The 109,194-nt window shown below is 50.3% G+C and overlaps 3 protein-coding genes across 14 annotated transcripts; 1 reads left to right on the top strand and 2 right to left on the bottom strand.

The window, feature by feature from the left end:
* The first annotated feature begins 6,432 nt into the window (after positions 1-6,432).
* On the top strand, positions 6,433-22,461 carry ABCD4 (ATP binding cassette subfamily D member 4). 11 transcript variants are annotated; one of them, XM_075030208.1, is made up of 19 exons: positions 6,433-6,538; positions 6,762-6,886; positions 7,004-7,131; positions 7,355-7,494; positions 10,645-10,761; positions 11,049-11,174; positions 12,053-12,103; positions 14,820-14,914; positions 15,901-16,022; positions 16,883-16,974; positions 17,150-17,239; positions 17,483-17,691; positions 17,995-18,086; positions 18,291-18,327; positions 19,481-19,530; positions 19,816-19,868; positions 20,218-20,294; positions 21,455-21,570; positions 21,737-22,456. In XM_075030208.1, the coding sequence occupies exons 1-19, from the start codon at positions 6,522-6,524 to the stop codon at positions 21,830-21,832; spliced, it is 1,833 nt and encodes a 610-aa protein (XP_074886309.1). In that variant the 5' UTR covers positions 6,433-6,521; the 3' UTR covers positions 21,833-22,456. The 11 variants fall into 11 exon arrangements, 7 of the variants coding, with proteins under 7 accessions (XP_074886309.1, XP_074886305.1, XP_074886306.1 ...); XM_075030204.1 differs by having other exon boundaries at positions 6,534-6,660; XM_075030205.1 differs by having other exon boundaries at positions 6,534-6,660; positions 17,486-17,691.
* Positions 22,462-22,748: 287 nt separating this feature from the next.
* Positions 22,749-34,510, bottom strand: LOC142032078 (acetyl-coenzyme A synthetase 2-like, mitochondrial). 2 transcript variants are annotated; one of them, XM_075030203.1, is made up of 14 exons: positions 33,950-34,510; positions 32,462-32,558; positions 31,026-31,225; positions 30,386-30,561; positions 29,333-29,485; positions 27,069-27,216; positions 26,501-26,638; positions 26,206-26,298; positions 25,689-25,795; positions 25,062-25,188; positions 24,251-24,378; positions 23,647-23,710; positions 23,189-23,310; positions 22,749-23,100 (listed from the first exon to the last, which is right to left on the bottom strand). In XM_075030203.1, the coding sequence occupies exons 1-14, from the start codon at positions 34,263-34,265 to the stop codon at positions 22,924-22,926; spliced, it is 2,046 nt and encodes a 681-aa protein (XP_074886304.1). In that variant the 5' UTR covers positions 34,266-34,510; the 3' UTR covers positions 22,749-22,923. The 2 variants fall into 2 exon arrangements, with proteins under 2 accessions (XP_074886304.1, XP_074886303.1); XM_075030202.1 differs by having other exon boundaries at positions 25,689-25,801.
* A 3,244-nt stretch (positions 34,511-37,754) lies between these two features.
* On the bottom strand, positions 37,755-61,666 carry VSX2 (visual system homeobox 2). Its single transcript, XM_075031093.1, has 5 exons — positions 61,219-61,666; positions 59,809-59,893; positions 56,837-56,960; positions 39,164-39,344; positions 37,755-38,086 (listed from the first exon to the last, which is right to left on the bottom strand). Exons 1-5 carry the CDS (start codon positions 61,664-61,666, stop codon positions 37,755-37,757), a joined length of 1,170 nt encoding a protein of 389 aa, XP_074887194.1.
* Between the last annotated feature and the right edge of the window lie 47,528 nt (positions 61,667-109,194).

The following is a 109,194-nucleotide window of genomic DNA, read 5'->3' on the forward strand; positions in this document are numbered from 1 at the left end:
GAAGCTGTGGACTGGCTGCTTGTGAGTCCTCCCAGCCTCAGCTAGGAACCACCACCCCAGCTGACACTGAACCCTGGCCTTCAGTGCTCACAGGGGTCACTTCACTCTCACTGGACACAGAAAAGCTACAGCGCAAGGAAGAGAGACCTAAACCATCCCCTGGTGAGCTTTTTTCCTCCTCAAGCAATCTTCCTATCTCCGAAGCCAGCTCCACTCTCGCTATTAACCTGGCCAGTCCTGGATCTTTTCCCTGGCAGGCTGGTGTTCATATACACAGCTGCTGAGCTCCCCTTCTCATCCTTCATCCTTTTAACTTCTTTGGTTGCAAATGCAAAGCAGTGCTCACAGGGCAGTGAGACACTGGTAAATGCCGGAGTCAGCAGGGTCAGTGATTAACATAGGAGCTGGAAAACACACAAAGAGACAGCCTGGGCAGTTCTGTTATGCAGATGACTGCACACACCGGCTTCCAGCATATAAACAAGTAGTTAGCATTTTTCTGTTCCTTGGAGGAGTTTGGTGGGGGACCAGAGTGATCCCTGGTTTAATGCAGGATGCTTCAGCATGACAGTAGGCCGTGGAGACCTTTGCAGTTTAGCTCTGGCTGCTAGAAGCTTTTCTGCCTGTTGTGCTTTAACCTGCCTGCTGCAGCCCATTTGCTCTCAGGCAAGTCCCAGAGCAAAGACACAGAGATGTCCAGCTGCGCGTGGGTCTCAGAGCACCGTGTTTCCAGCCATGCTGGAAGACAGGCTTTACTGCTCCAAGTTTGGGCATAGAGTCTTCTCTCAGGTCAAGAGCAACCTCCATGTTCAGCAGATAAAATTCTCGTTGGTTTGAACCTGATGAGGAAGGGTGTCCCAAGGACTTTGTGCTGGGTTCTTGTATAAGGTAAGGCTTCCTCTGGCTCTATCACTGGAATGTGACAGTCCTGACACTGCCACACGTAGGGACAAGATTCAAATACTCGGTTATCCCACCCAGCAGGAAAGCTCCCCACTCCCACCTCCACTCCCACCTAGGGGACCTCCAGGGGTGGAGGGAGTCAGACCACCCTACCCACTGCAGCACTGTCCATGCCTGGACCAGAGGAGACCATTCAGATAGGATGGGATACGGCTGAAGCACTTGAGGCAGCCAAATGCCATTTGGGGCAGGTCAGACTATGGACCGGTTGCCAAAACCACCTCTGGAATTGGAACAGGTTGACCTAAACGGGCTAAATTGACATGTCCATCCCCTCAAAGCCATTACCGGTGTCCTGGCTTCTGTTTTTTCCATCTTTCTCCCTCCAGAGAACTGCAGAGTCAGAATCTTCCTTCTGGGAAGTTGGGAGAGCTGGGAGTGCTCAGGGGCTGGCAGGACTGAGGGCACAGGGGCTTCCAGGAGGGTCCTAAGCATCTGCTGTCTTGGCTGGGATTCTCCCCTGTGCCTGGCATTGCTCCACAAGGAAAGAGCAGAGCTTGCAGCCTGAGATGGCAACAGAAATAGGGTTGCTGCAGCTGCAGTCTGCCCACCAGTTTTAGGGAGAAGGAAGGGCAAGTGGTTCTGGTATAACTATGCCCAACAGGGACCTGGAAAACATGGAGTCTGCCCCAATTTTCATGGTAACTTGTTCAAACTGAATGACAGAAGACCTGGTTTGGGGTTCACATTGTCTGGTACTTCTCACTCCCAGCCCTGAAACCATCTCTGAACCCGCTACCTCACGCCTGTGCTGGAGCCCTTAAAGGGATGCTCAGATGGACAGACTACTGGGCTCTGCTGGGCTCTGTGGTGAGGCACCCTCATGTCTGTGCATGCCCCGGGATGCTGCTGCATGCCAGCAGACAGACAATTACAATTTTTTTCGGTTCTGCTCACATCACACCGAGAGGGAGAGTGACAAACTATAAGGAGTTTTCAGCCAGGAGCAATGGCACTGGAGTGATTGAATTATCAGAGATGATGCAAGGAGCAAAATCTATTTACCAGTGCTGAAGTGAGAACTGGCGGGCAGGGACATCCAAGTGTATCAACCTCAGTAAGCGAGAGCAGTTAACAGGGATGACTTCAGCTGTGTGACTCAGGACAGAGGGATAGCACAGAGGGCAGAAGAATGTGGCCTGAACTTTAGGACAGCTTGGCAGCAAGGCCCAGCCAGGAGTTTCATCTCCTAAGGGAAGCTGGGAGCTGGCCTGGGCATTAGGTCCCATCTTGGACAAGAGACCAGAGGCCCCTAAGGCTCTCCCATACCCTGTTGTCCTCTTCCTCTGCAGTGACTCAGAGCTCGGTGTCGTTCCCCTTCCTCCAGCACCCCTCAGCACCGCCTCCTTCCTATCCCGTAGAGAACACCCAGGGTCCCCATTGCTGTTCTCCTCTCTCTGACTTAAGATCCCTCCTTGTAGGACCAGGGGATCTCAGTGCTGTCGCCTGAGAGTCACCCAGAGTACCCTGTCCCTCTCCTAAAGGTGGCTGCCTCCCAGTTCATCTTCTGGGTGATGTTCAGGACTGACCAGTCTAATGCACCAAGAGTGCACAGAAGAGCCAGGCCTGCCTGTCCCCTGCCCTGGGGTAGCAAACCCTGACAGTAGGTCCCACCTCTAATTCTCCTCTGCCCGGCACAGGGCTCTTTTCCCTTCTGGCTTCTGTCCAGCTGGGCTCCCTCTTCCTTCCCGCTTTGTGAGATGGGAGGGAAGGTTTGAACTTGGTGCCGGCACTGTGCCCTTGGTCCCCAAGGCTCCCGGGCACACAGGAGGGAATTAAACATGAAGCACCAAGCACAGTACCACAGCACCGGGCGAGGACCTGGAGTCTTGGCCACATCCTGGGGTCCTGGCTGTAGGTGGGAAGGGTGGGGGAGAGCCTGGAACTGCAGGAGATTCAAAGTCAAGATCAAAGCATTTCCCTCTAAAGCCCTAACACTCTCCTTCCCTCCCACTTGCACATAAAAGCACTCTGCCCTCAGCAGGCTCTCCACTGGGGAGGGTGGGTGGAGGAGGGGGCTGCTTTCCCCCTCGCTTTTCCTGTGTTAGTAATAACTCTTCTCAGAGGTGAAATGGTGAAAATCCTTCCACCCCTCCTCCCCCATGCCTGCTTCTTGCCCATATCCAAAGGGCCTGAAGCCATTTCAACGACTGTGAGTGAGTTCATTGGCAGACCTGGCCTGCTTTGGGGTGTTACCAGCCGATGCCAGCACAGGGGAGATGCAGCGAGCAAAGCCTTTGAAGTGTACAGTAGAAAGACACTGTTAGAGGCAAAGCATGAGGAAGGAGGATTGAAAAGAAAGCAGAGCAGTTTGGCCCACAGGAGGGGGAAAGGCTAATTAAGGCACAGAGCATGGAGGAGGAAAAGGCAGAATCATTAAGATATCACAGCAGGAGCCGGTGGTGCGGCTCCATGGAGGTTTAAGCCATGCTGAGCCTGGCCTCTGCTGTTCGCTCCCCCTCGGTTCTCCATTCCCACCCTCTGCTTTGGGGTGGCACAGGAGTCTGGGGGACTCAGTCAGTTCAGGTTGCTGATCCAGCTGAAAATGAGTTGCTTTAGTTCACACCCTAATACAGACAGAGCTGAAACTCAGAATGAGAGTCTCCATTGCCGCTTCCTTACTAACGATCAGAGAGAGGGCTAAAGCTTGCAGATGATCCCAAATCGAAGGAGCTGCAAGCTCCGGTGAGGACGGGCACATACAAAGAGGCTGGAGACTGGAAACATGGGCAGGAAACGGCAGATTGTTTTGGAAAGCCCGGGAAGGTGATATTCTTCTGGCAGTGCTTCATTATGCAACGTCGCACAAACCCAGTAGCATTAAAAGAGACCTGGGATGGGAAACCTGAGGGAAATCAGGCTGCAGAGTCAAGGCTGCAGTTTTGTGTTTCTTTTGGTGGTCACGGCCGCTGCTGCTTGTTTCAGAGAGCACCCAGGGCCACTTGCCCCCCAGAGGCACTGAAAGATGGGTTTGTGAGGCTGCTCCCTACATCCCAGCTACAGGTCAGCAGGCAGAGAGGGACTGGAGGGAAGTGGCAGCACAGGGGGGCGGTGGGGACCGCCCGGAGGCAGGGGCTGGGAGGCCGGGGGTGCGGGAGGATCTGGACGGGGGCTTCCCCCATCGGTCCCGGCCAGGGGGAAAATGCATCGGACAGCAGGCAGGGGAGGACGGGGGATGGGATGTTTCACACCTAGCAAGCAGGAGCAGATGGACCTGGGGTTAAACACCACAAGGAATTAACTTGCACTGCCACAGGGAGCCCAGGACTTAGCAAGCCGTGCCCGTCTCTCCCTTCCCTGGATCCAAGGCAGACTGTTTAGTGATGGTTAGCAATGTGGAGGGGGTTTCTCTTGGGTCTGTAGCTAGTCAGGGAGCTGAGATATGGCCCTGCAGTGTAAACAGAGCTATACAACCCTGCTCAAGTTGTGATTCCCCAGTCCTTTCCCAAGCCCTGCCCCCAGGCACACTCTGAAATGGCCATGGTGTTTGCGGGGGGGAGAAACGTGAGAAGTAGAGCCGGAGTGCTGTAAAAGATGTAAATGTTTCGGTGCTGAGAGGAGCTCTGAGTGTCTAGGGCACAGCCTCGGCGGGGGGATGGAGAGGCACCGAGAAGGCACTTCTCTTTTGTTCTTGATCTTGGCTGCCTTAGGAGGGGTCCCAGGAACAATCCTGGAGCTGATTCACTAAAGCGAGCTCACAGCATGTGCTTTATCAGGTGGTGGTCGTGGGGTGACAGGGACAGGACAAAGGGCAGGGAGGAGGAGGAGGTAGGAGGAAGGGTTTGGGACAGACAGTTGTGGCCATCTCATCTCTGTGTCAGATCCCCTGACTCCCTCGGTGCTGGGAAGCCATTTCATCAGCAGGGAAGGGGAGGGAAGGGGAGGAATATCCCCTCACCATAAGGTGGGCAAGGGAGCAAAGGAGTCAGTTCAGTCCCGGTAACTACTGACAAGGTGACACACACAATTGCCACAGCTGCAATACTGCATCGTGAAAGGATGTGACTGCCTAGGAGCAACCGTCACCCAGGTCTGATGCAACAGCTGAGAAAAAACCCGATCCTTTTAACATAAAAATTAGTCATCGCTGAGGTCAGGTTTTCAGAGGGCTGATCTCTGCCCTCTGGAGCTTAACCTTTAGGTATGACTGATAGCATTGTGAATTCCAGCAGTAAAAGAGCTGAGAGAAGGGAGATGAGGGCAAGGAGAAAGGGACACTGCTTAGGGACAGGGCCGTTTGCTGAGAAAATGGACTGATGCATCTTTTTTCATCCCTGAGCACATATATTCTGATTTTGTGTTTTGAAGTGCCTGGACCCCTGAGCAGGTAGCAGCAGAGCAAAGATGAGGCAGATGAGGATGAGGGAAGACAAAGAGGGCTGGGAGGCAAGAAACTGCCAAGAGAACTAAGCTACCTGGTGTATGAGAAGAGGGACCCACAGGGTATGTGCAGAAGCTCTGCAGAAGAAACGGTATCAACAGGACGGTAGGTGTGAGAGATGCACAAGGAAGGAAGGAAGGGACTCCAGCTCGTAGGATCCCTCACCTCTTATCATCAGACTTGTCCAGAAATTTACTTCTGCTGAAACATTTCATAACCCAGAGTTCGGGCGACTACCCGAATCTGGAAAAAAAATAGTTGGTTTCTGTATTAAACTTGGGATCACTGAGAAGCCAGAGAGGGTGAATTCACTGACACAGCCCATTGCTGCTTTCTCGAAGTCCCTCCCTCCCCCCGCCCGCAGTTTCGCGCTGCCCCGCTCCCGTTGGCGCAGGACAGCGGGGAGCACACACTGCCATTCACCGTCACACCGGGGGTCGCTGCCTTATACCGAGGTCCCGGCTTGAGAAATCCCCCGCAGACAGCGGCCACCACAAGCTGCGCGTCCTTTTGAAGCAACCCGAAACTTCACCGCCTGCCCCAAAATGACCCAAACGTGCCGGGCTCAGCCCTGCTCCTTCTTTCCCACGTCCCCCGTGACAAGCGGGCAACGCCTGCTGCCCACGGGGACCGTCCCTCAGCCTCTGGGGTCCCCAGAAGAAGCGGCTCGCCCTTGTCCAGCTCCTTCCTCAGGAGAAGGGGCCGCAGTGCCCCGTTTCTCCGGCCTTGCAGCCTGTGGCAGCCAGGACGCGGCTCGGCCCTGGAGCCTGCCCGGCAGCCACGGCCCTGCCAAGCCACGGCCTCTGCGCCTCTGTCCCGGCTGGGCGGCCGGGACACCGCGCCGCAGCTCAGCCAGCGGGCCGGCTGTGCAAGCAGGCAGGCAGGCAGGCAGCGGCGAGGAGGCCACGAGGGACGCGAGCACGGCCCGCGGCCCCGGGCGCTCCCGCCGGACCCCGCGGCTGCGTGGGTAGGCCGCGGGGCCGGCCGCTCCCCCCCTCCTCCGCCCGGCGCCGCCAGGGGGCGCTGTGTCCCGCGGGCAGCGCGGCGCCTCGCCAGGGGGCGCTGCCGCTCGGCCGCCTCGGGCGAGGCGGGATCTCTGTGGTGACGCCGCACCCGGAAGCGTTCGCGGGGCGCGGCGGCGGGCGCCCCTGCCCGGGCGCAGGGGGCCGCGGGGCTGATGGACGGCGAGGCGAGGTGATGAATATTCATGCGGTAGCGCCCGCGGGGGCGGGGCCCGGGCCTCGCCCGCCCGTGTCCGGCCGGGTGCTGATGGCGGGAGGCAGCGCCGGGGCGGGTGGAGCCGGGGCCGGCGGCCGGTGAGGAGGGGGACCGGGCTCGGGGGTGCCTCGGCGGGTCGGCGGGGAGGTGGGCACCCCCGAGAGCTGAGTGCCGGCCCGCGCGTCTTCCTCCGTTGCAGGCCTGGCCCCCGGCTGGACGGGCTGTTCCTGCGGCGCTTCCTGCGGCTGCAGGCCGTGCTCTTCCCCGGCTGGCCCTCCCCCAGCGCCCTGATGTTCCTGACGCTGCTCGGCGTCGCCTTGCTGGGTGAGCCTGGGGGGCCGCACCCCGCCTCTGCTCCCCCTTCCCCCGTGCTCCCCCCCCGCCTTTTGCCGTGCCACCGCTGGCCTTCATGTCCCGCCTGCGCTTGCCTCTCTCCTCCAGAGCAGCTGGTTATTTACCAGGTCGGCGTCATCCCCAGCCGGTACTATGAGGTCCTGGGGAACAAGGACTTCTCCGGGTTCAAAACGCTGACTGCCGTTGCCCTGACTCTGATCGTAGCGAACTCCACGGTAAGGCAGGCCAGAGGCTCCCGTGTCTTGGGAGGGAAAGGGAAAGCTGCCCCTGGCCCCCGGCGTGATCCTGGTGCCAAAGGATCGAGGTCTGCCCTTGCTCCGTTAGGTAGCTACCTGTGGGACAGATCACTGGTACGAACTGTTAGTTTTTATTTCACTCGGGGAAATGCTTGTTCTAATCGCTCGTCTTTTCCCGTCTGTCTCCTTGCCCTCATTCCAGCTAAAGAGCTTCGACCAGTTTATCTGCAACATGATGTACGTGAGCTGGAGGAAATCCCTCACCGAATACCTCCACAGCTGCTACTTCCAAGGCCAGGTCTACTACAGCCTGCACGTGCTGCGCGAGGACATCGATAACCCGTAGGCTGCTTGTGGCTTCTCTCAGCCTCTTGCTTGGCTTCTCCTGGGCTGCTCTGCACCTTTTCCTGACTTCTCTGTCTCTCTGGGTAGGGGCTTGAGCCCTAGAAGCATTTGCCATCTGGGCACAAATAGCCTTTTCTGCCCTGGGTGGGAGGTGGTGCCTGTTGCTGGGATCTCCCATGACTGCTGGTCATGAGGTGGTTTTAGGAGTAGGATGTTTCTGTTGCGAGGCAAATGGAGGCCCAGCAGAACAGGGAACTAGTGCTGCTATAAAACATGCCATCTGCAGACTCAACCCTTGAAACTCAGTGTGATGTTGCAAAGGGCCTGGCTGGAGTCAGAGAGCACTGCCTCTCCCTGCCTTCACGCAGCCAGTGTGTTAGGACAGTCCCCGTTGTTCTGTTTGAACTTCAACCACCAGAGCCTCCAGCTGAACACAGTTCTTTTTTAGTTGGGTTTTTAGTGGTTTCAATAACCAATGGGAGTTACATCCAGGAAGGGCTTTGTTTTGCACTGTATGAGGGCCGCCTTTCCTGTTCCTAGGAAGGAAATGTCAGAGGTGACTTGAAATATGAGAGAAGGAGGAGCATTCAGTCCCTCCTTGCTTATCTCAGTCCACCTCGAGATCCCCTTCCAGTTTGCTTTGTGCACTGTCGTGCTTACTGCAGAGCTGCTGATCTAACCCGGGCTGTGCAGCGAAGGTTGAACGCCTTCCTTCCTCACAACTGCGGGCTGACCCTGGCCTTCCAGCCTGTCCTTGCTGGACACTGCTGTTGTAATTATTCACTTTGAAGTATTAAAGATCCTACATTAGATATCATGTGAGAGGTAGAGGCTTTTTTTCCCCTCCAGAATTTAAAGAAGTTGTTATTAAATACTTGCTGAAAAACTAGAAACCAGGGGATAACTTCTTCCAAATTATGTGGCTTTATACAGTTGTTTTGAGACCCTAAGCTCTCCTCCCCTGGAGGGGACGCTTCTGGTCACACGTTGTTGGTACCAGAGGAGACCGGGCCTGAGGTCCCTGTGAGAAATGGCTGTCTTGCAGGGACTCCTAACTGTTGCCCATAGTGGTGACCTCAAGGAACTGAAGCAGCTGCCGTGCTTCTGCTGCCCAGTGCTCCTGGCTGCCTGTCCTTGCCTCTTTGTTGCACAGTGTGGTGGTTTGTGTGGCTGCAGAATGGAATCGTGCTGGGTATCTCGGATGTTTTTTTTTTCTGTATCATTTTTCAGCCAGATGCGTTCCCTGGCTGCTTCTGCTGGCCTAGTGCTAGGAGACAGCCTGAGTAAGAGCAATCAGCTGTGCGCCAGGGGTGCAGCAAGCAAGGAGAGGTCTTAGCTTGGGTCAAACAGCCCTACTGCCGAACGTGAAATCACAGCTTCATGATGTTGATGCACTTTCCAGCCGCTGATGGGGTTACTCCCACCCTAGTTAAATGTTCATTTCTGGTAGTGTTTTGCAATTGTATGGAGTTGCAAGGACAGGTTAAAAAGCCATGCCTGTCACCAAGGCATGCAGTGCTTCCCAGGCAGTGTAGCACATTGGCCACGGCTAGAAGCTTCTGCATGCCTGTCTTTTTCTTTGGTGGGGGTGGGGAAGGGGAGGACAGAGGCCCCTCTCCACATTGACTATCCTGCTCAGGTTTATTTTTAACCAGGGAGTGTGTTCACGTTGTGCAGTGAAATGCATGAGATAACTGGGTCAGTCTGCTCTGCAGTGATAGAGCCAGCTCTCCTGACCTCAGCAGACCGAACGTGTGGGATTGCTGCAGAGTATTTTTCATTACCACCTTGTTTCTGCTCAAACATCCAATCTTATTGTTCAGTGTCTTTTTTGGTGCCACTACAAATATTTTCTTTATCTTGCAGTTTCTTGGTAAGAATTTTTTCCCTGCACCGGGTACTTAGAGAATGAACTAGAGCAACAAAGTGACCTCCATTATGCAGTGCAAAACAAACTGAGTGTTAGATGCATGGTGTCATCCATCTAGAAGGAATGAAGAGTGGGTTAGGAGTGGCATACAAACACCTGCAGCTCCTAGCAGGGCATTCGAGTTGATGTTTATGTGTTATCATTACATGTTGCTTAATAGCTCATAAAAAGCAATATCCTGCCATGAGTCTATAGTATGACTTAAATTATAACTTTATGGGAACAATTACAGTCTGAGGAAAAGGAAAAATTATGACTGTAAGGTCAGTCAGGGTGAGAGCTGCCCCAAAATTAAATCCATTGCTGTTCCAGGACTGTAAAAAGAGTTGAGAGATGAATGTCCCTGTGGTTGTATCTGCACTGATGTCTAAGTGGGAGTCCAGTCTTGCTCTTCATTCTGGACTCTAGCATTCACAGTTGTGGCCTTTCCACCTGTGCTTAGAGCATCAGACTGAAGCTCTCATCCACGTGTTCTGGACAGATGAGGTGCCAAGGGAGTAAATATGCTGAAATCCTTTCTAGTTACCCTAAATGCAACTCCTGCTCAGCAGTGGGCGAGATGGGACTTGAGGGTCTGTCACCCATGTGCCTGCTGCCGATGGGGTGCGCTGCTGCCTGCTCTTGTGGGATGGAGGTGGGTGGAAGCACTTTCTTCCTTGCAGTAAAGGGACTGGAGCACACTCCATGTAGGGCGAACGGACCAGCTACTGTGGAAGGGTTGGCTTTGATGGAAGCGTTTGCAAATGTCCAACAGCTGGTGAAGGCCTGGCCTGTGCCCTAGCCAGTCCTTGTGGCTCTGGTGCCTGAGATGCAGCACAAGTACTGAAGGTTTGGGGGAGAGTCAGTAGTTTTTGGTAGTACAGGGGTGGGTCCAGGAGAGGAGTAAAGGACAAGGATGCAGAGACCTTTAGCACAGAGTTGAGCAATGTTGCACGTGGAACAAGGGGTTAATACAAGGAACAGGGTGAAAGTAACAGAAGGAGCTGTTCTTCCTGGGTGCCAGGAAGGCCCTTGGGTGGGTCCTTCTGGGCCATGGAAATTGTCTCCTATGGGGGAACAGGAGTCACAGCTGCAGGTCCCTCCCAGGCAGGGTTGTTCACTTGCACCCTGTTCTAAGTTCAGGTAATGAAACAGCCTGGCTTGTACTCTGTTAGGGAGTTAGTACTGGTTCTCGCTCCTGGGCTTTAACAGCATCAGTGGCTCTTTGTGTTGAGCAGAGACCAGCGCATCAGCCAGGATGTGGAGAGGTTCTGCAGGCAGCTCAGCTCCATGGCCAGCAAACTCATCATCTCGCCCTTCACGCTGGCCTACTACACGTACCAGTGCTTCCACAGGTAAGGACCCATACTGGCCCTGCTTTCACACCTCTTTCTTATGCTCTTTTTTGAAGCCTGGCACCCATGTTACAACTCACCAGAGGAACACTTGTACATATGGGTGAGCGGTCTCTGCACTGCAAAGGCAGTTCTGCCTTGGGGATGCTGGAGTGTGCAGTGCTGGCCCCCAGACCTCTGTGAAAGCCAAGAGAGGTGACAGTTGAGGGCTCTGACTGCTTGAGCCCAAGGGTGCTAGGGTATACTTTTGCTTGGATTAGTAGCTGACCTCTCCTTCTCCTCTGTAGCACAGGCTGGCTAGGCCCGGTGAGCATCTTTGGGTATTTCATCATTGGGACGATTGTCAACAAGGTATTGATGAGCCCAATTGTGTCTAAACTTGTGCAGCAGGAAAAACTGGAGGGGGATTTCAGGTGAGTCCCAGCAGGGAAGTGTTTTCACTGCCTCTTGGCAGCTCCTGCGAAAGCTGCATTTTTGTCCCTGTTCAGTGCTATGTACGCAGCTACTTCTCTTGTCCGTGACTTTGCCCGCAGTCAGAGAAGCCTATCTGCACAGCGCTGCCCCAAAGTCCGTGTACTGAGCCCCCACCACCCCTTTCACTGCCCTATGTCATGGCAGGCAGTGCCCTTGCTTCAGTATCCTGGTTCAGTCTCCAGGCTGCTTGCCTGGTCATTGCTGTTGCTGGTGCCTCTGCTAGGGTATTGGATGTGTTCAAGAAAACTGCACATGGAGCTTCCTTGGGTGCAGATGCAAGTTCAGTGAACTGCATCTACTGACAGAAATCAGGTTTCTGCCTCAGCACCACCTTTATGAAGTGCCCAAAACAGCACAGTCTTTCCATATGCTCTGTAACTCGTCCCCTCCCCTTCCCCTGCAGGGTTGGCTGGGTGTGTGGCAGGCGGCTTTGCAGCTTTCCCTGGGGCTCAGGGCATCCAGGGACAGCAGCAGAAGCTGGTATGGCACAGGGAGCCCAAACCAGGCCAGTTGGCTGTGGTGATTCTGTATGGTGGAGATGCTGGGCTAGCAAACAGGAGGCCCAAGGGCTGAGAAGATGTGCACAGAGAACAGGATATCAAAATGATGCACCACTGAGCTGGCCCAGAATTATGTCATCTTGTGCTAAGCCTTGGTCTCTGGTGCCTTTTTGAGCTTATTGAGTATTTCTGTCAAGAGATGCCTCATATCAGTGCTCTGTCAGATGCAAGACAAGTTTCCTTTAGCAAGGATGTTGGCTACATAATTCGCTGGGCATTTGTGCACAATACTGATGATGTTTCTTTGGGTTGTGCAGGTTCAAGCACATGCAGATTCGTGTCAATGCGGAACCAGCTGCTTTCTACAGGTTAGTAGCATTCATTTCTTTACATCCTTGTAAGGATCCTCCCAGCTCAGGGCATCCTTGTTGTATTCATGTATCACAGAGGAGTCCAAGTCCTGTTGCTGCAGCCGGAGCTTTCTGTCCCCTCTGTCGTGCTGAAGTATCATACAGCTCTGACGCTCTGTTCTCCTTTGCATTCTGCACGTCATCTGCAGAAATACTCCACAGCAGCTGGAGACAACTATTTTTTCTCTGCCTCCCTTCTGACATCCCCAGAGGCCTGATACAGATTTGGTGCTGGCTTAGAGACCATTTCTGATGTTTTGCCAGGTCCTTACCTGAAAGATTGCTCAAGGTCTCATTGCATCTTGTCAGGATGTTCCCCCAGGGACTTGTTGCAGGTTGCTTCTGGCCCCATCCTGCTGCTGCTAACCTGCATGTCTTCTGTGGGTGTGCTAGCTGTTGCCTGGCCTCCTTACCTCTGTTGCTCCTCTAGGTCAGTCTGTGCCCTGACTCTCTCAACACTGTACTGCTACTCTGTGAGTTTGCTCAGTGTTGTTTACCCCAGAGCTGAGCGCACAGTTGGGAGCCTGGCAGCACCTCCCCTCTTAGTGATGCCCTGAAGTCTGTCGAGCTGTTGCTTGGAGCCTTTAAGGTGTTTCACAGAAATGGCTAGAACCCAGAAAAAGGGCCACGATTTTACTGTAGCTTGTGCTGGGGTGCCTGGTTGGTGGGAGGAGGTCATTGCTCCTCTCTTGTCAAGTGTCTGCCGTAGCCCTGCATGTTGTGAAATCACACTTCTTCCAGGAATTTAAGCAAGCAGCAGCTGTCCTGTCTCTGGTCTTCCCTGCTTGTGATCTGTATTTGGTTCCTTCATGCTGTAATGACTGAGCATTTCAAGTGTTGTGGTGCTGTCCCCAAAGTGGTTTGATTCAAAATAACCAAATCCATAAATATTTATATTGACAGGCATGAAACTCTGATTTAAATAACTGAAATCAGTCTTGGTTTGTATTGGCAAGTTTGAGTTATTTCTTTGTGGACTGGTTGATTCTTATTGGTTGATGATAATTTTTCTTAATGGAGAAGATAGTCTAATTATGTGCCCTTCATTAAGCTGCAGTACTTTTCCTCACAATTTTGAAGTTTTTTATCCTATTACTAAGTAGAAAATGGAAAGTGAATTATTATACCAGAAAATGGAGTGTATTAACTTAGTACAGTTCATTATATAGAAAAGCTTCACTTGGTGGGAAGCTAGAATTTAATTGAATTGCACAAAATGAGGCATTTTCATGGTATGAATCTTAATTAAAAATAAAGGAATTTTTTAAAAGGTTGCATTCCTAGAATTCTGCAAGAGGAGGAACACATGGCGAGTGGCTGGTTTTGATTGCCAGACTTCTGTAGCTTGTAGAAGCTGTTGGTTGGATCTTGTCCTCTTGCACCTGCCTAATGATCGTTTTGGTAAACGAAGAAACAAAACGTGAGCACTGTCACCTTTTTACTTCTTTCTGTGTTTCTAAGCCTTTGGCAAAATTGCTTTAAAAGTGAACTGAATGGGAGGAAAAGCTGAAACCATTACAGCAATCTATCTGTCTGCAAAAGAAATAATAGCTCTGGTTGCCAGTGCCTTCCTCGCTTTTAACTCATTGTTTCCAAGGCTTTGTCCTTTCCAAATACTCAGCAGCAAAGACTGCAGCTCAGTGGTTACCTGAAATGGGCTGTGAGGCAGTAATGCCAAACTGCGGTCTAACTGGATGTATTTTTGAGAAAGAAAATGTGTTTTTCTAAGAAGCAAGAATCTTTAGAACTGACTCTTCAAAAATCCTAATTTGTATTTTTTTGTGCAGCTCCTGGCCCTATCTGCTCTGGGCCTAGTGACTCCCCCCTTGCATGGACCGTGGTGGGAGTGTGGGTGTGTGTGCTGGGCACAAGCGTGTGTTGGGTGGCAGGGGGAATAGCTGCTGTGGCAGGTGGGAGCCTGGAGTGAGATGTGGAGCTCTGTCTGCATTTTGCCACCTGAGGGCAGGCCAGCCCTTGCGAAGGAGCAGAAGGAGCTGCCATGCTTGCTGAAGGTGGTGGTTTAGAGCCGAGATGTGCCTCCTTGCTACTGGCTCAGCCTGGCTGTGGGAGCATCGCTGCTAGCTCAGGTGGTGGGCGACCCCCTGGTGCCCTCGGAGATAGCCCTGGGAAAGGGGGGGCCTGTGGGGCTGGGGTCACCCACACTGGGGGCTGCACTGACCGCAGCATGTCTGTGTCCTGCTCCTCTGGGGTGGGGAACGGGAAGAGGTGGACTGGGGCTGCTGGCCATGCAGTGGTGTTGCCTTGCTGTCACCTTCTGGACTCAACCCTGCCCTCTCCTTCCTGGCAGTGTAGCAGTGCCGTCCCTCTCTTCTGACCAGGCTCTGCTTGGAAAGCGTGTGTGACCTTGGGTGTGCATTGTTCCAGGCTGAGGCCTCGCTGACAGTGTCTGGCCTTGCCTCACCTTCTCCTGTGTGCAACAGCAGCATCCACAGGCTCTGGGAGAGATTTGCAGGGTTGTTTGTTGCTGCCAGAGTTTCTTGGTGAAGCTCTTCAGGAAGGCGCTCTTGGCTCTTCAGTTCCTGCTCAACCAAGAGCTTGTTGCTTGGAAGCTAAGGTGCCAGACGCTTTGCAAGCCTCAGTCCTAAAGCCCGTGCTTTGACCTGATTGTGGTGCTCGTGGGATGTCTGTGGCATGTTGCAACCTTATTTTGCAGGGCCGGGCGAGTGGAGCACATGCGCACGGACCGGAGGCTGCAGAGCCTGCTGCAGACCCAGAGGGAGCTGATAGGGAAGGAGCTGTGGCTATACAGTGAGTGGGGAGTTTGGGCTGTGAAGTGGGGCATGTGGTAGCTCCGTTGCGGTGGTCCACAGGCTTGGGAACCCTCCTGCTAGAGCAGCAGTGCTGGGTTTTCCACTCCCGCCTATTGCTGGAGCGTGAAAGCCCTGAGGGTGAACAGAGGGTGCCTCCTGCAGTCCTAAATGGGAATCCTGTTGTGAAAAAGCCTCGGAGAGCAAAGTTGTGGAGGACCCAGCAAAGTCAGAGAATGCAGGCCCCAAAAGGGGAATCTGCAGAAAACTATGCTTTTTATGGGGCAGGTGTTTAATGGCCAAGAAGAGAGGGAAGGACTTGAGATTTGGGGAAGGAGAAGACTCTGTATGTGTGGTTGGGAGCTGTGGAAACTTCTTTCCTATAGAGCCTGTCCCTTGAGCATAGTTGTGCCTGGAAAAATCTCCCTTCTGCCTTTGTCTCTGGTCCAGGTTTTGGCATTAAATGACCACTATCAAGACAGCTCTTCCTCATCTCACCAGCATAATGATCTTCTGAGCAGCTTAAAGGGAGGGAGAGCCCTGAACACAGCTGTATCTGTGGGAGTTTGGGGTCTTAAGTCTTTCTGCCTCTCCTGTGCTTCAAGACAGACTTCACAGCCAACCATCGTGCCCCAGAGCTTCCTTTTTGCCCTCCCTCCTGTTTCTTGTGAGTTATCCAGGCCCCTGCAAAGTAGAAACAAGCAGGCAAAGTGGCTTTTGCCCCATAGTGGTTCCTGAGCTGTGTGTCTGGATGATGTTTCTCTGCTCAGGGGCCTGCCCCAAAGTGCTCTTTGCTTGGAAAATGAATTTTCACTGTGTTGCTTGTGCTATCATGTGAAACAGGTGGTTCTGCTCTGGTGCATTGTGAAGGGCTGAGGCAAGACCACGGGTCTTCCTCTGACTGGGCTCATGAGCTGCACTTGAGCCTGGCTGGGACAGAGGTTCTCACCCTAACTCACTGTCTTCTCTTAATGTGCTTCTGACAAGTTGGGATCAACACCTTTGACTACCTGGGCAGCATCCTGAGCTATGTGATCATTGCCATTCCCATCTTTTCTGGGGTCTACGGTGACCTGAGTCCAACAGAGCTCAGCGCCCTTGTCAGCAAGGTGAGCTAAGGGTGAGCTCCCAGACCCCGTTGTGGAGGGTGTGCGGGCACTGAGGATGGAGGTTGCATGTGGGGCTGGTGGCACTGAGGCTGGGTAACCTGCAGCAATTGACCTTCAGCTTAGAGTGTCCCTGCCCGTGGTGGCCTGGAAATGGGAGCTTGGAGCCAGTTGGTGTGTGATTAACCTGGGGGTGAGATCTGTCAAGGACACATCTACGTAAGCGTTTCCTAGCTCAGACCTCTGTGTCTAAAAAAAACCAGGGGGTCAGAAAGCCTCTGGCTTTCAGCAGTATGGCTGGGGATTGGGTCCGCACAGTGCTGCGGGTCCAGGTTATGCCCTGGGCTGCTGCACGTGGTGAGCCTGGCCACCTGTGAGGCTGAGCTGGCTTGCATTTGCCTTCCTGACCTGACTTGTTCCCAGATACTCAAAACTGGCTTGTGACAGAGAATGCAGAGCTAAAAATAGCTAAGTGGGCACTGCAGGCTGAGATACCCTGCTCTGAACCATGTACGGTGCTGGGGCAAGGCTGGTGGCATGCATCTGCATGACTTAGGGTGAGCATGCTGGGCCCTGGGCTGGCCAGCAGGCACTCTGCAGACACCATCCCTGGGTGGCAGGAGATGTGTCCACCTGGCAAAAACTGCTATACTGAGCAGGGAAGCCTTGCTCCATCCAAACATGGTCATCTTCTCCTTCACTCCCACCACCCTGGGTGACTTCTCCAACCCTACTTCATCTTGCTGGGACTGCTGACATGGCCAAATGTCTGGACTCCTTGGCTGCCTCCTTGCAGCCATGGAGGAAGGGGCAGTGCTCCAGCTCAGCGCTGACCCTTCCTCTGGCGTGTGATTTCTCCCCAGAATGCCTTTGTTTCCATCTACCTTATTGGCTGCTTCAGCCAGCTCATAGATCTCTCCAGCACTGTGACCGATGTAGCTGGCTACACGCACAGGTGAGCTCTGCGGGCAGATCTCTGCAGGAAAGGGAAATGTGGGACAAGAATCTGCCCAGGTCTGTGCTAAATAAATAAGAAACAATTGCTTGTGAGCAAGCATAGACAAGTTTGGATATTGTGAGGAGGCTGCTGGAGTTGTCCCTGGCATTCATGCAACCTCCTGTTTGTCTAGGATTGGTGAACTACAGGAGACCTTGTTGAGCCTTGGCAGAAAAAAAAATAACAACTACTCAGAAGCCAAAGCCAGCTGGGATTTGGATGGGTGAGTCTCCTCTCAGCAACTGGCTGGCTTGCAGCTTACATGCCAGAGTGTGGGGCTGTCATGGGGTGGAGGTGCCCCTTGGTGTCACAACCTGTTGCATGCAGTTGGTGGAGCAGGCAGTGCTTACTGTGATCTGTCATTCCCGGGGTGCATGGGGCAAAGCTGGTGTCACAGAGGCACAGGAGGTCTCAGCGTGATCGCTTACCCCCGGATCTCTCCTCCTTTGTCTTGGTGGTGGCCCAGCAGCCATTCTGGGGAGGACCCAGTGCCAAGGGACACAGCTTTCCTTCTGGAGCGAATGACACTCTCGGTGCCATCCTCTGGCAAGCTGCTCATCAAGGACTTGAGCCTCAGGATCTCACAAGGAAACAGTGTGATGATTGTGGGGAACACTGGCACAGGGAAGACATCTCTCCTGAGGGTCCTTGGGGGACTCTGGGAGAGCACGCAGGGTAAGGACTGCTGCTCACTGCAGCCTTCTCTCTCAACCAGGGCTGCCCTGTGTTTGGAAGGTGGCTCTGTGGGGTTGTAAGGCCAGTGCCACCTTGTAATGGTGAATATATCACTGATGCATTGGAGCCACCCATCTCTATTGCATACTCTGCTCTGGCTCTCATTGCTTTGCCCTGTGTTGCAAATACACCTATTCTGGAATTTATTAGTTACTTCCTGGGGCAGGGCTGCATGGGGGCGTGGGGGTGGGGGGTAATTGTTTGCTGGCACTGCAGGCTTGGCATGAGTGTGTCTCTGTGCAGGGAGCATCAAGATGCTGACCTGCTTTGGCCCTCGGGGAGTGGTGTTCCTGCCGCAGCGGCCCTTCTTCACCGATGGAAGCCTGCGTGAGCAGGTGAGCCCAGGGGCTGCCTCTACTCTGTCCCCAGTTCTGCTCCCAGCTGTGCCCTGCAAACCTTGTGCTGCAGAAAGGCCTGCAAGAGGGAGGATGCCTGTCGCTGCTCCTTCCCTCGTGTCTGAGTTCATGCCACTGCCATTGCGTCTCTGATGGACTGTGTCCAGCTCCCTCTGACATGGCTTCTTTTGCTCTGTTAAACAGGTGATCTATCCCCTGAAGGAGATCTATCCAGTTTCAGGTATTTTAATGGAAATTCATTAGAGCAATTAGCCAACCCAGCAGTGTCAACTCCCTGTCCTGTACATAGTGCAGCTTCTTCCCTACCATGCCCCTTCAGGAGCACTCATCCATTTTGCTTTTGTTGCCCTCTGCTTTTCCCTGGAAGACTTACCTTAGTGTAGGTTAAGGTCAGCTCTGTGTTCCCTCCCATTCTCTTGATGCAATGAGGACAAGCTGGCCACGCTCTGCATGTTGTGCTAGGTATGTGATACGTGTTGAGGCACCTTGCTGTTGGGATACATCTGATCTGTCTGGTACAACCTGCCTTTGGGCAAGCTATGTTTGCCTTCATCTCATTTTCCATCCACCTCCATCTTTCACTGTTCCTCTTTTTCAAATGATGTGCCAGGGCCTTGCATGCTGTCAAGGTCAGACTACATGGATCCTTTCTCTCCCCTGCCCTTTTCCCAAGTGAGGCCACATGTGGTCTGCTGCAGCTTGGAGATGTCCAGGTTTAAGTTTCTGTCTGAGTAAAGCGATGTTACGTGCTGCTTTCAAACACTTGGGAGTCACAGTCTTGCAGAGAGCAACTGCAGCTGTCAGCTACTGTTGTGGCTCTTCAGCAGCTTCAGAGGGGTCCATGGCTGATGCACAGCCCTTCTGCTCAGCTTCCATAGCTGCTGACTGTACCAGCTCAAGTGTATGTTCTGTTCCACGTCTGGTTCACCCTGAGATTTTTCCATCCCACATAGGATCCTTTTGCTGGCTGTTACCAGAGCCTTGCTCCCATGACTCCACCACCTGCAGCATACAGTGGGCAGTCAGCCATAAGAGAGCAGCTGGTGGGCAGGGCCTTGGCAATTGAAGCCTAGATCCTTGTGTTCTGGCTGTGTCCATATGTGACCATGGACTGAGCCAAGTCTCAGGTGTATCTGTGGAGCCCAGCTACATCCTGGCATGCTGCTCACAGGCATGGTTAACATTTTTAAGGAAGGTCATTCTTTGGGAGCTCTCTGTGCCAAAGCTGAGGACCTGATATAGTTAAGTGGTTGAGTCAGCTACACTGGATGTCAGGAGATCCTCCAATCCATCCCTCCTGCCCCACCGACTCCTTGCAGCTGTGTCCTCAGCACATATTGCCTCTGCTTATGCTTTACTGCTTTCTCCCCTAGGGTCTGCAGATGATGAGAGAATTGTGCGATTCCTGGAGCTGGCTGGGCTGGTGAGTCCCTGGTAATGCTGCTGCCGCCTTTGCTGGTGCTGCCAGTGAGGGAAGAAGGGGTGAGGTTTTGTGGCAGAACAGCATGACTCTGTGCTGGACACATGCAGGGACATTGTCTGCAGCTGGGAGCAGGACTGTCCATGGGACAGGCAGAGGAGGAGGGATACAGAGCAACTTCAACTCAAGCAGGAAAAGAGAGAGTAGCAGGAAGGGGGTGGTTATGCTCAGGGCCATGGGCTGACAGGGTTGGGGGCTGTGTTTACAAGTCTGCCATGCTCTCTGCAGACTGATTTGCTGGCAAGGGCTGGAGGACTGGACAAGCACGTGGACTGGAACTGGTAAGGGAGCTTGCTGTCTGTGTGAATTTGGGTGATCCCTCCGGGTGGGGAACACGTCTAAGCAGATGCACATTGCTGCTGGACTTAGGAATATTTGTGTCATGTAGGAGGTGGGCAGTATACAGGGGCAAAGCCTTCATGCCCCAAGTATCAATGTCATCACCAGCCATGCTGCTCTGCAGGCACCTGACTGTGCACAGGGGTGCAGAGCCAGTCCCAGCATGGAGGGGGACACAGGGGACACACAGGGACAGTTGCTTGCTGGGGTATCCCATATCAGCAACCATAAGCTCTTCGGCAAACGAGCTCTTTTTATTGAGGGAGATTTTGAATCTCAACCCTGCTGCAGGTATGACATCCTGTCCCCAGGGGAGATGCAGAGGCTCTCGTTTGCACGGCTCTTCTACCTCCAGCCAAAATATGCAGGTGAGTGAATGACTGCAACAGAAAAGGGGGGGAGGGTGGGAAAGGCCTTTGGTGTAAAGAGAAGCTGGTACAGAGAGAACTTATGAAATCCCTTCTTTGCTAGGAACATGCTGCGTCTTCATTGTTATTTTACCAGTGTAGCACACAGAGGATTCAGGGTGAAAACATTTCATTATCTGTGTGGAGGGTGGTGAATCAAGAGGCTGTATATAAAACATTCTCTTCTTGGGGAACTAGTGATTAATATTCTTGGTCCAGGTCCGATGGCACCTGAAGAAGCCCCCTCTCGGCATGCTCACTGGTTGCCACGTGAAGAAGTGTGCATGCTAGGGAGCATGGCATCAGCTGCCATATCTGAAGCTCATGAACCTCTGCAGGGTTCTGGATGGAATGTGGGAAATTTAGCTGTAACGCAGCAAAAGAAGTGAAGGAGCAGTGGAAGAAACGGTCCTGAGAGATCACAGAAGCAGCTCCTGTTAGCAGATGGGGCTAATTCCTTTGCATACATAGATTGCTAGTGACTGCTGGGGACTGGCGGGGGCTGTTGGAGGACTTGTCATGAGGGCCAGGGTGGGTGTGGGTGAACAGAGCCAGTGTCGGTAGCATGTAGCCACATCTAAGTACCTCTCTTCCCCTGAAGCCTGCGGTGTGTTTCAGTGCTGCCTGGGCAGAAGGAACCTGTGGATTGCAGACTAAAAGCTGTAGACATGATGTAAACCAAATTAAATTTATCTGCTCCAGATCTGTAGTATTTACCCTTAACTGACAGGAGGGTGCCTCAGGCCATCCTGGATGCTCCAGGTGGGAGGGGTGCACAGGCTGCTGCTCAGCCTGGTGCTCTTGCATACCACCTGCCTTGAGAAGGTTGCATCTTGGCTTTCACAACGGTGAGGACGAGGCAGTGGCTGGCAGCTGTTGAGGGAGAGGAATGAGGTGAACGGCGCTGCTTGGGTGGATTCAAGGGCTTGTGGGGAAGGGCAGCTTTCCCAGTTGACTGACACCAGCTGTACCACAGGAAAATCAGAGTCCTTGGGCTTCTCCAGATGCTCTTGGTGAACTCAGGTTAATATATGAAATGTTCTCTGCAGTTGCTGCTCTTTTGCCTAGGGGGAGTTGACTGATTGGGACGGGATTTGTGGCGCTCATGACTTTTCTCTTAGTGCTAGATGAAGCCACCAGCGCCCTCACAGAAGAGGTGGAGCATGAACTGTATCGTGTGTGCCTTCAGCTGGGCATGACGCTGATTAGCGTGGGACACAGGGCCAGCCTGGAAAAGGTGAGACAGGGAGACAGCGCTCCATGCCTGCCTGGTGGTGGCAAGAAAGGGGAGGTAGAGAGGGGCCCTGGTGAGCAGAGGGGAGTGACTGAGGTTGGCAAGCCTCACGGTGGGAGGACATACCCTCATAGAAACATCCCTCAGTCATTGTGTTATTGAATTGCAGTTCCACAGCTGGATTTTGAAACTTCATGGGGAGGGAAGATGGGAGCTCACTCAGCGCGAGAAGGTGAAGCGGCTCCCAGTGGGGGAAGGATGCTGAAAAACATGCCCTTGTCTGGTCAGCCGCAGAACCTGTACACGCATGGGAAAGCTCTGAATAGTAGACATGGAGCTGCCGAGCCAGCGGCTGTCAACAAGGGATTCATCCAGTGCAAGACCAGTTCTGGATTTTGCTGATGGACACAGAGCCAAGTCTGAACTCATGGTGTGGGGTTCTGCCAGGAGCAGATACATCTATGCCATCCTTCTCCCACCCCCTTCTCCTGCCTCCCTCCCTCTCATGGGGGAAAGGGCTGAGCTGCTAGGCTGCCCAAAGAGAAGATGCTGCTTATGGGGCTTTTAGAAGCAATGGTGAGAGAAACCTCCACTTGTCCAGGATGCAGTGGTGCAAGGCTAGGATGCAGCCTCCTGTTCTGCCCTCTGTGCCTTGCTGGGACCTCTGTCTCTTTGATGCACAGCTCTGCAGAACAGACTTCTGTACCTGTGGCTCTGTTGAGGGTTGTGCTCCCCAGCAGGAGCCAAGGGATGCACTGTAAGGGGAAGAGAATGCTGGCACAGAAAAGGGGCATGTCTCTGCTCTCCTTCTGACACAGGGTTACAGGTCAAAGGAACATTTCTGTATTAAAATCTGGGGCCTGTTTTCCAAAGATTTTTATGGAGAAGAGTCAGTATTTGTTAACCAGACTGCTGCATCTTTTCCTTCTGGGGTTTGCTTTGGAGGAGATGCTTGTATATTGGCAATGGTCCTGGACTAGACTACTGAAGAGCAGAGCAGGGGGAGGAGTAATATACCTATCCAGGGCTGGGCATCCTGGCCTGCTGCTACCTTCACAGCTACTGCAAGGCACAAGGAAGGCCAAGGAGGTCTTTTGGCCCTCTGCTTTTAGGGGAGGAAACAAAGCTTACCTCCCTTTGCTGTTCTGCCTGTGATGAGTCATGTTGTCTCCTGTGCCTCTCATAGGTGTGTAGAGACAGAGGTTTTGAGGATCTCTGTGTTGCAGAGGGGTCACTTTGAGACTGCAGTGGAGGTACGGTCTCTGAGCACTTACTGGCCACTAGTTGTTTAGTGACATTTCTGAATGTGGCCCCAGTTTTGCAGTGGAGGAGCAGGAGGCTGCTGGCAGAGCCAAGCTAGCAGCTCTTCCACCCCTCCACCAGGAGCTTGTGTCCCTCTATTATCTGCTGCACAGCTTCATGGTCGTCCAGGGTGGTTAGGTCCCCAAGCTCACTGGCCTTGTCCTCCACGATTTTCCTTAGCACCCGACGCATAATCTTCCCCGAGCGTGTCTTGGGCAGCCGGTGTGTGACCTATGACAGGGAAGAGCAGAGCTAAGGCTGAGGGAAAGGGGTTGGCCAGGCTGCTAGGGTGGGTGTTGGACTATCCTTCACGTGTTACCTGAACATACTCTGGAGCTGCATACTTAGCGATCTTCTTTGAGATCAACTCCCGTAGCTCAGCGGTGAGAGTCTCCTGCGTGTAGCCACTGTCCTTCTTCAGCACAACAAACACGTAGGCTCCTGGCAGAAGGACCACCAGGTTACTGAGCACTGTGCACAACATGCTTCCGAGAGCCTACCTGGACCTAGTGCCAGGAGAGGTCCCTCTTTGCTGGTAGTCTCCAGGGATGCTCTGTAGCCTGAGCTGTAAGTGCTTTTGCCATGGTGCTACTGCTGGCACCTTATGCAAAGCCCAGCTGGTCTTGTGTAGGTTGTGATGGCTGTGTCAAGATCCCCACTAACATGCTGTACGGCGTTGCCATGGCATTGCTGCCAGGGGTGGGTGTGGCAGTGCCACTTCCCACTGCAGTGCAATAGCCCCATGAGAGATGTTTCAGGGGCAGGAAAGCATCTTACCTTCTCCCTTGATCTCATGTGGGTAGCCGATGACAGCAGACTCTGCCACTGCCACGTGGTGATTCTGGAAGAGAACAGGACTAGGGTTTGGCTCAGTGCTTTCAGCAGGCTGGCTGCCACCTGGAAGCTGCCCTGACCCGGCTTGGCTGCTGCAGCCCACAGTAACGCAGAGAGATAAGGAAGGGCCTCATATGCCCTCTGCCCTTTTTCCTTCTTGCCTCAGCAGGTCTGTCTGCAAACACAAGTCTTCCCCCTTGCCTCTGGCTGCTTTAGGCTTGTACCTTCTAGACCCTGTTCTGTGCCTCCAGGTTGCTCCACCAGGTCCCACAATCTACTGGCCTGTGGATGCTCCTCCTTAACAAGCCCGGCTGCCGCTTTGGGATTCACCCACTTACAGCATCAACCTTATCAGGCTTTGTCCCTCCCTTGCTGCAGAGAGCCAGAATGGCAAGGGAGAGGGCAGGCAGTTGTTCCCACAGTCAGACTGTAGGTCCAACACTGTTCCCATGTTTCTGTCCAAGTATTTCAAAGAGACTTCCTGAGCACCACCAGTGTGCCTTTGCTGTCCCCTTGGATGGCTTTACCTCCCACCCACACCACTTACCACAATATCCTCCACCTCTGCAGTGCCCAGCCGATGTCCGCTGATGTTAATGATGTCGTCCAGCCGTCCTGTCAGCTGGTAGTAGCCCTCACTCGTACGATACACACCATCCCCGGTGAAGAAGAACCCTGCAGTGGCCAGAACCGTGCCATGGTCACTTGTTGCAGTGAGCATGTCAGCTGCTTCCCAGCTGAACTCTCACCTCACCCCCTTCTCCCCTCGTTTGGCACCAGGGCTCACATACTCCACTCCTTCCTCAACTGCTCAGGGTGAAGGTGCCTACTTTCCTTGTTAGTCTTCTGCCTCTGTTGGTACCTGCTCTGTCATGGGGCTCCTTCCCTCATTCTGCAGTGCGCTGGCTAATGCCCAGCCTGTCTCATCACCACAAGCCGGGAGCACTTTGTTTCAGTGCAGGTGCACGTGGTCCTGCAGGTTCTCCCCTTTCCTTCAAGACACACACTCTTGAGCTTGCTCAGTAACTCTGGCTGAGCGACAGAAGCTGACAGGGTTTGCACCAAAAGGCCTCTCTGTGCTCAAGGGGACTGGGGGCAGAAGGACAAATCCATTGCCCTAAAACCACATGTGATCCAATGGGGAAGGTTGGTGAGAGAGACCCATTCCCAGGGCAGTGCTGAGGTATCAGGCATGGGGAGATGAAGGGCCTCAATGCCGCGGGAGGGCCTGTGGAAGAACGAAGTAGCAGTACCAGCTCTCCTGAGTCCTGCCCCCATGCAGAAAATCAGTAAGCAGACCCAACTGTACCCAACTAAACACCTCTGCTGTGACCTACCTTTTTTTCTGTTTTCCTTACCTGGATAAGGAGTCAGATAGGTTTCCAGAAATCTCTTGTGGTCATTGTAAATGGTTCGTGCCATACCTGGCCAGGCTTGCGAGATGCAAAGGGCTCCAGAAATGTTGTTTTCCAGAAGGACGTTTCCCTGTAAAATAGTTAACATTTTAGTAACCATGGCTGAGGGTACTTGGGATGTTTAGTCATTGCCTATTTAACAACCCTGTGATGGAAATGTCAGGGAAGGCAGTGGGGAGAGTCCTGTGCCCCTGACTACAATGGGACAGACTCAGTGTCTCCCAGCAGATATCTGCAACTAGCCAACTACCATGGTGGGACACTGGGCCCCTCTAGGGAGGCTGGCTGTCCCTGCCTAGCTACTTCACCTTGGAAAGACATGTGCCAGGGAGCCCAAGCACAGGCTGTCTTGTCAGGACAGAGGAAACTAGCAAAAAAAATTCAACTTCTGCACTAGTTGGAAGAACAGCTTCACTGTTAATCCCCTTCCAGTAAAGAAGGTTACCATCTAGCAGAGGTGAGCAGGAAAGATGTGGTTACAGACCTCCGCTCCCATCAGCAAGTACATGCTGCAAGCGCCTGGGGGAAAGCAGGCCAAGCCAGTGCCCAGGCTGCAGGTTATAAATGTACCTTGTCATCCAGGAGGGAGGGGCGGATTCCAAAAAAGGGTCTCATAGCCATGCCTGGAAGGATTTTCGCTCCAGGATTAGAAGGACGGGGTGAGATACAGATGCCTCCTGTTTCTAAAGCAAAAGAAACTGTAATGCTCATCAAAGTCAGGGACAAGAGAAAAGCCAGGTAGCACTGCTTGGCCAACAGCCTTTGCCCTGGCCCTCACTGCACCCTGCTGGACCACAGGCTGGGGCTGGTTTGCCAGAGAGCTGGGGAAGGAAGGCTCTTTGCAGAAGGATGATCTTGCTCATGTAGTTCAGCAGAGATCTGCTCCCTGCCATCAATTCCCCCGTGTTTCTCTGGGTTAGCTTTAAAGGCTATTTCTCTCTCTCATGTTTTGGTGTCCATGGCCCCTTACGGCATTGCTCCTACAAGAGTGTCAGTAACAACCGTTCCCACTTGGCCAACAAAGCAGCAGGTCATTCCCAAAGCCTGGGAGAGCAGAAGCTGGAACGAGGGGTCGTACGCATCTTACCAGTTTGCCACCATGTGTCCACTACTGGGCACCGTGTCTCACCAACCACGTGGAAGTACCACTCCCAGGCCTCCTTGTTGATGGGTTCCCCCACTGCAAGGGGAAAGACAAAGGGACAAAGCTGAAAGAGCAGGTCAAAGACACAGCTTCCCAGGGCCTGCTCACAGAGCCACCCCCAAATAGCGCAGCCTCCTGACTTTCCACTCTCATGTGCTGCTGCTCTTAGCGTTTGTGGGAAGAGGCACAACCTGGTGCCCAAGGATTTGCTGCTCCAGCCCATGCCACTAGCAGTTACCTGAGCCGAGCACTTTGAGAGAAGAGCGGTCGTACTTCTTCACCCATTCATCGCCGTATCTCAGGAGAAGGCGGATGGCAGTGGGCGCTCCATAAAACTGGTTAATTTTTAACCTCTCCACTGTTTCCCAGTAGCGGCCTGGAATGGAAACGGGGCCAGTAACCATCCACACAGATCCTCCCAGCCCGAGACCAAGATAGAGGGAGAGGAGATGAGAGCAGTGCCTGGACCCTCAGCCAAGCTAATCCCACACTGGGAAGGACTAAAGCAGTCCAGGAGCAGCAGTGGCCCCTTTTCCTCCACATTACCTAGCTCTGCTACTCTCCATGCTGCAGGGAGGGATGGGGAGAAACAGCTTCACCCCTGGAGAAGCAGCAGTGGCTTCCTAACCAGAGGAAAAGACTCTTGCCCTCGCAGCTGTCTGCTGGGCACAGTCCGCAGTCTGCTTCTGCGGCAGCAAAACCATTGCTGCCTGTGTCCTGGCATCAAGCCTCCAGCTCCCTGCCTGCTGTGGGTCTCGCAGGGTGGCTGTGGCATATCCCAGCTCCTGCGACACCTTCTCACTCACCAGGGTTAGGATGGATGGGAGTGCTCTCAAAAAGGACTGTGGTGCCACCATTGCAGAGGGGGCCGTAGACCACATAAGTGTGCCCTGTGATCCAGCCGATGTCTGCCACGCAGCCAAAGATATCCCTGTCCTGGTAGTTGAACACGTACTGCACAAGGGAGGAGAGGCAGTGAGGGGTATAGCCTGGGCCTGCCCTCCCAGCAAGGGGGACAACCGGGAGCAGCGTACCCTTTCTCCACCCTAATATTATGGTATCCTTCCGTTTTCCCACCACCCCTGCAGGGACACCTTCTTCCCGCAAAGAGTTTTTTAAAACATTATCAGAAAAAAATAAAATGTCAGGTGATTTATGAAGGTGTGGGAGGAGAGAGAGACATTTAAAAAAACAAACAAACAACACAGCCAAATTTGCTCTTTTCCAAAGGAGAGAGCTACAGCCTTTCCTTCCTTCTGCTGGTATCTAGGCAAGGTTGATCCAAGTATCCTGTCACATCAAAACAGGAGAACTTTCAGGGTGAGGATGGTCCCTCCCTCCGCACCTACATGACCACATGGAAGGAGAGGAGTTGTAAGCAAGGGCAATGCGGTGAAGGACTCCATGAGCCACTCCCAGGTGCCGCTGGGCTCCAAATACACAGTAAAGACTCAGGAAAACCCTGAGCTCAGCAAGGACCCCAGCGTAGGAGCACTGAGGCAGCAAGCAGATGGACCGTGAGATGCCTCAGCCCAGTAGCCCCAGCTTGCCCACAGGCGTTGGCACCTCTCCGCCTCAGCTGGGTGAGCACAGCCCTGCACCTGCAGGCAGGCAGAAAGCAGAACAAGCTCTTCTTCCCGCTGCCCCATTTATTCCTTAGGAGACCCTTTGCTGCAAGGCTGGAGCATAAGGGAATGAGCCTGCCCTGTGCAGGGTAGAACTGAGTGCCGTCAGACAGGCAGCAACGCGTCCAGCTTCCTCAAGCACTCTCCTTCATTTCCTTTACTCAGCACCAGGAAAGCTCCCCAGGGGCCGGTCTCCCACTAGCCCATCACTTCTCGCCTTCTGCTCTGGCATCTGCTGTTTAGGACCTTCCTGTCTCTTCCCGCAGCTCCCTGTCTGTAGGCTGCCAGCTGGGGACTCCAGGGCCGCAAGTGCTCCACGGTGCTCGTAATGGAAACTTCCCCTGCTTGCTCTGTCTCTTTTTAACCGAGTGGTGAATTATGGTAGCAGCGGTCTGCCCCATCCAACTGAGAGATCTGAGCGTGCCAGCCCTGTGTCGCAGTGTCCAGTGCTCCTGAGTGCTAACATGGCCACATGCTGCTCACTCCCTGCATTACTATTCTGGGATGGCAGCTCTGGCTCTCGCAAACCATCTCTGATGGTCTCGAGAGGGTCACTTATCATTCTGGGCGCAGCTGTACAGACAGCTCAGCTCACAGGAAAACCAAGGGCTTCCCTGCACACACCCCAGGAGGTCTGGCCTCCAGCACTCGTGGCTGACAGAGAAGACCCAGTCAGCACTTAGCTTGCTATATCATAGGGTGTGTGGTCTGAGGCACTACTGGAACTTCAGTCACACACAGGGAGAGCCAGGCCTAAAGCTAAGGGACTGTTCAGAGAAGAACTCCCTCTTCCAGAGGACTCTATATAATGTCTTAGGAAATGTCCCTTGTAACCATTCCTGCAGCCAAGTGCAGCTCCATGCTGTGCTCAGTGCCCTTTTATCCAGCTCTATTACAGCTGTTTGCTTTGGGCATGCTAGGGGTTAAAGGCTTTCCTCTTCCCAAAGATGACCCACACTCTTCAGGTATAGACCCTTTGACGTGAGGGCACTCACCAGCTTTTACAGATACCCTCAAATGTGCCCCTCCCAGAAGCACTGCCTTTGATCTCCCACCTGAGTTGTGGTTAGTTATATGTAGGGAAAGCAAGCCAGAGGTTTTAGAAGAAAATCGGCTTCTTCCTCCTCACCCAGTAATATAAAATTACCGTTGCAAGGCTGAGCATCCCATCCAATGATTCAGTCTAGGATAAGGCAGTGAAAGAAGAAAGCCAAGAAGGTAGCTCAGAGGCCTACATGTTTGGGAAGCCCTGCTCCAGAGCATGTGTTGCTCTTCCCCACTACCTGTAGGCTGATGTGCTCTACTGGGCTGATGCCCTAGGAGGGCTTCCCAGAGACTTTGCTCTAGATAAGGATGAGCTCATGGTGCAACAAGGCAGTACATCTATTCCCTGCACTGCCTATGAACTGCTAGCTCATGAGCACCCTGTGGCTGGGATCCATTACCTTGTGTGTAAGAGCAGCAAACAGCAAGTAACCAGCCTGGGAATGAACCAGACCCTTGGGTTTGCCGGTACTGCCTGATGTGTAGAGAAGGAACAACATGTCTTCACTGTCCATGGCAGCAGGCTCGCAGCACGCATCCTCCTTCATCATCTCCTGCAGGACAGAGCACAGCAGTTCTCTCTTGGGGTCTCACAGGCTTCCCTGTGTTGTCCCTACACCGGCTTGAGCACCTCTCCCCTGAGCCTCCCTCTGAGCACCTGTGCTACCCTGCTCCCCCAGTGCCATCCTCCCTGCCTCTGCACCTCCCCTCCCTTTGCTCGCCAGCCTGAACTCTCTTTCGCCTTGCTGAGCTAGCAAACACTCTCCTCAGCCAGAGCAGACCTGCTGAGTAAGAGACAGCTATTCTTAAGCTGCCGCTGCTTTGACCAGCACAGAAGCCTTCCAGGAAGCCTTTCTAGCACGAATTGCTTGCAGATGGGATGGGCAGAGGCAAGGAGACCTCTGTGCAGCTCCAGGGAGCTAAGAGAAATGCACAGCAGGGGCTTACCTCTTCAGAAAAAGTGCTCCATGCTGGCGGCTTGGCCATCCTGTGTGCCGCAAATAATGGGCACACAAACAACTTCACTGCCTGCTTCCTCGCACACAAGCTGCCAACGGCGCTCACAGAGGGTGCCAGGTCCACCAGCAGAGCCATGTGTGACAGTGCAGTGGCAGTCCAAGGCTGGGCTCAGAACATGTCAGCCCATGTCTGGGGTGTTTCTAGCCCCTGCTCCACTCTGCTACGAGCCCTGGTTTGCACTGCCTGCCTCTGACAGTACAGGGCTGCTGCTGTGGGAAGAGCCACCCGTTACCCATCCTGACAGCTCCTGGGACTGTCCTGAACTCATATGCAGCTCCAGCTGCCACTGCTGCTGCAGGACAATGTCCCCACATCGTGTCAATGCCAGCAAAACTGTCATGGCCAGCCAGCACCCTCTCTCCACCCCCTGTCCCTGCTCCCAGAGTGGGCACATTGCTCAGGGGAAGCCACAGTAGCACTGGACAGCTTCTCACCTCCTCCAGCAGCACATCCAGGGCTGTCATGGGAACCTTGCTGTCGGTCCTCATGGAAACCAGAATCCTTTTCACTCCTGGGCACTGCTTCACAGCCTGGTCCACTGTCTTCTTTAGCTCAATAACCTTGCCGCCTCTCAGGCCCTGGTTCACTGTGATCACTGTCTCCGACTGGGCTGCAGAATGCAGAAGAGCCACATAAGCAGCTCTGCCCCTCTCCATCAGTCACACAGCACTTTGGCTCTACCATGACCCCGCACCTCTCCTTCTGTCTCCCAGCCCCTGTTACTCATGTCCTCCATTTAGCAAAACCAGCAGCTTTGCATCTTTGTTTCCCATTCATTCCTGCCTGTGTTGCATCCCCTCAGAGTAGATGCTGTATCCCAGCTCTTCAGTCCCTTGGATGAAGGAGAGAACCAGTCCATCTCATGTGGTGTTAGTGAGCCCGTGCCATTTCCTGGGGTGCTAATCACTGCTCCATGGCCATACATCATGGCAGGACACCCTCAGTTAGCCCAGGGAGTCTTACTCAGAAAACCTTTGCCAGCAGCACAACCCTGAGCCCCCCAGCTGCCAAACCAACAAGCTCAGCACTGTCCCCCAAGGGAAACACATGTTCCTGTTACCCACTGGCTCTTACCATCCCGGATCCTGTCTGCTAGGGACTCTGCACTGAACCCGGCGAACACCACAGCGTGCACAGCCCCAATGCGGGCACAGGCCAGCATGCTAGCCACCGCCAGCGGGCATGGGGGCATGTAGATTGTCACCCTGTCACCCCGTTTCACCCCTTGCCGTTTCAAGGTGTTTCCCAGGCGGCACGTCAGCTCCAGCAGTTCCCTGCCCAAAGAAGCAATGGCACAGTTAGAGACTTTCTTGCAGATCTTACCTGTGTGCATAAAGTTGGGGGGCCTCAGAGTCACAGGTATGCAGCTTACATCCCTACGCACCCTAACCCCCCACGCTGGAAGTCCATGGGAGAGCTGTAAAATGTCAGTGGGAAGGAAAGGAGAAGACAGTCACTAACATGGGCCGTTATTTATGGAAAAAATAAAACAGAATGGCCTCTGTACTCTCACTGGCCAGCATCAGGAGCAAGCCATTGGGCCAGCAATGGCCACTGGCAATTCTTCTGGCTCAGCAAGCCCACACCACCTCAGCTGACTTTCCCAATGGCAGCCTGCACATTTCTTATCAGCCTGTACAACTGGAGCGACACACTACCCTGCAAGGCTGGAAGCTACACGTGAGGAGTTAGATAGATGTCTTCCCCTATAAAAAAAGGGCCCCATGCTTTGCTAAAGCTGGGAAGGTCAAGTCCTCCACAGCTTGGGCCCACCAGAGAGAACAACAGCTGTAGGAAAGCAGGGAGCAAAACAGTGCCTTTCCCGAGAAGCATCCCTCCCAGAAACCATGGCTTGGCTGTCAGTGACTCATTTCATGGAAGGGCTCTCCATGCAGAGAGATTGGCAGTGGTGGATGGTCGTGTTTGTTGTGTGAAGTCTGGAGCCAAAGAGCACACAGGGACTTGTTGTGCGTGCAGAGGGATTTAAGTGGATTCTGTAGGGGAGACTCGGAGAGCAGGCAAATTGAACTGGAAGGTGGGGGGCTCCAGACCGACCTAGCAGGGCTGGACAGGCAGTCGCCCCAGAGAGACAAATCCAGCAGCATTGCTGACATGCAGATGAGCATGGGACTTCCCAACACACATGTGGCTGTGAATCTGGCCTCTCTTGCAGACCATTTACCTGCAAGTTTAGACACCAGGAACCTTGCTGGGAAGGCACACATGTGACTTTCCCATGTGGTCTTACCTACAAGCATTGCAGTGCTGCCACAAGCGGTTTACATCTCTGTCCCCAGATGGGTAGGGACACCTCGGGCCCCAGAGGGTTAATCAGGAGGTAGGCTGAAGTCTCAGATCAGCCCAGGCAAGCTAACAGCCACCATACTGTTGATCTATCTATGTGAAGGGATGCTGTACCCCCTCATATGATGCACATCAGCAGATCAGCCCTGTGCAGTGTTCATGCACGCTGCAATACATCTCTCATACACTCAGAGGTAAGTACTGACCTGTATGTGACCTGCACCTCCTCTCCTGGTTCATCCTTCTCCCAGATTAAGGCCACTTTGTCTGGGGCTACATGGACATGTCGGTCCAGACAATTCACTGGAAAAGACAACCCAGTCTCATTGCCAGAGCAACCCTCAGTACCTCCTAATTCCCATAAAGCCAGCACTGGCAGTCCCGTTTTCAGAACAGTCAGGGCTGTGTGTGAGTCTTCTTAGCATTAGCCTTGTGCATCCACCGAAAAAACCTTTGTGGATACCAGCCAGCAGATCACAAGCACCATCCCAAGTCCATTACCACTCTAATACCTACCAATCCGCACTATCACCTTCCCTCTTAATTGCAACCTAACGCAGTCCAGAGCAGAAACTGCCCGAAGTCCCTTTGGAGGTCACATCCCCAGGGCCCTCAGAGGGCCTGGCAAACATCAACTCAGCCATCATTCCACCCAGCACTGCCTTGCAGCTGCCTCCGGGGTGGAGTAGGGCAGGTTTTTAGTGGTGATGCTCCTAAATAACAAACGTAGGATGAAACGAAGCTCTGTGCAGGAAGTCTGCAGGGTGCATTTGTCCAAGGTGTAAGAGAACCAGGGCCAGGAGTGCACAGCCTCTGGATTTCCAGGGACATGGTTGGCTGAGGCTTTGGCTGTAATTCTTCTGAGAAAAGTTTACCGCATTGCTGGCAGCTGCAGTTTCCTCAGAAGCCTTGTTTCACTCTGTGTTTTCCTTAAACCTGCTACTGAGGCCATGGGATGATGCAGCAGCCCTAGTCTGCATACCAAAATGCCTTTTTCTCCTGACCATCTGTAGTTTTCCAGGAGAGGAAGAAACACACATGAAAGGGGGAACAATAAGATCTCAAATCCCAAAGGCAAATAACTCCTGCTGTCCTGCCCAAATGGACTACATAAGACCTGATTTCTGAGAGGTCTGTCTCAGATTTTGAACACTGGAATCAAGAGCACTGTGAGCAGGACCCAGTGTCACCAGCCCCTATGTCTTGCCCTGGTAGCCCCACTAAGGCAGTAGCCCCAGCCCACAGAAGAAGAGCTTCCCACAGCTGTGGGGACTTCCAGTACCGCTCATTGCTCCTGTATTTTGCTTTCTGCAGATACATACTGCCTTCTCTGGGCAGGGATAACCTAGTGCAACGTTGCCTGCTGAATGCACTGGGTTCGGTGCTGTTGCATATGGTCCTACAGAACGGAGCCGCTGCACTGCTCTGGGATCCACAGAGGCTGAGGGAGAGCTCCCTGGCTCCCAGCACACCCCGATCCAGCTGCAGCCCCTCCAGCGAGACCCAGCTGCTCTCTTAGGACCAGCCACATCCTTACATTACAGCCACTGCAGGACCAACTGGACCTTTTGGGAATCCTCCTCACGCCAACCATTTAACTCTGTGCTCCTCCAATCTGCTCCCAGGGCCAAAGCCCTTCACAGAGAGGCACCTGCAGGCACTTGGTGGGCTCCCATGCCCGCCCCCCTCCTTACCTGACACATTCAGCTGCCCACCCAGGAACCAGGAGACCCTGCCCTGGCGCAGGTCACAGTCCTGGACAGAGTGGAAGGGGGTGATCCAGGTGAGCCGGCTCCTCCCTAGTGCTCCCCAGAAGGCATCCCCCTGCTCCACTGACACCTTGTACAAGCCTTGGTGGTCCTTGGGTTTGGGAAAGGCGATGGCTTCGGGCATGTAGGCGGTGAGGGGCCCGTTGCTCCAGGCTCTGGCAGTCACTGACCCAGGGGGGCATCTGGGACCCCGAGGAAGAGCTTTGGAGCAGCAAGCCCTAGCCAGCAGCCTGGCCATCATTGCAGGGCGCCTGCCTCTCACCGACGAGGTGGATGCCTGGAGCCCTTGCAGATCCTCGAGACACCCAGCCTGGGCAAGACCGGCCCCTGTGGAAGCTGGGGCTAAGTCGCCCTGGGCTGACTGGACAAAAAGCAGCTCTGCCGCGCAGGGAGCCTGGGCACCCCTTCTCCTCTGCCTCTTTCCTCTCCTCCTCTCTTCCAGAGCGCTACATGGAAAAAGAAATTCAATCCCTTTAAGGGAGGAGAAAGGGGTGGGCTGTAGAAATATTTGACTGAAAATAACCTTCATGCTAATCTGAGTCCTGACAGCTGCTCTTGAATGGAAGCTGTTCAGCGGGTGCCTGGGCTCCCCACGGGGCCGAGGTGCCCGGGCCAGGATCTACCAGCCCGCTCCTGCTCAATGCTCCCCTGGGGCTGTGCTGTGCTCCCAGACCCCTCTGCTTTGCCCCCACTCGCCTCTCTCCCACCTCCCTCTACTAATCCCTATCCCCTTGCTCCCCACTCCCCCCCCACCCCTGCAGCCCTCTGGTCCTCTGCTGGCCATGAAAGCAGCCTGGGGCAGCTCACCTGTAAAAGTTAGGGTCCCCTCCATGCTAGCACGGGACCATCCCCTTCCCCAAATTAAGGCCCATTCCCTGCAGAGCTCTAGGCTGTGCTGTCTTTGGTGGGCCAGGGAAGGTTTTTCTGCTGCGGCTGTCTGCTGCAGGAGGGGGATATTGCATCCCATCCCACCTCACTGCTGGGCAGCTATCAGAGTTGTCCCCTCCAGCAAGCTGAGCTGGGCTTTCTGCCTCCTCCCAGACACTTCAGACAAGTCTGTACCACTGGGTGGACTGGGAGCACTCAATGAGGCCGTGGTGGAGCAGGGGGTGGTGGTTCGGCATGAAACACTGCAGCCCATCTCCTCGTGCCAAGACCTCCCACCACTCACTGTAGGAGAGCTAAGCTGCGTTCCTGCCTCCAAACAGCTTTTTTTCTGCCTTCCTTTCCTTCAGGCCCTATACAGGTAGTGGTTTTTAAGGCAGAGCTTGGAGGTTTCCTTAATTTCATTGACCAGGTTCCCCTCCCTTCCTAGTGGACACAAAAGAAGAGCAGAAAAAGGTTCTGCCTGCAAGCAGGGCTGTTCTCAGCCAGGCACACCAATGGGATCAACAGCAGAGATGAGACAGTTAGTAGATCTCCACGCTCTTCGTAGTGCAACACCAGTCATGGTCTACAGGGCTGATACGTTTGGTGAACAGGCTGAACACCAGTATGGGAGACAGGCACTATTTGATGGCAGGTGCACTCATCCCAGACCACACCTGGTTTGTATCAGAGCTGTTCCCAGAGCTAGCTGAGTATCTATGAGGGCTCCGTCCCCCCCAGGGAAACGTAGTCCTGTGGGCCTACAGGCCCTCTGCAAAGTCAAGCCCAAGCAGTGTCATTGTTCCACAAGCAAAGTCTCTCATTTCCTATGCACAACTGCTGTGCCTCAGCCTTTTTCCCCTGTAAGACACCAGGTTTTTCCATCAGACCATTGCCAGATGCCCTCAGCAGGGCAGGCAAATCTCAGCTCTTTCTCTGATAACTCAGTATGGGCCCCTGCTACTCTCAAATCAGGGCTCGCCTTGCTGGAAATACCTGTTGGTGCCCTTCCCTCTCAACAAGCTCCCCTGCACTTGCAGCGTCTGGCTGCCACATCTGCTCCTCAGGCCAGCTGGGCCCTGCAGCCTGCTCCTGGCAGAGAGACTGAGCCTGCCCAAAGGTCTGCCTGGCTCTCTAACGTCAGGGTGCATATGATATGGAGTGACCCAACGCACCAGAGCTGTTCTGGATGCCGAAGTGACTTGTTCTCTGACCAGTTGTATGCCATGACGCCTAACTTCTGCCCCATGTACATGCACACCCCTTTCAGCTTTTTCACCACAAAGGGAGAGCAGCACGAAGCCCTGTCTTCCCCATGCCTGGGTGGGGAGGAAGGTGCAGACGTCTCTCCGTGCTGCTTTGGAGCTCCCACCTCCCTCTGGCTACAGTCTGATGTCCAACCCCCTCTCAGCTTTGGCTGAATTCACCCTCCTTGAACATCAGTGACCAGACTCATACATAGTATTCCCGTTTAGTTTTATTCTTGTTCATATCTTTACAGAAAATGGCACATAAATCACAGATGCTGGATGACTAGAAGTTGTTACAGCTCCATATCTCAAACACCTCAATACTGAATTCTTTTCTCACTGTATATACATTATTTACACACCATGGGCTATCATCTAACACGTCAAACGACCGGGGGACAAAGACAAACAGGGGCTGGATGGCGGGGCTTAACCTTTGACAGAAGAAAAACAGTAGCTCTGGGGAAAGGGTGCTCACAGCTGAAAGCAGGACAGAAAGGGTCGCCTGGAAGTCACTGTCCTACGGCTTTTGGGGGGGGAACAGCGCCTTACTGGGATGGGAAGGTGATGGTATCATGGAGTGGGTTTGGCTGTGTGGGTCTGTGTGTGCTCGTGTGGGGCCAGCTGGGAGACGTATGTACACGTTACAGGGTGTATCGGGGTGGATGTGCATGGCTGTCATTCCCTTTAACACACAGAGGGAGAGCTGGACAAATTTAATTCAATAAATACATTAGGCGGATGTTGTCTCGCCTGGAATAATGTATTCAGTAAATAAATTCACTGTTGGGCCCCTCCGCAGGGGCGCAGGGCTTTGGCATTTGGGGCAGAGTCAGACCTGGCTGTGGTGGCCAGCCCTGCGGGAGCCAGCAACATGGGCTGGGGTCACCTCAATGTGCCAGGTGGGACCAGGGTGTCGCACCCATCGGCTAAACCTGCCTCTCCCTGCCAAACGGAGGCAAAACTCAACCGCTCTAAAGCTGCAGCCCCTTCCCAGCAGACCCCAGCGCTGGGCAGGGAGAGACGGCTGGAAGGTGCAAACCACCCTGGACAGAGAGTCGCCATTTCATGCAAACACTGCCACGGGCTTGTCCTGCTGTGGCCTGGGCCAGAGGCAGAGATGATGGCCAGGGGAAGGTGGAGGGTCTGCCGGGAGCATGGCGGGACAGGGTGCCAGGGGAGGAGGCCCGGGCAGCACTGGGGGGAGACGTGCACCAAGGAGGGGCATGGCGGCAGGGGATAGGCTCGCTCCAAGATGGCAGATAGGGTCTGGGGCTGGAGCAGGAGGAGAGAGCCCCAGAGCTGGTCGTGAGGCTGGAGGGACCCAGAGCCTCGGTGTCCTCTCGGGTGCCGACGATGACGAGACACTTCCCGGTCCCCCAAAAGGAAGGGGGGGGGGGTGAGGAAGGCCCGGCGGGGCAGAGGAGCGAGGGGCAGGGGTATGCTCGAGGGGAGCAGGTGGGGGGCACCCCTGCCAGGTAGCCCCAAACTCAGAGACCAAGGCCCCGCTCCCTGGGTAGGGGCGGCTGCGGGGACCTGGCAGTCCAAGGGGGAACGCGTCCCCCAGAGGACACAGTGTCTGTTGGGGCTGGCTTCCGCCACCTCTTCCCCCCCTAGATCAGCTTCTCCTCCTTCTGCGACGAGTTCAACTTCTCCGTCTGTCTCTCATCCTCGGCCGCTGCCGCCTCCTCCCCTGTCTCCGGCTTCCTGCCTGGGGCCGGGGTGTCCCCGGCGATGGTCCCCAGGACTTTGGTGCTGTGCTCCTGAGCTTTGGCCCTGAGGGCGGCAATGCTGTTTTCTCTCAGTTCCTCCTGGGAAATGGTGGTTTTGGGATCCGGGCCCCTCTCTTCCTTGTCACCCTTGTCAAGCTTGGGCAGGGCCTGGCGCTCCACCTCCGTCTTCCTCCCCGCCTCAGCCGCTGCCTCCAGAGACTTTTTGTGCATCCCTAAAAAGAATTGTTGGTATTCGGGTTTAGAAAAGCGCCTGGGCATGGGAAAGCCATCTTGAACTGAAAACAGCAAAGATAAAGAGAGGCCAGAATTAAGGAAAAGCAGAAACCCTCGCTTCATGCAGCAGTCATGGCGAGCCGCTCGCTCTGGCCCCCGCGCAAGGGCAGCCCAGGCAAGGCAGCTGCCTGCTGGGGCAGCCCAGCATCCGTGGCCCCTCGGGGCTGCCCCCGAAGGTCTATAATTACTTTCCCCTTCATTTCTCTGTGTGAACCTAAAGCTAACTTGTCCTCGCATGGGGAGGAGAGTCTCAGACAGCAGCACAGTTGCCTGAGCTTCACCAAGGCTGGGCAAGGAGATCCCCCATTGCCTATTTCTCTATCAACCTGCTCCTCACACAACCCTCCCCTCTGCCTCTAGCAGTTTCACACAGATAGAAGGACAGAACAGCCCGTCATCAAGATGCTAGACACTAGTTTTGGGGCAGAACCAGCCTGAAAGGTCAGAAAGTGGGAAGCAAAGAGCAGGAGTGTGGTAGGGTAGCTGCCACCTCCATGTCTGCACAGAAAACCAAGCGAAACCAGGCAGAAATGCAGCTCCCCCAGGTACCAAGAGCAGGAGGAGGCAGCAGTGTGTTCCCCCTGGGATTTGGGGCAAGGAGAGTACGTTTGGGGGTCCCGGCACCCCAGACAGCATCATGGGGCTGGGAGAGTCAGACTGGGATGACCTCCTGCTTTGGGCAAGGGTGGGAACCCCTGCTCCAGGGCTGGGCATGAGAAATGCCCGTGCCACAGGAGTCAAAGGCTAACACCAGCCTGAGCATGGGGGGCAAATTCCTGCCCCAGCCAGAAACTGCAGGTCAGGATCCAAGGACCAGCAGGGATTTGGGATGAGTGGTGAGACCCTATTGACAACGGCTGTTGGGGGACAGGGGGGGCGGAGGGCGGCAGGGCGGGGGGACCTCACCCTGCTGCCCTCCACCCGTGTTTTTGACATGGCTCCGGTTTCTTCCTCGCATCCCCCCCATTTCATCTCGACCCACTTGCCATCCCTCACAAAGGCGGCTGCTCTCTTACCCAGGAGCCAAGGAGCGCAGGATTCCATGATGCCATCCTTGGCAGACTTGAGGATAGACTCGGGCAGTGGGATGGAGTGACGCACCATGGCACCGTAGAGCCCGTACTCAGCCATCACGCTGCTCCTGCCCCAGCACTTCTCCCTCTTCCGCCATTTGGCTCGGCGGTTCTGGAACCAAACCTGGGGCGGGCGACAAGGCAGGACATGGGGTTTTTGGGGAGAGAAGGTGTGTCGGTCCCCTTCCCGCATGGGAACACACATATGCTCGTGCAGTGGGATGAAGGCAGATGCGTGGATGCTCATCCTGAAAGCACTGCGACCTCTTCCCCATGCAGCAGCCGCCAGGTAACTCTCCCTCCCTCCCTTACAGGAGCGGCAAGGGCCAAGCTTGAGAGCAGGTCCCATCCCTCTCCGCAGGATGTAATTAATTTGCCATCGCAGCGCCTTTTTCTAGTGGCTTTTGGCTCTCATGCCTGGGATTTTCTTTCATTATTTACTGGGTGTCTGAGCTGCGGCAGGGGGCTGTGGGCAGCGGTGCCTGCAGGGAGGGCTGGGATGGGGGCGGATGCTCGGGAAAGGCGGGAGAAGGGGGAAGCTGATCTGTGCGCTTCGCCCTGAATTCCCAGTTTGAAAAGCCCCTCATCTTCTCAGAAAATTGGCAGAATAATCTCTGAGCTGTGACCTGGGGGGCAGCGAGCAGAGAGGCGGGTGGCGATGGGGGGGTATGCTCGCAGAAATCTATTAGCGCTCTCTCTCTGATTTCCATTCCTCTTGTCTCCCTCGTCCTCCTCCCTCCCCGGCTCCCCTCCCTTTCTGCCGAGCAGAGGCATCAGCTTTAGATGAAAAATTGCTCGAGGTCTATTCAGAAGGAGGCAAAGGAAGAGTCAGCCCCAGGGGCAGCCCAGGCCTGATTGAAAAATAAGTTAATTTCAGTTTGAATCGATGGGCCTCAGGCACTGAAATATCACGGGAAATTAAAGCAGCTGGTCCCCAGGGAACCACGCCATTGACCTGCGCTAATTAATGCCATGGAGTTACCAGGCCCCTCTCGGAGAGGCAGCCCCTCCCTCCCCACGGACACCCCAAACACCTCCTCATTTAACTAATTAGACTCACAGAAAATTGGGTGTTAATTTGTTTAGGATTTTTTTTTCTTTTCTTTTTTTTCCCCTCCCTTTCCCGGAAAGTACACGGCAGAATGGAAATGAATGGCGGGGTCTCGCTGGCAGATGGATGCTCGGGGTCACTCCGCAATCTTCTCCGACTTGATTGCTTGATTAGGTCGTTAGCACATTAAAAAAAAAAATTGCTTGCCGTCTGGCGCTGGCCTGATGAGTGGGATGAGGCGGGAATCGCCTGGGTAATTTATCTTTTTATACTGCAAAGAATTTGATTTCAATCTGCAGATATATGGAGGTGCCTTTGACACCTGTTTAACATTACAGAGCTGACAGCTTAACCCTCTCTTGTCCCCAACGCCCATAGCCGTGGGGGAGCTCAGGCTGCAGTGGGGAGCACTGGGGGACTGGGGCACACCCCCAGCTCTGCTGTAGGGACCACGAGACTGATACTGCAGAGTGATATCCTCCTCTCAGCTGGCAAGGCAAGCTCACCTCTTCCACCTGTGCAGAGGGGAACTGCCCAGCACCAAAACTGTATGGGGACAGAGCTGCCGGGTAGGCAGGTGGCTTGCTAGTGCTGGTGACAGCCAACCTTGGCTGTTTCTGGGAGCCTGGCCAGCCTGGCCCCGCAGACAGCTCTGCAGGGTGGGTGGGGTGGTGGTCCCAGTGGCTGTGATCCCAGCTTCTCCCAGCAGAAGACACTCTGTGCATGTCAGAGGGGATTTTACAGCCAGCCTGCTTCACCACACGTCACCTCCTCTGCATGATAAACAGCCTGATTTACACTTCCATACTGCCGACATGTAACCCCTGGACCATGGATGGCTGCAAATGCACCGGGGCCTGAGCAAGGACCCTCAGGAGCGTACAGCTTCCTCTCTCTGCCTACTCCTCCATGCCTGCGTGACACACGGGCTTGCTCCGTGGTCGTGCAGTCAGCAGGATGCTGGCAAGGTCTCTCACTTCAGGCCATGCGCTCCTCCCACCCCCAGAGCCCAGTGGGCAGACCAGAGGGGACTGGCACACTCCCTCTCCAACCTCAGCACAAACCCCTGTGGTTCCTTCTCGCCCACCAGACCGGGGTGGTGGGGCAGCCACCCCCAACACCTCCATGCTGCGAGGGGGCAGCTTGACCCACCAGGGTCAGGAGAGGGATCCTGCCTGTTCTGCCCTGGATAAACCAGTACAGTTACGTCCCTCACCGCAGAGCTCCTCTATCTCCCTTGGCTTCAGAGAGAAATTCCTGCACAACCCAAGGGCCGGAGCCTGCAAATCTGCCTTGGTTTGGGGCTGCAGTGATACCTTTCCACGTACCCAGAGCGGCTTGCAGGGCTGGGCTCTGCACAGCTGGTTTTGTCACCAGTTGCCACACCTGGGATCTCAGCCAGGAATAGGTTTTTCCATCAAGTACCAAGTGGGCAACTTTTTAAACTCTCCTCAATCCTCTTTTATCCAGGTGCCTCTTCACTAATGCTTTCACCACCTCTCCCTTTCCCCTTGCTCCTGCCTTGATGCCCCAAACATCTTCCCCCATGCCTCATGCTCCCCTGCCCTTCTCCCTGCCCAGGTCTCAGCCTGCCCCAGTGCTGCCCACTGCCACTAAACCTGCTGCCTTGGAGCATCCCCTTTCCTGTGGCAGGGCCACGCAAATGCCAGAGCCAGCAGAAGCTTTGCCAGCTGGCAGTCCAATTTTGACTAGAGCTGGTGGAAAATTTTCAATCAAAAAATGCTGATTCAATCACACAGGAAAAACTGCTTCCGGCCAGTGGAAGTGTAATCAAAATTATCTATGACTTTCTTCTGAATGCTGTATTTTAATCTCGGCCGCCTAAGACATGCAAAATCTATGCTTTAAAGCCAAATGGGAAAATCAAAATGACAGGAACACCTCAGTAAGATCATTCTGAGACTTCCCAAACTAATTTTTGTCATTTGATGGGAATTTCCTCTTAGTTTTGACTAGGAAAAAGGAAAGTTTGAAATCCGAGAATTTCTAGCAGAACAGAAATCAGGAGGACTGACCATCTTGCTTTAATACCAGGAACCATATCTTCATTTCAGGCATGAAGTTGAGTGAAACCAATGGTACTCAGTACTGAATATTGCTGGGATCAGACCCCAGCCCAGCACCTCTGCCACAAGCCCATCCCAAGGAGCATGGAGGGAAGAGCTCCAGCACTGGCAGTCCCCATGCCATTTCAGATCAGCAGAATTATTCCCCATGGTCCATTCTCAGGATTTTGCCCTCATTTAGATGGCTCCATCAGTGGGACTTTCTTCTGGGAGGAGATCTCACTGCTTTCTTCAAATTTCTTGATGTGTTGCCAAAATTTTCCTGTGCTTTGATTCTGAGCTGAATTACGCACCAGCTTTAGTAATTCTGAGGTATTTTCAGCGGTGTTGGTACATCGGCCACAACTTCCAAATAGGCAGTTATTTATTATTGCCACCTCATTTTTCCTGAAGAGGGTTTCACCCTTACACTTACATTTACTTGTGGTTATGGTATTCCGTGTCTTCTTTGGCTGCTTGTTGTTTTTGCTTGGAGATATCTACTCTACAACTTCCTCTGGCTCTGTAACATTCAGTCTGCTTCAAGCAATGTTTAGGTTTGTCCATGTTTCCTCTTGCCGCTTCACATTATGTGGATCGGCTCAGCTTTGTGAAATACTTTATTGAAGTGGCTGTGTACCATGCACCTTCCTTCTCACTTGCTTTCATCTGGTTCTCCATTGCACAGCCCCTCAGGGTACAATGAAAAGATTGTGTTTGTGCTTCCACACTTCACAAGCAGTGGTGAAAACCCCCGAGTAATTTTAGACTGAAACACATCAGATGTTTGTGCAAAGCTATCACAATCTGATGCACAGAGGTGTCTTTTGGACCAATGTGCTACATCTTAAGATGATCTACACATGATCACACAAGCACCCTCTGTGAAACATAGGAAGCTTGTTCCAGGAACCCTATCCTCAAAAAATGGACAACAGAGTAAAGAGGACAGGTTTGTCTTGCTATCCACCAGATGTGTTAGCATCTAAGTTCAGCCCATGCATGCATATTTGCTGTTTAGCAGCCCAAAGCCCTCTCCTGGTCTGCTCCTGAGGCTCTACAAGCGCCACCCTTGGCACACCAAGGGCTGGATCTGTGGTGGTCACTGCCATGGCCGAGCTGGGGGCAGCAGCCAAAGCATGCCTCTGACAAGGCTGCCAGACACCCTCCGCCCACTGGCAGCAGGATAAGATGATGCTCACTGCACACTGCATGCTGCAAGTTGGGTATGCCTGCACAGCCTGCAGAAACTGCAGGCTCTTCTATAACCAGGGGTTTTGGTCCTTTAGGCATAGAAAAGCTGCAAGACAAAAACCTGTCACCTTGCAAAACCTGCTCTCAATATGCAGCAGGCAAATAGAGGGTGATAACATAACACCTTGCTCAGAGAGGATCTGCCCATCAACTCAATCCCTATCATTTGGTCAGAGCTGAGCATCACACTCTAACCCCGCTGGGCACATCACATTGACACTGGCTCCTCCAAGAGCAGCCACAGCCTATGAACCAAGATAGCAGCAAACGCCAGCACCTTCAGTGCCATCTCCTGGATCCTCGTTCCATATGCCTGTTCTTCTGAGGCCCTCTCACCAAAATCAGTATTGCAAAGCCTTATAAATGGGGATGTTTCTAACCGTAATCATCGTCTAATTCTCACCCTCGGTGCCCGCTGCCCAAACCAGTAAAAGTTGAGGCACTGTGCTCGACCACAAGGTTGCAGTGTTTTGGAGTCAAGACTGGCAAGGTTATTCTTGCCAGTTTCCTCCTCTGAATCACAAATGATGACCGATACTTCTTCGGATTATTGATGATGCAGAAGAGCAAATTGTAGTAGGAGGAATCTCTCATTTTGCAAAGGGATGTGAGACTCAATGTGTCCTTGTTATCCGCATTCATCATATTAGTTAGTTTGTTTACCTAATCAGCTCCTGAAACATTGTCTGCTAAAGAGAGAAATCTCCCCGAGGTTGGCCATGAGCCAGGAATCTGAATTAGCAAAGGGCTCTTTTAAGGCATCTAGGGTGTTACTGTGTATTGTTTCTGTATTGTTTCAACCTAAAATTTTCACTGGTTACACTCATTTTCTCGGCTGCTACTTTCCAAGCTGGGGCACACAGACAGGAGAATTGGTAGTGCCCTTTTTTGTCTTTGTAATAAAAAAATGTTATTTTCCCTGCCCAAGCATTCCTCATCTCTTAAAGGAAGATTCCAAGCTAGATAATGGGAAATTTTTCCTTCACTAAATCTCACATACTGCCTTTGACATAGCATTTCAACAGGGGCCTTTCAAGTAACAAGCTTTATGGAGCACAAGATGGTCCCAGCCCAAAGCAGCGCATGCTGAAATGTCCACTAGATGGCCACAAGCAAATGCATGTCCACACATGCACAGACACATAGACACACCAGCACTTGCCCCACCAGCACATGCCTTTGCACACGGCTGTTGGCAAACCAGCAACTAAGGCAAGGGACAAAATCCCAAGTCCACTCAGCAGCAACACTGAGACTATCTCCCCTGCCCAGGGACTAACAGGCATATCTTCTTTGCTCTCTGACAATTCCCGTGGTGCAAACCTTCAGCTTCAGGGAGCTGAACTGTCGCTCTGTATGATCCCTGCAGAGAAGCCATTTCTGATACTGAGCTCTTCAAGTGAGAACACAGCAGAGAAACCCTGTGCTGCCCAGCCAGGCAGCCTGGGAGCTTTCTGGACTTCTCCTGTGACACTGCCTTGGGTTGTAATCTGCTGTCATGGTCCCACCTGATGTGATGGTGCTAATGGCTTTCTGACCCAACACACTCATGTCCATCCAGCACCACACTCTTCTCCCAGGGATCCAGCCATCTCGGGCTGAACTGTGCAGAAGCTGAACTTCTCACATTCATCCACCAGATCTCTTCCCTCTGTGGCATTTACTGCCATGGGAAACATCCAGGCATCTACACCAACACGCTGTAGTTGCTTATGTTCCTTTCCCCACCGCACTGCTCTGGACAGATCCTGTCACCTCACTGTATGCACAGCAAAGCACTGGCACAGAGAAGCTCTGTTCCTCAGTGCAAGCTCTTCACACCTCTGCCTGCATACTGGTTTCCCCTGTCCTGGACTAGAAAAACCTGCTATCCCTCTCACAGCAGAACGCTGCTCCTAAAATCATGCCCAGTGGCATACCTGCCACTTCCCCAGTTGAAGCCCTTTGGTGGGTCCAGCTGCAGACCAGAGAACACCTCCAGCTCACCTCCATGCCCAGGGCCCTGCTGCCGTCTCAACATTCAGTTCCTCCTTACAGCCACACATCTGCCTTTCTACCTTCTTCCTTCCCAACCCAAGACTCTACAATGAGAGCAGTCAAAACAAAAACCTCCTCTGAAAAAATAGCAATGTCCTCATCTTAGTATGGGACAGGGCCAGTGGCCCTGGCTGGGTTCAGTCTGAGGATGGTAGCACTGCAAAGAAAAGCCTCATATCTTCCTCGGAGCATGTCCCCATCGGCACTCAGGGGCCCTGGAGCTTTATAATGAATTGCCACAGGAGTGTAGGGTATAACCAGGTCCTGGGGCTTCCCCAAACACCTCCTCTGTAGCAACCACCCCAGGAAAGCTTCCTGTCCCCAGGCTGCTGGTAGAGACTGCACCACTTGTGTATGCCTGGAAATGGTTTATTGCTGTCTTTTCAAATGTAATGTCAAAATTATTGGCACCATTTATAGTGGCATCACTTTCTATGGCTGGTGTAAAGTGGGTATGAAGTTAAATGAGAGCAGTAAAGATTGCACATGGGCTGCATGGCTGATCGCAGGACTCATCATCCCTCCTCTTACTAAACACTGGGAAAGAGCTTTCTGAGCTCACATTAGAAAGAGCAATTCTCATACAGAGCATGGCAAGAGCCCTTACTGGTAATAGCTGGCGTCATGTCTGACCTACTCAGCTAAGAGGTCCAACCAGACGTACCGAGATGAGCTGTAAGATGGTACTCATCCCTCTCGAGCAAAGACATGATGGTTCATCCAAGCCTGGGTCTCCTCTAAGCTAAACTAGCACAGGGGATACTTTGAATACAGGCTCAATATGGCACCCAGCAAAAATGTACATGCTATTACCATGCCACCCATCCTGCAGGCGAGGCCTGCCTCTGAATCCTGCTCTTAAAAGCACTATGTGAGCCAAGTACAGCTACTTGTTGCAATTTATACGTAGCCAAAGCTGTAAAACCCCTCTCGACCAGGGAACATGTCTTAAACTCTGTCCCCTTGGCCAATCTGGGGTTTTCACCTGGCCTTGCCACCTCATGTGGCGACATGTTTTCTCACTTGCTGTTACCTTCAAAAAGTGGAGAACTTCATCAGGTGCAGGGCTCCCATCTTCCCAAAATAAAACAAGTGCGCACACGATGTGCATGATAGGTATAGCGAGATCAGTGGTTCAGCACACAGTTGGTCTGTGCAATACATCTGCACAGCAAATGCGTCCCTGAGACATTGACTTCATCATGGTCAGACTATGATGCCAGCTGACCAGCAGCTCAGCTGGAGCTACAGCCCCATATAGGCTGCCAGGTGCTGGGACATGGCAGATAAACACCCAAATTCCTCTTTTCCTAACATGCTGATTGAAAAACAGGAAAAACATCAGGGTTGTGGGTGCATGATAGTCACAGAAAAGCTGGCAAGATTGTTCCCATCATCCTAGTCCACACAAACCCAGGGAGACATTTGTCATCATCACAAAGGGTGATACTGCACATCCATCCTTTGAGTGCTCACAATGCCTGGCTCCATTAACCAAGCTGCTATCCTGCCTGTATAACTTCATTTTGCCTCCTTTTCCCTCTCTAACACTGTTCTGCAGGTCCTCTGGCACAGAGGAAACCTTAGCATAGGTCTTCATAAACATCCATATGCAATGCACTCTGTGAACAAGCGGGGACACACCATATTACCACCTTCATGTTAAAGCAAGGTGAGTCAGGGCAGTCAGAGGAGAAATGTAACATCCCCCTCATGATGCCTTTCAATGGGCACCAAAATCAGAGCTTAGGATGCCAGCCTTCCTCAAAGGCTGTGGAGCGTTGCCTGTGCTCTGGGGCTGTCCCTTGCATGCCAGAAGCAGCTGCATGTTGCCTTTTCGTTTATCGGTACACACAGAGCGAAGGGCAAAGGTGCACTCTGGCCTTCTCCACAAAAAAACGCAGGAGCCAAAGGCTGTGCCCCAGCAGGAGATGGTGTCTGCAGCACCACCTGGTGCCCACCATTTCCCAGGATAAGGCTCAAGCCCATCCCTGGGTGCGTGGGGACAGCCCGCAAAGTCCCCCTTGAAGGCTACAGTGCAGGCTCACCAATGCACGGGAACTCTTGGTGCGTTGAAGCATTAGCTGGAAGATATCTACAGAAATGTATTATGTATTGTAAAATGTTGTAACGTTGTAGGAAGTTTCCATGCAGCAGCTTGGACTGAGCATCAAAAGCAGAAAGTTGCAGTCCTTTACAATCTTCCCTTAGGAAGATACATGGTAAGGACGGTGTTTCCAATTCCTTGACTCATGCAGTAAGAGGTATCTAATCACCCAACCTCAGCAAATCCTTCACTGGGCTCTCTTGACTCTGGGGAAGGAGGAGGACCACCAGAGCCAAAGAGCAGGCCAGAATAGCAGTCTGTCCCCTGACCACCCAAGAGGTCAGGACTGGCAGTTATGTTGGCTGCACTGGGGTGGCCCTTCAGCACTCTACTCCTACCATGTGTCCACTCCTGGCTCTAAATGTTCCTCAGCTCTCTGTACCCTTAACCTTCTTTGGTTAATTCATGACTCCATGAGTTTTCATACGACACCTTACAGCTGCAGAAGACTCATGCTCCAGGCACTGGCTGCTGCTGTGCCACTGACGCCTGCAGCCAACATTGTCAGCTCGGGCTAGTGCACAGCACAGTGACCTGCAGATCTGGTGACACACAACATGCTTGTGGACGCTGCTCGCACCAGGGCAGCTCATCTGAGCTCACCAGGACATTCCCAGGTATCCTGTATGCTTAGCCCACCCAAGCTAAGATCTCCCAGAAAGGGACCCTCTCTCAGTTGTCACTTAGCCACTGAAGCCTTGATCTCAGTCATGGTCATCATGTAAGTTCAACAAGTTGATCCAATCAACTAACAAATGGTGGGGTGCTGTAGTGACAGTCATGGGAGACTCTGAGTTGGAAGGATGGCAGTGAAGCCAAAGATGCGAAGGGACCTAGAGATAACAGAAATACCTGATGGACATAAAACAAATTATCTTGGAATGGACATCGCTGGCACGTCTGGCTAAGAGGAGTGACCAGCACACATACTCATCATGTACATTTACATGGATGGGTTGGCTAGATCCTTCCAAGGGTTTGTTTCCCAACAACACTCACAGTTCAGCCTCCCTCTGGGCGAGCCAAGCAGTGCCTTTAGAGAGGAAAGGGTAGCATGGATGAGAAGGTATTTCCCCCAGTGGCATACCCTGCAGACCCCACAGCTGCAGGTGAGCCAGAGCTTCCCAGAGGCATGGGTGGGCAGCCTGGCTGCACTGGCCTGGCTGAACACCACTGGTACGGGCTAACCCAGCCTGCAAAGTGCTGCTGCTTATCCACATTGTAGCAGGTCAGCTCCAACAGCCGGGCAGGACTCAGTCAGTAGGTTACTTCTAGACCACGAAGGGGACATAATCCCCATGTTTATGAACACGCACCATGCGTGCCATGGGCCCTTATACAAGTCACAGGAAGGTGACCAGGTATAAGCAATGTTTCACTTGCATTCCCTTGCTATGAGTTTGGAGAGAAAGCTGCAGCTGAAAGCTCTAATAACTACCAGGCAAAGTTTCAGCTCTGCCTTTGCTCAGACGGTCGGGAGCCTAACAGAAACCCACTGAAACAGAAAGTGGGGAGAAAACCGTGCTTCTCACACCAGGCAGGTGCTAAACTGAACATCTGTTGCTGCTCTTAGGGCTGTGCTGCTCAGAGTAGACAGGAGAGCGCCTAATGCCTTCTCACAGCCTCTGATGAAGGTGGTCTCTGGAAGCCACCTTTGCTGTAGGATATTGTAGCAACAGTTTGTTTTCCAACTCAGGTTCTCTTTTCTGCTCCACAGAAGGACCTGCCAGCCTCGCATATAGGGAGATCAGGGTCATCTGTAAGTCTGTTGAGGACTAGGCTTCTCAACAGCTTGGTGCATGAGGGAGATGGTAGTATTATTTTATACTTCTGCAGAGGCCTGTGCAAAACCTGGCTCACAGAACACCCACAAAGAAGGACAATGTAAAGGCAGAGGAGGTTCGTGCTGCCAGAGAAGAATGAGAAGAACTTATTGAGATCTATCAGGGTAAAAGATAAACAGTACAGAGAAAAACAGATCCATTAAGAAATAAAGGGGAGAGTAAATTAACCGTGTCTCTAAAGTGCCTGTGTTATTGAACTGTTAAAAAAATCTCTATTCAAAATCAGGAAAGGAGGAAAACTTTATGATAAAGGGTCATTAAAGGAAAACCTGAACACACAACACTCAGCTGGTCCCTCTGTCAGGCATCCTAAGGCTGGAGGGGAATTAACTATTGAACTTGCTGGGCTGCCCAATTATTTTTTAAAAAATCAGTTGTAGAAAACTGCAGCAGTATCAGGGGAGAGAAAAGAAAGTTCATCATTAAAAGAAGGAGTGAATGCAAGTGTTCCCAGCACACAGATTTAGGGTAGCATTTCCAGAAGAGCTTAAGTGATCAAGGAATCACAGTGCCTAGGCTAACTCAGAGAAGTGTTACCCTTAAACTACTGTTGTTAAGAAAACAGGGGGATAAATGAGGGGAAGACAGTCTGAGTTGCCACAGCCTGGCATTAAAGCCTGCAGAGCCATTCCTCATTGTCCTGGCCACAATGGGGAAAGTCCTTGACAAGGCACTCTCCAGCAGTGGGCTACGGCATTATTTTGTTGCCTGCCTATCTTTCCTCTCGCGGGGAGCTTGAGTGCCCCAACACTTGAAGGTATCTGACCCTCAGTGATGGTCTCCCCAAACCATGGAGAGAACAAAGGAAGGAGCTGTCACTGCAAAGCCCCATTTCCCTCCCGATACTGTGGAGGAGCACACCAAAACCACACTGTCCCTGATGGGGACATGCTGTGACAGCCACAAACATCTTGCAAGAAACAGAGCAGAAGGCAAGGACAGTCAAGTTTGGTTTTATTTGTCTTCCTGTCCCATTTAGAAAATTGGTCAGTGGCTGAAGCAACTCAGGGACTGAACATAGAGGGATAAAGCAGTACCTGGGTATACAAAATATTCATAACCCTATACCTCCATCTCTGCACTAAAAAACACCTTTTAAACTGCACCTACAGCCCCAGCTGTAGCAGCGTAAATCCCACAAGCTGGGCAGGTAACCTGCATGATCTAGCAATGAGCAGGAGAGTCCCCATTTCACAGTAAGCTGAAGAGATGTTCCCGGCCCTCCATTTTCCTTCCTGTCTCCTGCCACATTTTTTTCTTCTGTCCAAAGGCGTGCAGTAAGACTTTTCAGACAGTAATCCCTTCGGGAAGGCTTGCCGGGGCCCCAGCTCTTGCCCATCACCCAGCCCCTCTGTCTGCAGCTCTGGTAATTAACTTGTAAACAAAGTTCTAGCACATGGACTGAAAACAGGCCATAGATAAAGGGTAATGAAAACACTCCATTACAGAAAGGGCCAAATTAAATAACTCTTAATTGAAAAATGGAAATTAATATGAATTTAGATCAACTAAACAAGCACGTTATTGAAGAGGCAGCAAAGTGGATGAACTCCTCACATACCAATTAAAGACATGGAGGCAGAGATGCACCATACGCCATGAGAAACACTCATAACAATATTCTCATCAAGCCAGTAAGTTTGATTAGTTTTATTACTCTCACTTGTACACTTCCTACATTTCTAAAAGCATAGGGGAAGTTAATGACACTTATCTGGTATCATACTGCTGTGGCTTGCCCCAGTGCTCAGGAATTATTGGCAAAGGTAGCCAGCATTTGCTGCTCAGCTCTATTTCATGATTAACCTCTTGCAGGGCTTGCAGGGTTCTTAAAAAAAATTAAGATATTGAAATGGTTGGCTCAGACAGCAGCAACACTTTCAGCTTCTCCATCACCTTGGTAATCTACCTCCAACCACACTAATCACTCTGGTAACTTCCCTCCAGCAACATGATCTCCCCGAACATGCTGTATAGAGATACAGGTGGGAAGTCGCTGGCACTGTGCCTCATGCTGCCCTTTCTCCCAAGCGTGAGAGTCGCCCAAAGTTTTAGCTAGAATAGACAGGTCCTCACTTCTTATTGAGAGTAATAGTGACAAGCATAAGCTTAGAAAAACCAACACCACCACTACTTTCTGCAGCACTAAGAAATCCCTTGGCGGCCATTCCAGGCACAGGTTCAGGAAAGATCAGCAACTGCATGGAGCAATCATCCCCATTCCACACTTACACCATGGGATTAGGACTACAATTCACTCTGCAGCAAGCAAGAAAAGCTGACAGGAGGGGGAGAAGCCAGGGCTGCTAAAGCTGCATAAAGCCAATTTTTTCCTTCATACTTTCTATCATGGTTCCTGAGGGGACGCTGCAGATTCACTCCTGAGCTCCTGCTCAGTGCAATACAGGTTCCTCAGGGCTTTCCAAATTACGTTCACCTCTAAATACAGAACATTTATGCAAAACTGACGCAAGGTAAGCATCTCGTTCTGGAAAAATAATCTTGGTACAAATGCTTCCCTCCAAATGACCACCCCTCCCAATTCCTACATCCCCATTCAACTCCTAAACTGGCCACACAGTGTTACTGAAATGTGTTAATCTGATAGCAGCTAAAACAATACATATTCAATTAGACTTTTAGTTGGCTTTGTTTTGTTTTTAGCCAAAATGGACCTCTTAGCTGCCTGACAAAGCTTGCTGGATACACAGACTATCCCCACTCCTCACATAGAGCACCAGCATCTCCTTGGGGTTCCTTTTGCTTACATAAGCAATTTTATTTGTCCCAAAATTCTTCATCCATGTAATTATCATACAATCATTTAACAACAAGAACTGACAATTTTTAGCACTTTTATTCTCTTTTTTTAATTGATTAGTTCCCTTAAAAGGTGAATCTAGTGTCCCCACAATGGCAGTCAGGATCTTATTTTTTGAAAATACTGAACTGATTAATCGATTTGTTTGATCAGTAAGAGACATACATCAGTAATGACAAACATACACAGTCATTTCAATAATCCCAAATCAAACTGTTACTGAGCTTTAATATTGTAGATACTGGGTCTTTAAAGCCTGGAACTGTCACATACTAATAAATTCAATAGGTGTAACTTATCTAAAATCTACACATTACACCTAAGAGTATGTTACGAGAAACACACTGATTTAAGCCAGGTGTCAGAATACTTGTCAGCTTGAGGCCATTTTGAGTACTTCAAGTTGTCTATTAAGGATGTACGTCCCCACAGGAATCTACTTACCTCACCTGGATTTTACAGAACAGTCTGGGTTTATTGTAATAGCAGCACTTCAACTCTTCTGAATATTCTTTCAAATACATTACTTAACATAGTCTTTTTCAAGTATCTTGCCAAATGGCCACAGTGACATCTGGTCTGACTTGTGCAAAGTGTCTCACTAGGAAAATTAAATTCTTTTCCCACATTACACAACGGGAGGATGCTCATGTTCCTTCCAGGAGCAGCCAGCTCAATATGGAAGGAAGATGCATGCAATGTGAAAGAGTGCTGCCTTGAAAAAAAAATACACATTCATCTTCTCTTTAAATGGAGGATTTGAATATTTTTTCCTGAATTCAATGTTCTCTCAAACCAATAACTTTCTTGGCCTCTGATGGCTATTTGTAGTGTTCTGCTGAAGGTTTTACATGCAAGCAGTTCCTATATATCATTCTCTCAATTGTACTCTTTGAATTTCACTTTCATATCGAATTTCATAGGTGATTTACTTTCTCTTTGACTACTACCTCCTGAGAAATAATTCCATGAATGAAAATAAGGGGTAGATATCACTCTTAGGTGTGGATCCAGTGGGAACCCACATGAAATGCTGTGAAAGTCCACAGTATGTGATGCTCACAACAATCTTAGAAAACACTTTCATTAATGACCTACAAGAGGGAGAGAACAATATTGAACAATGGGAGGAACTGCAAGCTACAATGAAAATGTAAAAATATAGAGCTCCCTTGAGCAGATAGAAACTCATGCAAGGAAAAAAAAATACAATGATGTGAAATTATAAATATTATGAAGAAGGGAATAAAGATTAATTGTCAGCTGTCTTTTTCAAGGGGCATTAAATGATGCTAATAGATTGAAAGCAAGATTTACTTCACTTGTGCAGTTCTGCTGCAGAATGTCTTGCTGAGGGATATTAAGATATTTACATGTGTTCAAAATCCCAGGAGGCTGTCAAAGTACTCACTAAGTATCACTAGACAGATGCCCTGCTCTCATACTCTTCTTTAACATCCACTTCTTGCCAGTGCCAGAGCAGGTTGGGCTGTATTATGCTTGTTAGCCAAAGTTAATAAAGTGCCATACGAAACCCAGAAGACTGAAGGGAAAATCCTGAGGATAAAAAAAATCTGTCTAAAAAACCTGAAGTGACTGAATTAGATAAATAGAAACAAATATGGAGGCAAGTAGACCAGTGCTAATCCAAGGCTGCTTCTGCAAGGACTCAGAAGTCCAGCTGAACTGGTGTGAACACACCCAGTGTGCAGCTGTAGGCATGTGGTCCCTTATCTCCAGGAAGACTGACAGGCAGGATGGGCTTCACAGAAGAACAACCACATGATTAAGAGACTAGCGTGTGATTTATGAAGAATGATTTAAGAAAAGATCTTCACAGCTTGCTTAAGTGATGAAGAAAACCAGAAGTGACAGCCAGAAGAAATAGCTTAGATTTATTTAAAGAGTGTGAACATCATAACAAGGGAGAAAGAATTAGGGTCATACAAAAGGGGCTGAAGTTGAAAAGGAACATGAGGTGAAATATCAAGAAGCATGACCAGGGCTGGGAATCATCTTGTCACGGCTTGTGACACACAAAAAAGTATGGACAAGGAAACTCCATAGAAGATGTGGTAAGGGACAAGCGGGTGCTGACCCACTGGAAAGATCAGTGGTGCTCAAGACTCCTATGTGACCTTGATGCTCACCCTGGCAGGGTGCTCATGCTCACACACAACAGACACCACAGAAATTCTGCTGTTTCTCATCATTTCCCCTTTCAGGATAAGCAAAAGTGTTACTCACAAACACTTTCTCCTGGAATACATGTGCCATTAGCAACACCTGATATTCAGAACAGCCACACCATGGGGTGCTTCTGCTGTCCAAGTTTAACCTGATCTCTAGGGCAGAAGGGTCACAGTAAGGAGCACTCCTAGGTTTAAAAATTCTGCAATACAGAAGAGTAGACAGTTGTTCCTTAGCCAGCTGCAGAATGACATGCTGGCAGCAAGTCAGTGACAGCTAAGACTTGTTAGCCACTATTTCACTCCCAAATCAGATAAAACACTGAGACTCAGCACTAGAAGGATGCTCCAGATGCTGAAGCAGTACATGCAGTGTCCAGCTCTGTGCTGTCTGCCATAACATCTCCTCCGCCTCATGTGTAGTGAAGGCCCTCAGCTCTGGCCAGAGAAATGGTGCCTCTGCAGTTCAACATATACTGTGTCACTGAACCTCTTCCTTGGAAAGGCCCTTTATGGGAAATCAAAGGATCTTCTTCCCAGCCCAGCATCAGACGGTGGGCGCAGGCAACACTAAACTCCCAACAGCTCTCTCCTCTCTTGACTTGATGTCCTACAAGGTCACAAGTGGAGAAGTGACCTTCCATCCATCTCACTCTCTAGAGGCAAAGCATCAGGGCCTGTTGCTCAGAGCAAAATCCTAATGCATCAGGTAGGATTTCAGATGATGGGCCATTATTTCTGAAGACCAGTGGAAATCCTGTCAGCATGCGGGCTATCTACAAGCTGTTAGGTCAGCAGGAGCCCTGCCAACACAACAGGATAAGAAGCCCAACTTTCTTTTATAAAAATGTCACTCTTGATTGAGCACAAGAATGAGGGTGGTGAGGGTGGCTCAGGACTGAGGAAAAAAGGGCTGCCCTTTCGTTTGGGAGGATATCCCTGTCCCTGCACAGGGTCATGCCTCAGCAGCTTCCAGCATCCACGTTATCTTGCTAAATGCCCTCTGAGCTACCTTCCAAACCCAAGAGGGAGCAGCCTCCTGGGCAGTCTCTTTAGTAAAAAAAGAACACAGGCTGAAGGAACAGATCAGCGGGTGCTGGGCACGCAGGAGGGACTGAGCAGAAGGAGGAACCAGGGAAACCAGGACCCTCCCAACACCACGTGGCAGTCAGGCCAATGCCTCTTGTAGAAACTGCTATGCACCAGCCACAGAGGTCAGCCACTGCCACTGTGCAGGGGACCAGGCCAGTTTAATGCCCAGCCAGCCAAGAAATATCATCTGCACCAGCAAAAATGGGTTCAAGGCTTGGCGATTACAGCACAGTGCCTCGTGCAGCAACCTGATGGGAGCGGGGCATGGGGAGGAGAGAGGCACCAGGAGCTGCTGGAGTCCACCCTTGTGAATGTCATGTTTGATCTGTCCAGGCACATCTGTGCCTCCCACGCTGTACACAGCCGCTCTAAGTCTTCTCTGGCTTTTTGGGCTGTAACGATTGCTTGCATACTGGCTGCCATGCACACCAAAGGCTGGTGCTGGCACAGCCCTGTGGCTCAGGCTGCTCTTACCACCGGAGGATTCACCACACAGTGGCGATACCCCACACAGCCTCATTCTACCTCCTCACAGTGGCACAACAGGACTGGCATGCAATTAAACCCCAAACATTAAAAATCATTAACAAAAAATTATCCCCAGAAACTTTCAGGGAAGCTTCACTCGAGGAGGCAAATGCAGTGAATGTGCAGAGATGGTACAAACACCTCACTGGGACTCACCTATCATTCCCACGCTGCGGTCCTAACCACAGCGGTACTAGCTGCCTACGACATCCCTGTGCATCCTCCTGTGCCCAAAAGAGCAGAGATGACTCTCTCCCTCCCACACTGCCCACCCAGACCCAGTCTCCAGGAGGCTCTCTTCTTGCCTATACCACTAAGATCTCAAAACGCTGCGGTCTTTCCTTGCACACCAGTTTCCCTTCAATGATTTAGGATTCCCTCTGTTACATGCCCCCCGAATCACCAGTACCACACACCATGTACAGCACACATCGACATACAAACACCAAATACAAATCTGCCAGGAACAGCTGATCTGGCTGCCTGCCCATCGAGACCAGGGGAGTGGACAGCCTGGGGAGGTTTATTCAGAGCAATGTCAGCCTTCCCATGCCGCTACCTTTTCTTCAGGGAGGGATGAACGTGGCTGAGAGGAGCAGGATAAGGGGTTCCGAGAGATATGATTACCTGTATCCTGTCTTCTGGCAACTCTGTTTTCATGGCCAACATCTCTCTAGCATATACGTCAGGATAGTGGGCCTCATTGAAGGCCTTTTCCAGCTCCTCCAGTTGGTAGGATGTGAAGATTGTCCTGAGGGAAGTAAAACTCTTTGATCAAAAAACAGAAGAAGCAGCAGCAAAGATGATGAAGAGTCAAAGAAATGGACACAGAAGCTAGAGAAACCTGGGTAACCTGCTAAGGCACAGCTTTCCCTCATCTCCTGTGCTTCTGTGCACAAAAGGTCAGGTGCCAGGGTGAAAGGAGAACCAGAAAATGCCAGAAGACAGCGCTTTAAACAGTTACAAATCACCTTCCCTTTCAGGGACTTGCCTCTGGAGACGGTCCCTCCCCAGCAGCGAGCACCCGCAACCAGCAGCGATGGCAACTGTTCTCACATCTCGGACTCTGCTGCCTCTTGTAAGGATCGTGGGGGTGTCCTTATCCCTCACCCCCCCTATAACAGCGCACCCACCCCTGGCCTGGCTTAAAACCAACTCCCCCTCCTCCTCTCGCATCCAGAGGTTTCTTAACCCTTTGATAGTCACGCTGAGATAAAGCAGCAGCCCCTCAGCGCCCCGTCTGGAGGGGTGCTGAGCCCTTCTCCAGCTGCTGGTCCTTAGCCTCTTCAATCTCCACGAGTAAATAATCCTCCCCTGGAGCCCCGATCCTCCATCCTCGGCTGAATCCTCCAAAGGTTTTAACCATTCTGCTCCCCGCTGCTTTTCACCAGTCCTTCCCCACGAGAGCCAGTGCCAGCTCCCTTCCTCTGCCTTTACCCTGGTTGCTTCCACTCCGATATCCCATTAGCTGCTCCCTGCCAGTTTGCATTACCCCATTATCCTCTGGAAATCCTCCTGGACTGCCCTGGGCGGGCAGCAGCCCAACCTGCCTCTGCGCAGCCAGTTCTCAGCTCGGGACAACCAGATTGAAAAATCAGCAGCTGGAAAGCCGAGACGGATGAAAGCCCTTCTCCAGGGGATGGATGAGAGGTCTCGGACCACTTCCACTCCCCCGAGGGTTAAAACTCCCACCCTCCAACGGCCCCCCCCTCCCCCTACACAAAATGCAATTTTTTATAAAAACTAACAACACTCCAATGGCAAAAAAACCCCAATCAACGAATTGCAGCATTTGTTCAAGGTAAATGTATAAATATACTATCCAACTAAGCAGCATGTAGCTCCCAGAAGGGGGAAGGAAAAAGGAAAAAAAAATCTTTTTCTAAAAAAAATCCAAATTTCAGAAAAGACCTGCAATTCCAGAGAGCATAAACAGAAAATCTCAGAAATATCCTCCGCTATTCAGAATCGAAAGGATTCCACCAGATCGATAACATTACTAACAAAAGCAGCATGCAAATGCAAGGGACCTGCCTGCAATCAAAACCCCTTCTTTAAATTCACTCCTAAATCCATTCGCTTTTCAAACAGTTTTCCTTCAGCTCTGACAAATCTGTGAACTCTAGGGACAACAGACACACATTAACTCGTGTATTTTTCTCTCTCTGGGACCCTAGGAAAAATTATTGCAATTTTGATCCGGTTTAGATTTCAAGAATTCCCCTCCACCCTCCCGACAAGAGTGCCAAAGACCAGCAAGGCTCACTGGCAGGAGGGTTTTGCCTGACATTCAGCTGAAGTTTTCCCCTTTTACCTCTCATCCCTGGGTAGCCCCTGTCCCTTTTGCAATACACAATCCACCATCCCTTTTGGTGTTTCTATTCTGCAGCTATTTGCAGACTATTAGCTTGTCATCTCCCAGCCCTTTCTTGGTACAACTAGAGGTCTTAACCATTTAGTACAGAATATACAACTACAGCTAAACGTTGCAGGTCTGTTTCTGTCTAGAACTGAAAATAAAACAAATCTGAATTTCGTTTCCTCTCTCCCATCCAGACCATGACCTGGACACCAGCCCCTGCTGCGTTTTCACCCAGCCCTGTCCAGTCCACAAAGAAAATGAACCCGTATTTACTCCAGAGCACCCAAACAGGGAGAATTTGCCTGGCGAGGGATCCTGGCTTTGGGATGAACCCTCCAGACCAAGCCTCCTGTTGCACGCATAGCAGGACGTCTCCTGGGATAGTCGGTCTCCTTCCACCCCGCATCCTGCTAAGCTTTCACTGGGGCATCTTTTAATCCACCCTTCCTGCATCGTGGCAGGATTGATTTAATTATTCCTAAATCACCCTCTGTGGATGGTGTCTGGCCTTCCTTTGTCCTGACTCTCCGGCCACAGCAATGCCAGAACCCAGCACGGGATTTTTCGTTTCTGTTTATAAGGCGCAGACTATCCAACTCCATTTTAACTGTGGGAGAAGTCAGGCAAGGTCTATTACCCTGACTGTTCCCGAGGGGAAACCAAATCCCCTCTGGATCTCCCAAAGTGGATCTCCATTTCTTTAACCAATTCTCCAGCCTTCTTCAGCTTTTCTGCAGGCTGTGGTTGATTCCCAACTATTTAGTCTATTGGCAAAACATTTATTTACAGGTAATACAATGTTTAAATCATTGATAGAAATTCTCTCTTGCTGACAGCCAATATTAAGATGGCTATGCGCGAAGCAGGGGACGTTTTTGATGATTTCGGAGAGGTTGATGATTTTTTTTTTCCCCCTGAACACCGGTGATCCACATCCCACCCGAACACTCACAGGCTGCTCGGGCTTGCGGCTCGGCATAGCTGGGTCCGGAGCCAGAAAAATTAAATAAAATGACACCTGTGGCCGATCCCCTCTCTCCCTAAAGTCCCCAAATCCGATTTTGGACAGGGAGAAGGAAAAAAGGAAAGGGCCCGGGGGAGAAGCCGCAAGGGCGCGGGGCTCTCCGGCGGCCGCTGCCGGGAGGGGTATTTCGCTCCGTGGCGGCGGGGCTCTGCGCTGCCGGTGCCCGGGGGAGGGAGGCGGCGGGAGCCGGCGGGGTGGCGGCCGCTAGCTTACCTGTGCCGCCTCTTCTTTCGTTTCTTGCTCTGGTTTAGGGAGGATTTGGACATTTTCCGGTCGCTGGAGGAGACATCCTCGGAATCTGCGGAGAGACAGGCAGCGGCCGTGGGCCGGGGCTCCCTCCCCACCGGGGACCCCCGGGCAGGGCCGGGCCCGTCGGCTCCGCTCCCTCCGGCGGCTCCGGCCGAAGGTTTCGTTGCGATCGCGCCGCGGACGGGGCCGCGCCGCCGGCCGCTTCCTCCAGCCCGGCGCGGCCCCAGCGCTGCTCCCGGTCCCGGTCCCGGTCCCAGCGCCGGTCCCGGTCCGGGCGGCTCGGGGCGATCCGCCCCCGCCAGGGAAGGCTCCGGGCCGGGACCGGGCTCTCGCTCTCCTCTCTCTGCCCCCGGAGTCGTTTGCTGGGGCTGCTGTTGTCTCGCTGCTAAAATGCAGAGCCCGGCAAGCACAACAAAACCGTAGGAAAATGGGGGAGCTGCAGCCCCCTGCCCGCGGCCGGGCACCCTCGGCCGCCTGCCCCAGCCCGGGGATCCCGGACTTCCCCGCAGAAACACCGGAGCGGGGAGGGAAAAATTGATGCTCATGGAGCTACCAGAAAAAAAAAAACAAAGAAAAAGAAAAAAATCCCAGGAAGAGCCGGTGTCCGTCCGCGGCCCCCCCCCCCCTCCCCAGGGGTGCCCCGGCCGGGGGGTGTTAAGGGCAGGGCGGCGCCGCCTTTGCCCCGAAGGAGCAGCCGAAGGAGGGAACCGGGAGCCGCATTTCGATGCGCGCCGTTGTGCCCCGCGGCTGCCGGGGCCGGCCCCGCGCTCCGGCCCCGCTCCTGCCCGCGGCGCCCCGCCACCCGCCCGGCCCCGGCGCCGCGCTGCCCGGCGGGCCGTGGTGCGGGCGGGGGCGGCGGGCACCGCCCGGGCCGGGCACCGCGTCAGACGGCGCCGGCCGCTCCCGGGAGGAGGCTGGGGGTTGTCCCGGGGGCCGCGGCCGGGGCCGGGGCCGGGCGCTGCTGCCTGCCGCTCCGGGGGGACCCGAGGCGGCCTGGGAGCGGGGCCCGCGGGCAGGGTTGCGGGCGGCTGCTGCCGTCTAGGAAAGGGATGCCGCGGGAGCGGCCCCTAATTCCCCGGCAACGAGTTGGGGCCGCCGGGGCCGCGGAGGGGCCGCTCCGCCGGGGCTCCGCGCACCCCCGGGCCGGGCGCCCCCGGCCGCGCCATCACACCGCGGCCGCAGCCCCGGACGGCGCGGGGGGGGGAATACGGTCCCGCCCGGCCGCCCTTCCCCTCCTCTTCCTCCTCGGGACCGAAACGAAATCGCCTTCCCGCCGCCGGGCAGCGGGCCTCCCGCCGGGGCGCCGGGTGCCGGGGGCGGTCGGCGGCGCTGGCGGGGCGCGGCGGGGTCCCCGGGGGCCGGGGACGTGCCTACCTGAGCTGGCCGTCTGGCTGCTGTCCAGCTGCCCGGGGGCCCGGGCCAGGGGCTGCAGGTGGACGCTCTGGGGGTCGGAGAGCACCTCCAGGAAAGTGGGCTGGGTGTAGAAGCCGGGGATGCCGCCGGCCCCCAGCAGCCCCATGCCCACGCCGCCCACGCCGGCGGGGCTGAGCACGGAGCGGGCCGCCAGCAGGTGCCCGGCGGGCAGCGAGTCCAGGGCGGCCCGAGGGTGCGACGGCGGCTCCTTGTTCAAACCCAGGATCTCCTGGATGCCGAAGCCGGTGCAGCGGGGAGGGGTGGGCCCGGAGCTGGGCTTGGCCCCCGCCGCGGGGGGCGGCGGAGGCGGCGGCGGCGGGGCGGCGGGGGCGGCGGCGGCGGCCGCGCCGTCGGGCTTAGGCTTACCGGGCAGGCTGGGGGCCAGCGCCGCGCCCGCTTTGCCCGTCATGCTGCGGCCGGCGGTCCCTGGTGCCCGCTCCGGGAATGCCTGGGAGCCCCCGGCTCAGGCCCCTTTTATCCGCCCAGCCGGGAGCCCGAGCGGGGTCAGAGCCGCGCAGCCAATCACAGGGGCCAGCCGCGATTAGGGATGCCAAAAAGCCGGCACCGGCGGCGGCGGGGCCGCTGCTCGGCGGGCTGGGGCCGGTGCCCGCCGGCGGGCTGTGGGCCGCCGCCGCCGCCCGCCCCCGCGCCGAGAAGGGCCGCCCCGGCGGGGCAGGTCCCGGCCCCGCTTCGCCTCCAGCCGCGCTGGGGGAGGTGGGCTCGGGGAGGGACGGAGGCATCCGTGCTTCCCTAAGCACGGCTCCCGCCTGGCCGCGCAGGGCGCGGGGCACCGGCCCCGGAGGAGAGACGCGCGAAACTGCCGTGCCCGAAAACGCCGGCGTCGCCGGCTTTCTTGCTCAGCCCGTGTGCGGAGGTAGAGACGGGTCAGCAGGGAGATACGGGTGCGCGGAGGAAACCTAAGGATTGAAGCCGAGCTGTGTTCCTTGAAAGCGCGGAGCTGGAAGCATCGGATTTTGGAGAAACGTCTGGCTTCACGCCATCAGAGGTGGCGAAATAGCTGCTTGGACTCCCGAGACACCCCTGCCCACGAGCACAGTGTCAGAGCCACACAGTTCTGCAGGAACTGAGAGCGCCTTTTGCCACCCGTGGGCACGATACCACACACCTCATCCCTGCCAGCCCTGCGCCAACTAAAGACATTAAATTAAGAGAAACCCTAAGGCATCCCCTTTTTCACTCCAGCTGAGGCAACAGCTCCACCACAGCATGTACCTTGGTAGTTGTAAACAGTCCTCAGCGATTTTAGGCCTGTTCGTGGTGGCCAGTTAATCAGTGGGATGCCAAGCTGGGGTGGGACAGCAGCTCCAGATCAGCACCAAAAGCCCATCTTCCACCTCAGCTCTGAGGGGAAGCATTTCCCCGTTCCACCTCTTCTCAGCTTTGCAGGCCTCTGGGCCGGTCTGTCAGGCCCAACGGCTCCTGCCTTCCTCCAAAGGGGAAGCTCTCCTGGTCTCCGGAGGAAGATCTGCAATGCCCAGTGCGTGATGGCACAGCAACAGCTGGGAACTACCTCTGAAATTGGTGGGATCCGTCCAGGATGGCCGCAGGTGTTTTGGACTGCCCACGTGCCGTGTCCTGCATACTTTGGGAATCCCTGTTTAGAGTCTTGGCCTGCCAAAGGCTTGGGGCTGCTGCGGATGTTGAATATCATGCCTTCCCTGACCAAACCAAGGGCACCTCCACCCCAATGGCAGTATTGCTGAGACCGTCTCCTGTCACAGCTGCAAGGGAGTCGTGTACCAACTTGTTGTTCCAGATATTCCCAGCCGTGATTGTAAAGCAACTTCTGTCTCCACAGTTATGGAAGTGGTTCGTAAGAAATGAATGAAGACTGCCAGGGCACTGCAGGGGCTGGCTGCTCCATAAGGGACAGGGAGCCAGGAGCCAAGTGTGATAACACAGCCATCGGGGCAAGATCCCCCCCAGCCAGGGCCCTGTCCCACCATACCTGAGCAAGGCAAGCAGAGCAGTTTGTGGGCAGTAGCCAGGATCAGCCACCAGTCCAGACCATCAGACAAGTCTATGGGTATGAGGCAGATCCCAGTTCAAGCCGGGAAGACAAGTTGCCAGATGTGGCTCCAGATGAGTGGGGTACATGGCCAGATACAGGCCGCAGCTGCAGTGTAGCTCAGGCAGGAGCCAGGAATGAGAGCCTCAGCTTAAAACAGTCGCCAAGCAAAAGAGGGGAGAACCCCTACTGAGGGTCCCTCCAGGTCTTTCCTAACAACAGCCTGTATCGGTGAGCTGACCTTGAGCAGCCAGCTTCACTCCTAGAAGGTGGGGAAGTTGCACTACGGGCCCTGTCAGGGATGCCACAAGCCTTCCTACCACCTCAAATCTTGATTGTGTCTTGTCTGCATTACCTAATGCATGGTTTGCCCTCTGTTCCACCCCGCTGGGGCTCCCCGGGTATGGTTCGCAACTTCCTTCCCCAGCATTCAGCCTGAAGTTACACAAACCCTGCCTCAGCATGACTGGGTCTGTTAGGGTAAAAATGCAAGCTACCGGGTTGCCAATAGATTATTCAGAACTGTATTCTGATTATTCCTTTAATTCTCAAGTTCTCCAGGAACTGATACAAATTTCTCCAGAAAGAGCCCCTCCCCACACATCTCCCATGCAGCACTGCATTACCTGCATTACACGGCCCCAAGCTGTAGTCTGCTGCAGAACCAAGACCACCAGGTCTGAAGCCCTCTTGTTGCAACTACCTCTGTTTGGTACCAGCATTGGTGTGAGGAGATGCACGCTGTGGCTCTGCCAAGAACTGCCTGGGGCTCACACAGGGTGTAGAAATGCACAGGGGCTGCTTCTCAACTTAAGCCCATGTTGTCATCGCTCTTTGTGCACCACCCTTCCTCCCCTTTTTCCTTCAGACCTAGCTCTGCATCCCTACCCAAGGACAGGTACAGGGGTGTGGGTTATTTCAGTATGACAACATTTTCTAGCTCAAGCAGTACTGCCACAGAGCCCAACTTGACAAGCCCATCAGAGCTTATCAGCCTGAGGTCCACTCTACAGCATGCATCACCTCTATCATTTTGTGTCTCGTAGCCTGGTGATTTGAAGCAAGCACTGTGGTTCATATAAAGTTAATGCTCTGAGCGCTGCCAGGCTGTAGAGATATAGACATTGGGTCTTGCTGATACATACCGGAGTTTCTTGGTGTTTTCATTGCTTTGCTCCAAACACTTCATCACCTGCCCATGGGGGTGTCTTCCTGGCTTTGCAGTGGAATGTCACCCAATGGTACCCTGCATATCCTTACCCCTGGTTCTCCTGGGGGTGCTGGAGCGCCCTCTGTTCTCCTGACTGTGCCTTCAAAGCTGTGAGGACAGCTCTGTCCCCCTCTGCCAAGTTCTTTGTGAGTGTCTGGTCACTGAGCTGCAAAACTCGATGCTTGGCTGTCTGCTTTTTGGTATGCCTTCTCTCATTCCTCTTTGCCCCTCTGGAAGCTTTTGTGATTAGGAAATAGAACTTATATTTCAATACTTACTTATATTTCGAAACCTTTGTGACTAACCTATGCCAGCATTTTCAACCTGTCTTGACCAGAAGACATTCTGGCTTTATTTGAGCTTTCCTTAGCTAAATGGTTTGGACGGTCTCCTGGGGAGAGGAACTTCAGGAACCTCAGATCCTCCCACATTTTCCTGATCCAGCTCATCCTTTGCCTTCTTCCATTGCTCTGCTGCATTATCCTTGATGCTGAACTTTTCCACTTCTCCCATTTCGGTTTGCAAATCTGTCCTTCATCCAGGGCACACATATTGAGCTTACTTGGTTATTCATCCAGTCTTGACTTTCTCCCAGCCTCCTTCTGTGTCCATGGACACAGCATCCTGAATCCCAGCAGAAGCAATGTTTGTCATCACCCCCTCAGCCTGCAAAGAAGTGTCACTTCTCCTCCATTTCTATCACGTGTTGTGTGTCATTTCTTTCAGCATCCAGTTCAAAGCTGCCTTGCCCTTTGTCTAGACAAACTTCAGTGGATCACACCAATAGATCGCAGACCTGATCTCCCTGTGCTCTTCCATCTCCTCCACAATGGCTTTTGGGTCCTTCCAGCACAGCCCCACTTGTCTTGGTCTCCTCTGCATGTTCTCCCATTGGAAGTGGCCACGCAGCTCCTGCCTGTGGCCATGCAGCTCCTGTCTATCTCCTTTCCAATCCTATATGGGGAAAAATACTTCATATAAAAGCCTCTCCCAATACATTTTTATTTTAGCTGTGTTCTTTAACTTTGGGGAGCACTGGTGATCTACTGAATTCACAGGCATTTTCACGTTATCCTTCCACCATATGTTGCACTGTAGATGGATATAGGACATGATAATGCTAATATGACAAGAACAAACACTTGCCGTATTAATAAAAACTGCTGAGACAAAAAGAGTGACTAGAGCTACATACCCATAGATGTTGTAGATCCTCTGTCACATAAAGTCTTCAAATCAAAGCTGAAAGTCTTAAGAAATGATCTGTAACTCACCCAGAAGCTATTGGCCTGATGCAGAAATTATTTGGTCAATTTTTGTAGCCTATTTGATGCTGAAGTTCAGGCTAGAAGGTTGTATTGCTCCCTTCAGGCACTAAAACCTTGGACTCCATGGACCTCACATTGTCTGTTAGATGTGTTCTATCTGAAAAAAAAAGCCTTCACATATAAGAAGCTTCTGATGTCTATTCCAGTGTCCCATTGAACATATCTTTTTCTCTACATGTCAGTATATTGATTTCTAAATAATTACTGGAGATACAAAGCACATGATGACAAGGAGATTATGGCACTTGTAATGCCCATTGCTAAATGGTCTCAGCTGGCAGCTGCTGGCCGAGTTACTGCAGCCCTGAGCAGACCTCCCCATTTCTGCCTGCTCTGAATTATCCTGGTAGTTTTGAGCTGCACCTCTTAACCCCTGTTTAAGATCCTCGTCCCACTGAAGTCACTGACACTTAACAGAGCTAGGATTTCAGTTTGCGCAACACTTCTTCTGGCATTTTGCTTTTTTCCCATTATACCTCATCTTCTTTCCTGACACAGATGCATCCATGTTTCTCCTGTTGTTTCGCTCCTGTGGTGGAGCACCTCCATACATGCCATGTGGAGCATCCAGCTGTTAGGACTCAACTGCACCGCACCAGAGGCCGTTCCTCTGTCCTGCAGTTTTTCGGTGACGAGGATAGATAACTCATGACACGTTTCCCTCTGGCATCTTTCAGCTTGAGGCATTGGGCAGCTCTGCCCTGCTCAGGACAAGGGGTTAGACAATATCTTTTCTGCGTGGGGCTGCTGAGGGGTAAGGGCTGGAGACCAAGGCTCTCTGTTAGCTGAATATATCAGCTACTCCCAGTTACGTGTAAATCAGAGGGAAAAATTTTAAGCCTTTGGGCCAATCTGGAGTGCGTACTGCCTGTCAGTGCCCTGTCACATCTGATCCCATCTCCTCTCTCTGATAGTGGGCGGTACTGGATGGGGCAGCACCAGCGGTTCCTTGCCACTCTTTCCCATCCCTTAAAATGGAAGAGAATAATATGCAACAAATAAATGTTTCTATCTCCTTTTCAAAGAAGCTTACTAAAAGTTATTTTTATACCAAGCTAGACCCATAGTGCAGACATGCTTTTAACTCTTCTGGAGCAACCCAGCTTATTTTTGTTCAACCAGTTTTCAAGTGCTTATGGTGTGAATTCATTAGAAAATAACAAAGTGACCAGACATGGGCTATACCAGGGTACAAGCAAATGGACTAAAATATATTCAGCAGAGATAATTTTAAAGCCAGCTAAAATGTGACATAGGAAAGTAATGATGCTTGACCTGGACATCCCAAAAGAAGCTGCCATGAATGTATATAAAGATGCGCTTGATCCGCTGGGACTGTTGGCCACCTCATTAGCCATTTAATTCTAATATTAAGTGTTCCCTTTTCTTGGTTTGTGAGAAAGAAGAAATTTGGGAATCAATTTGATGTCCTTTCCAAAATAGTCTGCCTCGTTTAAAGAAAAGGGGCAGGGGGGGCTTGGGGCGAAATCCAGGGAGATCTAGTTTTGTTCCAGGGCATGGAGCCTTTAAGGAAAATAAAAATGTAGGAAAATATTACTAGACCCAACTTCTGCCCATAGGTGAGTGTCCATACTGGGGACAGTATACAAGATAAAGGCAAGTATCTAAAGGAACTTTCCAGCCAGCGCATGGCCTGGGTTGCACCCTGCTCTACCCGTTCTGGGTACGGAGCTTCAGGACAGATCTGGACTAATTGGAGAAAACTGGAGAAAAATAATGAGAAATGAGAAAGCATAGATTTCTTCAGTCTAGAGAGAAGATGACTGAAGTAAGATACCATCAGGTCTTCAAATGCATATAAAAAAATGTAGCAGAGGTGAGCTTCCAAAATTGTCCACTATATCTACTGAGGACAGTAGATACCGTGGACAAGTATGGGAGATGGCTTAGTCTGGAGCAAGACAGTAGGACAAAGTCTCTAACAGTACAGAGAGTATAGGACAGGCATTAGGACAGGATGTCTATCTTGGAGAAACTTCATTGGATACATTTAAGGACAGGTTACACAAACATCTCAAATGATTGGTTTGTGTATAGTGGATCCCACTTACAGCTGGGGGAAGGACTAGGGGGCCTGCCGAGGTCCTTATGAGCTGTAATTGCTATATTTCTATGAATAACACATCAAGATGCCACGTCCATCACTTATTCCACTGCCATTCAGGAGACAGAAACTCTCTACCAAGGGTGAAGTTTAACAATCAAATTTGGGAAGACGAGTGGTTTTTCTTCCTAGAGGAAGTAATCTTGTTTTCCAGACCCTAAGCATTAGCTAAAGAAAAGATTACCTTGCCTATAAAATTGCATCACTAATCTTAAAATAACATAGTGAACATAAAACGATGCTGGGGAACCTAAGCAGCCTGAAGCTCCAGCGCCACAGAGAACTGCTTTTACTCATGTCACATATTGCTAATGGGGACAGTTCAAATTTCACTGTCTCACTTTCTCCCTTTGGAAACAAGTTTGCATTTCATACAGGAAAGAGAAGTCTGAGTAGGCAAAGGCTTGTTCTTATGGATTTGCCAGATGTGTTTCACGAAGTTGGTTGTGAGGGAAGTCAGCATCTTCCCAGCTTTGGCAAATGTGCTTGGCTATAACCCATTGCAAACGTCACCTTGCCTGGGAGTGTGCCATGGGCTGGATTTAACTTGTGGCTGTAATGTTGGGAAGAAGTGCCCTGGTGGGATTTTTCCTTCAGTGCACCCTCAAAGAGGTTGGGGTTTCCAAAGCTGAAGCACACAGGCAATCTCAAAATGATCTGACAAGGTGGTGGGACCAGCTGCAACCTTCCTCACCGCACCCAGTGCCTATGGGGAGCATGTGCAAGGAGGCAGGGTGCTGCGGCAGCACCCACCAGCAGCTGCCGTGCTGTCCTTCCCACACCCATAACCCCACCATGGGGTCCTGCCCCCTCCCACGGGTCCAGAGCACAGGTCATGCCTGGAAGCTGCTTTCCCATGGGCAGGGGCACTGTGGCCAGGACATTGGATGTGTCCAGGCAAGGAGCTGGGGAAGGCAGCGTGCCCCAGCAGTGGGGATGGGATTCCTCTCCGCCTTGCCCCACTGCTTTTGAGCTGCTCAGGTAGCAGGAAAGGAGGGGAAACTCTCAGTTCCCAGATCTCTGCTCGGGGTTTCTGTGCTCAACATAACCACCCTGGGTCCAGTGTGCAGCAAGCTGGGTTTCCAGGTCCCCGGGGTGATTTTGCCCAGGGAGGCCAGCTGGGTAAGCTCCTTGGGGACCCTCCTCCTCAACAGGGTTCTCCCATAGATGGACATCACCCAGGTCCCAAGCTGGGCACCCTGCCATGCCCAGCATGAGCTCAGGGTGACACTGGGAGCTGCCACAATGCATAACAAGTCCTGGAGCATGGGGGAATCCAGCAACCCAGCTGAAGATTGTGAGTGGAATAGAGACACCCCGGGCACACGGCATCAGCTGGGGCAGGGATGCTGGGGCCAGAGGCAATTATTGACATGGGCTGGTATAACCTCAGATGCTCAGGGGTTTGGGGATGCAGTACAGGGCCATGGTAGGACGTGGGTGAAAACCACCTTGGGGAGGTGAGGTCAGGAGCAAAACTTCTTCTCCACAGCTACTCAGCACCGTATCCTGCCTTCCCCTGTGTCCAGAGAGGCTGTGTAAGCCCCTGCGTACCAAGAAGGACCAAGACCGTCCAGTGGCCTCCTTACTCAGAACCCTTTTAGGAGGGATTTTAATTCGTGTAAATGAGTGATTTTAATTTGTTATACTGGCCTTTATCTCTATTACTATCTCATTTGCTTTTAAACCTAGTTTTGCCATCCTGACTGAATTCCATTTGATGCATTAGGAGTAATTCTCTTCCCAAAGGGTTAGACATTTTCTCTCCACATAAAAGTCGCTTATTTTGGATAAAGAGACGATTAGATTTATCTTTAATATTTTAATGGCAGCCAGGATTATTGGGTGGGCAGCCCCGGTTTCGGTTGTTGTTGGGGGATTAGACTCTAATAAACTCTTCAGATTGGGATTTTTTTTTCTGTTTTGCACAAAGTACTTGTATTTATTTAAAAAAAATTCACTTCTTTTTGAGTCATAAATTCCATTTGCTGTTTCCTATTAGTATTAAATCAAGTTGATTAAATTCGTAGTGACTATTTGCACATATATCTTTTTAATTTTAACATCCACAACATAAAATCTTTAATGGTGCAATTTGAAATACCTGCAACATACATTGCTGTTGCTGTTTAAACAGATGGAAATGAGGTTCCAGAGGGAGGGGGGCGGGAGAGAAGAAGGGATGGAGAGATGGACAGACAGACAGATGTTGAAGAGGGGGTGAAGCGGGCACCCCCATCACATGTAACGTTAAAGATTTGGGGGTTTATAAGGAGATGGAATTCGGAAAGAGCTCCCTTCCTCCCCTCAAAATCACTAGCATCTCAGGTGCGCAAAAGGAGCTCGCAGCCCTCCCAGGGCCACAAGGCCAGCTCGCCTCCCAGCCTTTCCAGCGCCAGGACCCAGGCAGCCCCTGGAAGGTGGCATTTGCGCAGAGCAGATGCTTGCGGGGCTGGGCGGGTGCAAACCCCAAGAGCGGGCGCCCCTCGGGGATCCGCACCCTGCCTCGGCTGTCATGGATCCACGTTTAGGCTAATCGGAAACTTGGTAATAGAATAAAATGTCAGCAAAGTAGAAATCAATAAGTGTTAATGCTCCAGGACTTTCACTGCTGGGCTCCCCTCTCGGGCTCCCCCCTCCCACACCATCCTGTCCCTTTGATTTCAGTCCCTTCTCTAATCCCCACCTCATCAGCTCCGGGAAGGGCTGATCTGCAGCAGAAAATCCCTCATTCGGGGCAAAATCAGCTTAATTTGCAGCAATTTGTAGCAGGTCTTTGCTGGGATTTGAGTCTCAAAATTATCCCGCGGGTGGGGGCCGCAGCCCCTTGCAATATGGGCAGAGATTTCCCCGCTCCTCTGTTTGCGGAGATTTGTCTGGGGAGTAATTACGGCCGGGGGGCGCAGCCCGGCCCCCGGCCCGGCTCCGCGCCCCCTCCGCCCGCGGGGCCTGGCACCGGGCGAGCGGCCGAACACGCAGCCGCCCGGATTAGCAGCATTAGCGGCCAGCGCCGAGCCGCAATTAATCATTTGCTGGTAAATACAAGCGGGAGCCTCCCCCGGCTGGCGGGGCGGGGCGGGGCGAGGCGAGGCGGGGCGGGGCGGGGCGGGGCGGGGCGGGGCGGGGCGGGGCGGCCACCGCCCCGGCCTGCAATGGAGCAGTGAGGGCAGGGCAGGGCAGGGCAGGGCAGGGCTGGGGAGGGCAGGGCTGGGGAGGGCAGGGCAGGGCATCGGGGGGGACCTCGTGGCCTCGGGACGGGAGATCAGAGCAGGCAACTTTCCTTCCGCTAATGCCGCTAATTACAGGCGGCGGCTCCGGCATCGGCCGAGGAGGGATCCCAGGCCCGGGCACCCCCCGGTTCCCCCGGGGCAGGGTCTCGCCGGCAGGACCCCCCCGACCCCGACCCGCAGCTTCGCCCGCGCCCCCGGGCGAGCGCCTTCCCGCGGGGCCAGCCCCCGGGCCAGCCCCGGTGGAGCCGGACCACCTCCAGGCTGCTGCCGTCCCGCTTCGGACGGGGAGGGGTGAAGGTGCCCAAATCCACAATCCCAGTAGTGCCGGGGGATGGGTGCCCGAAGGGGAACGTTATTTGGAGTGCGACTCGTTTTCCAGGAGAGGAAGAGACAAAGCGGCGCGGAGGTAGCTGTTGTCAGGGCGGATTTAGGCGTGGGGTTAGCGCTTTGCTTGGCACCCTGTCACCTTCTTGGTAAAAAATTAGCTGGAGGTGAAATCGGAATTACGCCCATTAAATGAATTAAAACCCAACTAATTAGTGGTTCTGAAAAATTCAGTGGGGAATCGTCCACTGGCGGGGAAGTTTTGAAGACGGGTTGCCTAGGGATCGGTTCTTGGTCCGTCCTGTGTAATATCTTTGTGGCAACTTGGAAGAAAATACGAAATCAATGCTGGTAATGATTTCTACTTGACATAAAAATTGGTGGAGTGATAAATAATGATGGGAGTAGGTCAGTTATACCGAGCAATCTGGATCACTTGGCAGGCTCTGCTCATTTGAACAATATGTGATTTTAATATAGCCAAATGCAAGATCATATATCTCAGAACAGAAAATGAAGGTCACAGGATGCTGTCATGGGAAGCAGTGGCTCTGAGGAGAATGGAAGAGATGTGACAGATAATAAAACTAAACGTGGATTTTTGGTGTAATCTGCTCTATCGGAGCTATGCGATTTTTGATTGTATCAGCAAGAAAATATTACGTAGCAGGATGAGGACAGACTTGGCATCTCAAGACCATAACAGATTCATATTGTGTCCACTTCTGTGTCTGCATTTCCAAAAATAACACCAAAGAACTGGAAACCATTCAGACAAGAGCTTCAGGAACAACCCATGAGCTGGAAAACCTGCCGTACAGCGAGAATTAAGAAGCTCAATCTATTCAGCTTGTTAGGGAGAAAATTAGGAGGTGGCTTGGTCACCCTCTGCAAGTAGTTAGGAGAGATGCTTTCAGAGGGTGGAAGGTTCTTTAATTTGTTAGACAAAAGCATAACAGGATTCAGCACCGGAAGGTCAAGCTAACTAATTCATAATTAAATTAATTAAATATAAGTATTAATATAAGGCCTGGATTTTTCACAGTAAGGATAATTAGTAGAGTAGGCAAGACATTTTTTAAAAGAGCTTCTTGTTGGAAAAAAACTGTTTTGATGGAAACATTTGGGGTTTTGATAGAAAAATAGATAGTTGCTTCCAGAAATTCCTATAGCAATATATTTTGAAACAGTTTGTTTTACAAAATTGTTCTGAAACATATTTTCTCATGTTAATTTATGCATTTTCATTCTATATTATTGTACCATTATCACATTATATAATGAAAAATCATTGAAATCTATTTTCATTTTAATTTTCAGACTGTTAAGTACATTTGCTACATAGTTCTGAGTGAATACTAGATTGATGGAAAATTCTTTCATTATAACACAGCAGAGAATCTTCATGCTGCCAAAAGTGTGAAATATTTCATGTGCCATGAAGTTTCTGATGACCTTAATGATTTTAAAATATAAAATAGGAATCACTATCCCTGTTGTCAGTCATGGTGTGTTGCCAGCAATAGGTGTGTGTATACTGCAGGCAGGGCTTGCTCTCAGCTGTTGCTGATGACCTGTAAGACTAGTAGAAAAAAAATGAAACGAAGTTACGAAACATCATTTTAAAATTACGTTAATTCTCCACAGAAAGAAAACACTTTAAAATGTTAGAATTTCCCACAGTGTGAGAAAACCTGATTTACAGCCAACTCTAATATTCCAGCATTAAAACCGTTTACCTGAGGAATCGTCTTTCCAGCTTAGACCTTCTAAAATACGTGCTCCAGCACAGACAAAGTTTACAGCCTTGGCACAGGTCAGACTCGGTGACTAATGAGTCTGTCTACATTGAACATGGCTTTTGGATCCAGAGTGTGCTCTGGATGCTGTCGTGGTTTAATCCCAGCTGGCAACTAAGCACCACGCAGCCGCTCGCTCACTCCCCTGTGGTGGAATGGGGGAGAAAATCGAAAAAAAACCCAAACCTCAGGGGCTGAGATAAAGACAGTTTAATAAGTAAAGCAAAAGCCGTGTGCGTGAGCAAAGCAAAACAAGGAATTCATTCACCACTTCCCACGGGCAGGCAGGTGTTCAGCCATCTCCAGGAAAGCAGGGGTCCATAACGCGTAACGATTATTCGGGAAGACAAATGCCATCACTCTAAATGTCCGCCCTTCCTTCTTCTTCCCCCAGCTTTATATACTGAGCATGATGTCATATGGTCTGGAATATCCCTTGGGTCAGTTGGGATCAGCTGTCCCGGCTGTGTCCCCTCCTAACTCCTTGTGCACCCCCAGCCTGCTCGCTGGTGGGGTGAGAAGCAGAAAATGCCTTGACTCTGTGTAAGCACAGCTCAGCAATAACTAAAACATTCCTGTGTTATCAACATTGCTGTCAGCACAAATTCAAACCACAGCCCCATACTAGCTACTGTGAAGAAAATTAACTCTGTCCCAGCCAAAACCAGCAGAGATGCGAAGGTCCAATCGCCTCCATTGCTATGCTTTGCATTGCGCAGGAGTCGCAGGAGACGCAGCCTGGTGTCCTTGCGGATGAAACAGAGTGGGAAGATAAGGTGGTACGGGCCCCCCCTCCCAGCACCCTCCAGCTGCTAATGGGTCTTCAGTCCATGGCACCAGAGTAGAGCTAATCCAAAGAAATGGCCCCAAACGTCTACAAGTGGAGGTGCCAAGTCTTCAGCACCAACTGTCATTAGTGCCTTCTGGCCTCCTGGCCTCCCCTAATGAATTAATAACCTGCGGGGGAGGCAGAGCCGTGAAATATCGAACCAAAGCCACGGAGCCAACAGAGAAGAGTCATGGGGAATCAAGGTGAAGGGATGGAGTCAAAAGATCCCTCATTTGGGCAACCCCAGGAGGGTGTAAACAGGTGATATTCCCAAAGCAGGGCTGCGTGGAGGCTCACCGTGACCCCACGGTACCCTTGCTCCTACAGCGGGGAGGAAGGTTGTGCTCCAGCTGCACAGGCATCTAGCAGCAGGCGTCACTTACAGCACTTTGGTTTGAATCACTGGAGTCCCATCAGCTCTCTGCTTGCCCCTTGGTGACCCAAAGGACTGAGATGGCAAAATGAGCCCAGGGTGCCCATTTGTTTCCTCAGACTCCGTATTAGCATCTGGGATATCTCAAGTCTATCCCAACTTTGGGTGGCTTGGGATAGGCCCGTGGTTTATGAATGCTTCTGGGCCTCTTTCTCATCTTACATCCTTGCATAATACCTGCCAACGTGCATCCCATTTTGGTGGAAAACATGTCCCGTTCTGTTGGAAAATAGCCTCTATTTAGCAACACATCTCTGCTTTCATCCTTGTGTGGAGCTGAGCAGCCCACCTTCAGGTCAGGTTTTCTGAAAAGGCCAGTCTCACTCCCCAGGCTCTTTACAACCCAACCTAGAAGACTTAAAAGAGCATTTTGACCATCTGGGCTGGGGGGAGCCTCTGTCAGTGCTGCTGCTCTGGTGTGATGGAGCACGGGCAAAGCTGGCTGACAGCCACCTGCCAGAGGTTTGGGTTGCGAGGCAGAGGTGGAGCCCAGGGGAACGAGCCAGGACATAGGCGTGTTTCTTAGATGGGAACGGGTGAAAGAGACAAGGAAATATTTTGAACTGAACGAAGGTGTTTGGAGGCCCTGGGAGGGAAGCGGCGCTTCCTCCTCGGGGCCGAGGCTGGGCGAAGCCAATGGCGCAGGAAGGTGTGCAGGGCCATCAGCTGGGGAAGGTCCTGCCCGCAGGCTGGCCTGGGGAACTCACCCAGCTTTGGTGTGCTGAAAGCCGCTGCCTTCGGGCGAAGTTAGGGTAGGGCTGGACTGCAGTGCTCCTGGTTCCTCTGCTCATGCCACGGCACTGCCCTTCGTCTTCAGAGTCCTGACAAAACCTGTGCTGAAAAATAAAGCTAAACGTTGCTCAGGGCATTGCGGTATGTTCTTAGATCTGTTGGAAATGAACATCCTTTCCCCCGAAACCTCCATAACAGCCAGCAACAAAACCAGCTTCAAACTGAGGTTCCTCCAGAGGTTAATAACCATTAGAAAAGCAGATACCAAAACCCTGATGGAAACAATGCAAAAAAAAAAGGAGAATGAAGAGGTAACGTGTGTTAAGGGTTTGATTATGCTTCCAGTTCACACATCCTCTAACATAAACCTAAACCTGGGAAAATTAACAGTAGGGAAACATTTCAGTAATTCCTTTAACTTTGAATCTCTGCAACAGAAGTACCAAGATGCTTAATGCTTTCATGTGGGCTTCAGAGGTGGATTTATAAAACAGAACAAAACACTTTTTTCAAAACATAAAGCATTAATATACTTTCAGTAACTATGGCTTGTCTTGCATTAACCTAAGGGACAGATTTGCTACCCTCTCCTCATATTATCATATTGAATAATACTCATAGAAGTCAATGGAACTACTTGTGAGTAAAATATTACTCAAAAAGGTAAGACTATCAAAGCCAAATCATATGTAAATAATATTCTTCAAAGTCTGCTGAACATGTCTTCCAGCCACAGAGCGCTAACATTTTAATTATCAAAATATAAAAATGCTCACTGCAAAAACCCAAGAATCCAAAGGTTTTGAATTAAGTCCATAAAAAAAATATATATATTAGAATGAAAATTGTGGAAGTCTTTAAATAATGTATTAAGCTTTTTTTTTTTTTTTTGAGCATTAGAATGGCTCCAGCTGGTGTCAAACCTTTTGCAGCAGTGGTGGTGAAAACACGTTTTAATAAAAGCTGAAATTTTCTTGTAATCTCTTGATTCTTAGAGGTCTTTGTGAAAACCACAAATACAGTGAGATGCAAGGCAACATCATAAATTTGGCAACAACATAGAAATTAAAATTAATGAATTATTTTGCTTGCAGTGACCTGTAAAGGAGACATGTTAGCTTAACAAGATCTTGATCAGCTTCCTTTGGAAGTCCATCCTGGAGTTACCAACCAAACAGGGAAATATGGACCCTGTGCTTCTAGCACTTACACAGACTAGTTTACCAGAATAAACCTTCGTAAATATTTTTGAAGGGCAGGGTGGGCTTTCCACAGGAAAAACAAGATAATTGACCCAGACTGCATGTTACTGGAATGATAAAGTAAATCTTCACATTTACATTTGTGCTAACGAAAGGGGATGAATGACAGGGCAATCAAAACTTTACACATTTTGTAGTAAGTAATTTCTATTACTTTTTAAATGGTTAGGGTTTTTTGATGCGAACATTCTTGAAATTTATTTTGTGAAACATTTGCTGGTTGTTGGTGCAGCTGTAGCGTTAACTAAATTCTAACATGAAAATTCCTTTATGTCTAGAAATACCCTTCTATTTTAAAGAAATAAAAGGTGCATTAAAGGGTAAAATAACCACCAACTGCCATCACAATGTCATCAGTGACCTCAGCAAAATGGTCCGCAGCCCATCAAATCATATGTTAATTTTTCTCTCTGGGCTTTAGACCTTTGGTCTCTCTGACCTCTGCTCCTCCTCAGTAGACACAACCAGGGTTATGCTCTCCAGCTGCACAGAGCCAGGCTGCATACCTCAAAATGCAGCATCTCCTGTAAAGCTGGCAGTACAGTCTTTACCTAAGCTGAGGAAGTCTGTAATAATTAAAAAGGCAGAGAACTGATCACCATACCACTAAAAGAAACTCCTCCTTAAAGTTTTCTTTGACAAAGTGGTGTAGAAGATAACAAAAGGTATAGAATAAGGGGTGAATCCTGTCTTGGTTTTGGCTGGGATAGAGTTAATTTTCTTCCTAGTAGCTGGTATAGTGTTATGTCTTGAATTCAGTGTGAGAATAATGTTGATAACACACTGATGTTTTCAGTTGTTGCTAAGTGGCGTTCAGACTAAGTCAAGGTTTTTTCAGCTTTTCGTGCTCAGCCAGCAAGAAGGCTGGAGGGGCACAAGAAGTTGGGAGGGGACACAGCCAGGGCAGCTGACCCAAACTGGCCAAAGGGGTATCCCATACCATGTGATGTCATGTCCAGTATATAAACTGGGGGCAGTTGGCATGGGGGGATCGCTGCTCGGGAACTAGCTGGGCATCAGTTGGCGAGTGGTGAGCAATTGCATTGTGCATCACTTATATATTCCAATCCTATTATTATTATTATTGTTGTTGTTGTTGTCATTTTATTATTGTTATTATTATCATTATTAGTTTCTTCCTTTCTGTTTTATTGAACTGTTCTTATCTCAAACCATGAGCTTTACTTTTTTTTCCCTGAGTCTCTCCCCGAAGTGAATGAGCAGCTGCGTGGTGCTTAGTTGCTGGCCAGGGCTAAACCACAACAGAGCATTGACATAGCAAGCCAAGACATTGAAGGTTTTAAATATCTGGTACCTTAGTACAGGTAGATGAGTCTATGACAGTGAATATGTTTGGGTTTTCAGCTTAATTTTTCTTGTAAAAGAGTGTTTCTCTAAGCCATATCCCTAATCATCACTTCCCACATCTGACAAGCTCCATGTTGAACTAGGGGGTAAATCTGACTTCTTAGGTTGTTAGCTACCAGTTTCCAAATAATGTTATGAAATTACCTGAAATAAACGGTTCACTCCAGCTTGGCAGTCAACATCAGCAAATGATTTTTTTTCCTTGTTCTAATTTACAAGAGAAGTAAAAATAAACTAATAACAGTTTTTAGTTATTCAGCTTCATGCCATTGCAAATCACAGCAAATGATGGAGGTTTGCACCAGCAGTCCCAGCTGGGAGAGAGGGAGAGAGCTCTGTTAGACAAGGTGAGGGACAGTGGAGGATATGAAAGACCCCCATGGAGTATTCAAGAAGCAGGGTGTTGTATTTTTCTCTCCAATTTTTTCTGCCTCCAATACATAGACAAGTGCTGCACTCTCTCTTTCAGCCTGGCTCTGGGGTATTGTGGCTGTACGTTTGGGAGAGGAGAAAATATCACTGAAAAAATAAATCCATGACAAGTTTCCTGGAAAAGTCTGGGCACGCTCCTGCAGGAGGAGGCACCGTGGCGGCTTGGGGACTTGCTGCTGGTTCTACCTGGTGCAAGAGGAGGACCTGGAGCCTCTGCACTGCTTATGGTTTTATTACATCCAGCACAATGTAGAAATTGCTCTGCACAGCTCTGAAAGACATGGAGAGGGAAACCTGAAAAGAGTTTGGCTTAGGAACCCAGGGAAAAAGCAGCAATTCCAGAAATGTTTAACAGAAAAGTGAGAGTATAAAGACACATCATTAACATGGCTTGAAAGACAGGACGTTAATGCAGCTGAAAGCTCTTGCTGGTCGGACCTGCCAGAACATCCCCAGCTACACGGGTAAATCAGCAGCCAGAGGCGCTTTGACTCTGTTGACGTAGGTACGTCAGGAGGAGAAAGTGGAGAGAAGGCGAAGGAGGGACGGAGACCAAGTAACGAAAAAGAAAAGAGAGAGGGGAGAGAGGGAGGAAAGAAAGGACAGAGAGAAAAGGGAAAAGGAGAAAGAGAGAAAATGGGGGGGGAGAAGAAGAGAAATGGGGAAGGCGAGCAAGCGAGACTGTATTTCTATAATTACTGTGGATTGGCTCGGATTAAGGGCAACTAGCTATCTCTTGGTTTTTCCTTTTTATATAACAACTAATCTCCTTCTAATCAGTTATTATTAAATTATATTCCATTTTTAATTCATTCACAGATCACTCGTGGCACAATTCGGACATCTGGACAGATAATTGAATAGAGATAATTTATGTAAATGAGGAACAGTTGTGTACAGAGGTGGGGGAGGGGAGATTTCGGCTCCCAAGGCCGGTGACCTAATGAGGAGTCTCCAAAAGCTGCCCTTGCTCCCTGGGAGGACTCAGGTGCGAGGGGGGATGCTGGAGATATTTGGGTATTGTGTGCTGGATATTAACACACGTACAAGAGGCCATCAAGCCCGAGCTGTCTCACTCGACCCGAGGGACCAACCTGTATTGAACATCATTTCTCCCAAGGCAGACCATACCGGCCAAATTGGCATCTGAAGACACCCCTTGCCTCCCAGGAAGAGGTTGTTTCTAACCCAGCTCTATTCGCCACCCCAATTTACTGTGTGATGCCCCAGCGCTGCACTGACCCAGCCATGGGGCTGGGGCAGCAGCACAGGAGCTGCCCCATCTCAGTTATCCCAGGAGGAGCCGATCAGGCTGCGGAAAGGCCCTGGGCGATGACGGTCTTTCCCGGGGAGTAAGCCTCCAGCTCAGCCTGCTCAGGGGAGACGGGTGCCCTGAGCCAGGGCCAAGGGACAGAGCAGGCTTGGCTCAGTCGCAGGCACACCAGGCTTCACAGGTGACCGAGTGTCATTTCCCTATGACCCGGGGCTGCTATCTCGCAAAATGAAAATCTCTCAACAGCTAGCCACCTGCCACCAGCACTGCTGGGTGGATGAATACCAGCCGGCCTCCCAGCCTAGTACCTTGTGCAGGCCCGATCTTAACCCCAGGGACTATTTCTTACTCTTCAAAAATGCCTCTGTGCTCTTTGGTAGACGTGGTCCGATCCCTCATTGCTTGTCCCGAACCCTGAACTTGTGAATCAGGACAAACTTATGTAGGTAGCCTTCAAAGAGAGCTTTCATGATCAAAGGCAATAGCTGAGCACCACCGAGGATCTGAAGTAAAGCCTTGTGTTAGCAGCAATAGGAAAAAACTTCCCCCAAATCCGTGCTTATTGTCATCTATATGGGAACTACCAGAATGAGCGAATGGACGTCTGGAGTCAAATAATGTCCAGAGAGAGAACACAATGCAGCGATGGGATTCATCAGACCCAGCGTGAACACCTACAGCATAGGGAGTCTACATTGAGCACATTCCCATTCTAGCCAGAAGGCTCTGGTCAACAGGCTCAACAGAGCCTAGAGCACAGTTCATCTTACCTTGAAATAGTTGTCCGCACTGGATTAGAGGAATTGCATCTCCATTGACTTTATTGACAAGATTGATATCAACTACAAAAGTAGCCCATGACTAGCTCAGATGTAGGCATCTAAAGTTAGGCAAGATGGATCCCATGCTAAGGGAGACAACACATTGTTCTGCTTTTGCAGTAATGGAACAGCACAAATGCATATTCCTCTGCCTTAGAACAAGGGCGAAGATTAAAAAGAAGTTCTTGTTCTGGGCTGTGGTTGTATTATTTTTCTGCTACATTTGGATGCCACAGAGCTAGGTGCTGAAGAAAGAAGCATGATAGGTAAATTTATCTTCCAAAGGGGGAAAGAATGCTAGACTCAATTGCTATGGCAAAAATCTAATTTCCACCACTCTGTCATAACAGGAAGAATTTTGCTATGCATACTGAATTGTCTTAGCATTACAGAACTGTTAGAGGAAGGGAACACCACAGACGCATTCAACGTGTGGGAAAACTACTCATAAGATTTGTTTGTCAAAATAAATTCAGGTTGAATTGCCAAGGACACAATCCAAATGAAATTAAACTTGTTCAAGTGACCTTCTTGCCCGGTGTCAGAAATATACCGGGCTTTGTTCAGCTCTGTGGTTTATTTTGTTGACTAAAAAAATTCCCTTTTCAGGTCTGTTCTTGAGGTTCTAATTAGCAAAATGTGAAATTGTCACTGGGAAAACGATTGTGAATTTTAAGATAGGAGTTATCTGAAATGAGAATGAGAATGCAGCCAGATTACTGTAAATAATAGGCTCTGAGTGTAACTGTCAGGCTGGGACAGAAGTTCTCCAGCAAGGAGAGTTTAAATCTGCCCTTCTTCAAGTCTTCATAAATGATGGAGAAAGCAAGCCAAGCTGTGCCCAGAGCCAAAAATATTCCTGAGAGAGCTGGACAGTGAGAACAGCTGGAAATAATAGTTTGGTGTGATCACAATGTATATGTGCAATATGACAAAACCCTAAACTGGATTGAGACAGCTCCACGTTCAGAAGCATGACATTATGGAGCAGCCCGCTGATGCTGTATTGCTCTGATGTTAAGACTCAAATTTTCTGTGCATAGTTTTGCGCATTTGTTTTTTAAGGAAATACTGACAAACTGAACATAGTTTAGACACGAGGAAAGAAAATGACTGGGAACTTGCTTAAGTGATAACTAAAGGAAGGGGAGTAGTAATCCTTCAGCTACCAGAAATGTACAAAATCTGATGAGGAAGACTAAAGATTTGGGCTCACACGAGGAAGAGGGGTGGTAGTCACTAAGTGAAATGCAGGTCACCTATGCACAGGATAAAGGTGAGCACTGAGAGGGGATGGATGACATTAGACTGTAGACATTTGCCCAGAGTAACTGGTAGGACTGTGGGAGCTCTGTCATGGGGAGCATTTGATAGATCAGATGTTTTCACTCTCACACACTTGCCCTCTTACTGGTGGTAGCCACAATTGCCAGATGCAGGAGCTGTGCAATGCTGCCCACCCCTTGCATCCTGCATGCTTGGCTTGTATGGGTCCTGGTGAAGGCATCTGCATTGCAGAAAAATCCTACACCATGTACCACATCCTGTCCCAACCCTCCTCACCCCCCTCCCCAACCTCTTTGATATGTGTTCCTGCAATCTGTATACTCTGTGTTTTTCCCAATACTGCTCTTGCTTAAGCATACGGGGAGCTGCTGGATGTCTTAGGGTCTCAAACCATTTTTCCTTATGACCATTAAACTATTTTGGTAACTGCTAATATAGTCTGTTAAGAAGGGACTATTGCTTTTTGTTTGTTTGTTTGTTTTAGTTAAACTTTATAATATTAAGCCCTCTTTTCTGTTGTAGTGGAAAAGCTTCTTAAGCAAGGGAGCATTGCTGTGTGTCCTAAACCTATCCAGTCTGGAGTAGCATATTCCCTCTGCAAACTTATTCAGTAGCCAAACCTCCCTGACATTTATCTCCGTTTCATCTCCAGTTTCCCTCACTTCATCATGGACTTAGTCAACTGCATTTTCCCAAAGGAACAGGTGGGCCGTGATGAAAATGCAGACTCAGACATAACTGACTCTGAGTGAACTTTGAAGACCAGAGCTAATAACCTGGCTTGGCAGACAATGCAAAGTGAGAATCGGCACAACTGCAGGAACACAGTGATGAGCTGCTCATAGCAGCCTGAAGAAAGATGGAGCCTGGGAACGTGTCCACCTTTAATCCCGGATACAGCGAATTTAAGTCCAAGGCCCATCTGGCCAAGGGACCATGATCATGTCATGGTCTGTCTCTCATCTCAAAAGAAAGCATGAAAGGCTTTCTGCTCCCCAGACAGACAAGGGTGTGTGGAACATGAAGTGTGATACAAGCATCTTGGCTTGTATCAGAAATAGTGTGGCCAGCAGGAGCAGGGAAGTGATCATCCCCCTGTACTCGGCACTGGTGAGGCTGCACCTCAAATACTGTGTTCAGTTTTGGGCCCCTTGCTACAAGAAAGACATTGAGGTGCTGGAGTGTGTCCAGAGAAGGGCAACAGAGCTGGTGAGGGGTCTAGAGCACAAGTCTTGTGAGGAGCGGCTGAGGGAACTGGGGTTGTTTAGTCTGGAGAAAAGGAGGCTGAGGGGAGACCTTATGGCTCTCTACAACTACCTGAAAGGAGGTTGTAGCAAGGTGGGTGTTGGTGTCTTCCCAAGTACCAAGTGATAGGACAAGAGGAAATGGCCTCAAGTTGTGCCAGGGGAGGTTTAGCTTGGGTATTAGGAAAAATTTCTTCACCGAAAGGGTTGTCAGGCATTGGAACTGGCTGCCCACGGAAGTGGTTGAGTCACCATCCCTGGAGGTATTTAAAAGATGTGTAGATGTGGCACTTAGGGACATGGTTTAGTGGTGGAATTCGGCAGTGTTAGGTTTACGGTTGGACTCGATGATCTTAAGGGTCTTTTCCAACATAAATGATTCTATGATTCTATTTTATGAACAGGAATGCATGGGGCCAAGGAAAGAAGGTGACAGAGGACAAACATACAGACTGAAAATAGCTGGCAATAGAGAGAAAGAGGCAAGGAAAAGATTTCAAACCTTTACTTGAAACTCTATTACTTGAGGTGGATACTCATTCCAGCCTGATACATTTCCAACCTTTCAAGATTTCCCCAAGGAAATGTTGCAGAAATAGATACTTCTATCAAGGTATATAGACAGTTCATAGTAAGTCTTCAAGCCATTGCTTGATTTAGATTTCCTAGCAGGGAGGAGCAGTACCAGTAATCAGGTCTGTTATCTGGCGGTGATAGGGAAGCAGATGCTCACACCACTGTTTTAACTCTAGCAGCAATGCTCAGTCAGTCATGGGCTGGCATGGCAGTGATCTGGGTGTCATGCTCCTGCCCTTTTCTTTTAGCCAGATCCCAGAAGGTGGTAGGGGCCAACACTTTGTCTATCCTAAGGGTCTGGTCATCTTTTAGGTCTCTGTCATCTCTCAGGTCTCCATCCTGTCATCATTCCCGGTTAGTAAGCATACGCTGGGGTGTGAGTGAGGAGAGCAGTGATGTGTTCAGTGAACCAGTGGCACTACCTTATGTCTCATCCCTCTCTGTGTACTTCCATCTCCAGTATTGCTGAAGGTTGGATGGTAGATGTCAGAAATGAGGAGATGGACTCCTAGAAAACTAGGACTGGAAGGGACCTGGAGAGGCCATCTCTTCCTCCTCCCCATCTTGTGGCATGACCGGCTATACCTGTTTCATTCTTTACAGATGGACAAGCACCTAAGTCATCTCTCCCAGTGTCTCCCTTGCAGTCTCTGCCACCCCCACCCCCCCGCCCCTTTTTCTTAATTTTGCTCCTAATGTCTAACACAGACCTTTCTTGTTACGATTTCCTGTGGACTTACCTGCCTGCCATGGGCACAGAAGACTGATTTTTCCCTCACCCTTTACAAATTTGTGGCTGGGGATTTTCTTTTATCCTCTCTCAGTCTTCCCTCTTCAAGTTACGCCACACTACTTCATTCAGTTTTTCCTTGCAGGACATGTCTCAGATCTGTGATCATTCTTGTTGCTCTCCTTTAGACACCCTCCAATGGGTCCCCATTGAAAGGCAATGCCAAAACTGGGCTCAAAACACCAACTAAAGTCTCACCAATGCTAATTAGAAGGAAAGGTAATTTCCAGAGGTCTTGACAGCTGTAGTCTTATTTATTCCTTACAGTAGGAGGTTTGCTTTTTTGTGACAGCATACTATTTTTGACAGGGCTTGTAATCCATTCTAACCCCTAGTGCTTTTTTTGAAGAATTGCTGCCTAACAAGTTGTTTTCCAACCTCTTTTTATGTATTTCATTTTTTCTGCATCACCGACATTCTTTGCATGGTTTCTTACTGACTTTCATCTATGTTTTTTCAACCACTTTCCCAATTTGCCAAGATGATTTTGAATGCTAAGCCTGTCCTCCAGTGTACTTAAAGTGCCTTCCAGTTCTGTGTCTTCCTGATGTGTCCACTCTCTCTTTTGTCAACCATGTTGTTAATTAAATCAGTGAACAGAACCAGACCCAGAATAGATCTTTGTGGAGCTATTCTCAATACATCCTTTCTTTTGATAGTAAACCACTGATGACTATCTGCTGAGCACAGTTTTTCAACTAATTTTTTATTTATCTAACGGTAGCTTCTGCTAATTTATATTTCCCTAGTTTACTCATAAAGATAGCTTTTGAAATGGAGCCTAAACAGCTTATTGAAGTAAAGATACACAACATCTTCTGTTCCTTCCTTATCTACAAGACCTGTTGCCTTGCAAGAGCAAGAACTTAGAGTGACTGGAAGGGACTGATCTTTGACAAATCCATACTGAATGCAATTGATTGTCTCATTTTGCCTTTGATATTTAGAGATAACTCTGTGATTTATTCCAGCATTTTAATGGGAGTGGGAATTAAGCTGGTTGGTCCATAATTACCCATCACTCTTTCCTTTGCTTTTTAAAGAGCAATGCCTGTGGTTTTCCTGTGCTCTACCACATCTCTACAGGTTCTGGAAGACAGCCACTACTGACTCTGAGAGTGCTGTAGCCAAATCTCTAAGTCCCTACAATGAAGCTCATTACACCCAATCAATCTGAATGCATCTAATTCAATAACATTACCTCTACCATACTCTTTCCTTATTCTATGCCAGGATCTTACCTCTTTATCACTGTTACTAGTTTCTCTAATATTATCCTCTGTCAATAATTTTCACTCCCTGTTGAGCAGTGATCCAATATTTTGCTTAGTCTTCTTCTTGCTACTAATGAATTTACAGAATGATTTCTTGTTCCCTTTGATTATCCTGCTACTTGCAAACTTCTTTTATGCTTGGCCTTTCTGATTATATTCCTGCATGCCTCTGCTGTTCTTCTATACTCACCTTTTGTGCTCCAACCTACTTCTTATCTTCTGCATCCTTCCTTCACAGGTGTGAGGTCAATGGGGAATTTGTGAACTAACCAGCTTGGTTTTAAAATATTTTTTCCTATTTTACCAGGAGGCTGCCCCTCCTGGAGCAGAGAAGTATGAGGTGGCTCAGCTACATAAGGCTGGTGCTGCAGAACCTTGCTGTTCTCCCACCTTGTTCCAGTGGAAGAAGAAGGTTAAGGGGCAGGTTGCAGGTTGGCAATTGGATTAGGAGATGCCAGAGGCAGTGAAAAGCAGGAGAGCTCTTTTTCCCACAGCTGTGTTTGCTATGAAGGCAACTATATTGAACATTATTAAAGATCATAATCGTAGCTCTAACAACATTTGTTTGAAGGCAGTGTAGGCTGCTTCCTTGGACTCGGCAGCCTGAGGTGTCAGCCTGCTACTCGAACCCTGGTGAAGCTGGTTGGTCTGATCCTCAGCCCACTAACAGTGCCAGGAGTGGGCGGGTTGAGGAGGGGTGGGAGACCACTGTGCTGTGCTGCGCTGCAAGGAGGCCCTGCGCTGCAAGGCATCCAGGGACAATGCCACGGTCCCGGCGTGCCCCCGCAGTGTGGCCCTGCCACCTCTCACTATGCCACCACCAAGCCCTCCTGTACAACACCAAGCCCTCCTCCAGCATCCCGCCTTGACAAAGCCGGGGGCTGAGTGCATGGGCAGAGGGCCTGGGGGGATGCCGGGGTGAGGTCCTCCTCAGCACCCCGTCAGAGCGCCTTGCCAATGCTGTCCCGTGCCCATGTCTTCTCCAGCATCCCAGCGCCAGTGTCCTTGCCCCTTTATACCCCCCTTTTTGCCCTGACAACAGGTCCTCCTCTTCCTCCTGGTACCCTGGGGGTCTCTGCAGACAGCTCCCCTCCCTGTGCTCCTCATTAACACCCCTCCGAACAGGCGCAGACACCACCAGCAGCTCCTTTCCCCTCCAATCCCCTCCCCTTCCCTTCCATAATCTATCTACATATTAAAATGAGTTTGTCCCTGATTTACATGCGTAAGAAGGGATGTAATAATGAGGACGTAGATTAGAAGATTTAGCACAATCGTTTGTGTAGATTGTGTCCCATCAAAGGGCAGCTCTGACGAGCCGAGATTAAGGAGCAAACAGCTGCCGCTGGAATTCAGTCCATTTGTTTGTTTGCTGTTTTCTCTCTTGACTCCAGGAAACAGTCTCATTAACATGCAAGTGATTTGCCCCTTAAGCCTTTTCCTGTTTATTATTGGGGGAGTTGCTGACGAGGGCTTTGTAGAGTCCCTGGCCCACTTCTGAGAGATCGACGTGCAAATCAAGATTAAAATGGGAAGTAATTAAAAACAAAGAAGGGGCCGTGACACCTTGGTCCCCTCTTCCCTTTGAGGGGTCTTAAAGTTAGGGCACCAGGAGAAGGTGTGGGGTGGGAGGAAAGGGAGTGCTGCCCACCACGCCTGTGTGTTCCGGCAGGTCCCTCTTGGCCACGGCGCCGGGCTCTCCCTTTCTCCCGCTCTCCTCCACTCCCCCCTCTGCCTCCCCCCTCCTCAAAATGTCTGGCTGTCTACTAAACTCATTTGCAGCCTTTGCTTCAACGGCCTCATTTGGCGGCACCTTCCATATGGTCCCTGCTTGCTCCCCGCCACGGCCTCGGGTCGCCGGCAGCGCGCCCCGCACAGGCTGCTGCTGCCTTCACGTGCGTGGCCTCTAGCCCGGGGCCGTCCGTGCCCTCTGCCCCCTTAGCAGTGGTGTCCCCTTCCAGCACCATGACCCCACCAACAGACCCTGCAGCCTTCAGCATCTGCGGTGGGTGAGGGACTGGGACGCGCAGGGATGGTGCAGCGGCCGCGCTCTCAGGCACGGACAGTGATGCACCGGGGGCTCCTCGTGCAAGGGTCTCCTGGAGCCGCTCCGGTTGTGAAGGGTAGCTCAGGTCACTGGAGCAGCACTGGGAACAAGCTGGCACGGTGTCCGTCTTTCAGTAGCACTCAGATTCAGCTGGGTAACTCTGCCACGGGCCCGGGCGGACGCCGCTGGTGAGAGCACAGAGACAGTGATGGCACGCTCATCCGCAGGCTCCCCGGGTCCGGTGCACCCTATCCGCAGCTGGCGAGGGATGCCAACCGTGAGGAACGGCACGAAGGATTTCCTGGGCTGAGAGAGAGACTGTCACATAAATCCCCTGCAAAGCAAGCAGCCCTTTCTCTTCATTTATCAGAGCGCCTGCTGTATCCCCTGCAAGACAAGTAAAAATATAATGAAGCCTAGAAACTTGCTCTGGGAAGCAGTAATGGTTATGAAGTATGTGCCTACACAGACAAGCAGGGACAGATGCGGGTTTGCTGTGGCTGGCAGCCGGCTCCAGCCTGGCAGCACGAAGCTGTGCTGGAGCATCTCCACACCCAGCCTCATGTCTGGGCCCCCCTCAAGGCTCCTGGCTTGGACACAGCTGCTCCTGGACCCAAGGAGGCTCCTGCCCAGGAACGCAGCATGCTTGCACCTTGCTAAGCAGACTTGCACACCTGTGTGCATGCATATCCTCAGTGCCAGGATGAGGCTGTTCACCGGGTGCTACCACACAACATAGAATGGTTATGAAATTTTTGACCTTCTTTCACGGTTTTCTTAAGTGCCTGATGTTGACAGGCTGCTGCACACCTTTCCGTGGGGCCCAGGGCCAGCAGGAGCTCAGGACAGGCAGCCCGCTCTAGGCTAGCCCAAAACCTCTGGCCCAGGGGGACTGGCCATTGTTATCGGTGAAGTTACCCAGTTATGGCTGAAGTTAGTTTCAGGCATGACCGGGGAGAGACTGCAGCACTGCAGATATGTGATTGCAGATTGCATTGTAATGAACAGGTGTAGGAGAATCACAATGCGCGTTGTAAGTACTTTCTAACCTGAGAGCTTTATTTTTATAATCTTGGGGCAGAGCTGCACAGAGGATTGGTCAGGAGGAGCTAACTCTCCACCTTGCTCCAGTTAGCTGTCGAGTCCAGAGGAACTCACGCCTTTCACAGGATCAGCTGTCTAGAGCAGCAGTGCCTTTCCCTCAAACCACTGCTGCTACTTGCCAGGGCAATGCAGCAAGGAATGACCAAACCAAAACGTGGCCGGCCTCAATGTTATGGCATTGCGCAAAGTAAACAAGATGGTGGTCATGATTCTTACAAATACCCAAGTGTTGTGTACAGACAGAATGACAGGTGGGTTGTTGTTAATTCCCTACTGCCGTTTCTAACTCCTTGGCCAAAACAATTAATGCAATAGTTACAGTCTTTGCTTTTCCAAACTCAGAAAACGGCACGGCTTCATTGCTCACCCAGCTTTTTTCTTGTGTTTGTTATGACAGTGCCAAGCAGGAGAAGAGCATTTTCCCAGCTGGGGCACTACCTGCAGGACAGCAGAGTGTGGTACAGCTGGAGTGGCCAGTAAGGTTCAAACAAGGTCAGGGATAGGAATAAGTATCTTTTTCTGTCTTGCACCTGAATAGCCACTGGATTCCTCTCATCTACTCTGGCGCTGCCCCCGTACCCTTCCTCCTCCTCTCCAGGAGGTACCTCCCCAGCCAGCGGCCGGGCTCTAGCGGTGCTCCCCTAAGAGGTGGCCATGTGCAGTCCCAGCCGGGCCCTTGACTTCCCCAGTGAGGCAGCGCTCGGCCATACAGCGCCTTGCACGCTCGCCCGCCGTGCAGCCCCGTTGGCAGGGAGGTCTCCAGGCAGCAGCAGCAGCAGCAGCAGCAGCAGGGCCCCACCAGCAATAACACTGCCTCTCTCAGCACAATTTTTCGACCTGTAACAACTCAGCTCTGTTGCAATTGATTTTCAGTGGATCATTGAAAGCTGCTCCATCAGTCTAGCCCTAACAGATTTCTACTGCCTGCTTCTCTGTTGGTGGTGTGGTTTTTTTTCATTTCCACAAAGATAGAGTTTTGGTTTATAATGGGATATGGGTTCTGTGGCTTGGGCACTTACCCTCATAAACACCTGAGCCCTTTTTGTTCAAACACAGCACAGTCAAAGCAACCACCACTTCCTTGGATGGAGATCAGATCTGGAGAACTTCACACTCCCAGACCGAAAGAGTTATGAGTGATTAAGAAGGCAGCTGATAATAGAAATGCTTAGTCAACCTTGATGTAAGTCATTTGAGCACTCCAGCTCTAAATGGGAATGAGCCAGTGAAATCAATGTGCATCTGCAGCATGCCCGTAAATAAACAAGGAGCTGCAGGAGAGCACTGCTCGCCCGCAGCTCATGTCACCATCCGCAACACCATCACACAGAGCATCCCTCCCAAGCTGGTCCTCCGGAATGTGCTGATGGACCCCAAAGAGCGGAGCCAGTGCTTCGGCCAAAGGAAAACACATGATGGGGGGGGAAGGCTGGAAGAAAAACACTCATAAATTGAGGAAAAAAAAAGAGCCGTCCCCCCAGGACGGTCTAGAGATTCACCCTGAGATGGCAGGCACAGGGGAAACTCTGGAAAGTGGTGGCTTTACCAAGCGGACAGAGGGGGACACTGAGTCCCCCAGCATCTCATAGGCTCCTGCATTATGTGTGCAGAGGGGCCCATGCCCAAACCTCCTGCTGCGGTAATAAGCACTTGACTGAGAAAAGGGCAGGCAGAAAAAAAAAGAGGGGCCTCGTGGGCCCGGCTGCAGCATGTGCCACCGTGTGAGCTGGAAGGTGGGGGAGTCTCAAACGCCCGGGCGCCAGGCCGGCTGCCAGGACCCAGCTCGCTCCCCAGCACGGCAGCAGCGCAGCCCCTCTCTCCTCACCTGATGACACCCTTTGCGGGGCAGGGGCTGCCTGCAGCCTCTCTTCTCAGGGCTCGTGCTCCAAATAGCTGCAGGCACAGAAATGCCACGTTTGATGTGCACCTCCTCTTGAGAGGTCCAGGGGGTTTTTGGGACTTTAGGAGGGTCAAGGGGGCAGGTCACATCTCCTAACTTGCCCCTCTAGTTGCTGGATTTTTCATGCACCAACTTTGCCAGGCCTGTGCTGGGCTGTTGCTTTTCCTCTCTGTCAGGAATAAAGTATAAAGTCATCCTTCCGGACACAACAGAGGGATTTTTAATCAAAGCCACTCCAATGCAGGCAGCTTTTCTCTTCAGCGCCAAGAGATCTGGCTCACCCGCCACTGCATCCTTCTTCTCTCGACTATGATTATTGTTTCATTACTATTGCTATTATGTCATAAATTGACGTCTTGTGTTCCTGTTTGTTATCCGGGGATTCTGCTCTAATCTTGGCGATCGCTAATGCAGTGTAAATCCAGCGCGCTGGGTGATAATCTGGCTACATAAAAAAAAAAAAAAAAAGAAAAATACTTTCTAGGCATAATCAAAACCTTTCACTTTAATATTGCGCACAATACTTTTACCGTGAAATTGCATTTCCCTCAGCTCTTCTTCTCTGTGACTCAGAACGATACTGTGCTCTGTTGGTGTTTAAATAAAGCTGGTGCTTGCTGGGCTTCAGCACGCAGGGTGCAGGATCCGGCCCCCGGCACAGCAGAGAGCGGTTTGTGGCCTGGGCTCCCGTGACATCTGAAAGTTGGCAGGAGCTCTGCTCCCTCCCCGGCCCCGGCGGGGAACGTCTCCCCTCCGCCAAGCAGAGCTCTGGAGGATGGGGGGTTTTGGGGTTGCGTTAATTCCCCACGAGAATTCATGCCATACGCCTCATTTTTATAGGTAGTAACGAATACCCGCGGAAACCCCGTTTTCCATCTAGGCGTATCTTGACGCCGTTAAGGTGTGCTCACAACCGAGGCGGGCCTGGGTCAGCGAACGCGGGGCGTGTTTCAGCCCCCCGGTCCCAGAGACGTTAAGAGCACACGGGCGCAGAAAGCACGGCACACCAGGGAGAGAAAGCGGGCAGGGCGAGGTGATGTCTCAAGGCAAGTCGGCACAAATATTAAGCAAGAACACCCCCCCCCCCAAAAGCGGCTTTTTGCAGGCCGCCCCCCCCGGGCAGCGCCCGGCTGCTGCCCCACGCTGTCGGGGCAGGAAAGGCGCCCGCCCCCCGCCTCGGCGGCCCCCCCGGTCCCCGCCGCCGGCCCGCCCCGCCGCGGCAGGCCCCGGGGCGGGGGGCGGCGGGGGCCGGGGCGCCCGCGAGCGGGGCGGGCGCCCGGGTGTCGGTGGCGCGGCGTCCGGGAATGCGCCGCTGATCCTAACCAAGTTTGCCAGCCATGCTTTTCTCATGGCTCCTGCACAATGGCCCGTTTTCTGCCCACCTGCCGATTATGCTTAATTAGGCGAGGAGTTGATTAATTTGAGGTAATTGACAGCTAATTACAGGCCTGAAGGCTCATTAACTTGACGTCCTGTCTGAGGGAATCGGCTGGAGGGGGTCAGGTGATGTGCAGCCCCCCCCCCCCCCCCTCCGGTGCCCGCTCACCTGGGCGGCCCGGGGACGGGGACAAGCGAGGCCGCCCCGTGGGAGCCGGGGCGCGGCGGGGCCGTGGCCGCGGCCGCCCGGGGAGGACAAGCGGCGGCGGAGGGGATGCGGCGGGGCGGGAGGCCTCCCTCCCCCCCGCGGGTTAAAGCGGGCTGCGGGCGGAGAGGGGCTTTGGAGGTCGGTGATGGGGCGGGGGGCTCGGGGAGAACACGGCCAAGCGCGCAGGTAGGAGGGGAGGGGGACGCGGGTGGGGCGAGGGCTCCCGAGGCTGCGGCTCCCTGTCGGCTCGGCCGGCGGTGCCCCCCGTGCCCGTGGCCCCGGTGGGGGGTCCGTGGCGGCGGAGGGGGTGCCACCGGTCCTCCCTCCCCCCGCGACCTCAGAGCGGCTGCTGGCAGGCTGCAAACACCCATGCTCGCCGTACGGCAGGTCACGGCAAGGCATCGTTAGTCACTTCGTATTTACATCAGGGAATACAGCTACTGATCGAAAACAGGGCATTTTTTTTCAGTGAGGCTTTTCTCAGTTGCTCTTTACTGCGTGCGAATCGTGAGACAGCAAGAGAGGGCTGTTTACCTAACTAACACCCTATACCATCTCCCTCACTGGAGCATTTGGGCATGTCCTCTGGATTTACAAATTTATCCTTATCTTGCCCTTCTGGAGCAGGCGGGATCCCTGCACGGAGAGAGGCTAAATGACATAACCAAGGTCACATTGAAAACCTAAGAGCTGAATCCAGCTTTTCGAGCCCTAAACCCAGGGCCCTGACCATAAAACCAGCTTCACCGTATTCCTCAAGCACAAGGCAGGTCACCTGAATGTGACTGACACCCACCAGAGGTCTGGCCTCGTGGCCACTCTTCCCCTGGGGGACAGGGAGCTGCAGTGGAGCGCTGACAGGTGTGGGGTGTTCCTGGCAATGCTGAGGAGAGGGGCAGAGGAGGCATTTTGAAACTATCTACCTTGCTGCCATCTAATTATGTCAGGCAGGATGTGGCTGAAGAAATGTACTTGAAAAGTCACAAAGGGATGGCCAAGGTTTGTGATGGCTTCTTGTTGCTGTGGGAGTGCTCACCACCCTTAGACTCCACCTCATCTTTTGGAAGTCTTGCCCCAGATACGGTACATCGTGGATGTAACAACGGATTACTATGCTTGGTTCAGGATTCGGTGGTAAGCCAGTACAGAAAGTGGCAGAGGCTGAACTAAAAGTAAGCTGTGCCTCTGAGCAGAGTGACTATGGGACACTGTAATAGCTGGACTGTCCTAGCAGCCACAGGCTTCGTACCAAGGTACTTTGCACTGCTACTGGCAGTTAAGGCTTGGATAACTGAAGTGGAAGAAATGGGATCTCTTGGCAAAATTGCAGACAGTTCTTCCTGGGTGCCCACGTGGAAGTCCAGTGAAGAATCCCAAATACCATCATAAACCACAGTCTGACCTGACCCCTGGGGCTCTTCAGCCAAAGGAAGCTGCATCGCACCTGCAGCCTTCTCAGATACTCCCCTTCGCCAGTTGGCATCATCCCTCTGCCTTACTTGGGTCTTACTTCTGCTTGTGGCTGCCCTGAAAGCGCTGTGCCGTCCTCACCTACTTGGTGTGATCAGACGGGATGAAAAATAGTTATAGGTGTCTCATCTTCATGTTGCTGACAGGGGATTTTAGAAACCTGACTAAACAACTTGCTTCGATATCCTGCTATTGCATTCCAGAGCTAACTTATACACTGCCCTTTATCCCTTTGAAAGGTACTGGGGTTTCATTTTCTAAGCTCTCTTGTTTAAATTTCATGGACTTGGGTAAAGGTGACTGGTGTCTATGGTAGTCATTATTTAATACCCTTCTCCCATTTGTTGTTCTTTCTTTCTACCCTAAGGACACCCAGACTTGGTGATGATTCATGGTATGGAGGCCAAATGGACCCATGTGATGAATAAATTTTGCTCACCTGTGCAGAACCTCTCCCTTGTCTGTCTCTTTCAGGAGAAGGTGTCCATAATTTAAGTTGTATTTGAGAGGAGAACACCCCAACAACTTTTATTATGGCATTTATCACTTAGAACCTGAAAGAGGAGTTATTTGGAGGAGCCCAGACAGGTAGTTTCTTCTTTTTCTCTCTAGATCCATTGTTGAAATTGGCTAAACCTTGGCCATTTCTCATCTTGACTATTACAAGGCTGTTGCCTTCTAGCGTAAATACAAAGACTATACATTGGTGCAATGATATTAAGCATTAGGTATAGCACTGGGCTACCTAGTAGTGAATTTCTTCCTCTTTTCTGTGTTGACACAGATTCCGTCAATAGTGCATGAGAGTCTGTCACGGTTAAACCCCAGCCAGCAACTAAGCACCATGCAGCCGCTCACTCACTCCCCCCACCCAGTGGGATGGGGGAAGAGAATCAGAAAAAAAAAGTAAAACTTGTGGGTTGAGATAAGAATAGTTCAATAGAACAGAAAGGAAGAAACTAATAATAACAATAATAAAATGACGATAATAATAAAGGGATTGGAACATACAAAACAAGCGATGCACAATGCAATTGCTCACCACTTGCTAACCAACGCCCAGTTAGTTCCTGAGCAGCGATCTGCTCCCCAGGCCAACTCCCCCCGTTTATATACTGGACATGACATCACATGGTATGGGATACCCCTTTGGCCAGTTTGGGTCAGCTGCCCTGGCTGTGTCCCCTCCCAACTTCTTGTGCCCCTCCAGCCTTGTTGCTGGCTGGGCACGAAAAGCTGAAAAATCCTTGACTTAGTCTAAACGCTACTTAGCAACAACTGAAAACATCAGTGTGTTATCAACATTCTTCTCATACTGAACCCAAAACATAACGCTATACCAGCTACTAGAAGGAAAATTAACTCTATCCCAGCTGAAACCAGGACAGAGTCTCATAAACAAGGGTACATTTAACCATGTACATTTTCTATGAGATCGGTTAATGTTATCAGTTTACAGATGGAGCACTAGGACCCAGGCCGATTAAGTGGTTGCCCACATTTAGAAGGATGTCTGAGGTAGATCCAGACAGGTAAAAGTGCATTTGCTGTGTTTTAACTCACTGAACCTTTAGAGCTCTCTCTTGCTATAGACAGCCTCACCTACTAAGCACCACACTGTGATACCAAGTGCCTTTCTGAAGAAGGAATGTTTTGTGGGGGACCGTGACTCTTCCAAGGCCTAAGCTTTAGGAAAACTTCCTTTTTGATACTGAATCTTTGCCTGAATCCCCAAGTCATCGCTAGAAAGCAGAAGCCCCACTCAACTGAGTCAAGAGCTCCTTCTGCCTATAAGGAAATTGCTGAGTCCAGTCTTAGGGGGTTAGTCCTAGTAGCAGGAATTTTTACAAAGCTGTAAAGCTCTGGGTAGGCAGCAACAGATATGATCCTTGAGGGAGCGGTAAGCAGCCTCGCTAGGATTGTCATGTCAGATCTATGGATGAGGATAGTGTAGGATCATTCATTGAGAGGTGGGCTTCAGAGCAATCCACCCTATAGCAGTATATTTTGACTTCAGCTGATGTCACTTCAGCCGGGGAGACTGGTTATTGGTATATGTTCATGACAAGTTATTGGTATTTGAATACAGGTCTCTTGGACATGCAGAATTTCATTAAATTTAGGGCATCTCCTTTCTGTACTAAGTCTGTGGATGCTGGAGAAAAAAAAATTGGAAAAGACACCAGTACTCAGAGAGAAGTGTTTAATACCAGCAGTCTGTTTTACAGTAGTAGAAGTGCAAGATTCCCTATGCAAACTACACGCACGCTTTCTAAGTGAATTAACAGAATGGAAAATATTGCTGAGATCAAAGACAAGGTAACCTGTTTGAATTTAATTTGTTTTTTTTTTATCTCAGAATTTTTGGCTTTGGAATCCTCTGGCTCTTGGGAATCCAAAGAAGAAGGGAATGTCTCAGCAAATCATTTGTTCGTGGGAGGCAACTCTGCCGTTTTTGAAAAGCAATCTGGACTTCCAGCAGGTGGGAGTGGTTTAGAAAGTCTCCCGATTTCAAGGAAGAGGGCAAGATATTCCTGCATTACCTAAGTAGTTGCAAGAATGTAGTTGCTGATGCCCATGCCAATGCAAAAGCTGCGTCAGCCATCATGTGAAGCAGTCATTTGTGTTGCCTGGATGAGAACTGTGCTCAGATGTGGACTGGCGACATGGCTTGTTCTTTCTGGGATACCCTTTCCATTGCTTTCCTCTTTGAGCATAGCTCAGGCCATTTCAGGAGGAAGAGTGTTTGATCTAAAATACTAAGATTTTCTTGAATCTTCATCTGTTCTCCGATTTGGCAGGTATGAGTCATTGTTCAGCACTCACATCCCTGGACCGCGTGTCCAGCCACAAATGCCTACCTCATAACTGCATTTGCAGCTGAAGCTGTGTCTGAACCTATTCACAACATGGTCTGTAATCAGTGACTTTTAAAAAAGCAACCTACTGGTTCTCCAATGTCTTCATTTAATTGGTGTGAGATAATACAACAGGCCAAGAGGACTGCTCTGAGCCCGAGAAGTATGAGTGTCTAGAGGGAGGGTTTCTTAGGTCTGAGTTTTCTGAAAAACTTCCAGCTTTTTTCTTAACTAAGATAATTTCCTCTGTAACATATGGAGGGAGTGGCCATCAAAAATAAGCTCTTCCTATTGACCCTGGCTCCAGAAGTAATTTTTTTCCAGATACACAGGGTCTGTGTGAATTGACACAAGGCTGTGACACCAACAACAGCAGCTTGATGAAGTGTTGCTTTAAAATCCAGGTCATAACTACTGTATATGTATATATGCCCATGTTTGTACATGTGTATGTTGGCATCTACTCTGCAGAGGCTGGAATGACAACTCCCCTAGATCAGTAAGAAGGCTGGTAGTGGCATCGCTGAGTTTTAGGTCAAGATCCTGGTAAACAGCTTCAAAAACTGCCACACATATCCTTAGCCCATGGTTACACCAATTAGGTCAACTTCCAAGTTCTGAAGTCCAAAGAAAGATATTTTTCAGGCGCTGCCTACGTTAGTGACATCGCTCCCAATCACCAGCAAACCAACCTGTATTTTAAAGCTTAAGTGAGACCTCAGGATCAAAATTCTACACTTCCAACCCAAATGCAGTACATGGTGCACAGATTACTGATACACATGCTTAACAATGTGCCTGAGAAGCCAGTTAGCAGAAGAGTGTACACAGGTGCACAGTTTTTTTATATCATTTTGAACATAGTTCATCTTGAGGAGCTTTTAAGTAACTGTTCTCTATCAATATCTGAGTTTCAGAAGAGAAGGTGCCTGATGGATTGCCCTGCTCAGGAGTAAGAGGGTTACTGTAATTATCTTGTTTGCAAGAAGAATAAGAACATTTTTCTCATTTTACGTTAGTAGAAGAAATAGCAATTGTGGAATCTATCATTAGCCCAAATGTATTTTTATTTTGCTGATGAATAAATGTTGAATGACTGACCTTTCTGCTAGTATTTTTCCCATTATTTCTGCAGGAATTTTATATTAAATTTTCCATAAAATGCTGGAATTTTTCAAGACATTTGACCCAAATAAGAACAAACTGCCTTATTCTTATGTCCTGTATTTTTACATTTTGAGGTGAGAGGAGAACCGAAAGCCATTGGGTTCCATGCTGTAGAAAATAAAGAATATTTCTGAACACTTAGCTGACGTAAGACTGTTTATGTTCATGCGCAGCAGTACTGACCTGTTGAAAGCTTGTTTGAATTAAACTGAGGGGTCCCAAGGGAGACCTCATATCTGATTTGTTTGAACGTGCTGCAAGACAGTGTGAACCACAAGAATCAGAGAGAAGGAAGCCCTTCTTTTTAGATCCGCAAGTCACCAGGAGGGCTAGTCTCCTGGAGTCCTCGAGAGCGGTTGGTTACCTTGCAAAGAGTAAGCCACCAAGTGAGTTTCTCCTTTCTAGGATCCACCTCTCTGTACATCCAAGTGAGGACCACAAGTCCGGAGTAAAGAGGGCACTTTGGTAAATGTGGGACTGGCATGGGGGTATCAAATGATCTGCCATCCAACAGCAGAAGTCAGGCGCAAGCAGTAGAAGGTTTGCCTGTGCTCTGTCTTTTGACTAATGCACTGACAGTACCTCCTGCAGACCTGGAGAAGTGACTCTGAGGAAAGGAGTGAGGGGACAGCTGATTCAGAGTATCTGTCCACACCTTCTCCCAAGTAAAGGTATTTTGAAGTTGTGTAGGTGCTAGACATTAAAAGACATCAGATACTAACCCCTTCAAAGAATGGATTCTGTTTACTTTGGTGTAACTCCGAGCTGGGATTTATAACCAATTTAGCAGGACAGCTTCTCAGAATTTACAGAGGTTGATTATTTTGGCATTAGTTTGATGACTGATCTCCAATCCAATGCTGAGAATAAATTAATTTACTGAGCTGATAAGATAGTGTTCTTTTTGTTAGCTTCCCTCAATAATACTTATAGCTTACATATGTATATAAATATGTATGTAGCTTATTTGGATGCTATTTTTATTTCATTTTAGTTTAAGACTTTTATGAACATTATAATAAAAAACATGTACAAATACCCTCCTGATACTTCTTCAGTAGGCAATAACAATTGCCCAGAATGGATATTACCAGGCAAAAAGCCTGACTGGATTCACTTAAGAAGTTAATGATTCCCACACGTTTGTTTCATTGACAGCACATTTGGCTTGTCAAAGATGTAGCACTCTGCCTGTACATTCAAGTTTTCGGGATTGGGGCTTGTGATGAAGAGACATCTATCTACCCACTACAAGGAAAATGACAAACTCACTTTTTTTACCATGGACAATAATTTTGGTAAGTTACAAAAACTAGGAAGCTGCCTGGAGATTAAAGGAATTGTGCCATTGATCATTAAAAAGGGAAAAGGCAAATTTAGAGTTCTCAGGAATATATATTGCCAGTAAAATAAAAGAATAAAAAAATGGGAGGAAAAAAAATCACTAACCACCTAGGGATAAAGATAAGAAAACAATTATCAGGACTAGGGATTTATAAAGGACAAATTGTGCTGGAGAAACCTGATTGCTTTTTTTAATAGAATTATAAAATTAGTGGATGAAGGGAACACGATGGATTTGATACATTTGGATTTTAGTAAAGATTTGATACATAAATCCTACTCAAAATTAACTCAGATTGGCTTGGCTACATCACCACATGGAATGAAAAATTGGCTGGAGATACACAAATAAAGGATAATGAGGCATAAAAAGGTACTGTGTTGGAAGGAGAGGTCTCCCTCCCTCCCAGAGATCAGCAGTCAGTTCTGTCCTATTTAACGCCTCTGGACATGACACCTTCTGCCTGAAAATCAAGAAATTTTGTTCAGAGAGTCAAATATAGAAGGACATGTGGGATACACCAGCTGAAAATAAAATGGGATCCCAGTAAAAATTCAAGTATTATCCAAACCACAGTATCCAGTCATGAGGAGGACTCTAGAAAACACCACATGAGAATCACTGCAGCAGAAACCAATGAGATGGGAATTCGCAGTGAAGGACAGCAGAAAAATAGTTGGAGTGTTTGAGTAATAGAGCTGCAATTCATCCCAGTGTGGAAAGACCAGAAGGCTTTTGCAGTATCTGTGTCCCACGTATGCTCTCAATGAGGTCCCAGGCAGGTTTTGGTGGTGTAGCTGGTAGGGGAGCTCCTGGAGTCTCTCCTACTGCATGCTGGAGACAAAACTGCAGTAAGAGATTTTTCTCCCCAGAAACAACTAGTGCGGACACTCATAGTGAAGTTAGCCTGATTAAGGAGGAAGGCTTTAAATAGGTCCTCATTAATTTATTTTTTTTTTAATGTAAAACCAGCAAGAAAATGGCAGTAAAGCCAATTAAATGCATTAATAGCAGACATAAATCCCCATTTTCCTAATGATTTCCCTTTCTCTATCACTCACTCAATCCATTTGCAATTTCAGCTATTCACCATCTTACCTTACCACCCATCGACAGGTATACGTGAGTGTTCCAATAACTTTGGAACCTGTAGGCCAATTTCAGACAACTTTGTGGAGGGCAGACAATATATTTCTGTATGTTTTGTTACATTAAGCGGCTGACAAAGAAATCCAATGACTGCCCTCACTTACTGTGAGCACAACCTCTTTTAGGCATCAGAGAATCCACAGATAATACAATCTTGAGAGACACATCTACAAGGAAAACCACACTTCCCTGGCTGGTTCCACTGCTCATGAAACTTCTGCTTTTCTCTGGCCTCCTTCTTGCTGAAAACCACTACCCCTTCCTGTTTGCTCCCCTTCTGTTTTGCTTTTTCACTATACTTATTCTTAAACTGCACTTGTAGCAGTATGCCTTCTTTGCCCTTTTGCATTCTCCCCAACCTCCTGCCCATGCCTTGCTGTCTTCTAAACTGTGCTTTCTCACCTCTCTTGGTCTCCTCTCCTCTGTTTTTAAGCCCCTGTTTTTAAATTCTTCTCACTTCCCTGTATTTTTCACTCAGTCTTCCATATCACTCTATTTCCACAGTCCTCTCCCACCAAAATAGCTTGCTAATAATATTTTGATACTTGCTAGTGAAACTCCTGTAAACTTTACCCAGATGCATTACACTAATGGGGTAGGCCAATATTTATTATAGCAAGTTCTCCCTTTCCAGAATTATTGAAGTAAATGAGAGGAGTGATGTCTCTTTTGCTAGAGCAAATGGGTTTTGCCTCCCTAGAGAGCTGCAGTGATCACTTTAATAATGTTCTCTGTTAAGGCAGGATCAGACCCACAGAGCATCAGAGCAAGAGCAAGGATTTCAACATGGCAGAATTAGGAAAATGACATTTTTCCTGTCAGCAAACATGTGGACAGAGCAAGTGTAGAATTACATGAAATCTGGAAAGTAGCACTTACACCCCCTCTGCATGAGTGTGAAAGGCTTGGGAAGGTCAGGATAAGCATTCTACATCAGTGAAGATGTTACAATTATTATTAGGATCTCTGTAACGCTCATAGCTCTCCCAAATGCATGTGTACACTGTTGTCCTGGTTTGGGCTGGAATAGAGTTAATTTTCTTCCTAGTAGCTGGTACAGTGCTGTGTTTTGGATTTAGTATGAGAAGAATGTTGATAACACACTGATGTTTTAGTTGTTGCTAAGTAGCGCTGATCCTAAGTCAAGGACTTTTCAGTTTCCCATGCTCTGCCAGCAAGCAGGTGTACGAGAAGCTGGGAGGGAGCATGGCCAGGACAGCTGACCCGAACCAGCCAAAGGGATATTCCAGACCATAGGACGTCATGCTCAGGATATAAACTGGGGGGAGTTGGCTGGGAGGGGCTGATCACTGCTTGGGCATCGGTCAGCGGTCTGCGGGTGGTGAGCAATTGCATTGTGCATCACTTGTCTGTCTTGGGTTTTATTTATCTCTCTTTTTGTTATCTTACTTTCATTACAATTATTACAATTATTATTATAATATTGTTATTATTTTGTTTCAATTATTAAACTGTTCTTATCTCAACCCATGAGTTTTACTTTTTTTTAAGTTCTCCTCCCAATCCCACCAGGGGTGGGGAGGAGTAAGTGAGTGGCTGTGTGGTGCTTAGTTGCCAGCTGGGGTTAAACCACGACAACCATGCACATTGTGGCAGTTAATAGCATTGTGAGAAACCTTCATTTTTAGTGTTCTGTTTTTAAATTCCCAATCTTTAACACTGCATTAAAATGACTTTTTAAAAAATTTAATTCTCTGAATAGTTCTTACAGGTCTTTAAAAAAAGATTAAAATGTCTGGTATTGCACTGTAATTTATTATTATTTAAATTACTAATGCCTGTCAGTTGCTTAGGCGCTTGCATTTTTATTTATTTATTTTTTTAAAAGCCACATCTATTTAATGAAACAACAAGGCAGATGGCAAGCAGTGGAAGGGCCACAGGACTGTGGCTAAGAAGTCACAGGGTTTGAGCTGTGTTTGCTGCGTAAACTCTAACAAGATGCTTTACATCTTGGTGTCTCCTTTTCTCCTCCTACTCTTTTACTGCTTCATCTGCTCATAAGCTCTTGAGGACAGAGACCTTCACCTAATTATGTGTTTCTATGATTCACAGCACAATAAAGTTTTGATACTTGCTGAGGTCACTGTGCCTTAAATGACTACTGTAATGCAATTGATAACTCACACTGCTAAAGAGATGTCCTCCAAACACCACTTCAGCCCACAGGCCAGGCAGCATACAATTAGTAAGTGGTATGTGAATGCCAGAAGGTCTTAGTGAAGGACACAAGAAGACATCACACCTTTTCCCTCCATCCACATATTTTTCACTTGCCTTCACAATATTCTCAAGTGCTGCTAATCTGTATGAAGGATGTTCTTCAACAGAACGTCCTCCTCACAAGGACACAAACCCAAAACTTTTTTATACTCAGTCGATCCTCATTTGCATTTGAAAGTCAGAAATTTGGCATGATATTACTTATACAGCAAGATGACAGGCCAGTAAGATGGAGGTGTAACAAGCAAGGACCTTAATATTTCTTTGGGCAAAGAAGCTGAGATAAAGTGGGAAAACCAGCAATGTGTCTTCTTGGAGACTTTTCTCCTGGTGTTTGCCAGTGAGGTCCAGTTTCTCGAGAGAGGCTTGACATGGGAAGTGTCACCAGCCCTTACTTAGGAAGGTCACTCAACTCTTGAGCTTCCAGAGCATGAAAATGGAGGTGGGTATGATGGTCTTTACTTTTCTGCCATTGATTTGGGACTCCTCCTTAGACCAAGATGGAAGCATCTGGAAGGCAAGGTAAGCGGCCACTTGGTAGCCATCTGCAGGCAGTGACAGTAGTTCTTCCTCTTCAGAAACTGGCGTTACGGATCTGTTCTGCTGGGATACTTGAAAGCAGTGGTGATGTGGGTTTCACTGAGCATCCACCAGAGAGCCTCAGGTCAGGTGGAGTAATTGCATTCAGATATTTCTCTCTTTGTGTCTTTCTGTTTGCGAGGCAGCATAAAAGCTGCTAGCTCACTGGGGTAAGGCAGGAGCAATAAAGCTGTTCACCTTTCCTCTCTGGGTTTTAGTAAGAGGATTACATATCTCTTCCTTCTACAATAAACCTCTTTGCAGGGAAGATACTTCTCAAGCCCTCCTTGGAGATCAGTCCCTGCGTCAGGACTCCTAAGATTCAAGCCATCACAGCAGCCATAGGGAATGAACCCCAGTTAAAAAGGAGAGGCTTTCACAGCTCTGCAGGAGTGCAGGGCTAGGACATAGTGTACATGCTGCCATGGTGAAAGGGTCCTTGCTGGGTTCACAGCTACTGAAGACAGAAAAATAAGGAAGCACAAGACCAGAGCAGAGTTCAAGCTCCATCCAAGATGACAGGAGGCTGTTGCTGGAGCCTTGGAAAGACATGGCTAACCCTCTTGCTGGAACAGCTTCACCATCAGGGACAAATAACCCAAGCAAGAAAAGTGGGAACCTCTCGTAGCTTTAACACTTAACCAAATATGTCTGAAAACAGTACCCAAGCATGTATGAGTACATGCAGTGAGCACAGTGTTAAAACAGAGAAAGCAAATTGAAAGCTTTAAGACATAATTATATGTTTTACTACATCTAGCTCAAAAGACACTGATTAATTAAGCTTCTTTGGAAGGACCATAACATCCAAATCAGACTTAATCACCAATACATTCCCATAACTTGGAAACATCAACCAGCAATTACTTCTGCAAGTTACTATGTTCCTTTACAAAAACACCTACGCATTACAATGCAAGTCTGTGTGACAAGTAAACAAAACGACTCACCTCCACTGACCCTCCTCAGCACCCACCGGTCTTCCTTTCTGCTAAGGCTGTATCTCAGCCGCTGTGACACTACGGACCTGCTCTGGCTCCTGTTTTGTCTTCCATCTCTCCCATCATTCTCTCTGCTCTCACTGTAGCAGGTTTAGGCTAATAGCATGAAAGCGCACGGTTTTTTTTTTTGGCGTTTCCTGTGGCTCCTTTGGCCATCATCTTCACCTGCCTTAACCTATATGAATCATTTCAATTTTGCCTAGCTGCCTTTCTGGGGCAAAAGAAACATCCTGATACGTACGTACATCTTGCTTCTCACCTCAGACCATAAGCGTCCCACCACCAGCGTAGAGAAGGATAGTCTGATTCATCTCCATGTCACCTTTTCTTTCCAGCTTTCCCCTTCCTGGCCATAGCGGGACCTGTGATGATCACAACAACTCACAGGAGCTATATTTCTTGACGGCACCTGGAGGCCCTGGCAATTCCTCAAGTATCTCCCTGCTGCCCACTTCCCACCTCTGCAGGGCAGAAGACAACACTTTGCACTCTATGTGAAGGGGCACTGGGGAGAAGGGATGGCTGGAGCTCGACCTGCTGCTGCTGCAGCGCTATGCCCTCTCCCTCTCTCTGTTGACCATTTTAACGGTTCTTCTGCACTTTTGGATGGCTGATGGATGCATCATATGTAAACCCCCTTCCCCTCATACACACGGCATTTGCCTGGCTTGCCCAGCGAGATGGTTGGGTTTTGGAAGCACCAGGTGCAGCTGCTGGGACTGCTGGTTGGAGAAACATTTGCCTCCTGAGCCCGTTAATTAGCACAGTAACGGTAACTGTGCTCCATTAGCCAACCCATGTGGTCGAGTCCCCTCCCCGTCCACCAACCTTGCCCTTAATGAGAGCTGGAAGGGGGACACTCACAAAACACTGCCTCAGAATAATATTCGGCTTTGTCCGCGCCGGTAACGAGAGCTGACAGGATCACTACGTCCATTTCTCTTCTAATTAGCACACTTCCAGCTCGGCCTGAGCCAGCAGCCAGAGAAAAGCGATCGGACAACCGTACCGAATCACAAACACAAAGAGGCCCATTCCCCGTAATTAGGTGAGACAATCCCTCAGTCTTTTCTCGGCTGGAGCTTGCCGGTAAGACTCTCGCTGTTTTGGTAAGTCCCAGCAACACAAGTTACACGTCTCCCCAGGACACTAATAAGCCCCTAATTGTCTTCCGCTTCACACGGCTCGTACCATAGGTCTGACTTGGGGGAATTCTTCTAACGAGCGGCAGCCAGCGCTCCCTGCGCCGCAGACGGACGGGGAGCCGCCTCTTGGGCACCGGGAGGAGAAGGGGGACAGGGAGAAACAGCCAGAAAAGCAACCCAGGCGCTGGGGCCCAGCTACGAGGCACGGGGCCAGTGGCTGGGCAGCAGCCACCCGTTGCTGGGGACACGGACCTTCTCCACCCTCTCTCCATCACCACCGTCCACCTGCGCAGTGGAAACCTGAGTTCAGCTCTCTGGCCTGCCTTCTCCTTTCTTGTCTCCAGCGGTACACAGCAGAGTACTCCGCGCTTCCATGCAGAAATGCACCATCAAAACCAAGTATTTGATTGCAAAGATTTGCCTTAAGTCTCTGCTAAGGCTCGCTGGGGGCTACCCTTAGAGAAACGCAGCCCCTGGCATGTGCTTTTTTCCCTGTGAGGCCATGCTGTGGGTCTGCCTCAGAGTTCAGGCTGGGAAGGAGCGTGGGTGTAAACAAGACCCTGTCAGTTCCCGTAGAAGGGAACACGTGCTGGGTCTCACAAGACAGGTTCCTAAAGATGCCCACAAAATTATTAAGAACACGAGAACTTTCACAAGTTGTGAGGTGAGTAGGAGACCCCAGCTCAAACTCCCTGATCAAAACAAGGCAAAGACAGACACATACTCACCCTAACTTTTAACCCAACACTTTCTTGAGAAACTGTCATCAACCAAGTATTTTCCAGCAAAACATTTTCCCTAATTTTTGACGTCAAGCTCATTGTGAGCAAAATATCTCAGCTGATCCCATTAAGGATAGTCAGGGCCTGCAGATCCCTTTGCCTCCTGTGCAGCTGATTACAAACCAATCTCTCCTGCAAATCAAGGCTCACCCTGATCCCTCCGGCAAGGAGCCTCACCAGCAGAAGTGATTTGTCTCCATTTTACATGCGCTATTGGGCTTCAGTGTACTAAGCAGGGGGAGAAGCCCAAGACAGGGTGACAAACTGATCCACGTAGAGTACAAGAGAAAGACAGGCACGGGTGATTACCCTGAAAGGCAAATTAAGATAATCAATATACATATATATAAATAAATAAATTAAAACTAGCTATAACTACTAAGTTACTTTAACACAGGGAGAGGAAAACAAAAGAAAGGCCACAGAACCAGGCAGCCTGAGTGTCCGTGCCCACTTGGGTCACTTTGCTGGTGTCCTGTCCCTCATTCTCATGTAGCTGATGAGCCCTCTTCCTGTCTTTTCGTACACAACCTGCTGCGTTTTGGGCTACTGTATTAAGTGGAAGATGGCCAACGGCAAATTTCTGATGCTTCAGAATTAGCTTTAAAATTCTGTGATTACAAGGAAAGTTGTTAGATGTGCTCAGTGTTTTGGGGAGGGGAATCCTCCCTGGCATCCAAGTGTCTGCAAACACAAAATTTAATTACCCTATATTATTACGCCTACTCATCAGCTATTGGCCACAGAGCCAGCCTTTCAAGTGATACAGAACCAAGTCAAGTACTTTGTCCCCCCAGAGATCTGGTCAATAAATAAGGTGCAAGGTCATTCTTATTACCCATTTTTTCAACTAGCAATTAAGTAAGGGCTTTCAAGCTCAGCCCTCTTCCTCTTTTCTGTTCCTTACTGAGGTGTCTATAACAGAGACAGGCAGGGAGCGTTCTGGCTTCACTGGTCACTGATCTGTATTATAGGAATCAGCAGGCAGGCCAGAGGTCAACCACACAAACCCAACAAGAAAACGCCTGTTCTGTACATGCATAAGCTGCCTGGAGTCAGTCATCCTGCTCAAAGGGACATGACGAAAAAGGTCAAGTCTAAAAATCGGCAATTTCAGTGAATGATAAAGTCAAAATGTGAAGAGATCCTACCATGCTTAAAATCTAGCACAATCTAAATAAAAATGGCATTATTGCACATACTCTATACGGAATGTGAATTGCACTCTATAGAAACTGGGTCAGTGCATAATTCTCTGGCCACTTGAGCTTTTTAAGTATCTTTATGCAGACTTCAAATGATTGGCCACAATTGACTTCAGGATTTTGCATTTCACGTCCTCCTGAAAGAAGCTCAAAGCACTGATGTAAGGATTGGCTTGCAGAGATAACACATCTCTAGAATAGCTTTGATTCCAAGAATCACAGTATTACATAAAACCAAAAGGATCCAGTCTTTTTTGTTTCCTTTTCCCTTTCCTTTTCCTTGATTTTCTTTTTCTCTCCTGTATTTCTTTTTTTTTTCTTTTCTTGCCTTTTAAAAATACCAAAGTTCATCTCTTATCAGGGCAATGCATATTTGGCATCACACACAATACCTTTGAAAGTATGTGGCACACTGGCTGATGTATATGCTGGGAAGTAGGAACCGTGGGTTTTGATATTTCTGTGGTGGGAAGTTTTTACTATAGTGATTACAGGAATGTGTTTACAACATTGCATTTCTTGTTCTAATCACTTTCATTCAGTTCAGAGTTTGTTGGTCCATGGGAAGTTTTTGTCCAACTATGATTTTGCTGGGCTGAAGATACAGGGAGGACCTCCTGGAAAATTGTCTTTAAATGAATTATCATTTTCTACTAAGGACTGATGACTTTTTTAAAAGTGTCAGTACAGAATGGCATATGAAAAATGGGGGTACAACACTAAGAAGTGAGGATTATTTTCATGTTATATTAAGTCTGCATGTCATGTTCAGAAAGTTCACTCAAAGATGTGATGCATTTCTGCACTACGAGTACCCTTGTTGCCTGGGGTTCTTCCTTAGGAGGAATTCAGAGTAAATGTGAGGATGCCTGAAATGTCTCTATCAAGATGATATCTCTGGTGTTTTCAATCACTGCCCACTTTAGGAGAGCATACGTAACAGTCTGTGGATTTTCTGCAACAGTAATTTTCAAGTTGTCTTATTCTTTGATTGCGTATGTCAAAAAATTGGTATCAGTTCAGAAGTATTACAGAAATGTTTATGCAACGTTACTGAACTTGTGGTAGGATAGGAGTCCAGGATTTCAGACCATATGACAAAGACCTACTTTATCTTTTTTACGTACTGCATAGGCTGATGATGGAATTACCCAGTATCAATTCCTCAACATGAAATGGTTGGCATGACTGTCGTCATGATTTGGAAAAAGTGTTGTTTGCCTAAGACAAGTTACTGTGGTTGAAGATGAAGTGGATGAGATCAGCTGCATGCACAGACTGCAAATATAAGTGATGATGCTGTTCTTAGAGATACTCAAAACAGGATTTAGCCCATGATGGTGTGGGAGAAAATAGCAGAGGAACAAAATACAAGCTGTAATTAAGACTTACACGCCTCCACAGTATGCTTGCACTCTGAATGCTCTGCAATTTTGATTATGCCATCTTGGGCTGTAATAGACGACAGACAACTGAACATTGCGAACATAAGGAAGGTGAAAATAACCATGGAACCAAAAACATAGCAGGAGCTGAAAAATCATGAGTAGTGCACAGACATCAAAGAACAAAAAGCCCCAAACAACTGTTTCTGACAATAAAAGAAATGAAAGGTTCGAAATGGAATTATAAGCAGGTTTAAAACAAACAATGACTTCCACCCAGCCCCACCCCCCCGCCTTTTTTTTTTTTTTTTTTTAACTTTTCTTTGCATAACTGAATTATGGAACTCGCTGTCCAGGGGCATTTTAGAGGCCAGAAGTACAGACAGATTAGGACAAAGAAAAATTTATGGAGGGTAAGGTCTGCTGTGGACCAGATTCAACTAAAACAGATTGCTGAATGCTGTGTAAGTTACCCTAAAGCAAAATCACTCTGTGTAAGCCTTTTGTTTATATCCTTCCCTATCCTTCTACAACTGTTTATAATCAAAGAGAAGATTACAGATAAGACGGGCTTGTGATTTGACTTGTAATAGCACCTTACATTT

Source organism: Buteo buteo, chromosome 6 (genome assembly GCF_964188355.1).
Source record: "Buteo buteo chromosome 6, bButBut1.hap1.1, whole genome shotgun sequence".
In the NCBI taxonomy this organism is placed as follows: Eukaryota; Metazoa; Chordata; class Aves; order Accipitriformes; family Accipitridae; genus Buteo; species Buteo buteo.

Coding starts and splice junctions, on each gene's coding strand:
- ABCD4 (XM_075030204.1), top strand. CDS start 6,542: ATGAATATTCATGCGGTAGCGCCCGCGGGGGCGGGGCCCGGGCCTCGC. Junction 7,495..10,644: donor CGCGAGGACATCGATAACCC/GTAGGCTGCTTG, acceptor TGTGTTGAGCAG/AGACCAGCGCATCAGCCAGG. Junction 14,915..15,900: donor GAAGGAGCTGTGGCTATACA/GTGAGTGGGGAG, acceptor GCTTCTGACAAG/TTGGGATCAACACCTTTGAC.
- LOC142032078 (XM_075030202.1), bottom strand. CDS start 34,265: ATGATGGCCAGGCTGCTGGCTAGGGCTTGCTGCTCCAAAGCTCTTCCT. Junction 26,299..26,500: donor TCTCAAAGTGCTCGGCTCAG/GTAACTGCTAGT, acceptor TTCCCCTTGCAG/TGGGGGAACCCATCAACAAG. Junction 23,711..24,250: donor CAGAGGTGGAGGATATTGTG/GTAAGTGGTGTG, acceptor GTTCTCTTCCAG/AATCACCACGTGGCAGTGGC.
- VSX2 (XM_075031093.1), bottom strand. CDS start 61,666: ATGACGGGCAAAGCGGGCGCGGCGCTGGCCCCCAGCCTGCCCGGTAAG. Junction 59,894..61,218: donor CAGCCAGACGGCCAGCTCAG/GTAGGCACGTCC, acceptor GTCTCTCCGCAG/ATTCCGAGGATGTCTCCTCC. Junction 56,961..59,808: donor CGAAAGAAGAGGCGGCACAG/GTAAGCTAGCGG, acceptor TACTTCCCTCAG/GACAATCTTCACATCCTACC.